Raw genomic sequence first — 124,039 nt, 5'->3', positions numbered from 1 at the left:
GTGTATACCACGTGATCAAAACTCAGTGTCGATTCTCTTGGGCAAGCCAGAAACCTATGATTGTAGGTTCGAATCCTGGTACGCACCGATTATGTTTCTAGGTTTGTCAGCACCATACCCATGCTCGTGGGTTTCACCGAAGTGACCTGCATCACTTCGGGCTTTCCTCCCACATTAAGCTGACGTGCCGTGATATAACTGAAATACTGTTAAAAGCGGCTTTAAACCCAACTCACTTACTCACTCACTAAATGTTGATGTTTATCACAAAGAAAATTGACATTTCTTAAAAAAGGTACTTATTTTGTCGCTACTGAAGTAACATTCTTCATCGGCAAATTAATATTTCTTGAAAAAAGCACTTTCCAATTATTGTCATTATTCCTTATTGCTGGAATGGCTCCATTTAATTTTACAAGTAGCTAACTTCATCATAATCATCAGGATATACTGTGATTAAGTGGCGAGGACTATAGTACACAGTTGCAAGTCTTTTGTATCTCCTCGGAGGAAGTTGTGAATCTCTTTTATCTGTTGCGAATCTCCTATAACTCCTCGAATAAAGTTGCGAATTTCCCGCATCAGTACATTAGAAAATAGACACGTTTAACAACAGTTATGCATATCTTCTAAGTTGTTAGTTCTATCCGAGATCCTTCCTTTTTTTATCTGTGTGAAAAACACCAGCACCCAACCTCCCCTGTTTTATCTGTGTGATAAACACCAACACCCCATCTCCCCTGTTCTATCTGTGTGATAACACCGGCACCCAACCTCCCCTGTTTTATCTGTGTGATAACACCGGCACCCAACCTCCCCTGTTTTATCTGTGTGATAAACACCAACACCCCATCTCCCCTGTTTTATCTATGTGATAACACCGGCACCCAACCTTCCCTGTTTTATCTATGTGAACACCAACACCCCATCTCCCCTGTTCTATCTGTGTGATAACACTGGTACCCAACCTCCTCTGTTTTATCAGTGTGATAAACACCAACACCCCATCTCCCCTGTTCTATCTGTGTGATAACACTGGTACCCAACCTCCCCTGTTTTATCTATGTGATAAACACCAACACCCCATCTCCCATGTTTTATCTGTGTGATAAACACCAACACCCCATCTCCCCTATTTTATCTATGTGATAAACACCGGCACCCAACCTTCCCTGTTTTATCTGTGTGATAAACACCAACACCCCATCTCCCCTATTTTATCTATGTGATAAACACCGGCACCCAACCTTCCCTGTTTTATCTATGTGATAAACACGAACACCCCATCTCCCCTGTTTTATCTGTGTGATAACACCGGCACCTAACCTCCCCTGTTTTATCTATGTGATAAACACCAACATCCCATCTCCCCTGTTTTATCAGTGTGATAAACACCAACACCCCATCTCCCCTGTTTTATCTGCGTGAGTAACACCGGCACCCAACCTTCCCTGTTTAGCCTGTAGTGAATTTGTGAAATTTATCAAAAGCGTACTCCGAGGTATAAGCACAGAGTCACACAGCGGCAGCGCTCGGCTTAAGGAACTTGCACCAGGTGCATGTTGACAAGAAAAGCTAGTTGCACCAGACAAAACCAGGTTGCACCCTGGTTCCATAAATCTATCAAAGTAAAAATCGAAGTCTAAATAATTAAAATCTCAGATATCTGCTGTCAGTGTCGTGACTTATACGTAACTAGGGATTAGTGATGTAGAATGGTAAGTAGAGGTGTTGAGTGTGTTCAAACATCGATGTTGTGTGGACAAGTGCGGGTTAGTCAGATAAGAATTTGAATATTTTTACATGCAATTGGTGCATGTAGACAAAAATATTGGATCACATTTTTCAATAATAGGTCGCACTGGTGCATGTTCTATATGACTGTATCGAGCCCTGCAACGCCACACACAAACTGGAATAACCCGCTCATGTAACATGTGTGACCTGCCCTAACCCGCACAGACCTGTATGTATGGTGAGGACAGGTAATCCGCGAACAGCCAGGTCATTACAGACACATTCAATTGAGATAAATACCCCTGATCCATTCCCTACTATCGTCTCGGTTTGAGGTGATTCCCCCACTGGGGGGTGGCAGCACACACTGTCCTCTCATAGCTACAATGCAGGTCAAGGGTCACGTGTACAGCATGTCAAGGGTCACGTATACAGCTGTTTTCGTTGTAACACCAGCAGACCGGTCACAAACAACAGTTCTCCGCTCACAAGTGTCTTTGTACCATCCAGGTGCCATCGCTGGAGTGTGACGTCACGGTGAGTTCCGCATTTGTGTCATTTGTTTGTTTGTTTGTTGTTTAAGGCCACACTCAGCGATATTCCAGCTATACGACGGCGGTCTGAAAAAAATTGAGTCTGGACCAGACAATCCAGTGACTGATATCATAAGCATCGATCTACGCAATTGGGATACGATGACATGCATCAACCAAGTCAGTGGGCCTGACATCCGATCCCGTTAGTCGCCTCTTACGACAAGCATGGGTTGCTGAAGAGCAATTCTAGCCCGGATTTTCATGGGTCGCAGAATGTGCCAATAAAGATGACTTTTAGTGTTGGTCTTGAGTTTCATACAACTTTACAATGTTTTGAACGTTATTGTGTACTGGTGTACAGCGGGCGGTGTTCCTGGTGTACAGCGGGCGGTGTTCCTGGTGTACAGCGGGCGGTGTTCCTGGTGTACAGCGGGCGGTGTTCCTGGTGTTCGCGTCCTGGATGCTGGTGGTGTTGTCTTCAGGCCACACCAGGGACGTCAGGAATCCGTAGTACACAATCCCGCGGATAAGTCTTCATATACCGTCAAGTACTTGCAGTCAGCCAATCTAACACAGGCCTTTTCTAAATCATTATGGGGGCGGTCGGGTAGCCCAGTGGTTAAAGCGTTCGCTCGTCACGCCGAAGACCCGGGTTCGATTCCCGACATGGGTACAATGTGTGAAACCCATTTCCGGTGTCCCCCGCCGTGATATTGCTGGAATATTGCTAAAGGCGGCGTAAAACCATACTCACTCACTCACTCACTCACTAAATCATTATGTCATAGCGATATTTGTCCAGTATTGAATAGTTAAGTTTTACAATGATTTTCGCAAAGCGATCTCAGCGTTACAAATGTTGCCTATGGTAATGTGTTGGAGTTAGTCTGGCCCAGATGCCGTTTCACGCAAGTGGGTCTGCAGCTGTCTAAATCACCTTCAGGTGGCTATTTTCTATAATCCCATGACTGTGACATGCAACAATCTAGGCAGTCAGCGCACCAACCTCTCAGTGGGTAGAGCCAGGCACACAGCCCGCTCGGACCCCGGGGTATTACCGAGCAGCATCAGCAAGATGGCTCCCAGGGGGTGTACGTCCACTGCCATGTGCAAGACGCGCACTGATCTTTCCGATGAGACTATAAGCGAAACGGTTGTTTTTGCTAAATAAGCACCTCAACATTTGTCGTATTCTCTTTTGCTATTGACCAAATATATGTTTAATCCACCTTGGACTTTAGAATGGGTAGTATTGAAGTAGTAGCAGGTTGAATGAAACTTGTTGAGATCCATTATTGACAAGGAAATCGATGCTGCTTTTAAAAACAACGCTTTGATGCACGTGTCAGGGTCACTTGTTGCACACACACAAACACACACATATACACACATACAATCACACATACACACACAGATAGACACAAACACCCGCACCCATTCACAAACGCACACACACACAAACACACGCATCCACGCTCACACTCACGCAAACACACATGCACACAAACGTACGCACGCAAGCGCACTTACAAACACACAGAGACACATACACCTTCACAAACACAAACACGCACGCACACACTCAAACACACTCGCGCGCACCCACAGACACGCAGATCCACACACACATACTTACAACGAAGCACCCGCAGACACGCACATCCACACACACATACTTACATGTACGCACCCACAGACACGCACATCCACACACACATACTTACATATACGCACCTGCACGCGCACGCACATCCACACACACATACTTACATGTACGCACCCACAGACACGCACATCAACAAAAACATACTTACATATACGCACCTGCACGCGCACGCACATCCACACACACATACTTACATATACGCACCCACAGACACGCACATCCACACAAACATACGTTCATATACGCACCCGCACGCACACGCACCCACAGACACGCACATCCACACAAACATACTTACATATACGCACCTGCACGCACACGCACATCCACACACACATACTTATATATACGCACCCACAGACACGCACATCCACACAAACATACGTACATATACGCACCCGCACGCAATATATAATATCAAAGCAATTAAATCTACCAGATTATCGGTGTGTAAACGTTTTTCACATGTCAAATTATCAACACCAAATCATGTTATTTGTGGTGAGTGTGGTCGCTGTCCCTTACCCACGAGTAGTGATGAAACAGTTGTACAGTAATGGGCACGAAGACTCGGCATGCTACAGTCAAGATGTATATACGTGCCTTGTGATGTGCTTCTGGACAAGTACAGTTTGGGGTACGAAGACTCGGCATGCTGGAGTCTAGATGTATATACGTGCCTTGTGATGTGCTTCTGGACAAGTACAGTTTGGGGCACGAAGACTCGGCATGCTGGAGTCTAGATGTATATACGTGCCTTGTGATGTGCTCCTGGACAAGTACAGTTTGGGGCACGAAGACTCGGCATGCTACAGTCTAGATGTATATACGTGCCTTGTGATGTGCTCCTGAACAAGTACAGTTTGGGGCACGAAGACTCGGCATGCTGGAGTCTAGATGTATATACGTGCCTTGTGATGTGCTTCTGGACAAGTACAGTTTGGGGCACGAAGACTCGGCATGCTGGAGTCTAGATGTATATACGTGCCTTGTGATGTGCTCCTGAACAAGTACAGTTTGGGGCACGAAGACTCGGCATGCTGGAGTCTAGATGTATATACGTGCCTTGTGATGTGCTTCTGGACAAGTACAGTTTGGGGTACGAAGACTCGGCATACTGGAGTCTAGATGTATATACGTGCCTTGTGATGTGCTTCTGGACAAGTACAGTTTGGGGTACGAAGACTCGGCATGCTAGAGTCTAAATGTATATACGTGCCTTGTGATGTGCTCCTGGACAAGTACAGTTTGGGCACGAATACTCGGCATGCTACAGTCTAGATGTATATACGTGCCTTGTGATGTGCTTCTGAACAAGTACAGTTTGGGGCACGAAGACTCGGCATGCTGGAGTCTAGATGTATATACGTGCCTTGTGATGTGCTTCTGGACAAGTACAGTTTGGGGCACGAAGACTCGGCATGCTACAGTCTAGATATATATACGTGCCTTGTGATGTGCTTCTGGACAAGTACAGTTTGGGGCACGAAGACTCGGCATGCTAGAGTCTAGATGTATATACGTGCCTTGTGATGTGCTTCTGAACAAGTACAGTTTGGGGCACGAAGACTCGGCATGCTGGAGTCTAGATGTATATACGTGCCTTGTGATGTGCTCCTGGACAAGTACAGTTTGGGGCACGAAGACTCGGCATGCTACAGTCTAGATGTATATACGTGATGTGCTTCTAGCAAGTACAGTTTGGGAAAGTGAACTGGGTATCAAAGGTTGAACATTACATTTAGATTTTGCTGGATGTATGGGAACATCAGTCTAGTCAGATGATGTTCCTGAGTTTCGTTCTGAGTTTGTGGCTAAAATGAAATACTGGGATGAACAAGAATGAAATCCTATGTTATTTAAATTCTCTCAAACAAGTTCATTATCACTATTTAAACCTCCATTTGGATTTGAATTATATTTGAGTTATATAACAATTAATAAGTTGAGAATTTGTTCACCTCGATTTAGATGATAGTCACACAGTACAGCGGATTTGTATAGTTTGTAACAAACGAATATGAATACCATTTTCCCCCGAATATGAACATAATTGTTAAATCAGAAACAAACATACCAACGAGGGGTACTACAAATTACCGCTGCTACATACATCGAATGTGTTAATGTCACCTACACATGTAGATGTTATATACTTCTATAGCTAAAATGGATAGAATTATTATTAAATCGCCCGCATATTATCAGAAATAAGCGGGCTACTGTAACTTGATAATGCCCTCATATTGCGTTATTGCATAGGTGAGGTCATAGGATAAGGATAGGTGACGTCACGTTCAATAGTAATGTTATCTGGTTTGTTCTGTGACGTTTCCATATTTGTAAAAGTGGGTCAGTGACATTTGTGTTGATTGCTGCAAATGTTTCAAAACCTATATTGTTGTTTCTATTTATTTGATAACAAATTCCATCCATTCTAGCTGACGGTAACGCTATTTTTCAGGGCATTATCATTTGCCCCCGGTCTTTTTAACTGCCCTCTACTGCCCTGAAAAATAGCGTTACCCTTATCATATACATTGTATACTTGTCCATGTACATTGAGTATTCAAGTCAAACCCGCCACCTCACGTGTCACCGTTGGTGTAATCATGGGATGAGGGCCTACATTACAGGATGGATATAAGAATTGAATTGAATAAACCACACATGGAGGAGCTCCATTGACTAGCGTTGACCAGACTAAAAAAATGTTACATTTTGTTGACGCCTCCATACGATTCCTTAGCATCTATGGGGGCACGGGTGCCTCAGTCATCTTAGGCGCCGCGATTCGCTGTGCAGGGTTGCGTCCCTTGGGCAAGCCAGAAACCTATGATTGTGGATTCAAATCCCAGTTATCCCCGATCATACCCGTGCTCGTGGGTTTCACCAAAGTGGTAAACGTTTGAGACCTGCATCACTTCAGGCTTTCCTCCCACATTAAGCTGACACGCCGTGATATAACTAGAATACTGTTAAAAGCAGCGTTACACCCAACTCACTCACTAACTTAGCATCTATGATAGTCAAGACCCACAAGATGTGAATGGGTCCTTTGACATAAACTTGTGTCAGGACCAGAGGCAGTGATTCTGTGGTTCATGTGAGTGTCGATTACGCGGACCTCCTGAAGCTATTCGGCATGAACTTCAACAGTATTAAATATGTTTTTAATAAACACAGTTCATTTGACTTTCAGATTTTTACCAGATATCGCAGCCAAGATCACCGTTCTCGGTGATGTCGCTGTCTCGCCACTGTGTCCTCTCAGTGTATGTTGTGCTGGGGCTGTTGGTCATTGCGTTGCAGCTGCGGTGGATGACCTTGACCTCACTTAACAAAAGCAAACTGAAACAGCTCTTGGGCGAGTTTGAATCACCACAGAGTACTCTCCCTTTGAAACACAACATGAGTATGTCCTGTCAGAAGCTGATACAGGGGGACGTAGATGAGATAAACAGGACCAGCATCCTCAACACTAAGGACCTTCACCTTCAGAAGGACCTTCACCTTCATATCGGGGAGTTGAGGTCCTGCAGTAACTATTTCCGGTCCAGGCGATTCATCAACCATTCTGTGAGATCCGAGTTGGATTTTCCTATAGCTTATAGTATTTTGATATTCAAAGATTTCAATCAGTTTGTGTCTTTACTGGAGGCAATATGGCGGCCCCAGAACGTGTACTGTGTCCATGTTGACGGGAAGAGCAGCAATATGTTCCACGCCGCTGTGAGGAGGCTGACGTCATGTTTTACCAACGTCTTCGTCGCTTCAAGACTGGTGAGGGTCCAGTGGGGGACATTCACCGTCCTGGAACCGGAACTTGTGTGTATGAGGGACCTGTGGATGGTACCAACAAAATGGCGCTATTTTATAAATCTTACGGGGCAGGAATTTCCATTGAAGACGAACTACGAGCTGGTCGAAATCCTCCAAGCCTACAACGGGACGAACGACATCTTCGGGACCTCCAGTAGGTATGTAGGGGCTGTAACCACAACGAGTACTCACTGTAACCACGGGTGCTACTGTAACACCGAGTACAACTGTAACCACGAGTACTACTGTAACCACGGGTGCCACTGTAACATCGAGTACAAATGTAAACACGCCCTGTCAGCTAGATTTCTGTTTCTCTGACACTGCCACAACTGTTATCACAGCATCCACCAAAACTACTTCTGGGGCGGTGGAGTAGACAATTGTTACTGTGCCCTGCCACAATGTACCCCCACCACCACCACCACCACTACAACTACCACCACCACCACCACCACCACCACCACCAACACCACCATTACTTCCACCAACACAGTCACCACCACCACAACCGACACCACCACCAACAGTCATGACCACCACCACCACGACTACAACAGTCACCACCACCACCACCACCACAGTCACCACCACCACCACCACCACCACCACCACCACCACAGTCACCACCACAGTCACCACCACCACCACCACCACCACCACAGTCACCACCACCACCACCACCACAGTCACCACCACCACTACCAGAGTCACACCACCACCACAGTCACCACCACCACCACAGTCACCACCAGCACTACCAGAGTCACACCACCATCACCACCACCATCACAGTCACCACCACCACCACCACAGTCACCACCACCATCACAGTCACCACCATCACAGTCACCACCACCACCACCACAGTCACCACCACCACTACCAGAGTCACACCACCATCACCACCACCACCACAGTCACCACCACAGTCTGACACTGCCACAACTGTTATCACAGCATCCACCAAAACTACTTCTGGGGCGGTGGAGTAGACAATTGTTACTGTGCCCTGCCACAATGTACCCCCACCACCACCACCACCACTACAACTACCACCACCACCACCACCACCACCACCACCAACACCACCATTACTTCCACCAACACAGTCACCACCACCACAACCGACACCACCACCAACAGTCATGACCACCACCACCACGACTACAACAGTCACCACCACCACCACCACCACAGTCACCACCACCACCACCACCACCACCACCACCACCACAGTCACCACCACAGTCACCACCACCACCACCACCACCACCACAGTCACCACCACCACCACCACCACAGTCACCACCACCACTACCAGAGTCACACCACCACCACAGTCACCACCACCACCACAGTCACCACCAGCACTACCAGAGTCACACCACCATCACCACCACCATCACAGTCACCACCACCACCACCACAGTCACCACCACCATCACAGTCACCACCATCACAGTCACCACCACCACCACCACAGTCACCACCACCACTACCAGAGTCACACCACCATCACCACCACCACCACAGTCACCACCACCACCACAGTCACCACCAGCACTACCAGAGTCACACCACCATCACCACCACCATCACAGTCACCACCACCACCACCACAGTAACCACCAAAGTCACCACCACCATAACAGTCACCACCACCACCACAGTCACCACCACAGTCACCACCACCACCACAGTCACCACCACCACTACCAGAGTCACACCACCATCACCACCACCACCACCACCACCTGCACAGTCACCACCACCACCACCACAGTTACCACCACCACCACCACCACAGTCACCACCACAGTCACCACCACCACCACCACAGTCACCACCACAGTCACCACCACCATCACAGTCACCACCACCACCACCACAGTCACCACCGCAGTCACCACCACCACCACAGTCACCATCACAGTCACCACCACCACTACCAGAGTCACCACCACCATCACAGTCACCACCACCACCACCACAGCCACCACCACCATCACAGTCACCACCACCACCACCACAGTCACCACCACCACCACCACAGTTACCACCACCACCACCATCACAGTCACCACCACCACCACCACAGTCACCACCACAGTCACCACCACCACAACAGTCACCACCACCACCACAGTCACCACCACAATCACCACCACCACCACAGTCACCACCACAGTCACCACCACCACCACAGTCACCACCACCACAACAGTCACCGCCACCACCACAGTCACCACCACCACCACAGTCAGCACCACCACTACCAGAGTCACACCACCATCACCACCACCACCACCACCACCACAGTCACCACCACCACTACCAGAGTCACACCACCATCACCACCACCACCACAGTCACCACCACCACTACCAGAGTCACACGACCATCACCACCACCCTCACAGTCACCACCACCACCACAACAGTCACCACCACAGTCGCCACCACCACTACCAGAGTCACACCACCATCACCACCACCACCACCACCACCACAGTCACCACCACCACCACAACAGTCACCACCACAGTCACCACCACCACAGTCACCACCACCACTACCAGAGTCACACCACCATCACCACCACCACCACCACCACCACAGTCACCACCACCACCACAACAGTCACCACCACAGTCACCACCACCACAGTCACCACCACCACTACCAGAGTCACACCACCATCACCACCACCACCATCACAGTCACCACCACCACCACCACAGTCACCACCAAAGTCACCACCACCACTACCACTAACACCACAGTCATCACAGTCACCACAACCACCACCACCACCACCACTACGACTACCACTACTACTACTATTACTACTACTACTACTACTAAACATACTACTACTCCTTCTCCTGCTCATACTACTACACTACACTACTAACACCACCACTACTACTACCACTACTACTACCACCATCACCATCACCATCACCATCACCATCACCACCACCACCACAGTCACCACCAAAGTCACCACCACCACCACAGTCACTAACTTCACTACCATTACCACAACCGTCACCAACACCGTCACCACAGTCACCACCACCACCACCACCACCACCACCACAGTCACCACCACCACCACCCCCCCACCACCGTCACCACCACCACCACCACCACTACTACCACCACCACCATCACCACCACCACCACCAACATCACAGTCACCACCACCACCACAACAGTCACCACCACAGTCACCACCACCACAGTCACCACAACCACCACCACCACCACCACTACGACTACCACTACTACTACTATTACTACTACTACTACTACTAAACATACTACTACTCCTTCTCCTGCTCATACTACTACACTACACTACTACCACCACCACTACTACTACCACTACTACTACCACCATCACCATCACCATCACCATCACCATCACCATCACCATCACCATCACCACCACCACCACAGTCACCACCAAAGTCACCACCACCACAACCGTCACCAACACCGTCACCACAGTCACCACCACCACCACCACCACCACCACAGTCACCACCCCCCCCACCCCCCCACCACCGTCACCACCACCACCACCACCACTACTACCACCACCACAACCACCACCACCACTACTATAACCACCACCACTACTACCACCACTACCACCACCACCACTACTACCGCAACCACCACCACCACCACCACTACTACTACTACCACCACCACCACTACTACTACCACCACCACCACTACTGCCACCACCACTATTAATACCACCACTACTACCACCACTACCACCACCACCACTACTACCACAACCACCACCACCACCACCACTACTACTACTACCACTACTACCACTACTACTACCACTACTACTACTACTACTACTACTACTACTACTACTACTACTACTACTACTACCACTACTGCTACCACTACTACCACTACTACTACTTCTACTGCTGCTGCAGCTACAACAACTACTACTACTACTACCACCACTACTACTACTACTACTACTACTACTACTACTACTACTACTACTACTACCACTACTACTACCACTACTACTCTCACTACTACTACTACTGCTGCTGCTGCTGCTGCTACAACAACAACAACTACTACTACTACCATTGCGACAATACCGTAATAAAGGTAACCCCCTTGGTCAGTTAACGAACTTTCTGAAAGTTTTGTCATCAAACACAATCTTACGGTTGAAGAAATGTTATTTTTCATTGGTTTCTACTTATTATATTGAATATTGTATTCCCAGGGCAAATAAAGGTCGCTGGCGTAGAGTCTTACCCGCACCACATGGAATAACTCCGATGAAAGGACCTGTTCACGTTATAGCGTCACGTGACTTCGTCGACTACGTCTTGCATTCGCACGTGGCGCGTGATTTTTTGCACTGGACAAATAAAACAAAGTACCCAGACGAGACATTCTTCCCCTCTCTGAACAACAACAGACATCTCCGAGTACCTGGACATTACGCAGGTAAATATACTCCATGACTCCATGGCTCCATGGCTCCCCAGAGTGGCGCATCATACACCCAGCAATACAACTACAACTAGCGAATTCACAACCTTTTGACGGTGACACAGCAGTCAAACAGAGGCCACACCACTCTACCCAGACACTGCAGATAAACAGAGATCATCCCACTATACCAAGACACAGCAGATAAACAGAGAACACCCCACTCTACCCAGACACAACAGATAAACAGAGAACACCCCACTCTACCCAGACACAACAGATAAACAGAGAACATCCCACTATACCCCGACACAACAGATAAACAGAGAACACCCCACTATACCCAGACACAACAGATAAACAGAGAACATCCCACTGTACCCAGACACAGCAGATAAACAGAGAACACCCCACTCTACCCAGACACAACAGATAAACAGAGAACATCCCACTATACCCAGACACAGCAGATAAACAGAGATCACCCCACTATACCCAGACACAACAGATAAACAGAGATCATCCCACTATACCCAGACACCTCAGATAAACAGAGATCACCCCACTATACCCAGACACAACAGATAAACAGAGAACACCCCACTTTACCCAGACACAGCAGATAAAAAGATAACACCCCACTCTACCCAGACACAGCAGATAAACAGAGAACACCCCACTATAACCAGACACTGCAGATAAACAGAGATCACCCCACTATACCCAGACACAGCAGATGAACAGAGAACACCCCATTATACCCAGACACAGCAGAAAAACAGAGAACATCCCACTATACCCAGACACAGCAGATAAACAGAGATCACCCCACTATACCCAGACACAACAGATGAACAGAGAACACCCCACTATACCCAGACACCTCAGATAAACAGAGAACATCCCACTCTACCCAGACACAGCAGATAAACAGAGAACACCCCACTTTACCCAGACAGAGCAGATAAAAAGATAACACCCCTCTCTACCCAGATACAGCAGATAAACAGAGAACACCCCTCTCTACCCAGACACAGCAAATAAACAGAGAACACCCCTCTCTACCCAGACACAGCAGATAAACAGAGAACACCCCTCTCTACCCAGGCACAGCAGATAAACAGAGAACACCCCACTATACCGAGACACAGCAGATAAACAGAGAACACCCCACTATACCCAGACACAACAGATAAACAGAGAACACCCCACTCTACCCAGACACAACAGATAAACAGAGAACACCCCACTATACCCAGACACAACAGATAAACAGAGAACACCCCACTATACCCAGACACAACAGATAAACAGAGAACATCCCACTCTACCCAGACACAGCAGATAAACAGAGAACATCCCACTCTACCCAGACACAACAGATAAACAGAGAACACCCCACTATACCCAGATACAGCAGATAAACAGAGAACACCCCACTATACCCAGACACAACAGATAAACAGAGAACACCCCACTTTACCCAGACACAGCAGATAAAAAGATAACACCCCACTCTACCCAGACACAGCAGATAAACAGAGAACACCCCACTATAACCAGACACTGCAGATAAACAGAGATCACCCCACTATACCCAGACACAGCAGATGAACAGAGAACACCCCATTATACCCAGACACAGCAGAAAAACAGAGAACATCCCACTATACCCAGACACAGCAGATAAACAGAGATCACCCCACTATACCCAGACACAACAGATGAACAGAGAACACCCCACTATACCCAGACACCTCAGATAAACAGAGATCACCCCACTCTACCCAGACACAGCAGATAAACAGAGAACACCCCACTTTACCCAGACAGAGCAGATAAAAAGATAACACCCCTCTCTACCCAGATACAGCAGATAAACAGAGAACACCCCTCTCTACCCAGACACAGCAGATAAACAGAGAACACCCCTCTCTACCCAGACACAGCAGATAAACAGAGAACACCCCTCTCTACCCAGGCACAGCAGATAAACAGAGAACACCCCACTATACCGAGACACAGCAGATAAACAGAGAACACCCCACTATACCCAGACACAGCAGATAAACAGAGAACACCCCACTCTACCCAGACACAACAGATAAACAGAGAACACCCCACTATACCCAGACACAACAGATAAACAGAGAACACCCCACTATACCCAGACACAACAGATAAACAGAGAACATCCCACTCTACCCAGACACAGCAGATAAACAGAGAACATCCCACTCTACCCAGACACAGCAGATAAACAGAGAACACCCCACTATACCCAGATACAGCAGATAAACAGAGAACACTCCACTATACCCAGACACAACAGATAAACAGAGTATCACCCTCCATCGGTCTTGGGGACAAACAAGTCACAAAGCACAGCTGTAGTTATAATACATACATTTTTATTTCTGAGGTTGAAACTTTAAATTTTTAGATAGAGTCTAGAAGCGGTGGGCAATACTTTCATTAACTAATCATGAAGAAGGGCATTGGAGGAATTCTATCCTTCACTGTGCGGGGATGTGTTTTGTGTTGGTCTGCACCAGGTGCACTGCAGGTGACGTCACCATTACCTCTTTACATTTCCCTTTTCCAGGAGATCCCGAGACAAGAGACCGGAGGTTCCTAGGACGCTACAAGATCTGGAAGAGCTATGGTTTGCCCTGCAAGGGACGCTATGTCCGCCTGATCTGTGTGCTGGGGGTAGGGGACCTGGCCATGCTGACCAAAGCTGCCGGACTGTTTGCCAACAAGTTCGACTCCAGCTTTCAACCTGTGGCCTATGAGTGTATGAGAGAATGGTACTTTCAGAAGGTAGAGCGAGAGCAACATGGGAATTTGGAATTTGATGTCAGTCTATATAGGCGTCACGCAGCATGAGGTACTCCAGACAGTCGTCTCTCATAGAGGGCCGTGAGTGATGTCTCTCTATAAAGGCGTCACGCAGGATGGGTAACTACAGACAGTCGTCTCTCATTGTGGGTCGTGAGTGATCTCAGTCTATCTGAACTGTTTGTCTGAACTGTGTCTTCAACGTCACAAAACAATGCTATTTTGTTCTTGTGAATCTCGTGTTCGTCGTGGCGTGTATCTGTTGGCAGACTAGGTTGAACCCCCAAATTTATGCAGAAATGATATGTTAAAAAATGACATTGTGGAATTCAATCTTCATAATAAAGTCAATATCTGGACCATGCCCCAGAAATGAAGACACGACATCTGGGCACACTGGATATCAAACGCCGGATTGTCTCCCGTAGCAAATTCTGGGAACGCTGAGATCGTTGCGAACCTTTCAGCCAAGAACATCACAATGATTTTCTATGGGGTACATGTCGGGGGATTTGGCTGGCCAGGGCCAGTCGGCTGTTAGAATAGCTCTGTGAGGAGGTGTGTCCTAGAACCCCAGGTTCTGACCTACGCGCTGGACACAAGGGTCTGGCCACTGGAGGCATCATTAGATCCACATAACGCGTACGTTGACCGGTCATATTCCCTTGCACGAACGGGTCCGTTTGGATGACCTATGGAATGTCAACCCAGACCATGATGCTGTCATAAACATACCTATCGTGATCTTGGACTGTTGCCGGGTAGTACCCGGAGTCTCCAAACATGTTATGAACCATCTCTAAAGCGGAAACATAACGTCGATTCATCAGAAGACATGGAGTCTCTCCAATCCCGCCGCTGACGACCTCCAAACCGATGTGCCCACTGTTGTCTGAGCAGCCTGTTTGCCACAGTCAGACGCATTCCTCTGAAAGGACGTTTTCATTTCAGATCCACAGTTTTCAGTCTGTTTCGTATCGTTGAGGATGAAAAATCAGAATCCCGAGGCAACCCTAAACGCAATGATGTGTACATATCGATACTGCCGGGAGTAACCTACTGTTAATAAAATAGTAAGAAATTGCATTATCGGGAAGAAATGTATGAGAAAAAGTGGTTAATATTCCACTTTCGGTTAATGTGCAGAAAACGTGTACTTTGGGGGCTTTATACATTGGTGCAAAGAACATTTCGCGAATTACATGCTCACATTATTGTCATTATTTTTATCCTATGAGGAAAAAGAACTTCTCATTTCCATATGGTAGCAAAGCGTGGTTTCAAGCGGTAAGTCAATAATTATATCTGAAATACAGGAGATACAAGTCTCTGGGCGTCTCTCGCCCAAGGAATAAACGGGTCTTTCTCAGAACTAGTGAATATTTTGAAACTTAAACAGTCTTTTAGAATCTGTTGATCGACCATAGAGATGGCACAGGTAAAGTTGACGGTCTTTGGTTTATGCAAAGAATCAGCAAAGTGAAAATGTAATTTCACTAAAATCAGTTAACGCTACACAAAGATCTGATGACATCTCAGAACAGTTTACGCCAGAGGGATCTCTCATGAACTTTGACCGACCAATGAAATGAAAACTCGACATTAGCCAATCATAAAACAGCTTTCTTGAACTTTACGACACCAATTTCAAAGTGGCGACTTCCATACCAGACTAGGCTTTGAAAAATATCGTTCCAAACTTTGAAAACTGAACTGAAAATTTGAAGAATGTTTTTGCATGTCTAATAAATGGCTGATATTGTATGACAGTACTGCCTTCAGGCTGTGGAAAGTCTCTTCCGTTTCAAATGTTGATCCCATTGAAGCGAGAGATAGCCTTTGATTTGGACGTAATCGGTCGTACAGCATGTAACTGTCGCTCGGAATACCCCATGCTGACCTTTCAAATTTGCATGATTAGAAAACACATTCTGTCACTTTTTCCAATATGGCAAACGATGGTCTGATTAGTTGGATGAAAGGTCGTTCTAGCAAGACCCGTGTTTGGATATCCTTAGATCTTTGTATACTAGTAGCTTTATTCATACCGTAGTGGATGCCATAGTCCCATTCTACAGTTACATCATTGCTTGTGAGAGTAACAGCATGTATTCATTGGTACATTGATATACATTGTTCACCCAAATGATTGTCTTAGTTGCATTGGACCGCATCCGTGGTCTAGTGGCAGAGCGTCCGACCGGAGAGCGTCATGCGAAAAGGACGTTAAAAGATTATACTTGTTGTTACCCTGTCTGGCGCTCGGCATTAAGGGGCTAAAACAAGGACTGGTCGGCTCAGAGTAAGTATACTGTGTCTGAGTGAGGTATTGATGGCATAGTATCTCGGTGAGCTAGAACTATAAATCGGCATCTGTCCGGACTAGTAAAAGCACACACACACACACACACACACACACACACACACACACACACACACACACACACACACACACACACACACACACACACACACACACACACACACACACACACACACACACACACACGTGCATGCACGTCGCTATATAAGTGCAATAATCTTGGACGCGACGTTAAACCCCATTTCACCCCACGTCACCCTAGTTTCATTGCCTCATATTCAAACGTTGTAAGATTTTTAAATGTTTCTAATATTTTTTAAAGACATGACTAAGTTAAATTTATGTAATGTTGGATAAAAGTAGTATTTTGGGGGTATAGACAAACTCCTGGGATTGCCATAAGCATAACACACAAGTAGAATCTCGCTTCAATAAGATCTTATTTTGATGAGAATGGGTGAAAATGTCGCTGAAGCTGAACAAGAGATCCGTCATCTTCAAGATCAAAATAATGCACAGACACAAGTTTAAATGGAAGTAGGTCAGATGTGACTTCAGTGTCAAGTTGTAGGCTCCAGATCGTGTAGTCCCCAGCAAAATTCTGTGGAAAGTAAACAATATATTCACAATTAAATCACAGGACACCCAGGAATACACACGTCCTTCATGACCAGAACCAAAACATGTTCTGGTGATATGAAATCTTAAGATGGGAAGCAGCATTTCTGACATACATGGACCAAACACGAGCGGCTGCTGAATACATGTTATTGCAGCTAAGGCAGTATCTTGCTGGTGAAGCTTGGAAAGCAATACAAGGTTTGGGGCATAGTGCTATAGCTTATGATATTACATTAGACCGCCTTGTAGAATGTATGGTGGCAGGACGCATAAGGTATTACAATTTGAAGAAGTGACTAATTTGAGGCCTATTCGCCCAGGCTATGCTAAAGGTGTTCAAAGATTTGCCGATTGTCGTTTTTAATTATTGGACAATGTAGTGGTTAGTCTGAAAGAAGCAGATCGAATAGAAGAGCTTGCTAGTTTGTTGTTTTATGCCGCTTTACAAAGGAAAATGAATACACAATACCAGGCTGGCTTCTTCATAGAGATAGACAAGACAAGGAAATGGGTGCTTCAGGAAGGTGAACACCAAACAATACCTGCGGAAACACTACAAGGTGTTACTGATATATGAGCAGACGACTGGAGCTCATAAGAAAAAATTCATGCTTGTTTATCAATCAATCAATCTTTATTGTATGAAAGGCCATTGGCCCATATACATATACAGATAAACAATATAATGTACAGCTGTACATCGCATTATATAATTATTGGATAACTAATATGATGCTTGACATGTAATAGAGGTATTGTAATAACAGTGGTAATAACCACAGTGGCAGCAGTAGTAGTATAAAATACAAAAGGAATACAAAAGGAATACACAAGGAATGGAATGGAAACATGAAGTTTTACGTCGCAAAGGCTTTCAGCGATAGCACGACGTTCAATACAAAAGGATCTATCAGAAATATACTCATCATGTCAGGACAATTTGACAATTTAAATGTATATGCATTTCTAGTAGAAACAAACGGACAAAAATAAAATGTAGATACTCCTGATCTGGATGCGAAAGTTTCAAAACAACTATTTTTTCTGGACATATCGGATTTACTAAGTAATTTACTATGCACTCGTAGACTTTGAAAGATGTATTGTAATATCTTAGTTAATTTTTTACTAGGGATACCATTAAAAGATAGTATTTTGTATCAGGCATATATTTCAATCTTAGGTTGTCGTAAATTGGACATATAAACAAAAAGTGTAATTCGTTTTCAATATGGTTTTCGCAGAATGAACAAAAACGCATATCCTTAGGAATAGAGGAGAAGCGACCCCTGTTGCACATCAAATCATTTAACCCTAGCCTAAGTTTAATAAATGTGTCTCTATTTTTTCTCTCTGTTATAGTGTGCAGGTAAACCTCTGGTGTTAGACAATATTTAAAGGTTTATAGACGTCGTAGCGTGTACTGTTATCTAGTGACGACCTCCAACTTTGCGTAAACATATCAGTTGCTACCTGCTTAAAAGAGCTAAGAAAATACATTTTGTCTCCAACGCTTTGATTAAGCCAAAAATATTCAAATCCGTGAGAGAAGAGTAAATGCTTAATGTTTGATGCCCAGGTTACGTAACCAACACTATCACGATAGACAAGCATTTCGTAGCATTTTCTTGGGATGCGTTCCCGCGACATCTCTGTTATTTTGAGCCAGTATCTGAGTAAACGTAAATATGAACAAATATATAACGGGTATCTACCACATTCGCCATAGACCATATGATTTGGAGCCGATTTAGAAACATTTAGAAATCTTTTACATGCAGTTAAGTGTACCTTTTCAATATTGTAATAGGTTTCAAAACCCCAGACCTCTGATCCATATAATAAGATTGGTTGAACTTGAGCATCAAACATTTTAAAGAAAATAGTAGGTGAGATAACACGCAATTTATCTAGAACGACAAATAGATTTATTAGGGCCTTTTTTGCTCGTAGGGCGAGATCGTTAACTAGATGTTTAAGATTAAGGTTAAACGGTAAAACAACACCGAGGTATTTATACATGTTTGTAACATTTATAGGTTGGTTATTAAAGAACCATTTATCTCTCGATGCAAGAGGACCTCCTCTCCTAAATACGATAATATTAGTTTTTTCCAAGTTAACAGATAGCTTCCATGTAACACTATAACTGTATAGTATATCAATTTGTTTCTGGAGTCCGATAATAGAGTCAGAGATTAGAATCACGTCATCGGCAAAAAGTAACATAAGTAATTCATAAAGGTCAGGGTATAATTGCACTCCGTGTTTACCGTTTTGTTGAACATCAAAAGAAAGGTCATTAATGAAGAATGAAAATAGGAGAGGACTCAAGATACAACCTTGTTTAACTCCCATGGGGCAGTCAAAATAATCGGTGACTCCACTATTATGTCGTACACAAGATTTTACATTTTCATACATTGATTTTAAAATGGTAAACATTTTCCCACCAACACCAGCTGCCCTAAGACAATCCCAAAGTTTACATCGGTCAACAGTGTCGAAAGCTTTTTTTAAAATCTACAAAGGCAATATAAAGTTTTCGTTTTCGGCATCCGAGATATCTCTGAACAATAGCATAAAGTGAGAAAATATTATCGGCAGGTGAATATGATTTTCTAAAGCCAGCTTGAGTTGTGGGATTTTGTCAAAAACATTAGCCCAGGTAGAAAGACGATTGTTTAGAATTATAGCAAATAGTTTACCTAAGATGCTTGTTAGAGAAATTGGTCTATAGTTATCGGGGTTTGTCACGTCTCCCTTTTTAAATATAGGCACAATGACAGATCTAGACCATGCATTTGGGAATATACCCTTTCTGAATATTTCGTTAAAACATTTGTGCAAAAAGGGAGTAATGATATGTTTTGAACTTTTTAACATTTCAGCTAGGACATCATCGGGGCCTGGAGATTTACCTGATTTAAGTGTATTAATGGCATCGTGTATTTCAGCGACTTCGATTTCCGATTCTAAATTATCTCGCTCAACATCAGATAAATTTACATCATTAACAACATCATGGATGTTGTCGTCGAAAATATGGTTATTTCCAAAAACCTGTTTGAAATGGAGAAGCCATTCAGGACCTGTAATATTATTACGTGCAATGACTGGATTACGTAGAGATTTTATCACTTTCCAAAAATGCTTTGAGTTCTTTAATGAGTTGGTTAATTTATTCAATTTCAGATGTCTGAAAGAGTTAAGGTGTTGTCTGCATTCTGTTTTATATTTGTTTCTTAGTTTACAATAACTTCTATTTAGTTCTTATCTATTTCGTCGAAACTCGCGAAGGGCTCTTCTGGCTGATCTCTTGTGTTCTTTACATTTACCGTTTAAACTGAACAGCTTTTTAGGAACTAAATTTGAACACGAGCGCGTTTCATACATTTGCCAGACTCCAAAAGAATGTTTATAAAGAGATCGACCGCATCATGCATATTACTCCTCAAAGTATGAAACAGGGTGTCAAACACCTCATCAAAAGTATTGCTTAGACATCGTAAGAAGTCAGGTTTTTTAGATTCATTCCATCTAAAACTGTCAGAAAATATATCCTCTGATAATGGTTCCGATACAGGATTATAAAATGCACACTGTAGTTCTAAAGGAAAGTGGTCGGAGTCTGTGCTCCCCCCAACAGTTAGGCAATCAACAAATCTGAAGAATTCAGCTGACGCTATAAAATAGTCAACAGTGCTACTGCCATTACTACTTACACATGTTAGTTCACCACTTCTGTCGCCATTCAGTCTGCCATTCATCATATACAGGTTATAAACATAACATAAATTAAGAAGAAAGCGACCAAATTTGTTAACCACATCATCCAGTGACGATCGTTTACCAATGTCACAAGTGGATCGTCTTCAGGAAATATATCTGGATCACCGTGATTTAATTCAGGTTCTGGAGGGTTATTCTCAGTACCTGTTCGAGAATTGAAATCCCCACACAGTAATATAAAGAAATCAGATTGGTACTCTGATAGGTCGAGAAGAAAGTTATCAATTTTATCAAATAAGCAAGCATTTGGATTTTTCACGTAATACGTTGAGTTTTCAGGGGGAATATAAAAACAGAAGATCAGAATATCTTTTGGTAAACCGAAGGGAGTTTTCTTAATTTCTATGGTCAAAAGATTGTCAATATCATTTCGACGTAACACACAAAACTGTTGAAATTCATATCTAACAGCAAAGCAAACTCCACCACTATTCCTGCCATGACCTGACAATTTCACCGACGGGGAGTAAAATATTTTATATCCAGGCAACCAGTCATAGTCTACGTTATCCAAAAAGGTTTCCGATAGACAAAGAAAGTCAAAGGTTTGTAGATATGAAATAAAGTCATTATTTGAGAGTTTACTGGATAGACCATTCACATTCCAGCAGAGAAATCGGCACAGAGTGTTATCAATTTCATGAGTGAGGTTGATAACGGTGCGTCGTTCATTTGGCTCCTGTGAACAATTGACCGGGGCCGGGCCGAGTCCTCAAGTAGTTTTGTTCCTGGCGCCTGATCTTGTCTTTTATCAGTGAACTGTAACAAAACATAAAGTCGAACTTGGATGTCGTATGCAAGGTGTGTGGTGAACAACATGTGTTCAAGAAAATGAGGGGGCACGGGTGGCTCAGTCGTCTAAGGCGCCACGATTCGCTGTGCAGAGTTGCGTCCCTTGGACAAGCCAAAAACCTATGATTGTGGGTTCGAATTCCGGTTCGCCTTGATTATGTTTCTAGGTTTGTCCACACCATACCCGTGTTCGTTGGTTTCACCGAAGTGGTAAACGTCTGAGACCTGCATCACTTCCGGCTTTCCTCCCACATTAACTTGGCAAGCCGTGATATAACTGGAATACTGTTAACAGCGGCGTTATACCTACTCACTCACTCAAGAAAATGAACATTGCCGAGAGATGGAACGCTGCTAATAAGAAACCAATAATAGGTTCTTACATGGTAACACACTCAGAACAGGCATTGCACAAGTCAATCTGGACTTTGCAGAAGATGGTTTGGTTGTGGAAATGGAGGTGACTCAGTCACTTTCTCAAACAAAAGGTTAAGATCAGGGCTCCCCTGAAAGAACACATGCAACTATACTATCAGTGGGGTTCCGCGTTAATATATTATTGGATGATGCAAGAACTAGGTCATATATTAAAGCTGCTGTAGCTGCAGAATTAGGGATACAGAGGTCAAAAGAGAAGATACCTGTGTGTCTTGAATAGTAAGAAAGATGGAGTTGAGACCAAGCCAGTTGGAATTGAGGGTGATATTGGGAGATATGTGTATTGACCGAATTGAGAGTAGAGTGTATATGAAGTCTAGCCTATGAAAACATCACCTCACAGTACGTTGAAACATATTTTATCCGCAAAGTCGATCATGAAGAATCGAGAGAAGATGTGTCGTACCTTTCAACATTTTGCGTCCAGGCCCGACACATTATTGAATTATGTCATCAGACCAGGTCCGACACCTCGTTGAGTGATATAATCAGTCCAGGTCCGACACCTCGTTGAGTGATACAATCAGTCCAGGTCCGACACCTCGTTGAGTGATATAATCAGACCAGGTCCGACACCTCGTTGAGTGATATAATCAGACCAGGTCCGACACTTCGTTGAGTGATATAATCAGTCCAGGTCCGACACCTCGTTGAGTGATATAATCAGTCCAGGTCCGACACCTCGTTGAGTGATATAATCAGTCCAGGTCCGACACCTCGTTGAGTGATATAATCAGACCAGGACCATATATATTGATCAGAAACTGAGAAAGAGGTGTTACTCCTGATCAGATTCTACTCAGAGAACTGAAACTGACACTACCCAAATAGAAGTTAAGAAAGACCCGATTCGGTCAATTTCAATAGTAAATCTTTCATATCATGACCAACTGTAGTAATATGAAAGCGGCAGTTGTTCCTGAACTTCTTTTGGGTAGTATAAGTGACAGGCTCAAGGAAACTCCTTATGATGTACAATTTCTCCTTGCACTCGACCGTGGGAAGCCTATATATATATTTTACCGCCGCTTCAACTCGAATATCGACGAACATAGGATGCAAGTCAGGACGGAACACACGGACAAGAGAGAGGGTGTGGAAATAGACCCACACATTATAATAGTCAAGGACACACACAGGGTGGAAGGGAATTGGCTATTAGATGATAATTGAACGATATTGGATCATTGATATAGCTGAAGCTTAAGTTAAACATCTTGGCCAAATTACCTTCTTTTTACTTTTTCAATCCAAGCAGAAATTCCAATTCATATGCATAAAGAAACATATACGCAAGAAGGGGGCACAAGTGGTGCTCATGTGAATGTTTACGTCTTGTCTAACCACAACAATTTACATAGATGTTATCAATTACGTCCAGCATTTCATACATTGTTTTGTCAGTAAACTTCAGATGGCATTTGCTTTCATTTTGACAATTGCCTGAACCTCTGAACATAGATATGTATCTGTATCCATGGTCACCACGGCTTGTAACAAAAGCCCCATGTGGGGCGGCCTGACTTTGGATGACAGCTGGCTGGGACAGCATTGGTTTGTTCCATTTCTGTTTCCTCTTTTTCAGTTTGTGAATTCTACCAATGACAACATCACACACTGACTTAGCCCACTCTGACAGACATTCAACAGGTTCTCTTTTGACCCATGTTTTGGCATATGATATGACAGCATCCATAATAATTTAAGTCATTATCACAATTGGCAGGAGGCTGCTCACGATATTTAGGTCCCTATTTGCCGAAGGTTGTCATTGTCAACAAGGTTTATTGGGCCCTGTAGGAGGGGCAAGGGTACCAGTGTATTGTCGACAATAACTCTAGTGTTTAAACAATAACCTCAAACAACCCCCAACACCTGGGGTCTTAGTCCTATACAATGCTGTTCTCTGGCACCATCGCTCTTGTAAACTTCTGATGAACATCACTATTGATGCTTATGCCTTTTAAAGGCACTAGATTTCCGGCCACCGTGCACTTTAATAATCCGCGGGGAAAGCCTTAAGCTTAGGGCAAAAGAGCAGCCGCCCGCATGGAGTGAGTGTCCACGATACACGGGCGGACAGTAGCCATATACTTGAAGCACACTTTTCAGTGCCTTTAAAAACGTGTCGTAAGTTACAGTTTACTGATTGATGTTTGCTGTCAACAAGGGAAGTGAGGTGAAATGGGGTTAACGTCGCTTCCAAGACTATTACACCTATACAGCGACGTGCACGCAGGTGTGTTTGTGTGTCTCGAATTAGGCCGATTTTATAGGCCTAACCCACTGAGATATCATGTCACAGTTTAACATGAATTACACACTCGGACACAGTTTACTGACTCCAAGCCGAACAGTCCATATTTCAACGTCTTTTTGGTACGAACCCCGGACCTTCCGCTCTCCGGTCGGAAGCTCTACCACTAGACCACGGAGGGAGGCAGTCACCTCGGGTAGAGAGATGGAGAGTACTCGTTGTGCGAACTGAATAATTGTAGCGGGCCTAATAGTGTGCACCACAAGGTAGAGTTAGAGCGTCCGGTAACATCTGTATAGGTAGGCTACGACATATTGATCTGACCCTGTGTGACTCCAATGCTCCCCCACCACGCCCACCACTGCATGTTGGTTGGTATTAATATACATATCAGGTATAGCTTCATGATCCACCTGCTGGGTGGTATGGACCCAGTCATTTTGATACACGCCGCCATATTGTACGCATCATTAAAGCAATTCCTGCGAGGAGACAACTGCGCATTTAACTGCACACATAAGTTGTCCCCTTCAAATAGTCACCCAAATCTACCCACCAAAGAATGTCTGCTTTCGCTGCCGTAATGATATAGACATGTGGATGTTTCTATGGACACTGTTACATAGGTCAATTAAGACACGTGGGAATGTACGCCATTCACGGATGGCACGTCCTGACCAGTTGAGCTCACCTATCAATCAATCCAATCAATTGACACTTTATTCTTTTTTCTTATGTTGACAAGTTAGACATGTTTTCAACCCTCGTAGCTTATCACGAGGAGAGGTTAAAGTTCCCATGACGCTTTTTAACCTCTATACCAAGAAATACAAGCTTTTGCGTTGGGGGTACAAACCTGTCCCCGTTGATTGTGGAACCCAAACTTACAATTCCACATTTTAAGGCCATCTTCCCGAGGGAAGACAGTTAACTGACTTTAAAAGTCCAGTTTCCATCCTTGCCGAACTAGGCTGGAATTACTGGGCTCAATCGTAGCGCCACCAGTGGCTATTACCAGTTATGTCCCTTCTAAGCCTCTCCTATGGACCAACCAGATTCCACCTCTCGTATCACTTGCGTTTGCTTCACACAAAATGGTGGCGCCCAGTCAGGACGATCTGCTCGATAATCAAGATCTATATTGTGACAAAACGGGTCTTACATCGTGAAATGCATCAAATCACGTGAGCACCTTCATTAAAAACATGAAAAGATTTGGAAAATATCGGCTGACAACGAGTTGGCAGTGCACATGCTTTGCAAATCCTGCAATCGACCGAAATCTGCACGACAGTATACGAACCGGATTTCGATTTCAGTGCGCGATTTTGATTGGACTATGCAAAAACTCGTTAGTCCAGCCAAAATGTAACTCCATAATACCAGCCTAGTTCGGCAAGGGTGGAAACTGGACTTTTAAAGTCAGTTAACTCTCTTGCCTCGGGAAGATGTATTAAGGCTGTTATTTCACAGTCTGATTTTGTTTCTGCGATTACAAGGAAATTGTCAATGTACACCACAATAGCCACGCTCGAACCAGAAAATTTAGGTTGAAATATTCTTGTTATACTGGACAATTGTTAGAATACATCCAGAGTCCCCGCGAGACGTAACAACAGGTAGCGGTGTATCAAACCATGTATGTAACAGCATCACTGTCACCAAACTGCTACTTTAGTCCGAGCGCTTGAATCCGGGTGTACTGGCACTCGAGGATCAACCAATGTATGTAACAGCATCACTGTCACCAAACTGCTACTTTAGTCCGAGCGCTTGAGTCCGGGTGTACTGGCACTCGAGGATCAACCCATGTATGTAACAGCATCACTGTCACCAAACTGCCACTTTAGTCCGAGCGCTTGAGTCCGGGTGTACTGGCACTCGAGGATCAACCCATGTATGTAACAGCATCACTGTCACCAAACTGCCACTTTAGTCCGAGCGCTTGAGTCCGGGTGTACTGGCACTCGAGGATCAACCCATGTAGATCTATCTTGGACATACACCGCAACAGTGAATCGCGGCGCCTAAGACGACTGGGCCACCCGTGCCCCTGATATAATGAGATAACATATTGGCGTCACGCTTATGGCGCGAAATCAGTGATCCATAACATAGTCTTTTGGGTATAATATACCGTTATGGGCAGTGTAGTTTTTTTTCCACTTTTCCTCCACCCTCGACTGGCACAGGCAACTACTCTAATGTTGTCCAACAAAGTGTCAAAGACGTGTTGGTGTTCTTGTTCCCACTTCCAATTTTAATGTGGCTTAAGCTGTCCATTCAAAATATCCATCAAGTGTCGAGAAATTCTGACAAGGTTCTTTACAAGGCGGTGATAGCACCTGGTGAATCCGAGGAATTCCGCATTGACAACTGAGTCAGAGTGGCTGCAGGGTAAGTGTCATGTATCAAAGTGGCAGTGGATGTATCAAAGGATGAATCCCCTTTATTGCCAGAATCTTCACCTGAAAATATAGATATCCTCAATGGATGCTGATATACAGGCCAATGTGAAGTCGAGAAAGTTTGTTGGTGACATCAAGAGTTCGTACTTACTGCTGGACCAGGAGTGAAAGGTGAGTACTCTGGAGGTGTGGACGCATGTCCCTGGCTTGGGTTGGATGTAAACAAATTTTTCTGTTTTGGTTGGGTTGTAACTTGATGAATGTCATACCTTCCTGTGCCCTTCAAGTAAGCTAATATCCTAACTTCATCTTCAGCAGACAAAACTTCAGACTTGACCTCCCAATCTTCACCACCCTGAGCCATGTTGATTTATACAACACACATACATATACACATATGTCATTGTACACATAAACATGTACACAATGACTATGTCAATACACTGTAGCCGAATGCATGTAAATGTAAACAATAACACTGTATTTCAGCATAACAATTTGGGAATATCCGATCTACTTCAATTTACTTCATTCGATAAATTTTATAATCTGTGTATACTACTCAAAATTCATGTATTGCAATTTCGCTATGTTTGCTTTGTAATATGTGGAATACCAAATAATTACAATTGTTGAATATATTTCTTTTCCTGTTAAAGTCTGTGACTTCATAATTGTACTGCAATCTACTCCATTGATTCCATTCTTTGACAAAGCCGACATACAGGCTGTACGCTCCTTCCCTTCTCCCCTCACACAGTTGTACAGTGACTGATAAGGTATGACAAGGCATGTTCCAGTGACCAACATTTGCGTAAAATTAGACCAGACAGGTGTATTCAGTGTGGGCTGGCCTGGGGACGATAAGCAACGACGCTTACCTCTATCTGACACTCACACACACTGTGTTACAAACACAAAGCTGTTTTACTGAGCTGGCTACACACGCTTAGACATGAGTTTGCTGTGTGTCCTGTTTGTTGCCTCCGTCACATGTCTTCAACACAGCTCTGCTGCAGACAAACCACACATCGTCTTCATCGTGGCAGATGACCTTGGCTGGAACGACGTCGGCTGGATCAACCCTGACATCCAGACCCCGACACTTGACCGTCTCGCCCATAGAGGCGTCATCCTCAACTCTTCCTATGTCCAGCCACTGTGTTCCCCCTCCAGAAACTGCTTCATGTCAGGCAAGTTTCCCTACCACACAGGGCTCCAGGATAACGTGATCTTCATAGAGCAACCCAAGTACATGCCAGCGGACCTGACCACCATCCCACAGAGGCTGAAGACCCTCGGGTATGATACCCACATGGTCGGCAAATGGCACCTAGGCTTCTGTAACCTGAAGTACACGCCCACCTACAGAGGCTTTGACACCTTCATGGGCTACTATGCAGGTATGGAGGACTACTTCACACATGTCAGGGACGAGGTGGCTGATTACTATGGTTATGACTTCAGGAACATGACAGATGCTTACAAAGACGCTCAAGGGGAATACTCCACATACGTGTTTGCGAAGAGAGCCATTGACATCATAATGAATCATGACAAATCTAAGCCGATGTATCTCTACCTGCCGTTCCAAGCTGTACATGAACCACTGCAGGTACCGACCAAATATTCAAACCGATACAGCCACATTCATGATTTAAATAGGATGGTATACAGTGGCATGGTGAGTGCTTTGGACGATGCTGTGTACAACATCACCTCTGTCCTCGAGGACCTTGGATTCATGGACAACCTACTTCTTGTGTTTACAACAGACAACGGTGGGCCTCCTAGTCAAGGCGCAAATAACTGGCCACTGAGGGGCGGGAAAGCCACACTTTGGGAGGGAGGCACCAGGGGAGCGGGTTTCGTCTACAGCAAGACTCTGCTGAAGAAGACAGGCTACACACATCCTGGTCTGTTCCACGCCGTGGACTGGTATCCCACGTTAATGGACATAGCGGGGGGAGACTCCAGCCAGCTGGACATTGATGGGTTGAGTCAGGTCGACATGATCCTCAATGGAGGTGGCAGCGTCAGGAACCAATTTGTCTACAACATCTACGACGACCACTACGCCGCAGCACTCAGGTGGGGAGACCTGAAGTTGATTGTTGGAGACCCTGGTTACTCAGGATGGTACCCTCCGGCTGGGTCTGACTTAGACGTCCCCGTCATGGACGACTCTCCCCTCCCCAACGTCATGCTGTACAACATCAGCGCCGACCCCACGGAGCACCAGGACATCTCCAAGGACAACCCAAACCTCGTCAACTTCCTGCTGCAGATGCTGGCCCTGAAGAATGGGACTCGGGTGCCAGCAATGGACCCACCCTCTGACCCTCGATCTAACCCTGTCAACTTCAACGGTATCTGGAGCCCCGGCTGGTGCTAAGCATTGGTGGTGTATCATGCAGTGTGCCAGTCTACCTCCTTCACTGTGAGGATCCTTTGTGAATTCACAGCTAACTCAAACAATCCTTCTTTATCATCATTGTGCCAATTCTGCAGAACAGTCTACTATTACAGGTTTAACTATAAGGACCATTCGTCTTAACTTTTGATTTTTAATTATTATTTGTTTCATATTCAGAAGAAATACAAGTCGACCCTAAGTTATAAAACTGTGAGCAGGGAACGTGTCAGAGAGTCTTTGTACAAGACACCAATCATGGGATGTTCTGATATCTGTAGGGGAGACAACTTATACAAGATGAAGCTATGGTCTTTGCTTTCATTAAAAACATATGACATATATCTTTTTAAAAATTTTTATTTGAGTTTGTTGACCACCGCTCATTGATTGATGTATGTACTTTGCTTCGTGTCTTTGGAATTAGTGAGTTGGTTGACTACTACTACTATGGCTACGAATAAGCTGTACTGCTACTAATGATGCTACTACTGCTCCTTCTCCCCCCCACCTCCTCTTACTACTACTACCTTTACTACTACTACTACTACTATTACTACTACTACTACTACTACTACTACTACTACTATTACTACTACTACTACTACTACTACTACTACCTTTACTACTACTACTACTACTACTACTACTACCTCCACCTCCTCCTCTCTCTCCCCACACCTCCTCTTACTACTACTACTACTACTACTACTACTACTACTACCTTTACTACTACTACTACTACTACTACTACTACTACTACTACTACTACTACTGCTGCTCCTACTTCTTCCCTCCACCTCCTCCTCTCCACCTCCACATCTGCTGCTGCTGCTGCTGCTGCTGCTCATCCTTCTCCCTTCCTCCTCCTACTACAACTGCTGATACTACTAATGCTGCTGCTTATGTATTTGTGGTTGAAACATCAGAATTGTTCCAGCTTTTTCACGGGAGTCATAATTAAGGCCGGATCATATAAATCAGTGATTGATTTTTTAAGTAACATCCCGTACAGTCAGGATACGATGACGCGTATCAGCTAGGTCAATGAGGATATTGCTGACTGTAACAACTTATCTACCTGTTACACTTTTGCAAAATGTCTACAAGATGTCTGCCAAATATCTACCAGGTGTCTGCCCGATGTCTACCAGATGTCTATCTACCAGATGTCTGACAGTTATCTACAAGATGTCTACTAGGTGTTTACCAGATGTCTGACAGTTATCTACCAGATGTCTACTACGTGTCTACCAGATGTCTGACAGTTATCTATCAGATGTCTACTAGGTGGCTACCAGATGTCTGACAGTTATCTACCAGATGTCTACTAGGTGTCTACCAGATGCCTGACAGTTATCTACCAGATGTCTAATAGTGTCTACCAGATGTATGACAGTTATCTACCAGATGTCTAATAGTGTCTACCAAATGTCTGACAGTTATCTACCAGATGTCTGATAGTGTCTACCAGATGCCTGACAGTTATCTACCAGATGTCTAATAGTGTCTACCAGATGTCTGACAGTTATCTACCAGATGTCTAATAGTGTCTACCAGATGTCTGACAGTTATCTACCAGATGTCTAATAGTGTCTACCAGATGTCTGACAGTTATCTACCAGATGTCTAATAGTGATCTACCAGGTGTCTAATAGTGATCTACCAGATGTCTAATAGTGATCTACCAGGTGTCTAATAGTGATCTACCAGGTGTCTGACAGTGATCTACCAGGTGTCTAACAGTGATCTACCAGATGTCTAATAGTGATCTACCAGGTGTCTAATAGTGATCTACCAGATGTCTAACAGTAATCTACCAGGTGTCTAATAGTGATCTACCAGATGTCTGACAGTGATCTACCAGATGTCTAACAGTGATCTACCAGGTTTCTAACAGTGATCTACCAGATGTCTAATAGTGATCTACCAGGTGTCTAATAGTCATCTACCAGATGTCTAACAGTGATCTACCAGATGTCTAACAGTGATCCACCAGATGTCTACTTAGTGTGTATCCTATTTATTATATACTTTTTTGTGTAGTCGTCTACCAGAAAATTAAATTATTTCATTACAAATGTAAAACCTTGAAACGTAAATTCCCCCTACATAACAGACAGGGACGGTTCATCACCCCTTGTATTTGCGACTTATAAAGTAGTTTCGTGTTTGCAAAATCGTACAAAAATAAAAACAAAAGTATAAAAAAATATTGAGGGTCACGAAAATTCTTCATCATACATTCAGATATGATTATATACAAAATCAACTGTAACCCAAAATATTCTTGAAAATTAAGAGACTGCTGTTGGAAGCTAAAGAATACACGCTGGTCAAGTAACAAAAATGGCACTTTGCGAAACGAACAGTCTCGATTGACGAGTTCAATGAGAAATTTACAGTTTCTAAGGAAACATTTTCGAGAGAATAACACATGGCAAGAAGTGATATTAACTCCATAAACGACCGTCTATCATTATTTTGCCTTGTCAATGTGGACCCAACGTAAAAAGGACGTCAACAGTTTGTATCCGGGCTAGTCACTTACGATAAAGGGAGACAACTCCCTACTTAATGGGAGGTAACTCTTGTACGATAATAGTTCCGTCAAAGAGTTATGTTCACTGCAGTGAAATATCAAGTGTTATGTTCACTGCAGTGAATTATCAAGTGTTATGTTCACTGCAATGAAAATATCGCCTTTCTCAACTTCGGAAAAATCAGTCTATATAAGAAATATACCACGTGTCTGCTAGATGTCAAATAGATGTCTACCAGATATCTACCAAGTTTCTACTAGGTGTCTGCTAGATATCTTCCAGGTGTCTACTAGGTGTCTGCCAGATATCTACTAGGTGTCTGCCAGATGGCTACTAGCTGTCTGCCAAATGTCTACCAGATATCTACTAGGTGTCTACCAAATGTCTACCAGATATCTACCAAGTGTCTACTAGGTGTCTGCGAGATATCAACCAGGTGTCTACTAGTTGTCTGCAAGATATCTACCAGCTGTCTACCAGGTGTCTGTCAGATATCTACCAAATGTCTACCAGATATCTACCAAGTGTCTACTAGGTGTCTGCTAGATATCTACCAGGTATCTACTAGTCGTCTGCCAGATATCTACCATGTGTCTACTAGGTGTCTGCCAGATATCTACTAGTTGTCTGCCAGATGGCCACCAGCTGTCTGCCAAATGTCTACCAGATATCTACCTAGTGTCTACTAGGTGTCTGCCAGATATCTACCAAGTGTCTACTAGGTGTCTGCTAAATATCTACCAGGTGTCTACCAGGTGTCTGTCAGATATCTACCCGATGTCAACTAGGTATCTGCCAGATGGCTACCAGCTGTCTGCCAAATGTCTACCAGATATCTACCAGGTGTCTACTAAATGTCTACCAGATATCTACCAGGTGTCTACCAAATGTCAACCAGATATCTACCAAGTGTCTACTAGGTGTCTGCGAGATATCTACTAGGTGTCTACCAGTCGTCTGCCAGATATCTACCAGGTGTCTACCAGGTGTCAACTAGGTGTCTGCCAGATATCTACCAGGTGTCTTCTAGGTGTCTGCTAGATAATTACCAGGTGTCTACCAGGTGTCTGCCAGATATCTACCAGGTGTCTGCCAGATATCTACCAAGTGTCTACATTTGTGCAAAAAGGGAGTAATGATATGTTTTGAACTTTTTAACATTTCAGCTAGGACATCATCGGGGCCTGGAGATTTACCTGATTTAAGTGTATTAATGGCATCGTGTATTTCAGCGACTTCGATTTCCGATTCTAAAATATCTCGCTCAACATCAGATAAATTTACATCATTAACAACATCATGGATGTTGTCGTCGAAAATATGGTTATTTCCAAAAACCTGTTTGAAATGGAGAAGCCATTCAGGACCTGTAATATTATTACGTGCAATGACTGGATTACGTAGAGATTTTATCACTTTCCAAAAATGCTTTGAGTTCTTTAATGAGTTGGTTAATTTATTCAATTTCAGATGTCTGAAAGAGTTAAGGTGTTGTCTGCATTCTGTTTTATATTTGTTTCTTGGTTTACAATAACTTCTATTTAGTTCTGATCTATTTCGTCGAAACTCGCGAAGGACTCTTCTGGCTGATCTCTTGTGTTCTTTACATTTACCGTTTAAACTGAACAGCTTTTTAGGAACTAAATTTGAACACGAGCGTCGTTTCATACATTTGCCAGACTCCAAAAGAATGTTTATAAAGAGATCGACCGCATCATGCATATTACTCCTCAAAGTATGAAACAGGGTGTCAGACACCTCATCAAAAGTATTGCTTAGACATCGTAAGAAGTCAGGTTTTTTAGATTCATTCCATCTTAAACTGTCAGAAAATATATCCTCTGATAATGGTTCCGATACAGGATTATAAAACGCACACTGTAGTTCTAAAGGAAAGTGGTCGGAGTCTGTGCTCCCCCCAACAGTTAGGCAATCAACAAATCTGAAGAATTCAGCTGGCGCTATAAAATAGTCAACAGTGCTACTGCCATTACTACTTACACATGTTAGTTCAACACTTCTGTCGCCATTCACTCTGACATTCATGATATACAGGTTATAAACATAACATAAATTAAGAAGAAAGCGACCAAATTTGTTAACCACATCATCCAGTGACGATCGTTTACCAATGTCACAAGTGGATCGTCTTCAGGAAATATATCTGGATCACCGTGATTTAATTCAGGTTCTGGAGGGTTATTCTCAGTACCTGTTCGAGAATTGAAATCCCCACACAGTAATATAAAGAAATCAGATTGGTACTCTGATAGGTCGAGAAGAAAGTTATCAATTTTATCAAATAAGCAAGCATTTGGATTTTTCACGTAATACGTTGAGTTTTCAGGGGGAATATAAAAACAGAAGATCAGAATATCTTTTGGTAAACCGAAGGGAGTTTTCTTAATTTCTATGGTCAAAAGATTGTCAATATCATTTCGACGTAACACACAAAACTGTTGAAATCTAACAGCAAAGCAAACTCCACCACTATTCCTGCCATGACCTGACAATTTCACCGACGGGGAGTAAAATATTTTATATCCAGGCAACCAGTCATAGTCTACGTTATCCAAAAAGTTTTCAGATAGACAAAGAAAGTCAAAGGTTACAGATATGAAATAAAGTCATTATTTGAGAGTTTACTGGATAGACCATTCACATTCCAGCAGAGAAATCGGCACAGAGTGTTATCAATTTCATGAGTGAGGTTGATACCGGTGCGTCGTTCATTTGGCTCCTGTGAACAATTGACCGGGGCCGGGCCGAGTCCTCAAGTAGTTTTATTCCTGGCGCCTGATCTTGTCTTTTATAAGTGAACTGTAACAAAACATAAAGTCGAACTTGGATGTCGTATGCAAGGTGTGTGGTGAACAACATGTGTTCAAGAAAATGAGGGGGCACGGGTGGCTCAGTCGTCTAAGGCGCCACGATTCGCTGTGCAGAGTTGCGTCCCTTGGACAAGCCAAAAACCTATGATTATGGGTTCGAATTCCGGTTCGCCTTGATTATGTTTCTAGGTTTGTCCACACCATACCCGCGTTCGTGGGTTTCACCGAAGTGGTAAACGTCTGAGACCTGCATCACTTCCGGCTTTCCTCCCACATTAACTTGGCAAGCCGTGATATAACTGGAATACTGTTAACAGCGGCGTTATACCTACTCACTCACTCAAGAAAATGAACATTGCCGAGAGATGGAACGCTGCTAATAAGAAACCAATAATAGGTTCTTACATGGTAACACACTCAGAACAGGCATTGCACAAGTCAATCTGGACTTTGCAGAAGATGGTTTGGTTGTGGAAATGGAGGTGACTCAGTCACTTTCTCAAACAAAAGGTTAAGATCAGGGCTCCCCTGAAAGAACACATGCAACTATACTATCAGTGGGGTTCCGCGTTAATATATTATTGGATGATGCAAGAACTAGGTCATATATTAAAGCTGCTGTAGCTGCAGAATTAGGGATACAGAGGCCAAAAGAGAAGATACCTGTGTGTCTTGAATAGTAAGAAAGATGGAGTTGAGACCAAGCCAGTTGGAATTGAGGGTGATATTGGGAGATATGTGTATTGACCGAATTGAGAGTAGAGTGTATATGAAGTCTAGCCTATGAAAACATCACCTCACAGTACGTTGAAACATATTATATCCGCAAAGTCCATCATGAAGAATCGAGAGAAGATGTGTCGTACCTTTCAACATTTTGCGTCCAGGCCCGACACATTATTGAATTATGTCATCAGACCAGGTCCGACACCTCGTTGAGTGATATAATCAGTCCAGGTCCGACACCTCGTTGAGTGATACAATCAGTCCAGGTCCGACACCTCGTTGAGTGATATAATCAGACCAGGTCCGACACCTCGTTGAGTGATATAATCAGACCAGGTCCGACACTTCGTTGAGTGATATAATCAGTCCAGGTCCGACACCTCGTTGAGTGATATAATCAGTCCAGGTCCGACACCTCGTTGAGTGATATAATCAGTCCAGGTCCGACACCTCGTTGAGTGATATAATCAGACCAGGACCATATATATTGATCAGAAACTGAGAAAGAGGTGTTACTCCTGATCAGATTCTACTCAGAGAACTGAAACTGACACTACCCAAATAGAAGTTAAGAAAGACCCGATTCGGTCAATTTCAATAGTAAATCTTTCATATCATGACCAACTGTAGTAATATGAAAGCGGCAGTTGTTCCTGAACTTCTTTTGGGTAGTATAAGTGACAGGCTCAAGGAAACTCCTTATGATGTACAATTTCTCCTTGCACTCGACCGTGGGAAGCCTATATATATATTTTACCGCCGCTTCAACTCGAATATCGACGAACATAGGATGCAAGTCAGGACGGAACACACGGACAAGAGAGAGGGTGTGGAAATAGACCCACACATTATAATAGTCAAGGACACACACAGGGTGGAAGGGAATTGGCTATTAGATGATAATTGAACGATATTGGATCATTGATATAGCTGAAGCTTAAGTTAAACATCTTGGCCAAATTACCTTCTTTTTACTTTTTCAATCCAAGCAGAAATTCCAATTCATATGCATAAAGAAACATATACGCAAGAAGGGGGCACAAGTGGTGCTCATGTGAATGTTTACGTCTTGTCTAACCACAACAATTTACATAGATGTTATCAATTACGTCCAGCATTTCATACATTGTTTTGTCAGTAAACTTCAGATGGCATTTGCTTTCATTTTGACAATTGCCTGAACCTCTGAACATAGATATGTATCTGTATCCATGGTCACCACGGCTTGTAACAAAAGCCCCATGTGGGGCGGCCTGACTTTGGATGACAGCTGGCTGGGACAGCATTGGTTTGTTCCATTTCTGTTTCCTCTTTTTCAGTTTGTGAATTCTACCAATGACAACATCACACACTGACTTAGCCCACTCTGACAGACATTCAACAGGTTCTCTTTTGACCCATGTTTTGGCATATGATATGACAGCATCCATAATAATTTAAGTCATTATCACAATTGGCAGGAGGCTGCTCACGATATTTAGGTCCCTATTTGCCGAAGGTTGTCATTGTCAACAAGGTTTATTGGGCCCTGTAGGAGGGGCAAGGGTACCAGTGTATTGTCGACAATAACTCTAGTGTTTAAACAATAACCTCAAACAACCCCCAACACCTGGGGTCTTAGTCCTATACAATGCTGTTCTCTGGCACCATCGCTCTTGTAAACTTCTGATGAACATCACTATTGATGCTTATGCCTTTTAAAGGCACTAGATTTCCGGCCACCGTGCACTTTAATAATCCGCGGGGAAAGCCTTAAGCTAAGGGCAAAAGAGCAGCCGCCCGCATGGAGTGAGTGTCCACGATACACGGGCGGACAGTAGCCATATACTTGAAGCACACTTTTCAGTGCCTTTAAAAACGTGTCGTAAGTTACAGTTTACTGATTGATGTTTGCTGTCAACAAGGGAAGTGAGGTGAAATGGGGTTAACGTCGCTTCCAAGACTATTACACCTATACAGCGACGTGCACGCAGGTGTGTTTGTGTGTCTCGAATTAGGCCGATTTTATAGGCCTAACCCACTGAGATATCATGTCACAGTTTAACATGAATTACACACTCGGACACAGTATACTGACTCCAAGCCGAACAGTCCATATTTCAACGTCTTTTAGGTACGAACCCCGGACCTTCCGCTCTCCGGTCGGAAGCTCTACCACTAGACCACGGAGGGAGGCAGTCACCTCGGGTAGAGAGATGGAGAGTACTCGTTGTGCGAACTGAATAATTGTAGCGGGCCTAATAGTGTGCACCACAAGGTGGAGTTAGAGCGTCCGGTAACATCTGTATAGGTAGGCTACGACATATTGATCTGACCCTGTGTGACTCCAATGCTCCCCCACCACGCCCACCACTGCATGTTGGTTGGTATTAATATACATATCAGGTATAGCTTCATGATCCACCTGCTGGGTGGTATGGACCCAGTCATTTTGATACACGCCGCCATATTGTACGCATCATTAAAGCAATTCCTGCGAGGAGACAACTGCGCATTTAACTGCACACATAAGTTGTCCCATTCAAATAGTCACCCAAATCTACCCACCAAAGAATGTCTGCTTTCACTGCCGTAATGATATAGACATGTGGATGTTTCTATGGACACTGTTACATAGGTCAATTAAGACACGTGGGAATGTACGCCATTCACGGATGGCACGTCCTGACCAGTTGAGCTCACCTATCAATCAATCCAATCAATTGACACTTTATTCTTTTTTCTTATGTTGACAAGGTAGACATGTTTTCAACCCTCGTAGCTTATCACGAGGAGAGGTTAAAGTTCCCATGACGCTTTTTAACCTCTATACCAAGAAATACAAGCTTTTGCGTTGGGGGTACAAACCTGTCCCCGTTGATTGTGGAACCCAAACTTACAATTCCACATTTTAAGGCCATCTTCCCGAGGGAAGACAGTTAACTGACTTTAAAAGTCCAGTTTCCAACCTTGCCGAACTAGGCTGGAATTACTGGGCTCGATCGTAGCGCCACCAGTGGCTATTACCAGTTATGTCCCTTCTAAGCCTCTCCTATGGACCAATCAGATTCCACCTCTCGTATCACTTGCGTTTGCTTCACACAAAATGGTGGCGCCCAGTCAGGACGATCTGCTCGATAATCAAGATCTATATTGTGACAAAACGGGTCTTACATCGCGAAATGCATCAAATCACGTGAGCACCTTCATTAAAAACATGAAAAGATTTGGAAAATATCGGCTGACAACGAGTTGGCAGTGCACATGCTTTGCAAATCCTGCAATCGACCGAAATCTGCACGACAGTATACGAACCGGATTTCGATTTCAGTGCGCGATTTTGATTGGACTATGCAAAAACTCGTTAGTCCAGCCAAAATGTAACTCCATAATACCAGCCTAGTTCGGCAAGGGTGGAAACTGGACTTTTAAAGTCAGTTAACTCTCTTGCCTCGGGAAGATGTATTAAGGCTGTTATTTCACATTCTGATTTTGTTTCTGCGATTACAAGGAAATTGTCAATGTACACCACAATAGCCACGCTCGAACCAGAAAATTTAGGTTGAAATATTCTTGTTATACTGGACAATTGTTAGAATACATCCAGAGTCCCCGCGAGACGTAACAACAGGTAGCGGTGTATCAAACCATGTATGTAACAGCATCACTGTCACCAAACTGCACCTTTAGTCCGAGCGCTTGAGTCCGGGTGTACTGGCACTCGAGGATCAACCCATGTATGTAACAGCATCACTGTCACCAAACTGCTACTTTAGTCTGAGCGCTTGAGTCCGGGTGTACTGGCACTCGAGGATCAACCCATGTATGTAACAGCATCACTGTCACCAAACTGCCACTTTAGTCCGAGCGCTTGAGTCCGGGTGTACTGGCACTCGAGGATCAACCCATGTAGATCTATCTTGGACATACACCGCAACAGTGAATCGCGGCGCCTAAGACGACTGGGCCACCCGTGCCCCCGATATAATGAGATAACATATTGGCGTCACGCTTATGGCACAAAATCAGTGATCCATAACATAGTCTTTTGGGTATAATATACCGTTATGGGCAGTGTAGTTTTTTTCCACTTTTCCTCCACCCTCGACTGGCACAGGCAACTACTCTAATCTGGACCAACAAAGTGTCAAAGACGTGTTGGTGTTCTTGTTCCCACTTCCAATTTTAATCTGGCTTAAGCTGTCCATTCAAAATATCCATCAAGTGTCGAGAAATTCTGACAAGGTTCTGTACAAGGCGGTGATAGCACCTGGTGAATCCGAGGAATTCCGCAATGACAACTGAGTCAGAGTGGCTGCAGGAGAGGTGTCATGTATCAAAGTGGCAGTGGATGTATCAAAGGATGAATCCCCTTTATTGCCAGAATCTTCACCTGAAAATATAGATATCCTCAATGGATGCTGATATACAGGCCAATGTGAAGTCGAGAAAGTTTGTTGGTGACATCAAGAGTTCGTACTTACTGCTGGACCAGGAGTGAAAGGTGAGTACTCTGGAGGTGTGGACGCATGTCCCTGGCTTGGGTTGGATGTAAACAAATTTTTCTGTTTTGGTTGGGTTGTAACTTGATGAATGTCATACCTTCCTGTGCCCTTCAAGTAAGCTAATATCCTAACTTCATCTTCAGCAGACAAAACTTCAGACTTGACCTCCCAATCTTCACCACCCTGAGCCATGTTGATTTATACAACACACATACATATACACATATGTCATTGTACACATAAACATGTACACAATGACTATGTCAATACACTGTAGCCGAATGCATGTAAATGTAAACAATAACACTGTATTTCAGCATAACAATTTGGGAATATCCGATCTACTTCAATTTACTTCATTCGATAAATTTTATAATCTGTGTGTACTACTCAAAATTCATGTATTGCAATTTCGCTATGTTTGCTTTGTAATATGTGGAATACCAAATAATAACAATTGTTGAATATATTTCTTTTCCTGTTAAAGTCTGTGACTTCATAATTGTACTGCAATCTACTCCATTGATTCCATTCTTTGACAAAGCCGACATACAGGCTGTACACTCCTTCCCTTCTCCCCTCACACAGTTGTACAGTGACTGATAAAGTATGACAAGGCATGTTCCAGTGACCAACATTTGCGTAAAATTAGACCAGTCAGGTGTATTCAGTTCGGGCTGGCCTGGGGACGATAAGCAACGACGCTTACCTCTATCTGACACTCACACACACTGTGTTACAAACACAAAGCTGTTTTACTGAGCTGGCTACACACTCTTAGACATGAGTTTGCTGTGTGTCCTGTTTGTTGCCTCCGTCACATGTCTTCAACACAGCACTGCTGCAGACAAACCACACATCGTCTTCATCGTGGCCGATGACCTTGGCTGGAACGACGTCGGCTGGATCAACCCCGACATCCAGACACCGACACTTGACCGTCTCGCCCAAAGCGGCGTCATCCTCAACTCTTCCTATGTCCAGCCACTGTGTTCCCCCTCCAGAAACTGCTTCATGTCAGGCAAGTTTCCCTACCACACAGGGCTCCAGGATGGTGTGGTCTTCATAGAGCAACCCAAGTACATGCCAGCAGACCTGACCACCATCCCACAGAGGCTGAAGACCCTCGGCTATGATACCCACATGGTCGGCAAATGGCACCTAGGCTTTTGTAACCTGAAGTACACGCCCACCTACAGAGGCTTTGACACCTTCATGGGCTACTATGCAGGTACAGTGGACTACTTCACACATGTCAGGGACGAGGTGGCTGATTACTATGGTTATGACTTCAGGAACATGACAGATGTGTACAAGGGCGCCAAAGGGGAATACTCCACATACGTGTTTGCGAAGAGAGCCATTGATATCATAATGAATCATGACAAATCCAAGCCGATGTATCTCTACCTGCCGTTCCAAGCTGTACATGAACCACTGCAGGTACCGACCAAATATTCAAACCGATACAGCCACATTCATCATGGACAACCTACTTCTTGTGTTTACAACAGACAATGGTGGGCCTCCTAGTCAAGGCGCAAATAACTGGCCACTGAGGGGCGGGAAAGCCACACTGTGGGAGGGAGGCACCAGGGGAGCGGGTTTCGTCTACAGCAAGACTCTGCTGAAGAAGACAGGCTACACACATCCTGGTCTGTTCCACGCCGTGGACTGGTACCCCACGTTAATGGACATAGCGGGGGGAGACTCCAGCCAGCTGGACATAGACGGGTTGAGTCAGGTCGACATGATCCTCAATGGAGGTGGCAGCGTCAGGAAGGAATTTGTCTACAACATCTACGACGACCACTATGCTGCAGCTCTCAGGTGGGGAGACCTGAAGTTGATCGTTGGAGACCCTGGTTACTCAGGATGGTACCCTCCGGCTGGGTCTGACTTAGACGTCCCCCCCGTCATGGACGACTCTCCCCTCCCCAACGTCATGCTGTACAACATCAGCGCCGACCCCACGGAGCACCAGGACATCTCCAAGGACAACCCAAACCTCGTCAACTTCCTGCTGCAGATGCTGGCGATGAAGAATGGGACTCGGGTGCCTGCGATGGACCCACCCTCTGACCCGCGATCTAACCCTGTCAACTTCAACGGTATCTGGAGCCCCGGCTGGTGCTAAGCATTGGTGTTGTATCATGCAGCATGCCAGTCTACCTCCTTCACTGTGAGGATCCTTTGTGAATTCACAGCTAACTCAAACAATCCTTCTTTATCATCATAATCATAATTGTGCCAATTCTGCAGAACAGTCTACTATTACAGGTTTAACTATAAGGACCATTCGTCTTAACTTTTATTTTTTAATTATTATTTGTTTCATATTCAGAAGAAATACAAGTCGACCCTAAGTTATAAAACTGTGAGCAGGGAACGTGTCAGAGAGTCTTTGTACAAGACACCAATCATGGGATGTTCTGATATCTGTAGGGGAGACAACTTATACAAGATGAAGCTATGGTCTTTGCTTTCATTAAAAACATATGACATATATCTTTTTAAAAAAATTTATTTGAGTTTGTTGACCACCGCTCATTGATTGATGTATGTACTTTGCTTCGTGTCTTTGGAATTAGTGAGTTGGTTGACTACTACTACTATGGCTACGAATAAGCTGTACTGCTACTGATGATGCTACTACTGCTCCTTCTTCCCTCCACCTCCTCCTCTCCCCCCCACCTCCTCTTACTAATACTACCTTTACTACTACTACTACTACTACTACTACTACTACTACTACTACTACTACTACTACTACTACCTTTACTACTACTACTACTACTACTACCTCCACCTCCTCCTCTCTCTCCCCACACCTCCTCTTACTACTACTGCTACTACTACTACTACCTTTACTACTACTACCACTACTACTACCTTTACTACTACTACTACTACTACTACTACTACTACTACTACTACTACTACTACCTCCACCTCCTCCTCTCTCTCCCCACACCTCCTCTTACTACAACTACCTTTACTACTACTACTACTACTACTACTACTACTACCTTTACTACTACTACTACTACTACTACTACTACCTTTACTACAACTACCTTTACTACTACTACTACTACTACTACTACAACTACTACCTTTACTACTACTACCTTTACTACTACTACTACTACTACTACTACTACCTCCACCTCCTCCTCTCTCTCCCCACACCTCCTCTTACTACTACTACCTTAACTACTACTACTACTACTACCTTTACTACTACTACTACTACTACTACTACTACTACTACTGCTCCTACTTCTTCCCTCCACCTCCTTCTCTTCACCTCCACATCTGCTGCTGCTGCTGCTGCTGCTGCTCATCCTTCTCCCTTCCTCCTCCTACTACAACTGCTGATACCACTAATGCTGCTGCTTATGTATTTGTGGTTGAAACATCAGAATTGTTCCAGCTTTTTCACGGGAGTCATAATTAAGGCCGGATCATATAAATCAGTGATTGATTTTTTAAGTAACATCCCGTACAGTCAGGATACGATGACGCGTATCAGCTAGGTCAATGAGGATATTGCTGACTGTAACAACTTATCTCCCTGTTACACTTTTGCCAAATGTCTACAAGATGTCTGCCAAATATCTACCAGGTGTCTGCCCGATGTCTACCAGATGTCTATCTACCAGATGTCTACTAGGTGTTTACCAGATGTCTGACAGTTATCTACCAGATGTCTACTACGTGTCTACCAGATGTCTGACAGTATCTACCAGATGTCTACCAGGTGTCTGCCCGATGTCTACCAGATGTCTATCTACCAGATGTCTGACAGTTATCTACCAGATGTCTACTAGGTGTCTACCAGATGTCTGACAGTTATCTACCAGATGTCTACTAGGTGTCTACCAGATGCCTGACAGTTATCTACCAGATGTCTAATAGGTGTCTACCAGATGTCTGACAGTTATCTACCAGATGTCTACTAGGTGTCTACCAGATGTCTGACAGTTATCTACCAGATGTCTAATAGTGTCTACCAGATGCCTGACAGTTATCTACCAGATGTCTACTAGGTGTCTACCAGATGCCTGACAGTTATCTACCAGATGTCTAATAGTGTCTACCAGATGTATGACAGTTATCTACCAGATGTCTAATCGTGTCTACCAAATGTCTGACAGTTATCTACCAGATGTCTGATAGTGTCTACCAGATGCCTGACAGTTATCTACCAGATGTCTAATAGTGTCTACCAGATGTCTGACAGTTATCTACCAGATGTCTAATAGTGTCTACCAGATGTCTGACAGTTATCTACCAGATGTCTAATAGTGTCTACCAGATGTCTGACAGTTATCTACCAGATGTCTGATAGTGTCTACCAGATATCTAATAGTGATCTACCAGGTGTCTAACAGTGATTTACCAGATGTCTAACAGTGATCTACCAGGTGTCTAATAGTGATCTACCAGGTGTCTAATAGTGATCTACCAGGTGTCTGATAGTGATCTACCAGGTGTCTAATAGTGATCTACCAGGTGTCTAATAGTGATCTACCAGGTGTCTAATAATGATCTACCAGGTGTCTGACAGTGGTCTACCAGGTGTCTAATAGTGATCTACCAGGTGTCTAATAGTGATCTACCAGATGTCTAATAGTGATCTACCAGGTGTCTGACAGTGATCTACCAGATGTCTAACAGTGATCTACCAGATGTCTGACAGTGATCTACCAGGTGTCTGACAGTGGTCTACCAGGTGTCTGACAGTGGTCTACCAGGTGTCTAATAGTGATCTACCAGATGTCTAATAGTGATCTACCAGGTGTCTGACAGTGATCTACCAGATGTCTGACAGTGATCTACCAGGTGTCTGACAGTGGTCTACCAGGTGTCTGACAGTTATCTACCAGATGTCTAATAGATGTCTACCAGATGTCTGACAGTTATCTACCAGATGTCTACTAGGTGTCTACCAGATGTCTGACAGTTATCTACCAGATGTCTAATAGTGTCTACCAGATGCCTGACAGTTATCTACCAGATGTCTACTAGGTGTCTACCAGATGCCTGACAGTTATCTACAAGATGTCTAATAGTGTCTACCAGATGTATGACAGTTATCTACCAGATGTCTAATCGTGTCTACCAAATGTCTGACAGTTATCTACCAGATGTCTGATAGTGTCTACCAGATGCCTGACAGTTATCTACCAGATGTCTAATAGTGTCTACCAGATGTCTGACAGTTATCTACCAGATGTCTAATAGTGTCTACCAGATGTCTGACAGTTATCTACCAGATGTCTAATAGTGTCTACCAGATGTCTGACAGTTATCTACCAGATGTCTGATAGTGTCTACCAGATATCTAATAGTGATCTACCAGGTGTCTAACAGTGATTTACCAGATGTCTAACAGTGATCTACCAGGTGTCTAATAGTGATCTACCAGGTGTCTAATAGTGATCTACCAGGTGTCTGATAGTGATCTACCAGGTGTCTAATAGTGATCTACCAGGTGTCTAATAGTGATCTACCAGGTGTCTAATAATGATCTACCAGGTGTCTGACAGTGGTCTACCAGGTGTCTAATAGTGATCTACCAGGTGTCTAATAGTGATCTACAAGATGTCTAATAGTGATCTACCAGGTGTCTGACAGCGATCTACCAGATGTCTAACAGTGATCTACCAGATGTCTGACAGTGATCTACCAGGTGTCTGACAGTGGTCTACCAGGTGTCTGACAGTGGTCTACCAGGTGTCTAATAGTGATCTACCAGATGTCTAATAGTGATCTACCAGGTGTCTGACAGTGATCTACCAGGTGTCTAATAGTGATCTACCAGATGTCTAACAGTAATCTACCAGGTTTCTAACAGTGATCTACCAGATGTCTAATAGTGATCTACCAGGTGTCTAATAGTCATCTACCAGATGTCTAACAGTGATCTACCAGATGTCTAGCAGTGATCTACCAGATGTCTAACAGTGACCCACAAGATATCTACTTTGTGTGTATCCTATTTATTATATACTTTTTTGTGTAGTCGTCTACCAGAAAATTAAATTATTTCATTACAAATGTAAAACCTTGAAACGTAAATTCCCCCTACATAACAGACAGGGACGGTCCATCACCCCTTGTATTTGCGACTTATAAAGTAGTTTCGTGTTTGCAAAATCGTACAAAAATATAAACAAAAGTATCAAAAAATATTGAGGGTCACGAAAATTCTTCATCATACATTCAGATATGATTATATACAAAATAAACTGTAACCCAAAATATTCTTGAAAATTAAGAGACTGCTGTTGGAAGCTAGAGAATACACGCTGGTCAAGTAACAAAAATGGCACTTTGCGAAACGAACAGTCTCGATTGACGAGTTCAATGAGAAATTTACAGTTTCTAAGGAAACATTTTCGAGAGAATAACAAATGGCAAGAAGTGATATTACCTCCATAAACGACCGTCTATCATTATTTTGCCTTGTCAATGTGGACCCAACGTAAAAAGGACGTCAACAGTTTGTATCCGGGCTAGTCACTTACGATAAAGGGAGACAACTCCCTACTTAATGGGAGGTAACTCTTGTACGACAATAGTTCCGTCAAAGAGTTATGTTCACTGCAGTGAAATATCAAGTGTTATGTTCACTGCAGTGAATTATCAAGTGTTATGTTCACTGCAATGAAAATATCGCCTTTCTCAACTTCGGAAAAATCAGTCTATATAAGAAATATACCACGTGTCTGCTAGATGTCAACTAGATGTCTACCAGATATCTACCAAGTGTCTGCTAGGTGTCTGCTAGATATCTACCAGGTGTCTACTAGTTGTCTGCCAGATATCTACCAGGTGTCTACTAGGTGTATGCCAGATATCTACTAGGTGTCTGCCAGATGGCTACTAGCTGTCTGCCAAATGTCTACCAGATATCTACCAGGTGTCTACCAAATGTCTACCATATATCTACCAAGTGTCTACTAGGTGTCTGCGAGATATCAACCAGGTGTCTACTAGGTGTCTGCTAGATATCTACCAGGTGTCTACTAGTCGTCTGCCAGATATCTACCAGGTGTCTACTAGGTGTCTGCCAGATATCTACTAGGTTTCTGCCAGATATCTACTAGGTGTCTGCCAGATATCTACTAGGTGTCTGCCAGATGGCCACCAGCTGTCTGCCAAATGTCTACCAGATATCTACCAGGTGTCTACCAAATGTCTACCAGATATCTACCAAGTGTCTACTAGGTGTCTGCGATATATCAACCAGGTGTCTACCAGGTGTCTACCAAATGTCTACCAGCTATCTACCAGGTGTCTACCAAATGTCTACCAGATATCTACCAAGTGTCTACTAGGTGTCTGCGAGATATCTACCAGGTGTCTACTAGTTGTCTTCCAGATATCTACCAAGTGTCTACAAGATGGCTGCCATATATCTACCAAGTGTCTACTAGGTGTCTGCTAGATATCTACCAGGTGTCTACTAGGTTTCTGCCAGATATCTACTAGGTGTCTGCCAGATGGCTACCAGCTGTCTGCCAAATGTCTACCAGATATCTACCAGGTGTCTACCAAATGTCTACCAGATATCTACCAGGTGTCTACCAAATGTCAACCAGATATCTACCAAGTGTCTACTAGGTGTCTGCGAGATATCTACTAGGTGTCTACCAGTCGTCTGCCAGATATCTACCAGGTGTCTACCAGGTGTCTGTCAGAAATCTACAAGGTGTCTACTAGGTGTCTGCCAGATATCTACCAGGTGTCAACTAAGTGTCTGCCAGATATCTACCAGGTGTCTTCTAGGTGTCTGCTAGATAATTACCAGGTGTCTACCAGGTGTCTGCCAGATATCTACCAGGTGTCTGCCATATATCTACCATATGTCAACTAGGTGTCTGCTATATATCTACCAGGTGTCAACTAGATGTCTGCTATATATCTACCAGGTGTCCCCTAGTTGTCTGCCAGATATCTACCAGGTGTCAACTAGGTGTCTGCCAGATATCTACCAGATGTCAACTAGGTGTCTGCTATATATCTACCATATGTCAACTAGGTGTCTGCTATATATCTACCATATGTCAACTAGGTGTCTGCTATATATCTACCATATGTCAACTAGGTGTCTGCTATATATCTACCAGGTGTCTACCAGGTGTCTGCCAGATATCTACCAGGTGTCTGCCAGATATCTACCAGGTGTCTGCCAGGTGTCTGCCATATATCTACCATATGTCAACTAGGTGTCTGCTATATATCTACCAGGTGTCCACTAGTTGTCTGCCAGATATCTAACAGGTGTCAACTAGGTGTCTGCCAGATATCTACCAGATGTCAACTAGGTGTCTGCCATATATCTACCAGGTGTCTAGTAGGTGTCTGCCAGATATCTACCAGGTGTCCACTAGCTGTCTGCCAGATATCTACAGGGTGTCAACTAGGTGTCTGCCAGATATCTACCAAGCGTCTAATGGTGTCTGCTATATATCTACCAGGTGTCTACTAGTTGTCAACAAGGACATGAATCCTTCAGATAACAGGCCAAAGCTGAAAAAGGGGAGTAACTCGTCGAACTTTGTTCCTTCTGTCTGCTATTTTTTACTACTACTACTACTAGTTGCGTGGTGACTATGCCTGTCTTAAAAGGCGATTAAGGGATCAGGTGGTCAGTCTCGCTGACTTTGTAGGTGCATGTAATTGTCTCCCAATTGCCCAATCGATGCTCATGATATCAATCACTGGATTGTCTGGTCCAGACTGGATTATTTACAGACCGTCGTTATATAGCTGGAATACTGCTGAGTGTGGGGTTACCCACTGCCTGTAACAACTGTGGTATGTATGATGTGACAGTGGCTGTAGACGGTGGTCTGCACAACAAGGTTCAAGTCATCGCTGTCAACAAGCAGCTTTCAATCAAATAATGAATACACGTTATAGATCGTCTCGCCGGACAATGAGGAATATGTATGTATCTATATCTAAGTCTCATTTGTCCAAATCAGAATGACTATCGATGTGTATATTGAGTCCTGCTGATCACCGCGCAACATTTAATCAACAACAGATATATGCTGCTACATAATTGTCTTCTAGTTGTAACAATACACGTGTATATATCATGTCACTATAACAATACCCGTTATATATCATTTCACTATAACAATACACGTGTATATATCATGTCACTACAACAATACACGTGTATATATCATTTCACTATAACAATACACGTGTATATATCATGTCGCTATAACAATACACGTGTATATATCATGTCGCTATAACAATACATGTGTATTTATCATTTCACTATAACCATACACGTGTATATATCATGTCGTTATAACAATACATGTGTATACATAATGTTGCTATAACAATACACGTGTATATATCATGTCACTATATGGTTGTAGCTGTGAGTTTAAAGTACATGTGTGTGTGACTGGAGTCTCTGGTTGTAGCTGTGAGTTAACAGTACATGTGTGTGTGACTGGAGTCTCTGGTTGTAGCTGTGAGGTAACAGTACACGTGTGTGTGTGTGACTGGAGTCTCTGGTTGTAGCTGTGAGGTAACAGTACACGTGTGTGTGACTGGAGTATCTGGTTGTAGCTGTGAGGTAACAGTACATGTGTGTGTTTGTGACTGGAGTCTCTGGTTGTAGCTGTGAGGTAACAGTACACGTGTGTGTGGCTGGAGTATCTGGTTGTAGCTGTGAGGTAACAGTACATGTGTGTGTGACTGGAGTCTCTGGTTGTACCTGAGTTAACAGTACACGTGTGTGTGACTGGAGTCTCTGGTTGTAGCTGTGAGTTAACAGTACATGTGTGTGTGTGTGTGACTGGAGTCTCTGGTTGTAGCTGTGAGGTAACAGTACATGTGTGTGTGACTGGAGTCTCTGGTTGTAGCTGTGAGGTAACAGTACATGTGTGTGTGACTGGAGTCTCTGGTTGTAGCTGTGAGTTAACAGTACATGTGTGTGTGTGTGTGACTGGAGTCTCTGGTTGTAGCTGTGAGTTAACAGTACATGTGTGTGTGTGTGTGACTGGAGTCTCTGGGTGTAGCTGTGAGGTAACAGTACATGTGTGTGTGTGTGAATGGAGTCTCTGGTTGTAGCTGTGAGTTAACAGTACACGTGTGTGTGGCTGGAGTATCTGGTTGTAGCTGTGAGGTAACAGTACATGTGTGTGTGACTGGAGTCTCTGGTTGTACCTGAGTTAACAGTACACGTGTGTGTGACTGGAGTCTCTGGTTGTAGCTGTGAGTTAACAGTACATGTGTGTGTGTGTGTGACTGGAGTCTCTGGTTGTAGCTGTGAGGTAACAGTACATGTGTGTGTGACTGGAGTCTCTGGTTGTAGCTGTGAGGTAACAGTACATGTGTGTGTGACTGGAGTCTCTGGTTGTAGCTGTGAGTTAACAGTACATGTGTGTGTGTGTGTGACTGGAGTCTCTGGTTGTAGCTGTGAGTTAACAGTACATGTGTGTGTGTGTATGACTGGAGTCTCTGGGTGTAGCTGTGAGGTAACAGTACATGTGTGTGTGTGTGAATGGAGTCTCTGGTTGTAGCTGTGAGTTAACAGTACATGTGTGTGTGACTGGAGTCTCTGGTTGTAGCTGTGAGGTAACAGTACATGTGTGTGACTGGAGTCTCTGGTTGTACCTGACTTAACAGTACATGTGTGTGTGGCTTGTGTCTCTGGTTGGAGCTGTGAGGTAACAGTACATGTGTGTGTGACTGGAGTCTCTGGTTGTACCTGACTTAACAGTACATGTGTGTGTGACTGGAGTCTCTGGTTGGAGCTGTGAGTTAACAGTACATGTGTGTGTGTGACTGGAGTCTCTGGTTGTAGCTGTGAGTGAACAGTACATGTGTGTGTGTGTGTGTGTGTGTGTGTGTGTGTGACTGGAGTCTCTGGTTGTAGCTGTGAGTTAACTGTACATGTGTGTGTGACTGGAGTCTCTGGTTGTAGCTGTGAGTTAACAGTACATGTTTGTGTGTGTGACTGGAGTCTCTGGTTGGAGCTGTGAGTTAACAGTACATGTGTGTGTGACTGGAGTCTCTGGTTGTAGCTGTGAGTTAACAGTACATGTGTGTGTGAAGAGTCGGATGTAAACCCCGATGACCTGGAAGGTCGGATTGACCCGTCCAGACGTCCATGGATGCCAGGTAGAGTTGAACAGGCATGACTCATCCCGCCCAGTCCTACATCCCCCCAGTCCTACATCCCCCAAACACGGCGGGCACCACCTGGTCCCAGCTACCCATCCTCTCCACACAGGGCCGTGTTCCCGCACCGTGTACTCATGCCGTGTCAACTGACATCGGGTTGAATAAACGAACAACTAGGCCCCGCAGTCCCCGCCCTTGGCTCTAATGAAATGAACCTTATCACATTATCGACTGCCTAGCCTTGTGGAATCCCACCGCCGTTGTGGAAGAAAAGTATTAATTATGCATGGCGTGCTGAGATGGTAAGACAGGACCTGGCTGGTAGGATGGGGAGGGAAGAGGGATGTTGCTGTGTATTTCCTCTGGAGTTTTACACTTGAAATACTAGACGGGAACGACCAGTGCGTGTCGGTTCTCTACTCTGACTGTCGATGTACGCTCGCTAAGCGTCTTGCTCGCGTAGTGACTACCATCCTTCACGTTTGTAACAGATCGATAAAATTGACATGCTTGTTCTGATTAAATTTCTGCTTCGGGAACTAAGTTGGACGAAGGAAGAAGAAAACCTGTTTTTACAGCTTGGGAGAGAGTAGCTGATCATTATCACGCTGCTGGTGGAGTCGGAATGTTGGAGTCAGAGACGCCGCCCTAGCAAACCCGACCGTCCCCCCTCCCCCTTCACCTGTAGGTGGTCAGCTGGACACTAGAGCGGTCGCGTGACCCGCCCGGTCAGGACGTGGCCCATGGAGCTAGCGAGGATTGCACGTGCAGCTTGATGAACCGAGGGCAGTGTGTGGCTCGCTGATCGTCCCGCGCCAATGGGTTGAGGCGGACAAGAGGGCAAGGTTGTGAGTATAATCCTGTACATTTCTCTCACAACTAATAGCGGATAAACAATTGCACTGAAGGAACGGCAGTTCTCTTGGCAGGAAACAAACCCATTTCACACCAACTTCCGTGTTGTCCCACGCCTCCCCAACCATCCACCCCCCTCCTCCCACCCACCCCCACCTCCCTTGCTGTACTGAAGCGTTAAGGAATACTGTCTGCAGTGTGATTTTCATGTATAACCAGACAAACTGACTTGTATATACAATGACGCTCAATTTGATTTAACAATAGTAGGTGCAGATCTAGATGCGCAGGCAAAGCCTGAATGATATGACTCAACCGTGGCTTCTTGGCTGAATCGATGTGTTGTTACAGTTGCTTACGTACGCCATAGCTACTCTATTATATCTCCATGCCAAAAATGACTAACTCGCCGTGTTGATATCAGTGGAAGTACGTACGCCACAGCAACTCTTGTAATCCCACGATGCCATACACTAGCAGGTTACATTCACGTACACTACAACACTATCTACATAGTAGCAGGTTACATTCACGTACGCTACAACACTGTCTACATAGTAGCAGGTTACATTCACGTACGCTACAACACTGTCTACATAGTAGCAGGTTACATTCACGTACACTACAACACTATCTACATAGTAGCAGGTTACATTCACGTACGCTACAACACTGTCTACATAGTAGCAGGTTACATTCACGTACGCTACAACACTATCTACATAGTAGCAGGTTACATTCACGTACACTACAACACTGTCTACATAGTAGCAGGTTACATTCACGTACACTACAACACTATCTACATAGTAGCAGGTTACATTCACGTACGCTACAACACTGTCTACATAGTAGCAGGTTACATTCACGTTCGCTACAACACTGTCTACATAGTAGCAGGTTACATTCACGTACGCTACAACACTATCTACATAGTAGCAGGTTACATTCACGTACGCTACAACACTGTCTACATAGTAGCAGGTTACATTCACGTACACTACAACACTATCTACATAGTAGCAGGTTACATTCACGTACGCTACAACACTGTCTACATAGTAGCAGGTTACATTCACGTACACTACAACACTGTCTACATAGTAGCAGGTTACATTCACGTACACTACAACACTATCTACATAGTAGCAGGTTACAATCACGTACACTACAACACTATCTACAAAGAAGCAGATTACATTCACGTGCACTACAACACTATCTACAAAGTAGCAGGTTACATTCACGTACACTACAACACTATCTACATAGTAGCAGGTTACATTCACGTACACTACAACACTATCTACATAGTAGCAGGTTACAATCACGTACACTACAACACTATCTACAAAGAAGCAGATTACATTCACGTGCACTACAACACTATCTACAAAGTAGCAGGTTACATTCACGTACACTACAACACTATCTACATAGTAGCAGGTTACATTCACGTACACTACAACACTGTCTACATAGTAGCAGGTTACATTCACGTACACTACAACACTATCTACAAAGTAGCAGGTTACAATCACGTACACTACAACACTATCTACAAAGTAGCAGATTACATTCACGTGCACTACAACACTATCTACATAGTAGCAGGTTACAATCACGTACACTACAACACTTACTTTGCCGGTCTATGTCTCTGTTTTTGTCATTGCTGGCGATAGTACGATAGTCCCCAGATCGATGACCAAGAATCATCGTTTGATCGTATCGGGAGGAAATGCGCTGATTGATTTCAGCGTGCCCCGTCGGTAATTAGAGAGAAAACATCACGGATAGTCCCACCAGGACGCGGCCTCTGTCTGATGCATGCTGGAGATCTCAGACAAGGCAAACAGTGACCTTAATTACACATAGAACGGGCAGTGATCTCAATGACACATACGACCTACAGTAATCTCAATGACACATAGGACGTACAGTGTTCTCAATGACACATATGCCGTACAGTGATCTCAATGACACACAGGACGTACAGTGATCTCAATGACACAAAGGACGTACAGTGGTCTCAATGACACATAGGACGTACAGTGATCTCAATGACACATTGGACGTACAGTGATCTCAATGACAAATACGACGTACAGTGATCTCAGTGACACATAGGACGAACAGTGATCTCAATGACAAATACGACGTACAGTGATCTCAATGACACACAGGACGTACAGTGATCTCAATGACAAATACGACGTAAAGTGATCTCAATGACACATAGGACGTACAGTGATCTCAGTGACACATAGGACGTACAGTGATCTCAATGACAAATACGACATACAGTGATCTCAGTGACACATAGGACGTAGAGTGATCTCAATGACAAATACGACGTACAGTGATCTCAGTGACACATAGGACGTGCAGTGACCTCAATGACACACAGGACCAACAGTGACCTCAATGACACATAGGACTTGCAGTGACCTCAATGACACACAGGACCAACAGTGACCTCAATGACACATACGAGGTACAGTGATCTCAAAAACACATATGATGTACAGTGATCTCAATGACACAGACGAAGTACAGTGATCTCAATGACACAAAGGGTGTACAGTGATGTCAATGCTACATAAGGCGTACAGTGATCTCAGTCACACAAAGGACGTACAGTGATCTCAATGACACAGACGAAGTACAGTGATATCAATTACATACGACGTACAGTGATTTCAATGACACAAAGGACGTACAGTGATCTCAATGACACACAGGACGTACAGTGATCTCAATGACACATACGAAGTACAGTGATCTCAATGACACAAAGGGTGTACAGTGATGTCAATGCTACATAAGGCGTACAGTGATCTCAGTCACACAAAGGACGTACAGTGATCTCAATGACACAGACGAAGTACAGTGATATCAATTACATACGACGTACAGTGATTTCAATGACACAAAGGACGTACAGTGATCTCAATGACACACAGGACGTACAGTGATCTCAATGACACATATGCCGTACAGTGATCTCAATGACACACAGGACGTACGGTGATCTCAGTGACACATGGGACGTACAGTGATCTCAATGACATACGACGTACAGTGATCTCAATGACACACAGGACGTACAGTGATCTCAATTACACATATGCCGTACAGTGATCTCAATGACACACAGGACGTACGGTGATCTCAGTGACACATGGGACGTACAGTGATCTCAATGACATACGACGTACAGTGATCTCAATGACACACAGGACGTACGGTGATCTCAGTGACACATGGGACGTACAGTGATATCAATTACATACGACGTAAAGTGATCTCAATGACACATAGGACGTACAGGGATCTCAATGACATACGACGTACAGTGATCTCAATGACACACAGGACGTACAGTGATCTCAATGACATACGACGTAAAGTGATCTCAATGACACATAGGACGTACAGTGAACTCAGTGACACATAGGACGTACAGTGATCTCAATGACAAATACGACGTACAGTGATCTCAGTGACACATAGGACGTACAGTGATCTCAATGACAAATACGACGTACAGTGATCTCAGTGACACATAGGACGTACAGTGATCTCAGTGACACATAGGACGTACAGTGATCTCAGTGACACATGGGACGTACAGTGATCTCAGTGACACATAGGACGTACAGTGATCTCAATGACAAATACGACGTACAGTTATCTCAGTGACACATAGGACGTACAGTGATCTCAATGACAAATACGACTTACAGTGATCTCAATGACACATAGGACATACAGTGATCTCAGTACACATAGGACGTACAGTGATCTCAATGACACATAGGACTTACAGTGATCTCAGTGACACATAGGAGGAACAGTGATCTCAATGACAAATACGACGCACAGTGATCTCAATGACACATAGGACGTACAGTGATCTCAATGACAAATACGACGTACAGTGATCTCAGTAACACACAGGACGTACAGTGATCTCAATGACACACAGGACGTATAGTGATCTCAATGACACATACGAAGTACAGTGATATCAATTACATACGACGTACAGTGATTTCAATGACACACAGGACGTACAGTGATATCAGTGACATACGACGTACAGTGATCGCAATGACACATAGGACGTACAGTGATCTCAGTGACACAAAGGACGTACAGTGATCTGAATTACACATTGGACGTACAGTGATCTCAATGACAAATACGACGTACAGTGATCTCAGTGACACATAGGTCGTACAGTGATCTCAGTGACACATAGGACGTACAGTGATCTCAATGACAAATACGACGTACAGTGATCTCAGTGACACATAGGACGTACAGTGATCTCAATGACAAATACGACGTACAGTGATCTCAATGACACATAGGACGTACAGTGATCTCAGTGACACATAGGACGTACAGTGATCTCAATGACACATGGGACGTACAGTGATCTCAGTGACACATAGGACGTACAGTGATCTCAATGACACATAGGACGTACAGTGATCTCAGTGACACATAGGAGGTACAGTGATCTCAATGACAAATACGACGTACAGTGCTCTCAATGACACATAGGACGTACAGTGATGTCAATGACAAATACGACGCACAGTGATCTCAATGACACATAGGACGTACAGTGATCTCAGTGACACATAGGAGGTACAGTGATCTCAATGACAAATACGACTTACAGTGCTCTCAATGACACATAGGACGTACAGTGATCTCAATGACACAAAGGGTGTACAGTGATATCAATGACATACGACGTACAGTGATCTCAATGACACAGAATGTATAGTGATCTCAATGACACACAGGTCGTACAGTGACCTCAATGACACACAGGACCAACAGTGACTTCAATGACACATAGGACGTTTAGTGACCTCAATGACACATAGGACGTGCAGTGACCTCAATGACACACAGGACCAACAGTGACCTCAATGACACATACGAGGTACAGTGATCTCAAAAACACATATGATGTACAGTGATCTCAATGACAGATAAGACGTACAGTGACCTCAATGACACACAGGACCAACATTCACCTCAATGACACATACGAGGTACAGTGATCTCAAAAACACATACGATGTACAGTGATCTCAATGACAGATAGGACGTACAGTGATCTCAATGACACAAAGGGTGTACAGTGATATCAATGACATACGACGTACAGTGATCTCAATGACACAGAATGTATAGTGATCTCAATGACACACAGGTCGTACAGTGACCTCAATGACACACAGGACCAACAGTGACTTCAATGACACATAGGACGTTTAGTGACCTCAATGACACATAGGACGTGCAGTGACCTCAATGACACACAGGACCAGCAGTGACCTCAATGACACATACGAGGTACAGTGATCTCAAAAACACATATGATGTACAGTGATCTCAATGACAGATAAGACGTACAGTGATCTCAATGCCACATAAGGCGTACAGTGATCTCAGTCACACAAAGGACGTACAGTGATCTCAATGACACAGACGAAGTACAGTGATATCAATTACATACGACGTACAGTGGTTTCAATGACACAAAGGACGTACAGTGATCTCAATGACACACAGGACGTACAGTGATCTCAATGACACACAGGACGTACAGTGATCTCAATGACACATACGAAGTACAGTGATATCAATTACATACGACGTACTGTGATTTCAATGACACACAGGACGTACAGTGATATCAGTGACATACGACGTACAGTGATCGCAATGACACATAGGACGTACAGTGATCTCAATGACAATTAGAAGGAACAGTAATCTCAATAACACATACGACGTACAGTGATCTCAATGACACATAGGACGTGCAGTGATCTCAATGACACACAGGACGTACAGTGATCTCAATGACACACAGGACGTACAGTGATCTCAATGAAACACAGGACGTACAGTGATATCAATAACACATAGGACGTACAGTGATCTCAATGACACACAGGACGTACAGTGATCTCAATAAAACACAGGACGTACAGTGATCTCAATAACACATAGGACGTACAGTGATCTCAATAAGACATAGGACATACAGTGATCTCAATGACACACAGGACGTATAGTGAACGCAATGGCACATAGGACTACCGTGATCTCAATAACACATGGGAATGACGTACAGTGATCTCAATGACACACAGGACGTATAGTGAACGCAATGGCACATAGGACTACCGTGATCTCAATAACACATGGGAATGACGTACAGTGATCTCAATGACACACAGGACGTATAGTGAACGCAATGGCACATAGGACTACCGTGATCTCAATAACACATGGGAATGACATACAGTGATCTCAATGGCACATAGGATGTCATCCAGTGTGATCTAAATGAAACATGTCCCATGAAGATCCGGATAGAGAATAGATGTTCAGCAGCCCATGCTTGACGTGAGCGGCGACTAACGAGATCGGGTGGACAGGCTCGCTGAAATAGACGATGCATGTTTTGCTGATCAATTGAATGTCATGAGACGCCAGGTGTCTCCATGTTCCTGGGTTTTGGATGTGGTGCATGTGTTGCACTCGGCTCTGCCCGGCTTGACTGCGATATAGATTATTGAGGTGAGAGAAGAAAGCTACTTCTTGACTGCCACATATCGCAGTGAAGCTGGTGAGTTTAGTTCACACAGTTTTCACAAAAATCGTTGGACAAATATTCGCTTCGTTATGTGCAAATAACGTGTATACTCGTGGCACACTAAATGCACAGTCTCACGAGCAGCTGGCGGCTTTGTTATGACAACCCATTGGTGGGGACACCAGCTGACTCACGTGCTGTCTTGGTGGGGACACCAGCTGACTCACGTGCTGTCTTGGTGGGGACACCAGCTGACTCACGTGCTGTGTTGTTGGGGACACCAGCTGACTCACGTGCTGTCTTGGTGGGGACACCAGCTGACTCACGTGATGTGTTGGTGGGGAGACCAGCTGACGCACGTGATGTGTTGGTGGGGACACCAGCTGTCTCACGTGATGTGTTGGTGGGGACACCAGCTGTCTCACGTGCTGTGTTGGTGGGGACACCAGCTGTCTGACGTGCTGTGTTGGTGGGGACACCAGCTGACTCACGTGCTGTGTTGGAGGGGACACCAGCTGACTCGCGTGATGGGTTGGTGGGGACAGCAGCTGACTCACGTGCTGTGTTGGTGGGGACATCAGCTGACTCACGTGCTGTGTTGGTGGGGACACCAGCTGACTCAGATGATCTGTTGGTGGGGACACCAGCTGACTCACGTGATGTGTTGGTGGGGACACCAGCTGACTCACGTGATGTGTTGGTGGGCAGCTGCCTAACGTGCTGTGTTGGTGGGGACACCAGCTGTCTCACGTGATGTGTTGGTGGGGACATCAGCTGTCTCACGTGCTGTGTTGGTGGGGACACCAGCTGACTCACGTGCTGTGTTGGTGGGGACACCAGCTGACTCAGATGATATGTTGGTGGGCAGCTGCCTCACGTGATGTGTTGGTGGGGACACCAGCTGACTCACGTGATGTGTTGGTGGGGAGCTGCCTAACGTGCTGTGTTGGTGGGGACACCAGCTGTCTCACGTGATGTGTTGGTGGGGACATCAGCTGTCTCACGTGCTGTGTTGGTGGGGACATCAGCTGACTCACGTGCTGTGTTGGTGGGCAGCTGTCTCACGTGAAGTGTTGGTGGGGACGACAGCTGACTCACGTGCTGTGTTGGTGGGCAGCTGTCTCACGTGATGTGTTGGTGGGCAGCTGCCTCACGTGCTGTGTTGGTGGGGACACCAGCTGCCTCAGATGATCTGTTGGTGGGCAGCTGCCTCACGTGATGTGTTGGTGGGCAGCTGTCTCACGTGCTGTGTTGGTGGGGACGACAGCTGACTCACGTGCTGTGTTGGTGGGCAGCTGTCTCACGTGATGTGTTGGTGGGGACACCAGCTGCCTCACGTGATGTGTTGGTGGGCAGCTGTCTCACGTGATGGGTTGGTGGGGACACCAGCTGACTCACGTGATGTGTTGGTGGGCAGCTGTCTCACGTGATGTGTTGGTGGGCAGCTGCCTCACGTGATGTGTTGGTGGGCAGCTGCCTCACGTGATGTGTTGGTGGGCAGCTGCCTCACGTGATGTGTTGGTGGGCAGCTGTCTCACGTGATGTGTTGGTGGGCAGCTGACTCACGTAATATCTTGGTGGGGACACCAGCTGACTCACGTGATGTGTTGGTGGGCAGCTGCCTCACGTGATGTGTTGGTGGGGACACTAGCTGTCTTACGTGCTGTGTTGGTGGGGACACCAGCTCTCTCACATGATATGTTGGTGGGGCCGACAGCTGTCTCACGTGCTGTGTTGGTGGGGACACCAGCTGTCTCACGTGCTTTGTTGGTGGGCGGCTGCCTCACATGCTGTGTTGGTGGGGAGACCAGCTGACTCATGTGATGTGTTTGTGGGGACACCAGCTGACTCACGTGATGTGTTTGGTGGGCAGCTGACTCACGTGATGTGTTTGGTGGGCAGCTGACTCACGTGATGTGTTGGTGGGGACACCAGCTGACTCACGTGATGTGTTTGGAGGGCAGCTGACTCACGTGATGTGTTGGTGGGGACACCAGCTGTCTCACGTGATGTGTTGGTGGGGACGACAGCTGTCTCACGTGATGTGTTGGTTGGGACACCAGCTGTCTCACGTGCTGTGTTGGTGGGCAGCTGTCTCACGTGCTGTGTTGGTGGGGACACCATCTGACTCAAGGGATGTGTTTGGTGGGCAGCTGACTCACGTGATGTGTTTGGTGGGCAGCTGACTCACGTGATGTGTTGGTGGGGACACCAGCTGACTCACGTGATGTGTTGGTGGGGACACCAGCTGACTCAGGTGATGTGTTGGTGGGGACACCAGCTGACTCACGTGATGTTTTGGTGGGGACACCAGCTGTCTCACGTGCTGTGTTGGTGGGGACACCAGCCTTCTCTCGTGCTGTGTTAGTGGGGAGACTCTGAACCAAAGCGATATGTTGTTTGTTAGAAAGACTACATCAGATCCTCGTGACACATAGCCTGGTGACACATAGCCTGGTGACACATAGCCTCGTGACACATAGCCTCATCAGTCCGACTGCACCAGCTATGTTCCCATAACGTTTTGAGTCATGGCGGGGTATTCAGGACAATCTGAACCGTTCATATTTTTCGTTACACAATATACACAGAAATGATGAAAAAAAGGCAGCCAAACCACGACCAACGGCTTGGAAGAAAACTTACTCAGACCACTTGGATGTGGTTGGAGCAGGCTTGGAGAGCCCCCTTTTATTAGGATAAATGAAGGTCATAAATGAAACATGAGCGAAATATAAATGCGGCTTTATGTTTGTCAGTGCCATAAACTGTACTCTCGTCAAAGTATTTTCCATTAAGTTTATGCCATCGTAATCGATAGTCTATCTGCGGTCGGTACTTGGCTGAAGCTGTCATGGCAGATGGTGAAGGCCAACAGTTTATACAGCGTCATGCGCTCACAAACAATAATCAATTTTGAGTTTCATCAAGACATTGGACATACACACCATACATAACACTGTAACACATAACACACATACATAACTCATGTTATTTTCTTAATCGTTAATAGAGCCAGCACAGCAGTTGGGCATACTCCGCTTGTACTGACAATATGAACAGAGGTTAAAGGGCCTCCCATTCAATATGTCATCAGAATCAGGACCATCCCTGCAGCAGCAGCTTTCAGGTCATTATTCTGTCGTCATTCTGAGTCATCGCTGCTTCATCAGCTTCTGAGTTATCACTTTAAAACCTCTGATTTTAGGTCATCATTGTAGCACATCGCCACATCATTAGATTCCAGGTCATCACCACATCTTTAGATTAAAGGTCATCACCACATCTTTAGATTCCAGGTCATCACCACATCTTTAGATTAAAGGTCATCACCACATCTTAAGATTAAAGGTCATCACCACATCTTTAGATTAAAGGTCATCACCACATCATTAGATTCCAGGTCATCACCACATCATTAGATTCCAGGTCATCGCCACCTCATTAGATTCTAGGTCATCACCACATCTTTAGATTAAAGGTCATCACCACATCTTTAGATTCCTGGTCCTCACCACATCTTTAGATTCCTGGTCCTCACTACATCTTTAGAGTCCAGGTATTGGCCACATCTTTAGAGTCCAGGTCATCACCACATCTTTAGAGTCCAGGTCATCACCACATCTTTAGAGTCCAGGTCATCACCACATCTTTAGAGTCCAGGTCATCACCACATCATTAGATTCCAGGTCCTCACTACATCTTTAGAGTCCAGGTCCTCACTACATCTTTAGAGTCCAGGTCCTCACTACATCTTTAGAGTCCAGGTCCTCACTACATCTTTAGAGTCCAGGTCATCACCACATCTTTAGAGTCCAGGTCATCACCACATCATTAGATTCCAGGTCCTCACTACATCTTTAGAGTCCAGGTCCTCACTACATCATTAGAGTCCAGGTCCTCACTACATCTTTAGAGTCCAGGTCCTCACTACATCTTTAGAGTCCAGGTCCTCACTACATCTTTAGAGTCCAGGTCCTCACTACATCTTTAGAGTCCAGGTCATCGCCACATCTTTAGATTCCAGGTCATCGCCACCTCATTAGATTCTAGGTCATCACCACATCTTTAGATTAAAGGTCATCACCACATCTTTAGATTAAAGGTCATCACCACATCTTTAGATTAAAGGTCATCACCACATCTTTAGATTCCTGGTCCTCACTACATCTTTAGAGTCCAGGTATTGGCCACATCTTTAGAGTCCAGGTCATCACCACATCTTTAGAGTCCAGGTCATCACCACATCTTTAGAGTCCAGGTCCTCACTACATCTTTAGAGTCCAGGTCCTCACTACATCTTTAGAGTCCAGGTCATCACCACATCTTTAGAGTCCAGGTCATCACCACATCATTAGATTCCAGGTCCTCACTACATCTTTAGAGTCCAGGTCCTCACTACATCATTAGAGTCCAGGTCCTCACTACATCTTTAGAGTCCAGGTCCTCACTACATCTTTAGAGTCCAGGTCCTCACTACATCTTTAGAGTCCAGGTCATCGCCACATCTTTAGATTCTAGGTCATCGCCACATCTTTAGATTCTAGGTCATCGCCACATCTTTAGATTCCAGGTCATCGCCACATCTTTAGATTCTAGGTCATCGCCACATCTTTAGATTCCAGGTCATCACCACATCTTTAGATTCTAGGTCATTGAGGACAGTACGTCAATAAGAAGAATGCGATCACAGCGTTCACGCCGGCCTTATTCTGATTGTTGGGTACTGTAACATCAGTTTAGTTTTCCCGCTCTGTCGCCAAGCTACAGTTGCATGAAGCAAGGGGCAGGCTGTCATTATTCCCGTGACACAAGTAATGCTGAAATAACCGTTCTGACTGGCATACGTGGTATTTGAATTATATGTAACATATTTCACACCAATTATGTGAATTAGACGTTTTCTGAAACCACCCTGAAAAACCCATTCACGGAGGCTTTGAGGTCATCGTTGTCGTCAAAGCATTTTCCACGAAGGTGTTCTTTCAGTTGAGGAAACAGTCGGAAATCACTTGGTGCCAGGTCTGGCGAGAATGGGGTGTGTGGAAGCTCTTCGAACCCACATTGTCGCACAGCAGCCTTTGCAGGTCGAGAGGTGTGAGAAGAGGCATTGTCATGAAAGAGTAGAACTCCTGCAGTCAGTATTCCTAGCGCTTTTCTTTGATAGGATCTCCCAGACGATGAGGCAAATCAGCAAAGTGGGCACCAGTAATCGTCTTTTGACTTTCTAAATAATCAACAAGGATCACACTCTTTGCATCCCAGAATACAGTGGTCATAACTTTCTTCATTGATCTTGAAGACCTGAATTTCTTTGGTCCGGAGAAGTGGAATGGAGTCATTCCATGGATTGACGTTTTGACTCGGAATAATTGTGGTAGCCCCATGTTTCATCACCCGTTAGTAATCTCTTTTTGAATTTGACGAAATCCTCCTCAATTAGCTCTAAATAAGTTAATTTTTTTCATAAAATCAGAACTTAGAAACTTTGGTACCAACGAACATATATTTTATTGATCTGTAAATTTTCATGAATAATAGTTTCATTGGACCCATGGCTTTGACCTGTGTCTTCCTCAAGTTCAGCAATAGTCAGCAATAGTCTGTCTGAGAGTATAAAATTTTCTATCTCCTTGATTGAATCTTCATTGATGGAGGGTGAGGGACGTCGAGACCTAGGGTCATCATCAAGGCTTGTTCTCCCAGCCTTAAACAGCTGTCCAACGTTTAACTGTGGAATAGCTTCGGCACTTATCCCCGTATACTTGTGACACGCGGTCATGCATTTCTGGGGAGTACTTTTCTCTAATGTCAAAGACTTGATGACTGCTCGGTACTCGTTCTTTTCCATTTCTGTGTCCATTTGGACCCCTATCACGTTCAACTGACTGTCGCTAATATACACACGGCCTCAACAGACCAAATACACTTGCTGTGAACTACTCAGATCATGAACGTGTAAAGTACATATCATACCTGCCTCCATATGATAATGGACGTGTATATTATGGATCATATATACCTCCTTATGAAGATGAAAGTGTTAAGTGTATATCATACATGCCTCCATATGATAATGAACGTGTTTAGTATGAATTATATATACCTCCATATGAAGATGAACGTGTTAAGTATATATCATATATATTAACCTCTGTATTCTGTTCTGGGGGCACGGGACGCCCAGTCGTCGATGGCGCCGCGATTCGCTGTGCAGAGTTGCGTCCCTTCGGCACGCCAGAATCCTATGATCGTAGGTTCGAATCCTGGTTCGCCCCGATTATGTTTCTATGTTTGTCAGCACTATACCCGTGCTCGTGGGTTTCACCGAAGTGGTAAACGTCTGAGACCTGCATCGCTTCGGGCTTTCCTCCCACATTAAGCTGACACGCCGCGATATAACTGTAATACTGTTAAAAGCGACGTTAAGCCCAACTCGCTCGCTCGCTCACTCACTCACTCACTCACTCACTCACTCACTCACTCACTGTATGCTGTTCTCAACTTGTTTCTGCAGGTTGGCTGATGATGCAAACAGTGATCACCTGGAGACGGCCGATGGATGCCAGTATCTACCCCCCGACGGGCAATCCCTGCACGTACCTGCTGGGCAACGCGCTGTGCTACATCATCTCGGGGATGATGCTGTTGGTGGTGGGTGTTATCATAACGTCACTGACGTTCCAGAATCTGGAGGATTACCAAGATGAGAACAAAGAACGGTACGCGGGACCTGTGTTGATCGGGGCTGGGATACTTGTGATAGCTCGCGGGGCGTTCAGCCGTCTGCGACCTCATCGGTCGGACCTGGCTCGGAGACGCTCGCTACTCAGGCGTTACGTCAGGGAGGTGTACAGTCGCCCCATCTTGGCAGTAAGTTTCAATGTTCAGCTAAATACAGTGTGGCTGCAAACATGTTCATCCTTTTAGTCGATATATCTGTCAAACAGCCTTTTACTATGTTAATGATGGTTGACAATGTTGTCTAGCCCCTGCACCTCGATGTATAGATGTTTCTATAAGACAATGTTGTCTAGCCCCTACACCTCAATGTATAGATGTTTCTATAAGACAATTCTGTCTAGCCCCTGCACCTCGATGTATAGATGTTTCTATACGACAATGATGTCTAGACCCTACACCTCGATGTATAGATGTTTCTATAAACAATGTTGTCCAGCCCCTACACCTCGATGTATAGATGTTTCTATACGACAATGATGTCTAGACCCTACACCTCGATGTATAGATGTTTCTATACGACAATGATGTCTAGCCCCTACACCTCGATGTATAGATGTTTCCATAAGACAATGTTGTCTAGTCCATACACCTCGATGTATAGATGTTTCTATAAGACAATGTTGTCTAGCTCCTGCACCTCGATGAATAGATGTTTCTATAAGACAATGTTGTCTAGTCCCTACACCTCGATGTATAGATGTTTCTATAAGACAATGTTGTCTAGCTCCTACACCTCGATGTATAGATGTTTCTATAAGACAATGTTGTCTAGCCCCTGCACCTCGATGTATAGATGTTTCTATAAGACAATTCTGTCTAGCCCCTACACCTCAATGTATAGATGTTTCTATAAGACAATTCTGTCTAGCCCCTGCACCTCGATGTATAGATGTTTCTATAAGACAATGTTGTCTAGCTCCTGCACCTCGATGTATAGATGTTTCTATAAGACAATGTTGTCTAGTCCCTACACCTCGATGTATAGATGTTTCTATAAGACAATGTTGTCTAGACCCTACACCTCGATGTATAGATGTTTCTAAAAGACAATGTTGTCTAGTCCCTACACCTCGATGTATAGATGTTTCTATAAGACAATGTTGTCTAGACCCTACACCTCGATGTATAGATGTTTCTATACGACAATGATGTCTAGCCCCTACACCTCGATGTATAGATGTTTCCATAAGACAATGTTGTCTAGCTCCTGCACCTCGATGTATAGATGTTTCTATAAGACAATGTTGTCTAGTCCCTACACCTCGATGTATAGATGTTTCTATAAGACAATGTTGTCTAGACCCTACACCTCGATGTATAGATGTTTCTATAAGACAATGATGTCTAGACCCTACACCTCGATGTATAGATGTTTCTATACGACAATGTTGTCTAGCTCCTGCACCTCGATGTATAGATGTTTCTATAAGACAATATTGTCTAGTCCCTACACCTCGATGTATAGATGTTTCTATAAGACAATGTTGTCTAGACCCTACACCTCGATGTATAGATGTTTCTAAAAGACAATGTTGTCTAGTCCCTACACCTCGATGTATAGATGTTTCTATAAGACAATGTTGTCTAGACCCTACACCTCGATGTATAGATGTTTCTAAAAGACAATGTAGTCTAGTCCCTACACCTCGATGTATAGATGTTTCCATAAGACAATGTTGTCCAGCCCCTACACCTCGATGTATAGATGTTTCTATAAGACAATGTTGTCTAGTCCCTACACCTCGATGTAGAGAATGTTATCTGGCCGGTGTTTGAGTACCAACCTCTATTTATATTCACCCTTATACCTCGATGTATAGGTGTATATCTTCGACAGTGTTATCTAGCCAGTACTAGCCTGTACATACATACATTGCAGGTAGACCGCGTGACTCACTAGACAGACAAACACACAGACATGGCCCACGTTATGTCACTCTTTGGAAGGAATGTCCCAATTCTCGGTCTGGCAGAGGCTAGTGTCACGTGTATGACAAGGACAGCTTGTATATTTAGTACTGTCTTTAATTATCATTGGAATCAGATGCACATACACATGACCTGAAAGTACAACAGATGCACATACACATGACCTGAAAAGACAACAGATGCACATACACATGACCTGAAAGTACAACAGATGCACATACACATGACCTGAAAGTACAACATATGCACATACCAATGACCTGAAAGAACAACCGATGCACATACACATGACCTGAAAGAACAACCGATGCACATACACATGACCTGAAAGTACAACATATGCATATACACATGACCTGAAAGTACAACAGATGCACATACACATGACCTGAAAGTACAACAGATGCACATACACATGACCTGAAAGTACAACAGATGCACATACACATGACCTGAAAGTACAACAGATGCACATACACATGACCTGAAAGTACAACAGATGCACATACACATGACCTGAAAGTACAACAGATGCACATACACGTGACCTGAAAGTACAACCGATCCACATACACATGACCTGAAAGTACAACAGATGCACATACACATGACCTGAAAGTACAACAGATGCACATACACATGACCTGCAAGTACAACAGATGCACATACACATGACCTGAAAGTACAACATATGCACATACACGTGACCTGAAAGAACAACCGATGCACATACACATGACCTGAAAGTACAACATATGCATATACACATGACCTGAAAGTACAACAGATGCACATACACATGACCTGAAAGTACAACAGATGCACATACACATGACCTGAAAGTACAACCGATGCACATACACATGACCTGAAAGTACAACAGATGCACATACACATGACCTGAAAGTACAACAGATGCACATACACATGACCTGAAAGTACAACCGATGCACATACACGTGACCTGAAAGTACAACCGATCCACATACACATGACCTGAAAGTACAACCGATGCACATACACATGACCTGAAAGTACAACCGATGCACATACACATGACCTGAAAGTACAACCGATGCACATACACATGACCTGAAAGTACAACAGATGCACATACACATGACCTGCAAGTACAACAGATGCACATACACATGACCTGAAAGTACAACAGATGCACATACACATGACCTGAAAGTACAACATATGCACATACACGTGACCTGAAAGTACAACCGATGTTGTTATTCCGCTGAACAATGTGTTGTGCGCGCTGATTGCCCCGACAGCCCCGGCAATCAATGGAGACCATGACACCTGAGCTTGCTCCTAACAACGCGAACAAATAGACTGCTACTGTCTTTCTTGAACTGCCGGTCAATAGACTTAGTTCTGCGGTGTGAAAACCTTGCAACAACTCCCTGGCAGTTATCAACTGGTGATATATCATTGTGATGATACAAAGCTCATCTTTTCTCCACCAAACCTCGCTTACCCCCCTTTGACACACCACACGCGCTCCAGTACATCGTAGAAGTATGATTTGCATAGAGCACCGCGAGATCTTGGCTGTATCAAGTCGATAATGGTTAGATAAGTAAATGTCGTTGAAAAAGCAAGACTGTTGGCATATCTGAGCTGTGGTATTAGGCAGTGATATTACTATGTGATGACTGTAGACGATAGCCGTCTTGTGACGGGAGTGTTGTTGACTAATTCCAACTCTTCATAGCAACAAGCAGTGAGCGAGTCCCGGGTCAACGGCCTGAGTATCTTACACAACACCAGGACTGCACCACTGAAAGTAGTGCTAGCACTGAACCAGGGTAAAGTATAATGCAAGGACTGAACCGGGGTAAAATATAATACAAGGAATGAACCAGGGTGAAGTATAATGCAAGGACTGAACCAGGGTAAAGTATAATACAAGGACTGAGCCAGGGTGAAGTATAATACAAGAACTGAACCAGGATGAAATATAATGCAAGGACTGAACCAGGGTAAAGTATAATACAAAGACTGAGCCAGGGTAAAGTATAATACAAGAACTGAACCAGGGTGAAGTATAATGCAAGGACTGAACCAGGGTGAAGTATAATACAAGGACTGAACCAGGGTGAAGTATAATACAAGGACTGAAACAGGGTGAAGTATAATGCAAGGACTGAACCAGGGTAAAGTATAATACAAGGACTGAGCCAGGGTAAAGTATAATGCAAGGATTGAAACAGGGTGAAGTATAATACAAGGACTGAACAAGGGTAAAGTAGTGCTAGCACTAAACCAGGGCGAAGTATAATATAATGATTGACCCATTGAAAGTAGTGCTAAACCTGAGAGACAAATGTACTTGCTGTCTGTTGGTGGTTGCCATGAGACACGTGTACTACATTATACCTGCTGTCTGTTGGTGGTTGCCATGAGACATGTGTACTACAATGTACCTGCTGTCTGTTTGTGGTTGCCAGGAGACATGTGTACTGCAATGTACCTGCTGTCTGTTTGTGGTTGCCATGAGACACGTGTACTACATTATACCTGCTGTCTGTTGCTGGTTGCCATGAGACACGTGTACTACAATGTACCTGCTGTCTGTAGGTGGTTGCCAGGAGACACATGTACTACAATGTACGTGCTGTCTGTTGGTGGTTGTCAGGAGACACGTGTACTACAATGTACCTGCTGTCTGTAGGTGGTTGCCAGGAGACACGTGTACTACAATGTACGTGCTGTCTGTTGGTGGTTGCCAGGAGACACGTGTACTACATTATACCTGCTGTATGTTGGTGGTTGCCATGAGACACGCGTACTACAATGTACGTGCTGTCTGTAGGTGGTTGCCAGGAGACACATTTACTACAATGAATGTACCTGCTGTTTGTAGGTGGTTGCCAGGAGACACGTGTACTACAATGTACGTGCCGTCTGTTGGTGGTTGCCATGAGACATGTGTACTACAATGTACCTGCTGTCTGTTTGTGGTTGCCAGGAGACACGTGTGCTACAATGTACCTACTGTCTGTAGGTGGTTGCTAGGAGACACGTGTACTACAATGTACCTGCTGTCTGTTGGTGGTTGCAAGGAGACACATGTACTACAATGTACCTGCTGTCTGCTGGTGGTTGCCAGGAGACACGTGTATTACAATGTACCTGCTGTCTGTTGGTGGTTGCCAGGAGACACGTGTACTACAATGTACCTACTGTCTGTTGGTGGTTGCCAGGAGACACGTGTACTACAATGTACGTGCTGTCTGTTGGTGGTTGCCAGGAAACACGTGTACTACAATGTACCTGCTGTCTGTTGGTGGTTGCAAGGAGACACATGTACTACAATGTACCTGCTGTCTGCTGGTGGTTGCAAGGAGACACATGTACTACAATGTACCTGCTGTCTGCTGGTGGTTGCCAGGAGACACGTGTATTACAATGTACCTGCTGTCTGTTGGTGGTTGCCAGGAGACACGTGTACTACAATGTACCTACTGTCTGTTGGTGGTTGCCAGGAGACACGTGTACTACAATGTACCTGCTGTCTGTTGGTGGTTGCCAGGAAACACGTGTACTACAATGTACGTGCTGTCTGTTGGTGGTTGCAAGGAGACACATGTACTACAATGTACCTGCTGTCTGCTGGTGGTTGCCAGGAGACACGTGTATTACAATGTACCTGCTGTTTGTAGGTGGTTGCCAGGAGACACGTGTACTACAATGTACCTACTGTCTGTTGGTGGTTGCCATGAGACATGTGTACTACAATGTACCTGCTGTCTGTTGTTGGTTGCCAGGAGACACGTGTACTACAATGTACCTACTGTCTGTAGGTAGTTGCCAGGAGACACGTGTGCTACAATGTACCTGCTGTCTGTTGGTGGTTGCCAGGAGACACGTGTATTACAATGTACCTGCTGTCTGTTGGTGGTTGCCAGGAGACACGTGTTCTACAATGTACCTGCTGTCTGTTGGTGGTTGGCAGTAGACACGTGTACTACAATGTACCTACTGTCTGTTGGTGGTTGCCAGGAGACACGTGTATTACAATGTACCTGCTGTCTGTTGGTGGTTGGCAGTAGACACTAGTACAACAATGTACCTACTGTCTGTTGGTGGTTGCCAGGAGACACGTGTACTACAATGTACCTGCTGTCTGTTGGTGGTTGCCATGAGACGCGTGTATTACAATGTACCTGCTGTCTGTTGGTGGTTGCCAGGAGACACGTGTATTACAATGTACCTGCTGTCTGTTGGTGGTTGCCAGGAGACACGTGTATTACAATGTACCTGCTGTCTGTTGGTGGTTGCCAGGAGACACGTGTACTACAATGTACCTGCTGTCTGTTGGTGGTTGGCAGTAGACACTAGTACAACAATGTACCTACTGTCTGTTGGTGGTTGCCAGGAGACACGTGTACTACAATGTACCTGCTGTCTGCTGGTAGTTGCCAGGAGACACGTGTGCTACAATGTACCTGCTGTCTGTTGGTGGTTGCCAGTAGACACTAGTACAACAATGTACCTGCTGTCTGTTGGTGGTTGCCAGTAGACACTAGTACAACAATGTACCTGCTGTCTGTTGGTGGTTGCCAGTAGACACTAGTACAACAATGTACGAGTGTCTGGACCTCCACCAGATCAAAGCACCATATTCCCTCACGGTGTTTGTTGTGATGGTGTCACCTGTGTCAACCCGGCAACGTGTGTGAAGTACGTCCTCGTTAACTCATAGACCTGGCAGCAGCATGGTGAGGTACTTAATTCTAAACGTTAGTCTGACAAAAGAAAACATATTTTCATCAGTGAACTTGAACTTGATGCCTCCGGGATTAAACTACTCAAACAAAGTCAACAGATTGCCCAGGAAACGCGTTGAGTTGCTCGAGTGAACATAATGTTGGCGGAAGGCATTAGCTGGCATGACAGGTTTTGTTCAGCTACAGCTGTTTTACAATTACAGCAAGTCGCATTTAGATGTATTCATTGTGCCGTAATGCATGTACAGACACTGAGGAAGCATTGACAGTCGCTGGTGTTAGGCCAGGAGACATTGACAGACGCTGGCGTTAGGCCAGGAGGCATTGACAGACGCCGGTGTAAGGCCAGGAGGCATTGACGGACGCTGGTGTAAGGCCAGGAGACATTGACAGTCGGTGGTGTTAGGCCAGGAGACATTGACAGACGCTGGTGTTAGGCCAGGAGACATTGACAGACGCTGGTGTTAGGCCAGGAGACATTGACAGACGCTGGTGTTAGGCCAGGAGACATTGACAGACGCTGGTGTAAGGCCAGGAGACATTGACAGACGCTGGTGTTAGGCCAGGAGACATTACAAGACGCTGGTGTTAGGCCAGGAGACATTGACAGATGCTGGTGTTAGGCCAGGAGACATTGACAGACGCTGGTCTTAGGCCAGGAGACATTGACAGACGCCGGTGTAAGGCCAGGAGGCATTGACAGACGCTGGTGTAAGGCCAGGAGACATTGACAGTCGGTGGTGTTAGGCCAGGAGACATTGACAGACGCTGGTGTTAGGCCAGGAGACATTACAAGACGCTGGTGTTAGGCCAGGAGACATTAACAGTCGCTGGTGTTAGGGCAGGAGATATTACAAGACGCTGGTGTTAGGGCAGGAGATATTACAAGACGCTGGTGTTAGGCCAGGAGACATTGACAGTCGCTGGTGTTAGGCCAGGAGACATTGACCGACGATGGTGTTAAGTAAGGATGCATTGACAGACGTTTGTGCTAGACAAGGGGGCATTGACAGACGCTGGTGTTAGATCAGGAGGCATTGACAGACGCTGGTGTTAGATCAGGAGGCATTGAGATTCGCTGGTGTTAGATCGGGAGGCATTGACAGACGCTGGTGTTACCCCGGGGGCATTGACAGATGCTGGTGTTAGATGAGGAGGCATTGACAGACGCTTGAATTAGATCAGAAGGCACAGACAGACGCTGGTGTTAGATGAGGAGGCATCGTGACGCTTGTGCTAGACAGGGGAAGCATTGACAGACGCTGGTGTTAGACCAGGAGGCATTGACAGACGCTGGTGTCAGACAAGGAGGCATTGACAGACGCTGGTGTTAAACAAGGAGGCATTAAGAGTCGCTGGAGTTAGACGTCGGTATTACACAACCTCTATGATATACTAAATCTTATATCGGGAACCTAGATCTGCACCAGTGTGCAGTGAAAATACTACCAATGTCATCCGTAAAATATTCATAGTTGCACGTCAAATACCACAGCGTAGAATATACTAACAAGACAACATGGCAAACACGGATCGCCATATTGCATGGGGCACTGATCAGTTATGAAGTGTTGGTAATGGGATTACTTTCTTCCGCTATGCCTAGTTGTCGTGACACGATGAAACTCTTTACATTTTCAGATATCATTATGCAACCAATTTTCACATTTCCTGTTATTTTATGCAACCAATTTAGACATTTCCTGATGTCATATCCTGATCAACCTTACGTCATTATGTAGCAAACCTTGACTTTGATGGACGTGTTTCCGGAACTTCAAATTGTCTGGATGATTCTTCCCAGATGAGCTTGACGAAGTTAGCTCTACGGTTGTCGCAGGCCTTTGTTCGAGATCTGGACTTACAACTTTCGCTAACTGCGCTTATTGAAAAAAGGTCGTTTAACAAAATATGAAAGGAACTGCTTTGGAATACGACGAGGTGGATGGATAGGACAAACAAGAAATATATATACTGTCGATAGAAATTAAGGGAACAGGTGAAATGTTTTCAGGATGAATGTCCGTAAAACTGCTGGGCGTGTAGATCAATATCTAGTGTGTCCACCATGTCCGGCGCTACATGCATGACACCTTGATGACATAATGTTGATCAGCTTGTGTATTGTTGCCCTTGGTATTGCCCGCCTCTCCGACTGAAGAACTACATCAAGCTGGGCACGTTGGCGGGTGCTGGGGATGCTCTATTGGCAGGGGACAAGACAGGGGACATGGCAGGGGAAAAGACAGGGGACAAGGCAGGGGACATGGCAGGGGACAAGACAGGGGACATGGCAGGGGACATGGCAGGGGACATGGCAGGGGACATGGCAGGGGATAAGACAGGGGACATGGCAGGGGACATGGCAGGGGACAAGACAGGGGACATGGCAGGGGCAAGACAGGGGACATGGCAGGGGACAAGACAGGGGACATGGCAGGGGACAAGACAGGAGACATGGCAGGGGACAAGACAGGGGACATGGCAGGGGACAAGGCAGGGGACAAGACAGGGGACATGGCAGGGGACAAGACGGGACAAGACGGGACATGGCAGGGGACAAGACAGGGGACATGGCAGGGGCAAGACAGGGGACAAGGCAGGGGCAAGACAGGGGACATGGCAGGGGACAAGGCAGGGGACATGGCAGGGGACATGGCAGGGGACATGGCAGGGGACAAGACAGGAGACAAGGCAGGGGACAAGACAGGGGACAAGACAGGGGACAAGGCAGGGGACAAGACAGGGGACAAGGCAGGGGACATGGCAGGGAACATGGCAGGGGACATGGCAGGGGCAAGACAGGGGACAAGGCAGGGGACAAGGCAGGGGACATGGCAGGGGACATGGCAGGGGACATGGCAGGGGCAAGACAGGGGACAAGGCAGGGGACATGGCAGGGGACATGGCAGGGGACATGGCAGGGGACATGGCAGGGGACATGGCAGGGGACATGGTAGGGGACATGGCAGGGGACAAGACAGGGGACAAGGCAGGGGACAAGGCAGGGGACATGGCAGGGGCAAGACAGGGGACAAGGCAGGGGACAAGACAGGGGACATGGCAGGGGACAAGACAGGGGACATGGCAGGGGACAAGACAGGGGACAAGACAGGGGACAAGGCAGGGGACAAGACAGGGGACAAGACAGGGGACAAGACAGGGGACAAGGCAGGGGACAAGGCAGGGGACAAGACAGGGGACAAGACAGGGGACATGGCAGGGGACATGGCAGGGGACATGGCAGGGGACAAGACAGGGGACATGGCAGGGGACATGGCAGGGGATAAGACAGGGGACATGGCAGGGGACAAGACAGGGGACAAGACAGGGGACATAGCAGGGGACAAGACAGGGGACATAGCAGGGGACAAGACAGGGGACATGGCAGGGGACAAGACAGGGGACAAGGCAGGGGACATGGCAGGGGACAAGACAGGGGACATGGCAGGGGACAAGACAGGGGACAAGACGGGACATGGCAGGGGACATGGCAGGGGACAAGACATGGGACATGGCAGGGGACATGGCAGGGGACAAGACAGGGGACATGGCAGGGGACAAGACAGGGAACATGGCAGGGGACAAGGCAGGGGACATGGCAGGGGACAAGACAGGGGACAAGACAGGGGACAAGGCAGGGGACATAGCAGGGGACAAGACAGGGGACATGGCAGGGGACAAGACAGGGGACATGGCAGGGGACAAGACAGGGGACATGGAAGGGAACAAGACAGGGGACAAGGCAGGGGACGTGGCAGGGGACATGGCAGGGGACAAGACAGGGGACAAGACAGGGGACAAGACAGGGGACATGGCAGGGGACAAGACGGGACATGGCAGGGGACATGGCAGGGGACATGGCAGGGGACATGGCAGGGGACAAGACAGGGGACATGGCAGGGGACATGGCAGGGGACAAGACAGGGGACAAGACAGGGGACAAGACAGGGGACAAGACAGGGGACATGGCAGGGGACAAGACAGGGGACATGGCAGGGGACAAGATAGGGGACATGGCAGGGGACAAGACAGGGGACATGGCAGGGGACAAGACAGGGGACATGGCAGGGGACATGGCAGGGGACATGGCAGGGGACAAGACAGGGGACAAGACAGGGGACATGGCAGGGGACAAGATAGGGGACATGGCAGGGACAAGACAGGGGACAAGACGGGACATGGCAGGGGACAAGGCAGGGGACAAGACAGGGGACAAGACAGGGGACAAGACAGGGGACATGGCAGGGGACAAGATAGGGGACATGGCAGGGGACAAGACAGGGGACATGGCAGGGGACAAGACAGGGGACATGGCAGGGGACATGGCAGGGGACAAGACAGGGGACAAGACAGGGGACAAGACAGGAGACAAGACAGGGGACATGGCAGGGGACATGGCAGGGGACAAGATAGGGGACATGGCAGGGACAAGACGGGACAAGACGGGACATGGCAGGGGACAAGGCAGGGGACAAGACAGGGGACAAGACAGGGGACAAGACAGGGGACAAGACAGGGGACATGGCAGGGGACATGGCAGGGGACATGGCAGGGGACAAGATAGGGGACATGGCAGGGACAAGACAGGGGACATGGCAGGGACAAGATAGGGGACATGGCAGGGACAAGACAGGGGACATGGCAGGGGACATGGCAGGGGACATGGCAGGGACAAGACAGGGGACATAGCTGGCCTGTCTAATGCCCGCATGCCTTCCTATCGGAGATAATAGGTGACTACCTGGGCACGATGTGGTCTGGCATTGCCATTTTGCAGTCAGAAATATATGCCGATGTTTCTAGCGAATGGAAAAAACGACAGGACGGAACATTTCGTCCACATATCGCTGGCCATTCAAATGTCCATTCACAATAACCGAATACGTTCATTTGTCATGTGTGATACCGCCCACACCATATCACATACCACTCACCTCTACGTCACGAACAACGTTTTCTGCCGTCTGTGAGTGAGTATGGTTTCACGCCGCTTTTAGCAATAATCCAGCAATATCACGACGGGGGATAGAGCCGTGGACGGAACTTTTTGTTGATAACAGAGGTAGATTTGAATCGATGGCGTTGTCATTGTCATTTTTTGTCTGTGGTATATTTTCGGACGTTTTACTGTTTTAAATATCGTTTAATCTTGGGGTTCGTGTTCTCATATGCAAAATACGATTAATCGTCTGTCTCTGTTTCAGTTTCGTAACAGCTCCTCCCTGAGTCTGTGTGACATCCAAGTGACCGACCTCCACGACTGTCCCAGGTAAGTGGAGTCGCCCCGCGTGTGTGAGTGTGTGTTATTTTCTTTCAGTGTGTGTGTCTTTGTGGTGTGTGGTGTGTGTGTGCGTGCGTGAGTGTGTGCGTGCGTGTGGTGTGTGTGTGTGTGTGTGTGTGTGCGTGTGTGCGTGTGTGGTGTGTGCGTGTGTGGTGTGTGTGCGTGTGTGGTGAGTGTGTGTGTGGTGTGTGCGTGCGTGCGTGCGTGCGTGCGTGCGTGCGTGCGAACACAACAGCAACAACAACACACCCTCTCCCGCAGGGTCTCACTGTTCGCCATGTTCATCAGACCTTTTCACTGTGTAATATCTATTTCAAACTGATCACGTGAGATGGTTGAGTTGGTCGAGTAGGCGACGCTTTTGCGAATGTCGAGTACACGTTCTAACACAGACACGCTGATGCTTGGCAGTGTAATATTAGAATGTGGTCAACAGAAGATACAAACGTAACAAAAGACGTTCTTCTCTTGTCTACATGTCATACTCTATTATGGATAATGTTATTGATATTATATTTATCCTCAGACAGAATTGTGCTGAATGGGGGGAAATGTAGGCAGTGGATGTTGTATTGTTAGACGGTGACGTGCCGTTGATGTACCCGCCTCTCCCGGGACGGGCCTGCGAATCCCACTTCAATCAAAGAACTCCCACGTGCTTCGCCTTTTCAAAAACTCATTGATTTCACAATGGCTAACACGGCGAGTGGCAGCCAAACAGTGAGACGACTGTGTTACCATTGTCTGTAGAGATATGACTGTGTTACCATTGTCTGTAGAGTTATGACTGTGTTACAATTGTCTGTAGAGATATGACTGTGTTACCATTGTCTGTAGAGATATGACTGTGTTACCATTGTCTGTAGAGTTATGACTGTGTTACAATTGTCTGTAGAGATATTACTGTGTTACCATTGTCTGTAGAGATATGACTGTGTTACAATTGTCTGTAGAGATATGACTGTGTAACCATTGTCTGTAGAGATATGACTGTGTTACAATTGTCTGTAGAGATATGACTGTGTAACCATTGTCTGCAGAGACATGACTATATTACCAATTTTTGTAGAGACATGACTGTATTACCATTGTCTGTAGAGGCAGGAATATATTACCATTGTCTGTAGAGGCAGGACTGTATTACCATTGTCTGTGGAGGCACGAATGTATTACCATTGTCTGTAGAGGCAGGACTGTGTAACCATTGTCTGTAGAGGCAGGACTGTGTAACCATTGTCTGTAGAGGCAGGACTGTATAACCATTGTCTGTAGAGGCAGGACTGTGTAACCATTGTCTGTAGAGGCAGGACTGTGTAACCATTGTCTGTAGAGGCAGGACTGTATAACCATTGTCTGTAGAGGCAGGACTGTGTAACCATTGTCTGTAGAGGCAGGGCTGTATAACCATTGTCTGTAGAGGCAGGACTGTGTAACCATTGTCTGTAGAGGCAGGAATGTATTGCCATTGTCTGTAGAGGCAGGAATGTATTGCCATTGTCTGTAGAGGCAGGAATATATTGCCATTGTCTGTAGAGGCAGGAATGTATTACCATTGTCTGTAGAGGCAGGAATGTATTGCCATTGTCTGTAGAGGCAGGAATATATTGCCATTGTCTGTAGAGGCAGGACTGTGTAACCATTGTCTGTAGAGGCAGGACTGTGTAACCATTGTCTGTAGAGGCAGGACTGTGTAACCATTGTCTGTAGAGGCAGGACTGTGTAACCATTGTCTGTAGAGGCAGGACTGTGTAACCATTGTCTGTAGAGGCAGGACTGTGTAACCATTGTCTGTAGAGGCAGGACTGTATAACCATTGTCTGTAGAGGCAGGACTGTGTAACCATTGTCTGTAGAGGCAGGACTGTATAACCATTGTCTGTAGAGGCAGGACTGTGTAACCATTGTCTGTAGAGGCAGGGCTGTATAACCATTGTCTGTAGAGGCAGGACTGTGTAACCATTGTCTGTAGAGGCAGGAATGTATTGCCATTGTCTGTAGAGGCAGGAATGTATTGTCATTGTCTGTAGAGGCAGGAATGTATTACCATTGTCTGTAGAGGTAGGAATGTATTGCCATTGTCTGTAGAGGCAGGGCTGTATAACCATTGTCTGTAGAGGCAGGGATGTATTACCATTGTCTGTAGAGGCAGGAATGTTTTACCATCGTCTGTAGAGATATGGCTGTGTTACCATTGTCTGTAGAGGCAGGACTGTGTAACCATTGTCTGTAGAGGCAGGACTGTATTACCATTGTCTGTAGAGGCAGTACTGTGTAACCATTGTCTGTAGAGGCAGGACTGTATAACCATTATCTGTAGAGGCAGGACTGTGTAACCATTGTCTGTAGAGGCAGGACTGTGTAACCATTGTCTGTAGAGGCAGGGCTGTATTACCATTGTCTGTAGAGGCAGGACTGTATAACCATTGTCTGTAGAGGCAGGACTGTGTAACCATTGTCTGTAGAGGCAGGGCTGTTTAACTATTGTCTGTAGAGGCAGGAATGTATTACCATTGTCTGTAGAGGCAGGAATGTTTTACCATCGTCTGTAGAGATATGGCTGTGTTACCATTGTCTGTAGAGGCAGGGCTGTATAACCATTGTCTGTAGAGGCAGGACTGTGTTACCATTGTCTAAAGAGGCAGGACTGTATTACCATTGTCTGTAGAGGCAGGGCTGTATAACCATTGTCTGTAGAGGCAGGACTGTATAACCTTTGTCTGTAGAGGCAGGACTGTGCTACCATTGTCTAAAGAGGCAGGACTGTGTTACCATTGTCTGTAGAGGCAGGACTGTATAACCATTGTCTGTAGAGGCAGGACTGTATTACCATTGTCTGTAGAGGCAGGGCTGTATAACCTTTGTCTGTAGAGGCAGGACTGTGTTACCATTGTCTAAAGAGGCAGGACTGTGTTACCATTGTCTGTAGAGGCAGGACTGTATAACCATTGTCTAAAGAGGCAGGACTGTATTACCATTGTCTGTAGAGGCAGGGCTGTATAACCATTGTCTGTAGAGGCAGGACTGTATAACCTTTGTCTGTAGAGGCAGGACTGTGCTACCATTGTCTAAAGAGGCAGGACTGTGTTACCATTGTCTGTAGAGGCAGGACTGTATAACCATTGTCTAAAGAGGCAGGACTGTATTACCATTGTCTGTAGAGGCAGGGCTGTATTACCATTGTCTGTAGAGGCAGGGCTGTATAACCATTGTCTGTAGAGGCAGGACTGTGTAACCATTGTCTGTAGAGGCAGGGCTGTTTAACTATTGTCTGTAGAGGCAGGAATGTATTACCATTGTCTGTAGAGGCAGGAATGTTTTACCATCGTCTGTAGAGATATGGCTGTGTTACCATTGTCTGTAGAGGCAGGGCTGTATAACCATTGTCTGTAGAGGCAGGACTGTGTTACCATTGTCTAAAGAGGCAGGACTGTGTTACCATTGTCTGTAGAGGCAGGGCTGTATAACCATTGTCTGTAGAGGCAGGACTGTATAACCTTTGTCTGTAGAGGCAGGACTGTGTTACCATTGTCTAAAGAGGCAGGACTGTGTTACCATTGTCTGTAGAGGCAGGACTGTATAACCATTGTCTAAAGAGGCAGGACTGTATTACCATTGTCTAAAGAGGCAGGACTGTGTTACCATTGTCTGTAGAGGCAGGACTGTATAACCATTGTCTAAAGAGGCAGGACTGTATTACCATTGTCTGTAGAGGCAGGGCTGTATAACCATTGTCTGTAGAGGCAGGGCTGTATAACCATTGTCTGTAGAGGCAGGACTGTATAACCATTGTCTGTAGAGGCAGGACTGTATTACCATTGTCTGTAGAGGCAGGACTGTGTTACCATGTCTGTAAAGGCAGGACTGTGTTACCATTGTCTGTAGAGGCAGGACTGTGTTACCATTGTCTAAAGAGGCAGGACTGTGTTACCATGTCTGTAGAGGCAGGACTGTGTTACCATTGTCTGTAGAGGCAGGACTGTGTTACCATGTCTGTAGAGGCAGGACTGTGTTACCATTGTCTAAAGAGGCAGGACTGTGTTACCCTGTCTGTAGAGGCAGGACTGTGTTACCATTGTCTAAAGAGGCAGGACTGTGTTACCATGTCTGTAGAGGCAGGACTGTGTTACCATTGTCTAAAGAGGCAGGACTGTGTTACCATGTCTGTAGAGGCAGGACTGTGTTACCATTGTCTAAAGAGGCAGGACTGTATTACCATTGTCTAAAGAGGCAGGACTGTGTTACCATTGTCTAAAGAGGCGGACTGTGTTACCATTGTCTAGAGAGGCAGGACTGTATTACCATTGTCTAAAGAGGCAGGACTGTGTTACCGTTGTCTAAAGAGGCAGGACTGTGTTACTATTGTCTAAAGAGGCAGGACTGTGTTACCATTGTCTAAAGAGGCAGGACTGTGTTACCATTGTCTAGAGAGGCAGGACTGTGTTACCATTGTCTAGAGAGGCAGGACTGTGTTACCATTGTCTAAAGAGGCAGGACTGTGTTACCATTGTCTAGAAAGGCAGGACTGTATTACCATTGTCTAAAGAGGCAGGACTGTGTTACCATTGTCTAGAGAGGCAGGACTGTATTACCATTGTCTAAAGAGGCAAGACTGTGTTACCATTGTCTAAAGAGGCAGGACTGTATTACCATTGTCTGTAGAGGCAGGGCTGTATAACCATTGTCTGTAGAGGCAGGATTGTATTACAATATTCTGTAGAGGCGGGGCTGTATAACCATTGTCTGTAGAGGCAGGATTGTGTTACCATTGTCTAAAGAGGCAGGACTGTATTACCATTGTCTAAAGAGGCAGGACTGTATTACCATTGTCTGTAGAGGCAGGACTGTATTACCATTGTCTGTAGAGGCAGGACTGTGTTACCATGGTAGAGGCAGGACTGTGTTACCACTGTCTGTAGGGGCAGGACTGTATTGCCACTGTCTAAAGAGGCAGGGATGTATGACTCCATCACTTTACAGTGCAATGCATAAATGTGAGTGGAGGTTGAGTCGCCTGTTTGTGCTGTATATCCGGGCATGATGGCTCTGTAGGATGTCCTGAATATGGACGCCCTTTCATGAATATTTATGCTTCTTACTTTCTCAAACAGACAGTCAGATGTTTGTCATACATAATGTCTTCAATTTCTTTCTTCCTTAACGTGAATAATAAACGCTTCTCAACACAGTCAGTGGATGTAAATTCACTTAACACGCCAGTACACACCAACAATACAGTCAAGGCGTGTACACACCGGCGTTGCGGCACCAAAACAGAGGTTCACTAATATTCACTAATTACAGGCGACTTGAGACGACTGTGAATTCAACCTTTAGGGGGAGATATCTATAGAAATATAACTGTTAGGGAAAGATGGTCATATAGATATCACACATAAAGGAATAGGGCTGTAGCAATAAAACACGCAGCTGAACACTATCTCAGAAATAGAACATTTGGGGTGACTCGGTTATAAAGTACATCACGTAGGTGAACTCGGTTATAAAGTACATCACGTAGGTGAACTCGGTTATAAAGTACATCACGTAGGTGAACTCGGTTATAAAGTACATCACGTAGGTGAACTCGGTTATAAAGTACATCACGTAGGTGAACTCGGTTATAAAGTACATCACGTAGGTGAACTCGGTTATAAAGTACATCACGTAGGTGAACTCGGTTATAAAGTACATCACGTAGGTGAACTCGGTTATAAAGTACATCACGTAGGTGAACTCGGTTATAAAGTACATCACGTAGGTGAACTCGGTTATAAAGTACATCACGTAGGTGAACTCGGTTATAAAGTACATCACGTAGGTGAACTCGGTTATGGAAATATAACATGAAGGTGAACTCGGTTTTAGAAATAGTCAGATTTGCGTATTTTAATCTACCATTTTCATCTTAACCTGTTCTTATTCTATATAATAATCGACAACTTCATGTACACGTGTCGTGTGTTTATGTGTACTTCCATGGTGGTAAGGTTATATTTGGTACATTTTGCCACTACATGTTTTTCTACGGTTAGAAGGTAAAGTTTCAAATTTCAAACATATAGTAGTAGATTATTTGACAACGGCTATATTTCGTAAACAAATGTTTTCACCGCTTTTTGAGTTTCCACATAACAGTTAAAGCTACCATTCCTGTTGGTAATTGGATGGCAGACGTGTGTGTTCTATGTGAGGAAAGTGAGATTAATGCTGCACAGTGGTATGGGAACCTGAAGGGCTCCTGTGTTGGTGTCAGGGGCCTCCCGGAACTCCCCGGCTGCTGGAACTGCTGTGTTCTGGAAGATGATTCAACATGTTGGACGCGTACTTGACTGTTAATCAATTATCACTTTAATCGTTTAGAAATTAGCAAGTTCCAGATTAGTTGAGCAAACCTATTTGTAGCGTGAGCGTTGTCGAGACTGTTAATGGCTTGATTAAATTGTGTGGTTATCGTGTGTGCTGTTACCCACGCTCGGCCGTATAGTCATGCAAGGCGTGTTGGGACCGCCACTTAAAAAACAAAGTGTAAATTCAATAACGCTTGTGTTTGAGCGCGTGCCTCTCCCGTGGTCGGTTCCTCCGATGGATCGCGATGTTGCACCAGGGACCCCTGCAGCATTATTCAAGATAGAATCATTATTATTGCAGAGCAGGGTCGACCAGGACTCTCAGTTTGGCCATAATCACCTAATGGCCCAGGATTAACTTATACCTCGAGTTATTCCAAGGCTTACATGTACATTTCATCATCTGCTTCTTAGGTGACCTCGTGCTGGGGTCAGGGTGATGCTTCAGTGCTGTTTGTTTACACTCGGGAACAGTGTATGGAACATTGCATATATCACTCGCTACAATTCGACAGTACCACCAGAACATTGCATATGCCGCACACTGTCGACAGTACCACCAGAACATTGCATATACTACACACTGTGGGTCCTGTGGATAGTGTGCGGTATATGCAATGTTCTGGTGGTACTGTGGACAGTGTGTGGTATATGCAATGTTCTGATGGTACTGTGGACAGTGTGCTGTATATGCAACGTTCTGATGGTACTGTGGACAGTGTAGTATATGCAATGTTCTGATGGTACTGTGGACAGTGTGCTGTATATGCAATGTTCTGGTGGTACTGTGGACAGTGTAGTATATGCAATGTTCGATGGTACTGTGGATAGTGTGCGGTATATGCAATGTTCTGATGGTACTGTGGATAGTGTGCGGTATATGCAATGTTCTGATGGTACTGTGGACAGTGTAGTATATGCAATGTTCTGGTGGTACTGTGGATAGTGTGCGGTATATGCAATGTTCTGGTGGTACTGTGGACAGTGTGCTGTATATGCAATGTTCTGGTGGTACTGTGGACAGTGTAGTCTTTGCAATGACCTGGTGGTACTGTGGACAGTGTAGTATATGCAATGTTCTGATGGTACTGTGGACAGTGTGCGGTATATGCAATGTTCTGATGGTACTGTGGACAGTGTAGTATATGCAATGATCTGATGGTACTGTGGACAGTGTGCGGTATATGCAATGTTCTGATGGTACTGTGGACAGTGTAGTATATGCAATGTTCTGATGGTACTGTGGACAATGTGCGGTATATGCAATGTTCTGGTGGTACTGTGGATAGTGTGTTGTATATGCAATGTTCTGGTGGTACTGTGGACAGTGTGCGGTATATGCAACGTTCTGATGGTACTGTGGACAGTGTAGTATATGCAATGTTCTGGTGGTACTGTGGACAGTGTAATATATGCAATGTTCTGGTGGTACTGTGGACAGTGTGTGGTATATGCAATGTTCTGGTGGTACTGTCGATAGTGTGCGGTATATGCAATGGTTCTGGTGGTACTGTGGACAGTGTGCGGTATATGCAACGTTCTGATGGTACTGTGGACAGTGTAGTATATGCAATGTTCTGGTGGTACTGTGGACAGTGTGTGGTATATGCAATGTTCTGGTGGTACTGTCGACAGTGTGCGGTATATGCAATGTTCTGGTGGTAATGCCGTGTGCAACGTTCTCCTGGTGAAGTTGACAGTTGACCTCTAAGAATCTACAAGGGTCGAATGTTCATCCGCCCCGTCAGTCTGGTGTATGGGGCTTTGTAGTACGTAGTGATATCGATCTCCATGTTTTATTTTGGAGACCAATTGAACCCTGAACCCTGACCTCTTACCTCCAGCCAGAACGAAATCGTTTCATCCATTCGACAAGTGTGAACCGACAAGACATATTGTACCGGGTGCCAAAGAATCACATGACATTTGCCTGCCCTGACTGACGCCCCCCCCCCCCCCCCCCCCCCCCCCCCCCTCTCAGGTGGAAGGTGTCTGCGGTGACAAGGACCCGAGGCCCAGAGTTGCACACAACGAACTTCAAAGCAGCCCGCCGACCAGCTGTTCCGTGCCCCCTACACTCACTGGAGTAACAAGGCCCTTCTGATCGATACTTGGGAGTCCTTGTAACCAGGTCCTGCTAATCGATACTCGGATCCTTGAAGTATTTGCCGTGTACATTGCAGATATTGGATGTTTGAGCTAAAGAAACGACACACGGGCAGACTGGGGAGACACTCTGTTACTCAAGGGCTGGTCGCCCATTACGTGGTGAAAGCTCATTTGGGTTTACAAACAAAATTGCCAAATGCGCTAACTGCAAACACAGGGTAATGCGTTATACCTGTTCCATCAAGCCATTATTCCATTCCATTTAACTGACGTTATTATCTGCGCGGTCTAAACGAAGGCGACACGTTCATCCTAGCGCAGTAGATGCTCTGTCACTTTTCACAATGGATTAGACACTTCAATGAAATATTGCGTAACATGAATCTCTGTGGGACCGGACTAATTCAGTATGATGTGTTCAGGGGGGGGGGGGGGGGGTCATTCCTTACCCTATGTTGAGATAGAAACAGTATATAGTGGTGTTAGACTATTTGGGTAGATAAGTGCACCGCATATCTGTAGCGTGTCCAGCTCCGTCTAGTGGTATGTCCGGCTCTGTCTAGTGGTGTGTCTAGCTCAGTCTAGTGATGTGTCCAGCTCCGTCCAATAGCATGTCAAGCTCCGTCTACTGGTGTGTCCAGCTCCGTCTAGTGGTATGTCCGGCTCCGTCTAGTGGTGTGTCCAGCTCCGTCTGGTAGCATGTCCAGCTCCGTCTAGTGGTGTCTACCGCTCCATCTAGTAGCATGTTCAGCTCCGTCTAGTGGTGTGTCCACCTCCGTCTAGTGGTGTCTCCCGCTCCGTCTAGTAGCATGTCCAGCTCCGTCTAGTTGTGTATCCGACTCCGTTTAGTTTTGTGTCCAGCTCCGTCCAATAGCATGTCAAGCTCCGTCTACTGGTGTGTCCACCTCCTTCTTGTAGCATGTCCGGCTCCGTCTAGTTGTGTGTCCAGCTCCGTCTAGTAACATGTCCAGCTCCGTCTAATGGTGTGTCCAGCTCCGTCTAGTGGTGTGTCCACCTCCGCCTAGTGGTGTGTCTACCTCTGTGCCTCCTGTGTGATCATGGCCCCTCATGGAGAGGTAAATGACTTCTATACAGTATGAGCAAAGCCTGTTATAGAGAAGTAAAACACTTCCTCCAGTATAAGCACGGCACATTATAGAGAAGTAAATGACTTCTATACAGTATGAGCAAAGCCTGTTATAGAGAAGTAAAACACTTCCTCCAGTATAAGCACGACACATTATAGAGAAGTAAAACACTTCCTACAGTATGAGCAAAGCCTGTTATAGAGAAGTAAAACACTTCCTCCAGTATAAGCACGGCACATTATAGAGAAGTAAAACACTTCCTACAGTATGAGCAAAGCCTGTTATAGAGAAGTAAAACACTTCCTCCAGTATAAGCACGGCACATTATAGAGAAGTAAAACACGTCCTACAGTATAAGCACGGCACATTATAGAGAAGTTAAACACTTCCTACAGTATGAGCAAAGCCTGTTATAGAGAAGTAAAACACTTCCTCCAGTATAAGCACGGCACATTATAGAGAAGTAAAACACTTCCTACAGTATGAGCAAAGCCTGTTATAGAGAAGTAAAACACTTCCTCCAGTATAAGCACGGCACATTATAGAGAAGTAAAACACTTCCTACAGTATGAGCAAAGCCTGTTATAGAGAAGTAAAACACTTCCTCCAGTATAAGCACGGCACATTATAGAGAAGTAAAACACTTCCTACAGTATGAGCAAAGCCTGTTATAGAGAAGTGAAACACGTCCTACAGTATAAGCACGGCACATTATAGAGAAGTTAAACACGTCCTACAGTATGAGCAAAGCCTGTTATAGAGAAGTAAAACACTTCCTCCAGTATAAGCACGGCACATTATAGAGAAGTTAAACACTTCCTACAGTATGAGCAAAGCCTGTTATAGAGAAGTAAAACACTTCCTCCAGTATAAGCACGGCACATTATAGAGAAGTAAAACACGTCCTACAGTATAAGCACGGCACATTATAGAGAAGTAAAACACTTCCTCTAGTACAAACACGACACGTTATAGAGAAGTAAAACACTTCCTCTAGAATAAGCACGGCACATTATAGAGAAGTAAAACACTTCCTACAGTATGAGCAAAGCCTGTTATAGAGAAGTAAAACACTTCCTCCAGTATAAGCACGGCACATTATAGAGAAGTAAAACACTTCCTACAGTATGAGCAAAGCCTGTTATAGAGAAGTAAAACACGTCCTACAGTATAAGCACGGCACATTATAGAGAAGTTAAACACTTCCTACGGTATGAGCAAAGCCTGTTATAGAGAAGTAAAACACTTCCTCCAGTATAAGCACGGCACATTATAGAGAAGTTAAACACTTCCTACGGTATGAGCAAAGCCTGTTATAGAGAAGTAAAACACTTCCTCCAGTATAAGCACGGCACATTATAGAGAAGTAAAACACGTCCTACAGTATAAGCACGGCACATTATAGAGTAGTTAAACACGTCCTACAGTATGAGCAAAGCCTGTTATAGAGAAGTAAAACACTTCCTCCAGTATAAGCACGGCACATTATAGAGAAGTAAAACACTTCCTCTAGTACAAACACGACACGTTATAGAGAAGTAAAACACTTCCTCTAGTACAAACACGACACGTTATAGAGAAGTAAAACACTTCCTCTAGTATAAGCACGGCACATTATAGAGAAGTAAAACACTTCCTCTATTATAAGCACGGCACGTTATAGAGAAGTAAAACACTTCCTCTATTATAAGCACGGCACGTTATAGAGAAGTAAAACACTTCCTCCAGTAAAAACACGGCACGTTATAGAGAAGTAAAACACTTCCTCCAGTATAAGCACGGCACATTATAGAGAAGTAATAACGTTCCTTGTGTTACCTGATGACATGTTTCTCATGTAATTGTTTCCGCAATATGAGAAATGAGATTACAGAAAAGATACCGGACATGTATTGATTGATTCCCGTATAAATCTGCCGGTAATGTCGATGCAATATGAACGATTAGACGGAAATTGCGGTGTCAATGACTGCCCTGATTATATTCATCAAGGTGCGATGGTTTCATGGAGTGTACTGACACCGGGTGGTCAGCTTTTTGTTGGTTTGTTTAACGCCGCATAATATTCCAGCTATATGACGGCGGTCTGGAAAAAAATCCAGTCTGGACCAGACAATCAAGTCATTGACATCATGAGCATCGATCCACACAATTGGTCTAGTGTGTTGATGATAACATCCGCTATACTGAGATTGGTGGATGACCAGGGAGGGGGCACAGGAGATTCTGACTTAAACGATCCTGTCACTTTTTTGTCTCTAATTTGTCCGCAAGGTGTGTCAGGTTTTATTCATCTATACCATTTCTCATGTATGACAATTTTAATCAAATATATATAGACTGTATCCGATATCTGTGTAACCCACATCTCTCCTGCCGTCCCAAGCTCTCGTCTACTGTGCAACAGTATAACTCGGTTATCACAGCTGTTGGTGTAAGAGTATCACTCGGTTATCACAGCTGTTGGTGTAAGAGTAGAACTCGGTTATCACAGCTGTTGGTATAAGAGTAGAACTCGGTTATCACAGCTGTTGGTGTAACAGTATAACTCGGTTATCACAGCTGTTGGTGTAAGAGTATCACTCGGTTATCACAGCTGTTGGTGTAAGAGTAGAACTCGGTTATCACAGCTGTTGGTGTAAGAGTAGAACTCGGTTATCACAGCTGTTGGTGTAAGAGTATCACTCGGTTATCACAGCTGTTGGTGTAAGAGTAGAACTCGGTTATCACAGCTGTTGGTGTAAGAGTAGAACTCGGTTATCACAGCTGTTGGTGTAACAGTAGACCTCGGTTATCACAGCTGTTGGTGTAACAGTAGATCTCGGTTATCGCAGCTGTTGGTGTAAAAGTATAACTGGGTTGTCACAGCTGTGGGGGTAACAGTAGACCTCGGTTATCACAGCTGTTGGTGTAACAGTAGATCTCGGTTATCGCAGCTGTTGGTGTAAAAGTATAACTGGGTTGTCACAGCTGTGGGGGTAACAGTAGACCTCGGTTGTCACAGCTGTTGGTGTAACAGTAGAACTCGGTTATCACAGCTGTTGGCGTAACAGTATTACACACTTATAACAGCTGTTGGTGTAACAGTAGATCTCGGTTGTCACAGCTGTTGGTGTAACAGTAGAACTGGTGTGTATTGAAGCACACCGTTGTTCAAGTCCCCGAGGCCGTTATTGGATTCTTATTAATCTTTTGGCCCAATAGTTCTCCGCCATCCAAGAGCTACCAGTGAATTAACCCTCTGGGGCATGTGCTCGTTTGATTAATCCCGTGTCCTGAACACCACTTCGCCAGTTGGAATAACAAGATCTTACAGTAATGATTAACGCACTCTCTGGTTTAGAGGAGACATCGTGGCAATGTTGGGGGCGTTTGACATTGCCCCTCACTGCAGCGTTGGCCTATTTGTGTCGTGTATACGTCCATGTTGTCCAGCTGTAGAAGCCGTTTTCACCGTCAAAGTTGAGACCAAGGCTGTTGTGAGGTACAGGCGCTGAGTGTTTTGTTTTTATTACCACTTCGTGGAGGTGTTGATGCTACGTGACAGTCCTGTGTAGTGTTGGCGCCTCATGACCGTCTGCTGGTGTTATGTGTCTTGGCGGGTAGCATACCCATTGTCGGTCAAATTGTCGGTCACCTTGTTTGTCTCAGACCTCCCGTTGTCTAGTGGTAGAGGTCCGGCACTCGATCCCAGGCCGCGTAATACAAAAAGACGTTAAAAGATGGTACTTGTTTTTACCCTGTCGGGCGGTAAAAGGGCTAAAACAAGGACTGGTCGGCTCGGAGTCAGTTTGATGTGTCTGAGTGGGGTATTCATGTAAACTGCGGCATGGTATCACAATGGGCTAGCACTATAAAATCGGCATCAGTTCGGACTAGCACAAGCAGACACACACATGCATGCATACACGTCGCTATATAAGTGCAATAATCTTGAACGAGACGTTAAACCCCATTTCACCTCACCTCACCATGATCACCTAGCATCTACGATAATGTCATTTCTGGTTCCTTTGTTTAAACGACATTGCAGGGAGAAGAAACTACATGTTACCGTGCTAGAGTTAACTGGGAGTGGCGTACACTTGTTAATAGGAAATGATATTTTAGGTCGCATTGATTAGCTGTGTTCCCTTTGCCCTTTGACAATTACGACAACGTCCCGCGCGTTCCAGTGTGAGCTGCTGATGGAGGTGACGTGATGCTATAGAAGGGTCAGCCTCATCCCTGGCTATTCACAAGCACCATCGACTGACGAGACTTACTGGGTGAACACCTTCAAGGGGGGCTTTATTGAAGGTCCGCGACTTGAGCTCCGGTCACACTGGTGGTAATCGTCTTAGGCTAATCCTACGTGGGCAGATTGAGGGGATGCGTTCATAAACACACGCCCCTGCCTCTGTAACCTTTCCCCCATCAGACAGACAGTAAGGAATGGATTCCTATAACAAGCTCAACCCAACCACCAACACACTCACGTACACACACGCACACGCACACGCACATGCACATTTCCTTTCCCGATCACCAATGGAGAGAGATCGTCATCACTTTGCAAGTCCCACATTGAGAGGTCAATCCCTCGATTCTAATGTGTTGTTGATGTGTGCAGTACATGCGTACCAAGTAACCCCTTCGAAGCTACCATCAATGTTAGTGTGGATATCTGATATAGATAATTGCACTGAGTGTTCCTTGTGCCTCTGCCACTGCCACGTCACGGCCTTGTGTCGTTATATCAGCATGTCACCACACTTATGGGATACAGCAAATATATAGATTATAACATGTGTGTTTGCTTCATATTGAGTTAACGAGGCGATGCAATCCTCTCTTTGTAGTCAACGCCTTAGACTTGACGTGTAGTCTTCCATGGGGCAAGCGATGCACTGAGGCGAGCAGACCAACAAGATGTCATTCATGATATACTGTGATGTGATGAAACAGTTGTTCCATCGACTGTACTTTCACTGCCGTGTTATTTTAGCTACTATACTTTCACTGCCGTGTTGTTTTAGTTCATGTACTTTCCCTGCCGTGTTGTTTTAGTTCATGTGCTTTCACTGCCGTGTTGTTTCAGCTGCTGTACTTGCACTGCCGTGTTGTTTTAGTTCCTGTTCTTTCACTGCCGTGTTGTTTCAGCTGCTGTACTTTCACTGCCGTGTTGTTTTAGCTGCTGTACTTTCACTGCCGTGTTGTTTCAGCTACTGTACTTTCACTGCCGTGTTGTTTTAGCTGCTGTACTTTCACTGCCGTGTTGTTTTAGCTACTGTACTATCACTGCCGTGTTGTTTCAGCTGCTGTACTTTCACTGCCGTGTTGTTTTAGCTGCTGTACTTTCACTGCCGTGTTGTTTCAGCTACTATACTTTCATTGCCGTGTTGTTTTAGTTCCTGTACTTTCACTGCCGTGTTGTTTCAGCTGCTGTACTTGCACTGCCGTGTTGTTTTAGTTCCTGTACTTTCACTGCCGTGTTGTTTCAGCTACTATACTTTCACTGCCGTGTTGTTTCAGCTACTATACTTTCACTGCCGTGTTGTATTAGCTACTGTACTTTCACTGTCGTGTTGACTTAGCTACTATACTTTCACTGCCGTGTTGTTTTAGCTACTGTACTTTCACTGCCGTGTTGTTTCAGCTACTATACTTTCACTGCCGTGTTGTTTTAGCTGCTGTACTTTCACTGCCGTGTTGTTTTAGCTACTGTACTTTCACTGCCGTGTTGTTTCAGCTGCTGTAATTTCATTGCCGTGTTGTTTTAGCTGCTGTACTTTCACTGCCGTGTTGTTTCAGCTACTATACTTTCACTGCCGTGTTGTTTTAGCTACTGTACTTTCACTTCCGTGTTGTTTTAGCTACTATACTTTCACTGCCGTGTTGTTTTAGCTACTGTACTTTCACTGCCGTGTTGACTTAGCTACTATACTTTCACTGCCGTGTTGTTTTAGTTTCTGTACTTTCACTGCCGTGTTGTTTCAGCTACTATACTTTCACTGCCGTGTTGTTTTAGCTGCTGTACTTTCACTGCCGTGTTGTTTCAGCTGCTGTACTTTCACTGCCGTGTTGTTTTAGCTGCTGTACTTTCACTGCCGTGTTGTTTTAGCTACTATACTTTCACTGCCGTGTTGTTTCAGCTACTATACTTTCACTGCCGTGTTGTTTTAGTTCCTGTACTTTCACTGCCGTGTTGTTTCAGCTGCTGTACTTTCACTGCCGTGTTGTTTTAGCTACTGTACTTTCACTCCTGTGTTGTTTTAGCTACTATACTTTCACTGCCGTGTTGTTTTAGCTGCTGTACTTTCACTGCCGTGTTGACTTAGCTACTGCAACTTCCCTGTCTCGCTGAGGCTATGAAATAAGTTTGTTGTTACACGTGATATGATCTAAAAAGTCGATAATAGTGGGTCCTAACTATATGTGATGGCTCTCATCCCGGTGGCCGGCGAATGCTGCCCTTGTGACTGGCTCTATTGACAGTAGATTATTAAATGCGTCTACTCCAATCATGGCCAAGGCTGGTTCATATCTAACACAAGCACACGAAGCAATGAAATGGCCGCACAAAGCAAACCTTTTACCGCCCACTCTTTAGTGTGTACAACAGACATGGGCTAGACGCTGCGCGGAGAGAGCTGATGGTATGATGTGGAGAGTGGTTGTATCAAGCTGGGACATTTGTCTAATGCAAGTGAAGGCCTGGGTAAACGTCTCCCGTGACGCAGCGGGCTATTGGTGCCATCTTTGTTGTGATAGGACAGGGATCGATTCTCGACGTGGTGGGTCGATCTCTTTCCATCTGATCTACGACTCGTAGCTAGCGTTACCACTCCTGTCGCACACACGTGCACGCACACATGTCCGCATGTTCGCATTAAGAGTGTAGTGTTTATCTCATGGCAGACTTCTGACCTATTCAAACTAATACCCAGGATGAGACACTTGCAAAGGAACAGCTGAATCTTTCAAACCTGTGCATTACTGAGGCTGGTAATCTGGGGCGTGTTGATGACTCGTGCTTTCTGTTAACTGGCTCTGACACACCTCGTCCTAAACAGAAATTGGACTCTGAAACTGATTTCTTTTGACAAGAGACGGATTTATAAGAAGAAAGCAATCAGATTGTTCCTGGTCAGTCATCCCTTGCCCATCAGAGGGTAGCACATTTAAACACACACCTAATCAGTGAAACCACTTAATAATGTGCATTACAGCGTACCTTGTCACCCTTGACATGAGTGTGTACTCACATTCCTAAAAGTAAAAACGGTTACTCATTTGTTGTGAATATAACCATATCTTTGTCACAAGGAGTTGTTCATACCGTGATATCACACAGTGCCCAAACCCCCACATCATCATGACACACAGTGCCCAACCCCCACATCATCATGTCACACAGTGCCCAACCCCCACATCATCATGTCACACAGTGCCCCCATCCCACATCATCATGTCACACAGTGCCCCACCCCCATCTCCAACCCCACATCATCATGACACACAGTGCCCAACCCCCACATCATCATGACACACAGTGCCCCACCCCCATCTCCAACCCCACATCATCATGTCACACAGTGCCCCCATCCAACATCATCATGTAACACAGTGCCCAACCCCCACATCATCATGTCACACAGTGCCCCCATCCAACATCATCATGTAACACAGTGCCCAACCCCCACATCATCATGTCACACAGTGCCACCACGCCACATCATCATGTCACACAGTGCCCCCACCCCGACATCATCATGACACACAGTGCCCAACCCCCACATCATCATGTCACACAGTGCCCAACCCCCACATCATCATGTCACACAGTGCCCCCACCCCACATCATCATGACACACAGTGCCCCCATCCAACATCATCATGTAACACAGTGCCCCCACCCCACATCATCATGTCTTACAGTGCCCCAAACCCCACATCATCATGACACACAGTGCCCAACCCCCACATCATCATGTCACACAGTGCCCAACCCCCACATCATCATGACACACAGTGCCCAACCCCCACATCATCATGTCACACAGTGCCCCCATCCAACATCATCAGGACACACAGTGCCCCCATCCAACATCATCATGTCACACAGTGCCCCCACCCCACATCATCATGTCACACAGTGCCCCCACCCCACATCATCATGTCTTACAGTGCCCCCAACCCAACATCATCATGGCACACAGTGCCCCCATCCAACATCATCATGTAACACAGTGCCCCCACCCCCACATCATCATGTCTTACAGTGCCCCCACCCCCACATCATCATGACACACAGTGCCCCCACCCCACATCATCATGACACACAGTGCCCCCACCCCACATCATCATGACACACAGTGCCTAACCCCCACATCATCATGTCACACAGTGCCCCCACCCCACATCATCATGACACACAGTGCCCCCATCCAACATCATCATGTCACACAGTGTCCAACCCCCACATCATCATGACACACAGTGTCCAACCCCCACATCATCATGACACACAGTGTCCAACCCCCACATCATCATGACACACAGTGTCCAACCCCCCCATCATCATGACACACAGTGTCCAACCCCCACATCATCATGACACACAGTGTCCAACCCCCACATCATCATGACACACAGTGCCCCCACCCCACATCATCATGACACACAGTGCTCCCATCCAACATCATCATGTCACACAGTGCCCCCACCCCACATCATCATGTCACACAGTGCCCCCACCCCACATCATCATGTCACACAGTGCCCCCACCCCACATCATCATGTCACACAGTGCCCCCACCCCACATCATCATGTCACACAGTGCCCCCACCCCACATCATCATGTCACACAGTGCCCCCACCCCACATCATCATGTCTTACAGTGCCCCCAACCCCACATCATCATGTCACACAGTGCCCCCACCCCCACACACCATTATGTCTTACAGTGCCCCCACCCCCACAAACCCTCATGTCACATAGTGCCTAACCCCCACATCATCATGTCACACACTGCCCCCACCCCCACAAACCCTCATGTCACATAGTGCCTCCACAAGCTGTACAAAATGTTGATATCTCAAATGACTCTTGGTCGTTGATTTCTGAAATATACATCACTGTCTGTATAGGCTAATGTGGTATGTATACATCATTGTCTGTGTAGGCTAATATGGTATATATACAGCACTGTCTGTGTAGGCTAATGTGGTATACATACATCACTGGATGTGTAGGCTAATGTGGTATATATGCATCACTGTCTCCTTAGTCTAATGTGGTATATATACATCACTGGATGTGAAGGCTAATGTGGTATATATGCATAACTGTATGTGTAGGCTTATGTGGTTTATCATCCAAAACTGGCTCCCACAGGAGATATCGCTTGGATTAGATCAAGCGATATCTACACTGTAGACCCTGCTAATTACTGTCTACAAATTGAAAAAGTTGGAAGAATGATGTTGGATGATAAATAAAATCTCACCCTCGTGTCTTTTGATATCAAATATATCAACACTCGTTGATAAAAGTGGCAAAAATCCTCGGCAAGCCTCGGAATTTTTCCACTTTTATCGACTCGTGTTGATATATTTGATATCAAAAGACACTCGGGTGAGATTCTCTATATATATACATCACTGTCTCCTTAGCCTAATGTGGTATATATACATCACTGGATGTGAAGGCTAATGTGGTATATATACATCACTGGATGTGAAGGCTAATGTGGTATATATACATAACTATGTGTAGGCTAATGTGGTATATATACATCACTGGATGTGAAGGCTAATGTGGTATATATACATCACTGGATGTGAAGGCTAATGTGGTATATATACATAACTATGTGTAGGCTAATGTGGTATATATACATCACTGGATGTGAAGGCTAATGTGGTATATATACATCACTGGATGTGAAGGCTAATGTGGTATATATACATAACTATGTGTAGGCTAATGTGGTATATATACATCACTGGATGTGAAGGCTAATGTGGTATATATACATCACTGGATGTGAAGGCTAATGTGGTATATATACATAACTATGTGTAGGCTAATGTGGTATATATACATCACTGGATGTGAAGGCTAATGTGGTATATATACATAACTATGTGTAGGCTAATGTGGTATATATACATCACTGGATGTGAAGGCTAATGTGGTATATATACATCACTGGATGTGAAGGCTAATGTGGTATATATACATAACTATGTGTAGGCTAATGTGGTATATATACATCACTGGATGTGAAGGCTAATGTGGTATATATACATCACTGGATGTGAAGGCTAATGTGGTATATATACATAACTATGTGTAGGCTAATGTGGTATATATACATCACTGGATGTGAAGGCTAATCTGGTATATATACATCACTGGATGTGAAGGCTAATGTGGTATATATACATCACTGGATGTGAAGGCTAATGTGGTATATATACATAACTATGTGTAGGCTAATGTGGTATATATACATAACTTTGTTTAGGCTAATGTGGTATATATACATCACTGGATGTGTAGGCTAATGTGGTATATATACATCACTGGATGTGTTGGCTAATGTGGTATATATACAGCACTGGGTGTGTAGGCTAATGTGGTATATATACAGCACTGGGTGTGTAGGCTAATGTGGTATATATACAGCACTGGATGTGTTGGCTAATGTGGTATATATACATAACTATGTGTAGGCTAATGTGGTATATATACATCACTGGATGTGTAGGCTAATGTGGTATATATACATCACTGGATGTGTTGGCTAATGTGGTATATAAACATAACTATGTGTAGGCTAATGTGGTATATATACATCACTGGATGTGTAGGCTGATGTGGTATATATACAGCACTGGATGTGTTGGCTAATGTGGTATATATACATAACTATGTGTAGGCTAATGTGGTATATATACATCACTGGATGTGTAGGCTAATGTGGTATATATACATCACTGGATGTGTTGGCTAATGTGGTATATATACATAACTATGTGTAGGCTAATGTGGTATATATACATCACTGGATGTGTAGGCTGATGTGGTATATATACAGCACTGGATGTGTTGGCTAATGTGGTATATATACGTAACTATGTGTAGGCTAATGTGGTATATATACATCACTGGATGTGTAGGCTAATGTGGTATATATACATCACTGGATGTGTTGGCTAATGTGGTATATATACAGCACTGGGTGTGTAGGCTAATGTGGTATATATACATCACTGTCTCCTTAGCCTAATGTGGTATATATACAGCACTGGGTGTGTAGGCTAATGTGGTATATATACATCACTGGATGTGTAGGCTAATGTGGTATATATACAGCACTGGGTGTGTTGGCTAATGTGGTATATATACATCACTGGATGTGTAGGCTAATGTGGTATATATACATCACTGTCTCCTTAGCCTAATGTGGTATATATACAGCACTGGGTGTGTAGGCTAATGTGGTATATATACAGCACTGGGTGTGTAGGCTAATGTGGTATATATACATCACTGGATGTGTTGGCTAATGTGGTATATATACAACACTATCTGTGTAGGCAAATGTGGTATATATAATCACTGGCTGTGTAGGCTGATGTCATGTACATCACTAGGTGTCTACGGTGAACGTTAATTTTTCGAGACTCCGCCAGTAGCGTCAATAGCTCACTCCCACTCAAGGCATACTCTCATCATTAAAGACCTCGTCAGTCCCGTCCGCTCTGTGCCAGCGAGGAAGCGGCATACTCTCATCATTAAAGACCTCGTCAGTCCCGTCCGCTCTGTGTCAGCGAGGAAGCGGCATACTCTCATCATTAAAGACCTCGTCAGTCCCGTCCGCTCTGTGCCAGCGAGGAAGCGGCGTACTTTCATCATTAAAGACCTCGTCAGTCCCGTCCGCTCTGTGCCAGCGAGGAAGTGGCATACTCTCATCATTAAAGACCTCGTCAGTTCCGTCCGCTCTGTGCCAGCGAGGAAGCGACCTACTTTCATCATTAAAGACCTCGTCAGTCCCGTCCGCTCTGTGCCAGCGAGGAAGTGGCATACTCTCATCATTAAAGACCTCGTCAGTCCCGTCCGCTCTGTGCCATGGAGGAAGCGGCGTACTTTCATCATTAAAGACCTCGTCAGTCCCGTCCGCTCTGTGCCATGGAGGAAGCGGCGTACTTTCATCACTAAAGACCTCGTCAGTTCCGTCCGCTCTGTGCCAGCGATGAAGCGACCTACTTTCATCATTAAAGACCTCATCAGTTCACTCTGCTCTGTCCCAGAGAGGAAACGGCATACTCTCATCATCAAAGACCTCGTCAGTTCACTCTGCTCTGTGCCAGCGAGGAAGTGGCATACTCTCATCATCAAAGACCTCGTCAGTCCCGTCCGCTCTGTGCCAGCAATGAAGCGGCATACTCTCATCATTAAAGACCTCGTCAGTCCCGTCCGCTCTGTGCCAGCGAGGAAATGGCTAACTCTCAACATTAAGGACCTCGCCAGTTCACTCCGCTCCGCGCCAGGGAGGAAACGGCCTATATTGATCTTTTCTACTGTGCTGGAAAACATTAATCTTACTAGGAGAATATTTAGAAAACTGAAAAAGTTTCAGGGATTTTATTAGACAACGAAATTGAATGTTTGAGAGCGACTTGAGCATATGGAGTTTTTCTGTCTCTATTGATCCTGAGATTATATCCACGTGCTCGGACCGCACTCACGTGACAACGTTCTAGCATTGAGGGACTGCTTGAAGGAAACTATTACCGAACAGAGACGTGGAGGTATATAATGTAAAAGTTGGGATGTAGAGGTATATCATGTAAAGGTTAGGATGTAGAGGTATATGATGTAGAGGTTGGGTTGTAGAGGTATGTGATGTAGAGGTATATGATGTTGAGGTATATGATATGGAGGTTTGGGATGTAGAGGTATGTGATGTAGAGGTATATGATGTAGAGGTTGGGATGTAGAGGTATATGATGTAAAGGTTGGGATGTAGAGGTATATGATGTAGAGGTTGGGATGTAGAGGTATATAATGTAGAGGTATGTGATGTAGAGTTTCGGATGTAGAGGTATATGATGTAGAGGTTGGGATGTAGAGGTATGTGATGTAGAGGTTGGGATGTAGAGGTTTATGATGTAGAGGTATGTGATGTAGAGGTTGGGATGCAGAGGTATATTATGTAGAGGTATGTGATGTAGAGGTTGGGATGTAGAGGTATATGATATGGAGGTTTGGGATGTGGAGGTATATGATGTATAGGTATATGATGTAGAGGTTGGGATGTAGAGGTTGGGATGTAGAGGTATGTGATGTAGAGGTTGGGATGTAGAGGTTGGGATGTAGAGGTATGTGATGTAGAGGTTGGGATGTAGAGGTTGGGATGTAGAGGTATATGATGTAGAGGTTGGGATGTAGAGGTATATGATGTATAGGTATGTGATGTAGAGGTTGGGATGTAGAGGTATATGATGTAGAGGTTGGGATGTAGAGGTATGTGATGTAGAGGTTGGGATGTAGAGGTTGGGATGTAGAGGTATATGATGTAGAGGTTGGGATGTAGAGGTATATGATGTAGAGGTATGTGATGTAGAGGTTTGGATGTAGAGGTATATGATGTAGAGGTTGGGATGTAGAGGTATGTGATGTAGAGGTTGGGATGTAGAGGTATATTATGAAGAGGTTGGGATGTAGAGGTATAGGATGAAGATTATGGGATGTAGAGGTGTGTGTTGTAAAGGTATATGATGTAGAGGTTGGGATGTAGAAGTATATGATGTAGAGGTATGTGATGTAGAGGTTGGGATGTAGAGGTATATGGTGTAGAGGTTGGGATGTAGAGGTATATGATGTAGAGGTTGGGATGTAGAGGTATATGGTGTAGAGGTTGGGATGTAGAGGTATATGATGTAGAGGTTGGGATGTAGAGGTATGTGATGTAGAGGTTGGGATGTAGAGGTATATGATGTAGAGGTTGGGATGTAGAGGTATGTGATGTAGAGGTTGGGATGTAGAGGTATATGATGTAGAGGTATGTGATGTAGAGGTTGGGATGCAGAGGTATATGATGTAGAGGTTAGGATGTGGAGGTATATGATGTGGAGGTTGCGATATGAGGTATATGATGTATAGGTTGGGATGTAGGGGTATATGATTTGGAGGTTGGGATGTAGAGGTATATGGTGTAGAGGTTGGGATGTAGAGGTATGTGATGTAGAGGTTGGGATGTAGAGGTATATGGTGTAGAGGTTGGGATGTAGAGGTATATGGTGTAGAGGTTGGGATGTAGAGGTATGTGATGTAGAGGTTGGGATGTAGAGGTATATGGTGTAGAGGTTGGGATGTAGAGGTATATGATGTAGAGGTTGGGATGTAGAGGTATATGGTGTAGAGGTTGGGATGTAGGGGTATATGATGTAGAGGCGGGGATGTAGAGGTATGTGATGTAGAGGTTGGGATGTAGAGGTATATGATGTAGAGGTTGGGATGTAGGGGTATATGATGTAGAGGTGGGGATGTAGAGATATATGATGTAGAGGTTGGGATGTAGAGGTATATGATGTAGAGGTGGGGATGTAGAGGTATATGATGTATAGGTTGGGATGTAGGGGTATATGATGTAGAGGTTGGGATGTAGAGGTATATGATGTAGAGGTTGGGATGTAGAGGTATATGATGTAGAGGTTGGGATGTAGAGGTATATGATGTATAGGTTGGGATGTAGGGGTATATGATGTGGAGGTTGGAATGTAGAGGTATATGGTGTAGAGGTTGGGATGTAGAGGTATATGATGTAGAGGTTGGGATGTAGAGGTATATGATGTAGAGGTTGGGATATAGAAGTATATGATGTAGAGGTATGTGATGTAGAGGTTGGGATATAGAAGTATATGATGTAGAGGTATGTGATGTAGAGGTTGGGATGTAGAGGTATATGATGTAGAGGTGGGATGTAGAGGTATATAATGTAGAGTTATATGATGTTGAGGTATATGATGTATGGGTGGGGATGTAGAGGTATATGATTTAGAGGTTGGGATGTAGAGGCATGTGTTGTAAAGGCTGGGATGTAGAGGTATATGATGAAGAGATGGGATGTGGAGGTATATGATGTGGAGGTATATGATGTGAAGGTTGGGATGAATTCCAGGAGAAGTACTACCGCTCTGAATAGAGCGCTGAGCACTTGAATATTCGATAAATGTAAGATTGTTGTATTCATCACATGAACCCTTCTTGGGGCTGCTTTATATCATCACATCCTGGAACACCCTCGTATACCTATATCACATCAACCAGGAATAAACGCATATACCTATATCATCACATCCTGGGACAACCCCTTATACCTATATCATCTAATCCTGGGACAACCCCTTATACCTATATCATCTAATCCCGGGACAACCCCTTATACCTATATCATCTAATCCTGGGACAACCCCTTATACCTATATCATCTAATCCTGGGACAACCCCTTATACCTATATCATCTAATCCTGGGACAACCCCTTATACCTATATCATGTAATCCCGGGACAACCCCTTATACCTATATCATCTAATCCTGGGACAACCCCTTATACCTATATCATCTAATCCTGGGACAACCCCTTATACCTATATCATCTAATCCTGGGACAACCCCTTATACCTATATAATCTAACCCTCCAACGTATGTGTACAAGCTCACTATGGAAGACATCCATGCACCCGCTAACCCCAGGCCAATATCCACATATCCACATACACCAGTAGACATCCAGTCGAGTGGCATGTTGCTTCCTCCACGTTTCGTCAACAGTATTGATCTCCGCTGTGATCTATAAGTTCAACCAAGCGTGGATGTAAGTGTCAGTCAAAACATCAAGATCAATATGTCTGCTGTGTTGCCTCTACTCAAACTCGGTCATAACACTACACATTGTCTACCACCATCTACATCCAACCTTTAACATAAACCACACAACACCTTGTCGTCTGCCACCAACTATATCCAACCATGAACATATTCCACACAACACCTTGTCGTCTGCCACCAACTATATCCAACCATGAACATATTCCACACAACACCTTGCTGTCTACCACCAACTATATCCAACCATCGCATGGAAAGAATAAAGAAGTTGAAATGCAACTGTCTTAATTGAAACTACTGCTTCTAAAATGCCATTCAAATACATAGGATAATAAACAAAATGTATTACAAGAAAATAGAAATATTACTACTCTTCATCTATGTCATAATGCTTATCCTTCTATCTCTCTCTTCTCTTTTGAGTTGGGTTTAACGCCGCTTTTAACAGTATTCCAGTTATATCGCGGCGTGTCAACATAATGTGGGAGGAAAGCCCGAAGTGACGCAGGTCTTAAACGTATACCACTTCGGTGAAACCCACGAGCACGGGTATGGTGCTGACAAACCTAGAAACATAACCGGAGCGAACCGGAATTCGAACCCACAATCATAGGTTTCTGGCGTGCCCAAGGGACGCAACTCTGCACAGCGAATCGCGGCGCCTTAGACGACTGGGCCACCCGTTCCCCCTCCTTCTATCTACCATCAAGAGTATGTCTAGATTGTGCCACGAAGAAGACCCCGAACCGCCATGTCTACGCATGATGAAGACTTGGGATGATTATGGCGGACTACGAAACTCCTGCATGGATTTGTTGAACTATTACCGCTTGAAATTGAAATTACAATGCCCACTGGCATCTCTACTAATCGATTGCAATTAATGAGAAGAATGGCAATAAATCTTTACGATGGCCACGATTGTGGGATCGAAAGCCATTTAAACCGGGATATATGCTATCATTATGTGATGTAACTGCATATTCATATTTGTGCTAGTCGAAGATCTATTAGGAAATATTATTAGCAATGATAATCGAAGTTACTTTCCTGAACGGGAACACACATGTATGAGGACAATGCGCTGATAACACCTATTACAGGGTATTGGCTCTTTAATTAGCTCAAAAATACCCTACGTTTAGCAAAATGTATTGTCTAAAAATCAATATGGCGAAACTAAAGCATTATGGATAGTGTCCATGGCAGATAGAAGGACTAACTTTTCCCTTGATTTCAAATGAAATTGGTTTATATTTGAGTGTGAATTGATTCTTCAGAATTGAATTGTCTCAGAAGCAACATTAAAAAAACAAACGTTCCTCTCACTCTCTGTGGAGTTACATCTAAGAAACGTTTCAGTTCAGAAGCAAAACTTGATGGATTTTACGTACTTTTTTTAAATGATGTATGGCGAGCAAGGAGAAAATTCAACGGAAAATCATTATAAATGCAACACCTCGCTAGTTACGTAAAATCAATCTTCTACGTGAAGCCATCCTCGACGAGCATGTGTATATATCTCCATTATGATAAAGAACATTACCACAAACTCGTCTGGTGTTGTGTGTGGATGGAGATGGTGGTAGACAGTGTGTAGCGTTTTGTGGGGAGTAAGTTCGTGGTTGGATGTAGGTGATGGACAAGGTGTAGCGCTATGTGTGGAGTATGTTCATGGAGTGAGTTCGTGGTTGGGTGTAGATGGTGATGGACAAGGTGTAGCGCTATGTGTGGAGTGAGTTCGTGGTTGGGTGTAGATGGTGATGGACAAGGTGTAGCGCTATGTGTGGAGTGAGTTCGTGGTTGGGTGTAGATGGTGATGGACAAGGTGTAGCGCTATGTGTGGAGTGAGTTCGTGGTTGGGTGTAGATGGTGGTGGACAAGGTGTAGCGTTATGTGTGGAATAAGTTTGTGGATCGAGTTCGTGGTTGGGTGTAGATGGTGGTGGACAAGGTGTAGCATTATGTATGGAGTGAGTTCTTGGTTGGGTGTAGATGGTGATGGACAAGGTGTAGCGTTATATGTGGAGTGAGTTCGTGGTTGGGTGTAGATGGTGATGGACAAGGTGTAGCATTATGTATGGAGTTAGTTCGTGGTTGGGTGTAGATGGTGATGGACAAGGTGTAGCATTATGTGTGGAGTGAGTTCGTGGTTGGGTGTAGATGGTGATGGACAAGGTGTAGCGTTATATGTGGAGTGAGTTCGTGGTTGGATGTAGATGGTGATGGACAAGGTGTAGCATTATGTGTGGAGTGAGTTCGTGGTTGGGTGTAGATGATGATGGACAAGGTGTAGCATTATGTGTGGAGTGAGTTCGTGGTTGGGTGTACATGGTGGTGGACAAGGTGTAGCATTATGTATGGAGTGAGTTCTTGGTTGGGTGTAGATGGTGATGGACAAGGTGTAGCATTATGTGTGGAGTGAGTTCGTGGTTGGGTGTAGATGGTGATGGACAAGGTGTAGCGTTATGTGTGGAGTGAGTTCGTGGTTGGGTGTAGATGGTGATGGACAAGGTGTAGCGTTATATGTGGAGTGAGTTCGTGGTTGGGTGTAGATGGTGATGGACAAGGTGTAGCGTTATATGTGGAGTGAGTTCATGGTTGGGTGTAGATGATGATGGACAAGGTGTAGCATTATGTGTGGAGTGAGTTCGTGGTTGGGTGTAGATGGTGATGGACAAGGTGTAGCGTTATATGTGGAGTGAGTTCGTGGTTGGGTGTAGATGGTGATGGACAAGGTGTAGCATTATGTGTGGAGTGAGTTCGTGGTTGGGTGTACATGGTGGTGGACAAGGTGTAGCATTATGTATGGAGTTAGTTCGTGGTTGGGTGTAGATGGTGATGGACAAGGTGTAGCATTATGTGTGGAGTGAGTTCGTGGTTGGGTGTAGATGGTGATGGACAAGGTGTAGCGTTATATGTGGAGTGAGTTCGTGGTTGGGTGTAGATGGTGATGGACAAGGTGTAGCGTTATATGTGGAGTGAGTTCATGGTTGGGTGTAGATGATGATGGACAAGGTGTAGCATTATGTGTGGAGTGAGTTCATGGTTGGGTGTAGACGGTGATGGACAAGGTGTAGCATTATGTATGGAGTGAGTTCATGGTTGGGTGTAGATGGTGATGGACAAGGTGTAGCATTATGTGTGGAGTGAGTTCGCGGTTGGGTGTAGACGGTGATGGACAAGGTGTAGCGTTATATGTGGAGTGAGTTCATGGTTGGGTGTAGATGGTGATGGACAAGGTGTAGCATTATGTGTGGAGTGAGTTCGTGGTTGGGTGTAGATGGTGATGGACAAGGTGTAGCGCTATGTGTGGAGTGAGTTCGTGGTTGGGTGTAGATGGTGGTGGACAAGGTGTAGCGTTATGTGTGGAATAAGTTTGTGGATCGAGTTCGTGGTTGGGTGTAGATGGTGGTGGACAAGGTGTAGCATTATGTATGGAGTGAGTTCTTGGTTGGGTGTAGATGGTGGTGGACAAGGTGTAGCGTTATGTGTGGAATAAGTTTGTGGATCGAGTTCGTGGTTGAGTGTAGATGGTGGTGGACAAGGTGTAGCATTATGTGTGGAGTAAGTTCGTGGTTGGATGTAGGTGATGGACAAGGTGTAGCATTATGTATGGAGTGAGTTCATGGTTAGGTGTAGATGGTGATGGACAAGGTGTAGCATTATGTGTGGAGTGAGTTCGTGGTTGGGTGTACATGGTGGTGGACAAGGTGTAGCATTATGTATGGAGTGAGTTCGTGGTTGGGTGTACATGGTGGTGGACAAGGTGTAGCATTATGTGTGGAGTGAGTTCGCGGTTGGGTGTAGATGGTGATTGACAAGGTGTAGCGTTATGTGTGGAGTGAGTTCGTGGTTGGGTGTACATGGTGGTGGACAAGGTGTAGCATTATGTATGGAGTGAGTTCTTGGTTGGGTGTAGATGGTGGTGGACAAGGTGTAGCGTTATGTGTGGAATAAGTTTGTGGATCGAGTTCGTGGTTGAGTGTAGATGGTGGTTGACAAGGTGTAGCATTATGTGTGGAGTGACTTCGTGGTTGGATGTAGGTGATGGACAAGGTGTAGCATTATGTATGGATCGAGTTCTTGGTTGGGTGTAGATGGTGATGGACAAGGTGTAGCATTATGTGTGGAGTGAGTTCGTGGTTGGGTGTACATGGTGGTGGACAAGGTGTAGCATTATGTATGGAGTGAGTTCTTGGTTGGGTGTAGATGGTGATGGACAAGGTGTAGCATTATGTGTGGAGTGAGTTCGCGGTTGGGTGTAGATGGTGATGGACAAGGTGTAGCGTTATGTGTGGAGTGAGTTCGTGGTTGGGTGTACATGGTGGTGGACAAGGTGTAGCATTATGTAAGGAGTGAGTTCTTGGTTGGGTGTAGATGGTGGTGGACAAGGTGTAGCGTTATGTGTGGAATAAGTTTGTGGATCGAGTTCGTGGTTGAGTGTAGATGGTGGTGGACAAGGTGTAGCATTATGTGTGGAGTGAGTTCGTGGTTGGATGTAGGTGATGGACAAGGTGTAGCATTATGTATGGAGTGAGTTCTTGGTTGGGTGTAGATGGTGATGGACAAGGTGTAGCATTATGTGTGGAGTGAGTTCGTGGTTGGGTGTAGATGGTGGTGGACAAGGTGTAGCATTATGTATGGAGTGAGTTCTTGGTTGGGTGTAGATGGTGATGGACAAGGTGTAGCATTATGTGTGGAGTGAGTTCGCGGTTGGGTGTAGATGGTGATGGACAAGGTGTAGCATTATGTGTGGAGTGAGTTCGTGGTTGGGTGTACATGGTGGTGGACAAGGTGTAGCATTATGTATGGAGTGAGTTCTTGGTTGGGTGTAGATGGTGATGGACAAGGTGTAGCATTATGTGTGGAGTGAGTTCGTGGTTGGGTGTAGATGGTGATGGACAAGGTGTAGCGTTATATGTGGAGTGAGTTAGTGGTTGGGTGTAGATGGTGATGGACAAGGTGTAGCATTATGTGTGGAGTGAGTTCGTGGTTGGGTGTAGACGGTGATGGACAAGGTGTAGCGTTATATGTGGAGTGAGTTCGTGGTTGGGTGAACATGGTGGTGGACAAGGTGTAGCATTATGTGTGGAGTGAGTTCGCGGTTGGGTGTAGATGGTGATGGACAAGGTGTAGCGTTATGTGTGGAGTGAGTTCGTGGTTGGGTGTACATGGTGGTGGACAAGGTGTAGCATTATGTATGGAGTGAGTTCGTGGTTGGGTGTAGATGGTGATGGACAAGGTGTAGCATTATGTGTGGAGTGAGCTCGTGGTTGGGTGTAGATGGTGATGGACAAGGTGTAGCATTATGTGTGGAGTGAGTTCGTGGTTGGGTGTAGATGGTGATGGACAAGGTGTAGCGTTATATGTGGAGTGAGTTCGTGGTTTGGTGTAGATGATGATGGACAAGGTGTAGCATTATGTGTGGAGTGAGTTCGTGGTTGGGTGAACATGGTGGTGGACAAGGTGTAGCATTATGTGTGGAGTGAGTTCGTGGTTGGGTGTACATGGTGGTGGACAAGGTGTAGCATTATGTATGGAGTGAGTTCTTGGTTGGGTGTACATGGAGGTGGACAAGGTGTAGCATTATGTATGGAGTGAGTTCGCGGTTGGGTGTAGATGGTGATGGACAAGGTGTAGCGTTATATGTGGAGTTAGTTCGTGGTTGGGTGTAGATGGTGATGGACAAGGTGTAGCATTATGTGTGGAGTGAGTTCATGGTTGGGTGTAGATGGTGATGGACAAGGTGTAGCATTATGTGTGGAGTGAGTTCGCGGTTGGGTGTAGACGGTGATGGACAAGGTGTAGCGTTATATGTGGAGTGAGTTCATGGTTGGGTGTAGATGGTGATGGACAAGGTGTAGCATTATGTGTGGAGTGAGTTCGTGGTTGGGTGTACATGGTGATGGACAAGCTGTAGCGTTATGTGTGGAGTGAGTTCGTGGTTGGGTGTAGATGGTGGTGGACAAGGTGTAGCGCTGTGTGTGGTCTCGACAGCAGGCACCAGATGGAGAAATCCATTTGTATTTCAATTTTGTTTGTTTCAGAACACGACTGTACAGCGATGAACCGCCGCCGTATGATATCGTCACCAGTGACGAGTATTTAGCTCGCCATTGCCAGGCGCAGACTAACCTGGGCAACCAGGTAGAAGACAGCAGCTGCACCGGAAGTGATACATCTACTCTCGAACCTCCACCAACGTATGCAGAATTCATGAGATCGGAGGAGATGAGGACTACTCGGTTGTAACACTGATTGTTGGAAATACCTTGACAAAGGTGTATGCTCTGTTTGGGTCAGTTTGACCGGCTACCATGTGGGGATGTACCCGTGCGTCATGTTCGAAGTCGAGGCATGATAAGGTGGTGATGTGTGTGAGGTTCTGGGACAAGAGCAAGTGGGTAGGTCCATTGATATCACCTGAACTGTGCGCGATGGAATCGCGGAGTCGCTGATGGATTTCGGAGCTCTGATAAGAGTATGGAATAAACGTGTTGCTTCCGATTGACGTTAGACGGGGATTAAGCGGCTGTGATTGTCGATCTTAACGGTCGTGCAGTCAGTGGCTGTGTCCATTGTATGACGCAGGTCACATGAACTCCACGCCCCTCCGATCCCAAATCACATGATCGAGGGACTTAAGCGCACATTGTCGTCCTTGTTAATGACATTGTCGGGGACGTGTTCTTTACACAAGTTTTTTATACCCTGTAACATATTGAACAAACATCCCTGGACACGCCAGTTGATCAGCTGATAAACATGTATGAGATCACAACTATGGGCTGGATGTCAAACAAACAATTGGTCCACTGAAACAACGAAATATCTGCTAGATGAAGAGCAATAAAGACAACATTCCAACGATTGTCGTGGAGAAACAAACCAGCAAGTCATTCTTTCACAGTGTTCAATGTTGTACCAGCTATATGTAGTAATAGTGGATAAAGTAAATACAATGAAGGCATGCTCGACCATTGTTGGTGCTGCGGGTTTGCATGGGACAGCACATTCCTTCCAAAAGCCCGCGTGATCCACTGACAGAAAACAGTCGCCTCAGCATCCTCATTTTCAGAACAATCCGACGAATGAATTTCACTTTTGTATTATGTCAAACCTTTATTGTTCCCATTTGTTAGCAGCATCGTGTCCTACCATGTGCTGGTCTACCTGCTCCTGGGTGACATGATGGTGCCTAGACGGTCTTGAACAGTGCTGCTTCTCTCTACGGAGTTTGTGTTCTGTCAGCCGGTGTTTGAAACGCCGAGTTTGTTTCAGAATGTTTATATCTTATCTACATATCAATTTGGTCGACTGGCTCGACGATCTTTATACGTGGCCATGTGTTTGTCGGTCAGTATACCATTACTAGAGTCTACATGTGGGAGTGACTGTGTGGTCAGGTGCAGGGTGAATGTGGCCGTCATCCTTCCTACTTCTTCAGATTACTATTTGTGCATGGACATGGAGTATTTAGTTGTGTCTCACGGTTGCTGGTGCTGCTGATGTGCGCCAAAGATGTAGGCAGCCATTAGAGGCTTCAGTCTCAGCAGGGATATGTATCAGTGGGTGATGTCCCTTCAGCTCCAGATGCAGCGCTACTGCTTCCGCGACGTAGCGCCTGGCATTCCGCAAGACGTTGATATTCCACCTGACTGTAGCATGTTGGACGAGATACTAACATACAGTATACAGTGCATAAATATAACAACCAGAAACATCGCTTTAGAAATCGTGTCTGTGAGATCGGAAACTTGGATATTGTTTTTGTCGGAGTGTGATCGGCATTAGTCTCGGATCCCAATAATTTATTGTACCACGTGACTGTGTGTCCAACTGTGTTGGTTTTGTAACTATAGGTACATTGTGATGACTCTGGAAAAAAATGAATATTGTTTTCTTCAGAATCATTATCTCAATATTTACTTACGGTATGAAATTTTATAAAAAGCGCTTTTCTTTTATTCATTAAAATCTTAATGAAATCAGTTGAAGGTTATCAAATAATCAAAAGGTTGGACGAAATATGTTTGTGATTCAATATTCCAGCTATGTGACGGCGGTCTGTAAATAATCGAGTCTGGACCAGACAATCCAGTGATTGACATCATGACCACTCAATTGGGACACGATGACATGCATCAACCAAGTCAGCGAGCCTGACCACCCGATCCCGTTAGTCGCCTCTTACGAAAAGCATAGTCGCCTCTTTCGGCCAGCATGGGTTGCTGAAGACCTATTCTACCCCGGATCTTCACGGGTCAGTGAATGATGAACCCTGTGCACACACACTTGGTGATTTAAGTAACTACACATATCGCTGTTTCAGCTAAGTATCACTTAATGTTAACAATCGCATCTTGCCTTGTTTGCCATATATCCACGGACTTATCTCTACCACTAAGCTGATACTTTTATAATGTGTGGTAGAGTGTGTGTTTCACTCTACTCATACGCTGTTAGCTTTATAATGTGAGGTACTATGTGTGTTTGTTGTACAGGATGTCCATGTAAATACTTTTGTTCTTACTACTGTTTTCTATATACTATGCTGAGGCCTTGGTGCCTGTAGCACAGACGAGGTGTGGATAGCGCACTGAACTACACAAAGGTGTAACTTCTCGTAGAACCGCCAGCCCACCACTCATTGTCATCCATGTCGGCGCCGGCTATATAATGCTCGGCTGAACGTGGGGCGCGGGAGATTTTATTTTGACGCAGAATATTTGTTCAGTCAGTACGTTCAATATTTTCTCTGAAAGAAGGAGACAAACACGTTTTTTGCCCACAACACATTATTTACAGAACATCTAGCATGTTAAGTGAATGATTTACCTGTATTCCCTCGCGCCTAGAATATTAAATGGTCGGCCTTCATTGGCAACTGAATAATATCGGTGTCTATTAGAACGTGATTGTTACAACAATGCTAATGATAGTAATAATAATGACTTTAATGAAAACCAGACGTTTCATTCGATGGCATAATATTGCAATATGATCTTACAACAGCAAAACAAACAATGCCACACAGAAATATATTCAGCATTTGTACACTTGGCTGTATTGAAACACTTATTCTTCATAGTAAAAGCAACACGAACTGTTTTGAACAAAGACTGCCAGATGTTTTGTATGGAGTATGGAGTAATGTCCCTGTGATGCCGGGTGTTCCTGGCAGAGTCTGTGGCTCCCTGTCAACCAGTCAATCACCCCAGTCAACCAGTCAATCACCCCAGTCAACCAGTCAACCACCCCGGTCAACCAGCCACACACGGTCCACCGCGCCCTTCAACAATGGGCCTCACAGCTCCTTCTCCCACACACTGGCATGTTTCCGTCACCTACAACAAGGCTTGTTCCCTTCTCCAACACTGGCATGTTTCCGTCACCTACAACAAGGCTTGATCCCTTCTCCAACACTGGCATGTTTCCGTCACCTACAACAAGGCTTGTTCCCTTCTCCAACACTGGCATGTTTCCGTCACCTACAACAAGGCTTGATCCCTTCTCCCACACTGGCATGTTTCCGTCACCTACAACAAGGCTTGTTCCCTTCTCCAACACTGGCATGTTTCCGTCACCTACAACAAGGCTTGATCCCTTCTCCCACACTGGCATGTTTCCGTCACCTACAACAAGGCTTGATCCCTTCTCCAACACTGGCATGTTTCCGTCACCTACAACAAGGCTTGATCCCTTCTCCAACACTGGCATGTTTCCGTCACCTACAACAAGGCTTGTTCCCTTCTCCCACACTGGCATGTTTCCGTCACCTACAACAAGGCTTGATCCCTTCTCCAACACTGGCATGTTTCCGTCACCTACAACAAGGCTTGTTCCCTTCTCCAACACTGGCATGTTTCCGTCACCTACAAGGCTTGTTCCCTTCTCCAACACTGGCATGTTTCCGTCACCTACAAGGCTTGTTCCCTTCTCGAAGGCCGCCATGATTCGAAACGGCGCAAGCCAATCAGAATGCGCGTCGGGATATGGGTACTTCGATCAATATAATCCCGAATATTTAAATATATTTTTGCAATATGCGCCTGCTTAAAAATGTAGATTGTCAGTTCCACACCGCAGCATACGGATTACAGAAATGTGATCTTATATATCAATGTGAAATATACATATTGATGTTGTTACTTGTAGGACTATGTTGGATGATACATTCAAATGTACACGTGCCATTGTTCACATACAGGTAACGCCTCACCTGACTGCATCTTCCTTCCATTGCTGCTATGTAACTACACCTGGCTTTCCAAACCGACATTCCGTGTAATACCCCTGTGTATAGACAGGGTAACAACAAGTAACATCTTTTAACGTCTTTTGGTTTGACGAACCCCGGACCTTCCGTTCTAAGGGCGGACGCTCTACCACTAGACCACGTAGGCGGCCCCGAGGGTGGCAGAATGACGAATACCTGTAGGGGTTCATGTGATTTACTCTGTGTGTAGTTCAATCGGTGATATGAAGTTCCCAACGCAAGAATTGTGGAGATATAATGGTATTCCTAACACAGTGAGGTAGTGAGGTCAAACTACTGGTATGTAGTTACACAAATATCATTAAACAAACACAGCATTACATTATTACATCTTGTATGACTGTATGCCATGAGACTCACTTTATCTGAGCATAGATTACACAGTGCAATCATACATTATATTTGTTAGGACAGAACACAATTACAGTCTATGTCAGCTTAGCTGAGGTTTGAGATGTGTACCAAGTAATAGCTTGTATTAACTACATGTATCTATTGATATGACTTTTTCAAACATTCCTCTGGGGAATACATTAAATGTCCACCAGGTAGCACTGACATAGAAAGAGACTTTTCCATAACTAGTGCTGTAAGAATGATGTTTAACTTCACTTTATTATCATATGAAAGGTTGGATTTAAGTAGATGGATTCAAAATGTCAAAATTAGGGCAGTAGTAATATATTTCAAACGAATGTAATTGCTATAGATATATATTTGGGTGATTATCTGGTTCTCTAAGATACACGTACCTCCGCGTTATGTCAGGCCAGTGTCACATACCATTATTACATTTACAAGAGGTAACACAACAAAAACAAATACAGGTTACCAGAAACAAATTGATTCCTCAATCAATATTTACAACTATGTGACGGTTATGAATACACAATGCCATTTAGAAAGTGGTCAAATGTAACAAATGTTATATTTGGGATAACACCTTCTTAGTAAAGTACAGATTCTCGTACGTTTTGGGGGTTGAGTCCCGTCCGTGATTCGTGGTTATACCAAATAAAGTGTTATCCCAAATATAACATTTGTTACATTTGACCACTTTCTAAATGGCATTGTGTATTCATAACCGTCACATAGTTGTAAATATTGATTGAGGAATCAATTTGACCACACATCTGACCAACTCTAACTCCAAGGATAGTCTACTTGGGAATCCCCTCGGGGTTTGAATATTAACATGGTCTCACTATGGTGTTGGTGTATGTTTAGAAAACCACCTTCGTCTTGTCAGTTTTCTTCATCTAATTTTAATATCTAATTTAAAAATATAAACAGTTGGGAAATAATGAGTTAAATGGTTTGCCAAATATACTTTCGTACAACAGAATATATCTATATAACAGAGGTTCAGTACTTTTACAAGTGGAATAAGCTAGTTCTCCTGTAACGTCTACATTAACTTTACTACAAGATGCGGGTAGAATAAGAGTTATCGTTCTTGTTTGAAGTAGTTCACGTGTCCATACGCAGATATCGAAACCTTCGAGAGGTGCACGAGTCAACATTCGGCTTGTCCCGGAATGGGACGAGTTGGTCACGAATGATATTGTGACGTGGATCTAATGGTGTGGTCGCGTAATGGACACACGTGGTATCAGTTTCCATTCTTAATATTCTCCTTCACTGAACTGGTCTGACCTAGAACGTAGATCTAGAACATCACGATTGGAAAGATATCCACAGTGACCGACCAGTAAATGAGACCGTTTATCACTCGACTAACACTGTTAGAATTTGGCTGTCAAAATTGGTCCAAGATATAAATATAAATCTTGAATGGTTCACAATTAATAGTATAGTACGTAATAGTAACTATACACAATATTGATACTTGATTTCTGAATGACAAAATGTTTTTAATTATGAAAGTGGTTTCGTTTTGATGTTTAAATAATATTCATTATTTGTTTTTGTACCCTGCATTATATAAATTATCAAATTGTTTGCCCCCTGCCATGCAATTCATATGCATATTTAGCCATATTTAAGATATATATTTGGCATCATCTATTGTAAAATAGAATTTGTAAAAAATAAATCTTGTCTAAGATCAATGTGAATGAATTCTTGTGTTTATTTCGATGGCTTTTTTCACAATCTTAAATCATAAATGTTCCCTCCATGTTTTAGTTAAGCTAGGCCAAAACATAATCTAAAAATAAGAAAAAGCAAGACATGGTTACTCAAAAACATTTTTTTAATCGATTTTGCTAGTTTTATTTTCGTAGTTCAATGCACTATTCGGCTTTACCAATTTATGATAAATAATTCGATTTGTGTCATTTATCTAAGATCATTATCTATTTCAAACTTTTCCTTTTGTAGAACGGGATGAAAAGGGAAACATTATTATCAGCAATGCCTTCAAACGTACACGAATATACTGCTACGTGTCGATTCCCACATTGACACAATATGTTAATCCAGAAATATGTACATAAAAGAACTTAGTGTGAAACCAACAAACAAACGACAAATGGTATACAATCAATAAATGTATGACAAATTCGCTAGGTTTACAAATCAACACAAATTACTGCACAGCAATTATTACCATGGCAGTACACAATAGAGTGGTAGTACAATATTCAATGACAGTATATAATATGAGGGTAGTGCTCAATGTAAAAATATGAAAATCCAGTGGTGATAACAAAAGTCAGTGATAATAGTATATTTACCCAGCGGTGACAGTGGTCAAGCTCCTGAGAAAGGCCCAGGGAATCAAGGACGACAAGCGATCCTCACAAGAAAGCCGGTCTTAAACCGCCACTTCTTCCTCCAGGAGGGAACGGAAGGCCTGTCAACTTTGAGACACAGCACAAGTCACTCATTTGACCTCTTAGGAGCAATTACACTCTTTATGTAAACAAAACACAATCACTTGTCTGATAAGGATACTGTATTGCCATAGTCAGCTATATGATGCCAAGAGTTTCATTACTGTATTATGCTTTACAAAATTTTAATTTTCCTAGAAGAAATTAATTGCAGTTTAGAAAGAATATAATATATATGTCTTTGTATATATATATATATATATATATATATATATATATATATATATATATATATATATACAAAGAGAAAAATAACAAAGTCAGTTCGCCACCACCTGTGTCCCATATATGGCTCATTTATCCTATTTGGGTATTGTGTTCGCACAAGTGTCAACATAAATTCCGGCATTATTTGTCTGTGATGGAAGACAACATGCTCCCCATCACCCAGTCTGATCTTCTTTTGAACATATTCTGGTATTTTCCGCCCGTTACAGTTGTCAATTATTTTCAAGAATTTATAGTAGAGAGCCCTTCTGATGGTGCAGTTATTAGGGCTTGGAGGGAGCGCATGTCCCATCCATCTGGCTGTTCCGTTGTGGATGGCTACACAGGGTTTGATAAAACAGTAGGGGCATGTGCCCTCCTCCATTCGATTGTCACCCTCACCGATAGCCATCATATTTATATATATATATATATATATATATATATATATATATATATATATATATATATATATATATATATACACATAGACATAATTTAGAAGTGAGATCTGTATTTCAATTGTTTTAATATGTTATGCTGCCTTGGACCTGAGGATTGTCCGCAGTCCCCAGCTGAGAGGCCGAGGGCCATATGACCCCTTATCCATAATTGTATGTGGCAGAGGAATGTAATGTTTAGAACATAAAGTGGGAAGCCGATTTGGGTGCTGAAAGGCTGTAACTGGCGGTTTAAAGTGATGAAATTTGAGATAGATACGTAATCACGTTCATGTCCCTTTATATACAGCCTCACTAGTTACTGGGAATTTCTACACAGTGCCCTAACCAGTCTAGCGGCACTAGAACATTGCAGAATACTCTGCATCAGTCAATGGACTTATGGTATACCGGAAGTTTACATATCACATTATATATGTAATTCTCGGTAACATCGCTGCCACCAGTTTTGGCGCGGTCATTACAAGAATCCTGAAATAACGTTAATACTTTTGTTTATGTCTTTGGGAATGCCACCATAGTTCATTTTGAAAGGTTTATGACTGACCAGATTTCCGAGATGAATTTACATTTTCGTTTGTTTGATCAGTTTGGTTCGAGATTGCAGACGAACAGGAAAATCAACCAATTTCACCCTTACATCCATACTCTATTAAATACATGATAATTGTAATGAAACAGAAATTCAAATTGACAAACAAAGAAATAATTAAGTTGGGGTAAGAGAATTCGGCGTCACGACAGTCATCACTTGTTTGTAAACATGACGGTCAATCGGTTGCGAGTTCAACTTCAAGCATGGTTGTAGCCACCTATCATATCGCTGTGAAGCATCTAAATATAGTAACTTCCTGACGACTGCTTACATTAAATAGTACTACATTCTTGACGTCTAATCATTGTTCAAATACACTGCATCAGTCAATGCAATGAGCGTCTACCGAATCTCATGAACAAACAATGTAACTTCAACAATACAATACACTGCCATATAACAATGGGTGAGTGAGTGAGTTAAAATCTAACGCCACATCGGCAATATTTCAGTCATATCGTGACGAGAACATTAATAATACTTAAATTTAGACGAATTAAAACCTTTCATCGACGGACAGCATAAGAACTAGGCTATCACAGAATAGAAGTATAACTAGTTGCCAAAAACTAAAATAATGATTCAACAATAGACTATAAAAACGGGCTATAGATCGCCAGCAACCAAAGTTAGGTCAGCTTACTAGGGACCGTGGTGACTTACGATGCTTCTGCTACCTACACGGTTCCCCAGTAGGATTTACACCATCGCTTCAGCTGCTAGTGATTGTAGTCAATTTCAGCCAGAACTTAAAATTTACAAATATTCTACGATTACAAATTACGGTAGGAATAACAAACTGAACGATTTGGTCTTATACCCTCTCAGGACAATAATGTTACGCTACTTCAACCCCCTTCGAGGCCACAGCCACAAACAATCTAGGTTAATAATTATGCACTACCATTTCGTAAAAAATAACTATGTACATACAAAATTATCAAGATTATATTTAATTCTACTTCTTTTAATAAACTTATTATTAAATGAGAACTTAGATTAAAAAGATCCTTTATGGATGAAACTTTGAAATATTGATCCTTTGTAATGGCAAAATCAATACAGTCAAGCAGTACGTGCAATAATACCAAAGTGTAAATACAACTTTAACCTCCGATTTATTCAACTTAATTTTAAAGATAATGTTCTATTTCATGCACTAGCCATACAAGTTTATTTATTAACAAAGGTCTTAGTAAGGCAGCCAAGTTGCGAAATACAAGGTGAGACGAGGGTGTATGTTTTCTAGTTGTCATAGTGAAACAAATTTGTAAAAATATCTGAACACATGAACAATACATAAATTGAACACTTTAACAGAAGCAATTTATATTTTCGTAATTTTCACTTGCATTTAATTTAGATATTACTAATTATGGTACTGTAAAAACAAAAATATTTTCTTCTTGCAACTACGCAACTAGTTATCGTTTCTTTGTATTAAATATAGCCTTCTCTACACTTCTCTGTTCTTTCAAATTCAAGTATTAAAAGTGTCCATTTATAAGTTTCAACCTTATTTTATGAATTAGATTTAAACCATTTACAACAAAATATAACTCCCGAAGTGTAAGCTGTCTTGGTAATTGCAAAACGAAGCAATGATTGAATCACATGGCAACTGAGTTACGAGTTTTCAACGATATTAACCGAATCTACGTGTACCTATTCTTTGGTGATAGTACGTTAGTATAATTTTGATAATTATTTTAAAATAATAATGATGCCCGATATTGAGCGATCTCCATTTGATGATTGTTTGGGCTATTTGACCATCTTTTACCTTTTGTCCTTTAAAAATGTCCGATGTCAATTACCTCGAAGTTGTTTTTATCATCAATGAAAGAACACTGACATTGAAATAAACTGAGGGCCAAAAGAAACGTTACCAACATTAACTGATTTGCCACTTTGAAACAAAGATGCCAGCCTGTTCAAAAACAGTAAAGAACACATCTCACGAATACAGCCTTCATGATCTCTGTCGTTCTTTGCACGTGCTTTACGGATTTTGGGACATTTTGGTGTTTGTCAGCAATTTCTTAAAACATTCTTTCCCAAATTATCGTGCAATTTCTGGGTATAAATTACGCACGGATCTGTTCCCTATCATTGGTTGCGATGATTAACACCAACGAACATGCCAAGACTGACCGCTGTCCAGAGGGAAAGAGCATGTATGCTGCAGCTGGGAGCGACACAGAGAGCGGTGGCCATTAACATTAACTGCTCCAAGATGACCATTACCAGACTGGTCGCACTTCTCCGACAGACTAGCAGAACCGCAGACAGACCACGGAGTGGCAGACCAAAGGTCACGACCCCGCAGGATGACCGCTTTTTACGGGTACTTCATCTGAGGAACAGATTTCTTACTGTGACGTCATCAGCTGCCAAAAGCTTAGGACATACGGTCAGCAGACAAACAGTGACCAGACGACTACGACATAATGGTCTCCGGGCTTATCGCCCTTTCAAGGGCATGACCTTGACCCGTCAACATCGATGTGCCAGAGTTTATCGACGACGTGGTGAACGTACGGCTCCTTGTTGTGTCCAGGAGGTGGAACCTTACGGGGGCGGAAGTGTGATGGTCTGGGGCGGCATTTGCGGGAAGACAAAAAAAAAGGAACTTGTCATCATCGAAGGCAATCTGACAGCACAACGCTACATTGACAATATCTTACGGCCAGTGGTTCTTCCTTTCATCCAGCTTCAACAACGGACGGTGTCCCAACAAGATAACGCCACACCCCATAAAGCCCGTATTACTAGAGACTTCCTCAACGTCAACAACGTGACTGTCCTGCCGTAGCCAGCTCGATCACCAGATCTGTCACCCATAGAACATCTCTGGGGCCAGCTGGGGCGTCGTTTCCGGAAACGTCAACATCCTCCCTTCACGAGACAAGCGTTGATCGTTGCCCTCCGTGAGGAATGGTATCGGATACCTGCAGTCGATGTGAGGACGCTTGTCTACACGGTTCGACGCCTCATTCGAAGGTCATGTCCCGTATTGAACGGTCTGGGCCGTCGTCACCTCAAAGTTGTAACCAATGTTGTTGATCGAATACGAATGATCCCTTGTCAAGAAATGACCCTGTTGGAGGTAAAGGACTTTGTTGTTGAATTAGTAAATTCGCATTTTACTGTTCTGAATGATGAATTTCTACAATACAATTGTTATTGCTGCTTCAAATTGTGTTGGTCATATTTTATCCTATAAATATCGTTGGTAACGTATCTTTTGGCCGTCAGTTTATATATGGACGTAACTTAGTTTGCATCAAGACATATAATCAAAACTGTCATTCTTATCTTTGAAACAGTCTGCGTATAAACTAATCTGTCAGTTTTGTTTTGACGTCAAAAACCCTGACAATTTTATATTGGTAAATATGACTCACGGAAAATTCTAAATGAATGGTACTTCGACATAAATGCCCCATGTAAATCACCGTTAGGATGTGTAGCTTCTAATGAAAGACATTATTGGACATTTAGATTTCAAACAAGGGCGCTTGCGTGACTTTACTTGCCACATTTGGGTGCTTCCATATTACGATTAATGTAGAAAGGTAGCAAACTTTATAGAATACTGTCACCTTCACCGACGGCTATAGGCAGTGCATAAGCCTTTTGGATTTGCTGAATTTAGACACTGTTGGAAAGACAATCAACTCTTATTGAATGTAATACAATTTGGTTACATTGTGTGCAGAAATAGGAACCTTGTAACACTTGTCATACAATGTATATGTTTTTGAAACCGCGACGTCATTACAGTGCGGCAGTAAGCGGTTAAAAAGCAAGCTTACGGCCATGCGCCATTAGGGTTATTTGTGAAGTCCGAGATTTCATCCTTTATCATATAATAGGGGGTGTAAGTAGGTCACGGAACTACGCGAGACCTAACGTTATTTAGTACTTCCGGTGACAAACAACGTCTCGCGGCAATGGCGACAGCAGTGTCACGTCGGACAGGGCCCGGCGAATCATATTTGGAACACGCAGGTGTAACTTAGAAAAACATGACACTGTCACAGGCATTAAAACACTCGAGATGGGGAACATGAATAGCAAGTGTTGGCTTGTCAAAGCAGTTGCAGTGTTGTCAAGACGTCCTATGGTCGATGTCAAACTGGCCGCCACGCATTCATAAATATTGAGGTAAGTTTTTTGCACACTTCTGATAAGTTGGTATAATTGTCAGTGTTGATAAGGCAATACTGATCGGTTCATGGTTCATCATCACACGTACAATGGTGATGGCGTTAAAAAAATGAGCATAAAACATTCGTTCTGAAGGTATTTGCAATATGCTCTCGGTTTGTGCACCATACAATGTTATGGCAAATTTCCATTACATCTATCCTGAGCCTTTTCCAATAATAAATGTTCGGCTCTGATTAGGAACGTCACAGAATTATATGTGTAGGTCCAGGGGAGATTTCACAAACTATAGTCATATTTTAAGAAGGCCTATCATGTGCATGTTTGCAATGCAAATTTTGTCAATACTTAATGTTGTGCAAGGAGACTTATGGGGGTGCCTGTGTTAATAAATAAGGATATGTGCCAACATCACGATGATAATGTTGTGTGCACTGTAAAATCAGGTTTTATTCACACAAAAAAAATATTAATCTAATGTTTTTAAGATCTCTGAAAAGTGACCTCACTTAAATGTATTCTGTATGATGTGAATAGACTTGATCATTACAACCCCATTTAGCATTTGTTTATAATATTCAGTTGAAGGTACAATGTACATGCTTAATTTATTAATTATATCTTGATGTGGGCATTGTAAGAAATGGTTGGTATTTTAGAAGTATATATTATATGATCTCATAAGTGTTATTTATCTTTTGCAGTTGGGCCATATTTCCATGTTTGAGGGGAGAAAGATTTCCTCATCTGACTCACGAGTAGATGCATATGGATCACCAGAATTACCTTGATGCCAAACATAACTGCACCTCAAGAGCATCTCGGACTATAACATATTTCTTGGAATATTTTGTGGTCAAGCATTGCATTGCCTATGAAAGAACAACTCTTGTGTATACAGGTGTAAACATATTAAAGTTCTATCTGAAGTACTGGTTCTGTAAATGATGTCTGTGACCATCAGAATACACCATATACACTGGACACTTGCTGGAACAGGACCTACTTGTCATCAACATGGTGTTGCAGAACATCTTGGGACTCTCTCATAAAGTCCAGTGTGAATCTAGATACTGACACCAGTAACAGTGCATGCTGGCACATTTATTTGTTCAGGCTTGGCATTTGGGAATATTTGCCATGAATGTTTAATACTCATGACCTTGGAATAAAATTACTGAATAGATCTGAAGCTTATTTATTGTTTTTTTGTCTGGGATAATGCCATACAAAAAATGTTTTTTTAATATTTCTGGTATCAGCCATGATAGTGAATTGATATTGAATATAATATCATAACAAAGCACATGGAATGTGTGATAATAGATTTCCAGTTTATGGGTCAAAAGTTTCCCAAAAAAATACAACAGATGCTTACCAATGAAAATTTAACTTAACCAATGGCATAGCAGTTGTTGCTTTGTGAAATGAATTCTTTGTTGAAATATCAACATGTCTTTTTTTTACATCGCTGTTTTAGGGTCCAGCATGCAATTTACACTGATTCATAGAACAATAGCCAATAAACATCGACATTTCTTGACCAGATCTTAAAACAGATTGGTCCAAATGGATAGCGGAAAATGTGAAATGTCAGTTACCTCATTTGTTTGACTTGGATTTATTGGCAGAATATTTGAAATACACAAATATATGAAAAATAGGTGCAATTGTTTCTATCTCTGCATAAGTCAATATGGTTGCACTGCATTGTGTTCATCAGTGTTGACTGAGTGATAATATAAGTTGAATCTATGAATGTTTTGAACTTGTGGCAATTTTCTTTTCTTGGTTCAATTGAGCCTCACAACCAGAAATATTAATTTAAAAAACCCTACCGTTCATCACAATTAATCTTTTAATCTTGCCCCTGCTATCAATCACAGTCTGCAGTGTCATAACAATTATATTGCTGACGAGGTGTAACACTTTTATTTCTTC

At 44.3% G+C, this 124,039-nt stretch overlaps 4 protein-coding genes across 5 annotated transcripts; all 4 read left to right on the top strand.

Moving 5' to 3' along the window:
* Positions 1–7,182: 7,182 nt before the first annotated feature.
* On the top strand, positions 7,183–16,346 carry LOC124123113 (beta-1,3-galactosyl-O-glycosyl-glycoprotein beta-1,6-N-acetylglucosaminyltransferase 3-like). Its single transcript, XM_046486383.2, has 3 exons — positions 7,183–7,919; positions 12,043–12,269; positions 14,860–16,346. Exons 1-3 carry the CDS (start codon positions 7,183–7,185, stop codon positions 15,141–15,143), a joined length of 1,248 nt encoding a protein of 415 aa, XP_046342339.2. The 3' UTR covers positions 15,144–16,346.
* A 12,234-nt stretch (positions 16,347–28,580) lies between these two features.
* LOC124123110 (arylsulfatase B-like) lies at positions 28,581–30,483 on the top strand. Its single transcript, XM_046486381.2, has one exon. The coding sequence runs from the start codon at positions 28,682–28,684 to the stop codon at positions 30,119–30,121; it is 1,440 nt and encodes a 479-aa protein (XP_046342337.1). The 5' UTR covers positions 28,581–28,681; the 3' UTR covers positions 30,122–30,483.
* An 11,619-nt stretch (positions 30,484–42,102) lies between these two features.
* On the top strand, positions 42,103–43,231 carry LOC124123112 (arylsulfatase I-like). The gene has a single exon (XM_048392820.1). The coding sequence runs from the start codon at positions 42,105–42,107 to the stop codon at positions 42,858–42,860; it is 756 nt and encodes a 251-aa protein (XP_048248777.1). The 5' UTR covers positions 42,103–42,104; the 3' UTR covers positions 42,861–43,231.
* Positions 43,232–52,127: 8,896 nt separating this feature from the next.
* Positions 52,128–111,646, top strand: LOC124123109. 2 transcript variants are annotated; one of them, XM_048392819.1, is made up of 4 exons: positions 52,128–52,740; positions 65,902–66,257; positions 78,013–78,077; positions 109,573–111,646. In XM_048392819.1, exons 2-4 carry the CDS (start codon positions 65,910–65,912, stop codon positions 109,775–109,777), a joined length of 618 nt encoding a protein of 205 aa, XP_048248776.1. In that variant the 5' UTR covers positions 52,128–52,740; positions 65,902–65,909; the 3' UTR covers positions 109,778–111,646. The 2 variants fall into 2 exon arrangements, with proteins under 2 accessions (XP_048248776.1, XP_048248774.1); XM_048392817.1 differs by having other exon boundaries at positions 52,130–52,743.
* The last annotated feature ends 12,393 nt before the right edge of the window (positions 111,647–124,039 follow it).

This window comes from Haliotis rufescens, unplaced genomic scaffold (assembly GCF_023055435.1).
Source record: "Haliotis rufescens isolate VD_foot unplaced genomic scaffold, xgHalRufe1.0.p SCAF_11, whole genome shotgun sequence".
NCBI classification, from domain to species: Eukaryota; Metazoa; Mollusca; class Gastropoda; order Lepetellida; family Haliotidae; genus Haliotis; species Haliotis rufescens.
Note: the sequence above shows the minus strand (reverse complement) of the source record. Positions and strands in the feature narration are given on the sequence as shown.

Excerpts from the sequence above, each read along its gene's own strand:
- LOC124123109 (XM_048392819.1), top strand. The coding sequence starts at position 65,910 with ATGATGCAAACAGTGATCACCTGGAGACGGCCGATGGATGCCAGTATC. Across the intron at positions 66,258-78,012 it reads ACAGTCGCCCCATCTTGGCA|TTTCGTAACAGCTCCTCCCT; the intron begins GTAAGTTTCAAT and ends TCTCTGTTTCAG. Across the intron at positions 78,078-109,572 it reads GACCTCCACGACTGTCCCAG|AACACGACTGTACAGCGATG; the intron begins GTAAGTGGAGTC and ends TGTTTGTTTCAG.
- LOC124123113 (XM_046486383.2), top strand. The coding sequence starts at position 7,183 with ATGTCGCTGTCTCGCCACTGTGTCCTCTCAGTGTATGTTGTGCTGGGG. Across the intron at positions 7,920-12,042 it reads ATCTTCGGGACCTCCAGTAG|GGCAAATAAAGGTCGCTGGC; the intron begins GTATGTAGGGGC and ends TTGTATTCCCAG. Across the intron at positions 12,270-14,859 it reads AGTACCTGGACATTACGCAG|GAGATCCCGAGACAAGAGAC; the intron begins GTAAATATACTC and ends TCCCTTTTCCAG.
- LOC124123110 (XM_046486381.2), top strand. The coding sequence starts at position 28,682 with ATGAGTTTGCTGTGTGTCCTGTTTGTTGCCTCCGTCACATGTCTTCAA.
- LOC124123112 (XM_048392820.1), top strand. The coding sequence starts at position 42,105 with ATGACAAATCCAAGCCGATGTATCTCTACCTGCCGTTCCAAGCTGTAC.